Raw genomic sequence first — 113,565 nt, forward strand, 5'->3', positions numbered from 1 at the left:
CAAATACAGTCCTGTCGCAGCTTTGAAGTGTGTGTTGCTTTTGATCCTCTGCTAGTTTGAATCGTGCATGTGTGTTTGGATCAAATTTGTGGAATTCGCAGTTTTCAACTGCGGCAAGGCCGGGACCATCACTTTTGCCATGACGTTGCTAAAACTTTGTAATTTCTTTTTTTTCCATTTCTAAAGATCAGCTGAATGTCTGGGCATTGAATTCCACCTCTCTGTTTGTGACTCCAACTGGTCAGGTAATGAACAAAGTTTAACTGATTTGAACTACTGTTGTACTTATGTATAAACTTTAGTAATAAAAGTGTTTTGTATTAATTTTTGGGGGTTCATACGAGAATACATTAAGGCTTTTAAAAGCATAGAATTAATTTTAGCTGTCTGTTGGTTTTTTTTTTTAATCAAAAATACTGAACATGATCATATTGGGGGGAAAGGAGGTATGTCTAAGTGTTGCATCTTCTTCCATGATTCGTGATGAAACTGGAATGAAACTGTGTCCCAAACGGAGCCAAACTGTGTTCTTAACTTACACAGAGTTATCTCTTTGACCCGTAGGCATCTGTTGCTGCTGTCAGTCTAAGATTTATTTCTTTTAAAGTCTTATCATTTCAGCTTTGACACTTCTAAAAAAAAGACTTTGCTAAACTATTCTGGAGACATTGGGGGCAGACAGTTTAATTTACGACCTTATTTATTTATTTTTTTGTCATAAACACACTTGTCAAGCTGATCTTTCCGAAGAACTTTGTGACATAAATATTACCAAAGTTTGAAGGGTAAGATAAAAGGAGGAAGTAATATTTTTGCTGACTGGTTCCAGGTGCATAATTCTGTTGACTAAGATTTGATTTTCGGATGTTGTTTCACATTTTTATATAAGATGCATTGCAAATATTAGCTTTGGGTAGAGAAACACATTTTATTAAACTTCTGCAGAGTTACACAGATGCTGTGTGTAGTTCCTCCCTGGCAGGAACTCAAAACTGTAAACAAAGGTAGACTTAAAGCACAAGATTACTACAGCTGCTTGAAGAATAGGACAGACTGATGAGTCTGGGAAGGCAGAACCCTCAGTGGCCACAATCCAACGCATTATTTGTTTTCCTCCTCAGAATACAAGTGAGTAGGATGGAAAGTTGCATAGTTGCTTTGGAAGACAAAGCCTTGAAATGCTGGCAGATTATTCTCCATGGTTACAAATGATGAATGTGTTCACTATCAACGTTTTACGAAGTAAAAAATAGTGAATTGTAGGAGCAAAAAATAATGCATTCAAATTGACAGCCAGATTTATTATGCTTCATAAATATAAAAAAAGTAATATCTATGTGTGTTAGAAAGTTTATGCATAGTTGTATAATATGAAATTATTAAATGCCACAAGTTGGATCTGCTGTAATCTTTTAAAGTTTTGAGATTTTTATGACAACAGATACAAACCAGGGAAGATACCACCAAAAAAAAAGTGGTTTACAAAGTATTCATCCTCCTTGAGTTTTTCCAAATGAAGAGCCAATCAATGTGTTTTATTAGCATTTGATTATATAGATCCATTAACAGCTATGATGCTGAACTGGAACCTGCTAAGACGTGGCCATCCACCTGAAACTGACTGAGAGGAGAACTCAAAAGGCCGCCGAGAGACTGCAGAGTTAAGCAACTAAGACGTGAGAATCTGTTGACGGGATCATTCAGTGGTGCTCTTCACAAATCTGGCCTTCAAAGAAGAGCAGGAGGAAAAAGAAATTGGTCTAAAAGCCTTTTTTCAGTTTGCCAAAAGCTGTGCTGAGGACACCAAAAACATGTGGAGGACAATTCTCTGGTTGGATGAGAGCAAAATTGAATTTTAAAATGCTATGTGTGGTGGAAAAATGCCTAACACCCTCTAACTCACATGTGTCAAACTCAAGGCCCGCCATGTCATTTTATGTGCGCCCCCCCCTCCTCCCCACCCCCAGCATTTTATAGGCTGATGATTGACTTAAAATAGGTTCTGAGCACGAATTGACTACAAACTACATCTCCCACAATGCATTCCGATTGTTACCAGCCAACATTGCGGCTTCTCGCCACTAGAGAGCAGCAGAGTCACCTCATGCTGCTTATTGATTTTCCCAGCGAATAAAACTGAGACATGACAAGCTAACATCAAACCGTCCAAGAAAAGAAATATCGATATTTACAAGTAAGACTGTGAATGAAGATGTGTGTGAGTTGGTGTCAGGGCGGCAGGTCGCGCTAGACTTTTTTTTTGTTATCCGTTATCTTGACCGACAACATAAAAAAAATCGGTCATGTACTATTTTTATCCGTGAAATTACAATCATATTAACATCGGCTATTTAGTCGCATTTTATGCAGTTCCCATCACAAATTAAGAAGATAAATGCATCTACAATTTTATCCGTAGTGACAAAAACCACTGACTGAGGCCCCAATAACTTTTAATAAATTAAATTAAGCGACTTCACTTAAATTAGCGTCACTTCACCCGCTGGGGTCTGAACGCACTTCATCCTGGTTCCCATCTGCAGAAAAATCTGCGCTAATTCATCAGTCAGTTGGATCTGTCTGATCCAAACAGATCAACTGAACTCTGTTTGTGAGCGTTTTACCCTGTGCGGTCCGGTGTGCGCTTTTACCAGGATTTATTTATTTATTTATTTGCGTGGTTCTGCTTCTCCGAAACGGACAGATGTTACATCTGCAGCTCCTCCAGAGCGCCGCTCTCCTGGGTAACGTGAACCCAGAAGGCTCCATTTGTTAAATCCGCTGGATGAGTTTCTTCCAGCGGTTTCTAATTCTTCACAGTCCGCAGTGGTTGAGCAGCGGACTGCGCATGTTACACTCTAATTAACTTTTGCATAATTTATTTCCTCAAGATAAACTACCGGCTCGTCAAATGGATTAACACAACCAGGGGCGCAACTACATATTATTCAGGTGGATGCGAAAACATAAATGAACCATTTTTAATTGTAAAGTGTTGATTTTATTTTTGTATTGATTTTATTTTTGAAACCTTATTAATTGTAAAGTGTTGAATTTATTTTTGAAACCTTATTTATTGTAGAGTGTTGATTTTGTTTTTGAACTCTTTATTTTGAAGTGTTGATTGTGTGAAAGACCTTAGACATGAATTGCCCCATACGGGATTTGAACCGACGACCTCAGGATTATCAGCACCGTGCTCTAACCTGCTGAGCTAACTCACCTACCTTACAAACTGATGAGTTTCCATGGATTTAAGAATAACTTACATGATCTTACCACAATGAAGACTTGGTAAAAGTGCTTATATTCTAATGTTTTTCAAAACAACATACATAATATTTTATTTTCCATAGATTTTGTATTTTGAAGTGTTGATATTATTTTTGAACCATTTTTTAATTTTCAAGTGTTGATTGTATTTCAGAGATATTTTCTATTTTAATGTGTTCATTTTATTTTTGAACCATCTTTTATTTGTAACGATTGATTTTATTTTTTAGCCATTTAGCCAAGTCTCTGTAGAACCATTTGTCTCTGCTAATGACATCTTCAATACAAGTTTTTGATCCCAGGCTTAGTTTATGGACTGTAATGTGAAATTAGGCACAATTATAAGTCTGACAGTTTGTTCACCAAGTTACTGTGCTCTCTGAGAGGATCTGTAAGTATTTGATATTGTTCCATACCCATTGTTGACTATGGTCTCTAACAAAATTTGGATCATCTACCAGGAACACCACAAAGAGCATGAGTTTCTGTAGTGTAGTGGTTATCACGTTGGCTTTACATGCAAAAGGTCTCTGGTTCGAAACCAGACAGAAACAGACTTTGCATGTTCTATTTATCACAGGTGTTTACTAAAGGTCAACAAGGGTCTGTGGTGTCATGGTCTGTACTCTGAATCCAGGCATCTGAGTGCAAGCCTTAGTTGAAATTTTCATGTTGCATCTCACATCATCAACTTTGGAACCTCAAACTGAAACAAAGCAGAGAAGTTCAGTTCCTGTAGTGTAGTGGTTATCATGTTTGCTTTACACGCAAAAGGTCTCTGGTTCAAAACCAGACAGAAATGTTTTTTGTAGGTTATGCATCTCTTAGGGTGCAGTGAGACAATAAGAGTCTTCCCCTTTCGTGTTCCATGCCAAGTTGATTGGTTCATTTGCCAATCGACTTCAATGTAGGCTTCTTTGAAATTGAAGTTACTTTTCTTCAATTACCAATTGGCAGTTCTATGCCGTAATGCACATGTGTCAAACGCGTGCCACATGTAGCCCCCCAGCATTTTATAGGCCGATGATTGACTTAAAATAGGTTTTGAGCACAAATTGACTACAAACTACATTTCAACCAAAGGTTTGTAATGCGCTTCCTAACCAGACGCTCCAAAGCGTCCGGTCCATAACTCTTCAACACGCTGTCAGCTCTGGTCAGAAAGACGCATTTAGTTCAGAGACCATGAGATGATATTCAGAAAGGATTTTTTAAATTAATTGATTTCAGTTGCCTCTGAGACTAAATTTTTGTGTAAAGTCTATAATGTCTGCCCATGTGACTTGTTTTTATTATTTGCTTACTCACCTATAAACACTGATTTAAATATTGTAATTTTTAAACTGAGCAGTAATTTTACATCCATGGAAACTCAAATGTAATATTTAAAACTTTAATACATAAAATCAGTTATTTAACAATATGAGGTGTTTCATTTATTTTCAACATTGTATTTTTATACATTTATGCTAGGGCTGCCCAAATAGTTTTCCAGAGCTACCATCTGCAGCTTTAGATGCTTTCCTTCTCTGACACACCTGGACCATTGACTCATTATAAGCCTCTACAGACCTGAATGAGGGAAGTCAGCCTTTTGTCTGGGGTGTGTTTTAGCAAGGATGCCCTACGTCAATGTGGCCCGTTGAGGGGGGCCAATATGCTGAAGTGGCCATTGGTGAAATTGAGTTTGACACCCCTGCTCTAACTGCTTCGTCGCATAAAATTGCAATGCAATACCTGGAAGTTTGGCAGCTTTTCCGAGACAACCTGAACAACTTCGAGGGATATGAAAACTTTTTCAATGCACTATTTAGTTTCTACAGAACCCTTGATATTCCACACCTTAAATTTAAATCAGAGCCTTCTGTTATCTGAGTCAGGTTGACTCACCTTCCTCAGAAACACGCTCTGCACCTTGCATTATTTCTTCAGTGTGTCATTCCTGCACGCCGAGAGTGGTGTTATTTTGGAGATAGAGATCCAGGAAGGCACAGCTGAAGGGATTCATGTTCCGATGCATCGATTAATACATTCTGTGACCTGCAGCATGCGGTCCACCGTTGGCCCTGTTGCCATGAAGAAAAGATTCTGGGTTTCAGTCCCAGCTGAAGCTCCTCTGTGTGGAGAAGATTCAAGGCTTTCTGGGGTTGTGCTCCGACTTCCTCCCACCTCTAATAAACACACCTTAGGATAAATTGGCCATTCTAAATTACTCGTAAGTGTGAGAGTGTGTTTGTGATTGGTTGTTTGCCTTGTGTGACCTTGTGTTGCCCTGACAACATGGCGTACACCACCTCAGGAACCGATGCCTGCACTTCCCCAATAGATTAAGCAGATTAATAAATAGATTAATTGAAAGTAAGTTCTGTGTTTTGTTTTTGTTTTTCTTGTGAAATTATTTTTATTCAAAAACCCAACTGATTTTTGGGAAGGATTCAAAGAAAATTGTTGCTTGTTTGCAAATATAAATCAGCAATTTAAATTGTTTAAATCCTACAGCAGCTCGCTTTATCAGTATTAACCCAAAACAGAAACTGTCAGACAGCTACGTCGTATCCTGCAAGCTTTTGTTGCTGTGATCCCGATTGGAAATAAATTGCGTTTAGTTTTTCTGATAAAAGTATAAATGAATGTTCTTGAAACCGGGAATGGTGACTTTACGTCTAAGGAGAGAGCTCTGCTGTAGCACAGTTTGATTCACTTACACACACATAAATGGATAAAAGACCCAAATGAAATTAAAATCTCATATGCTGGAGACGATCGCTGTTAACAAAAGAAAAGACCTGAAAGAAAAACCACAGAGTTTTCGAGACAAATGTCCCTTGTGTGCTGTATCTTCTGCCAACATTTTAAGAGTTTTGCTGGACATTTTCCAACCTGGCCTCAGTTAAATCCAAGAAATTACTGAGATTCAGACAGTCTAAGCGTATCTGTCTCCCATTTTGTTCTCATTTCTTTGCAGGAGGAGAAAAATGTGAAAGAACAAAGCAGATGAAGATGTGAGAGGAAAGAAAGAAGAGGTGAGGTGAAGGTGTGGGTTTTTCTCAAAGTTTCTTCTATCATTATTATAGATTCAATGTTTTGATCTTTCACAATAGTCTGTTCACCAACATGCCATTAAGAAAGTCACTTTTCACTGTGATGGATTCAGGCTTTTAGTTTCTGCAGCAGATTTTTCCAACAACCTCAAACATTACTGCTATCAAAGCCTTGAAAATGTTTTAACACACATTGAATTTTTTCACTTTTTTATCACAGAAAGGATTCAGTAAGGTATCATTTATGACATTTGTGTTTGTAATCAGTAGGAATGCACCAATCCACTTTTTTCAATTCCTATACTGATATCTAAGATTAAGTATCAACTTATACCGATTCAATACAAAAAAAATAACTGTTGAATTGATTTAAAATGTTTCTTTTTTTAAAAACACAGACATAAATGTATTTAATTAGAAATGATTAAGACCTACAACTCCACTGACTTTGCTAAGACAAGTGCTAATTTTCCAGATATTATCCATTAAAAACCTTTGTTCAGAGGCTAGTTTTGAAGAAAATCATTTTTTTTCAGGATTTGAACAATTTAGTTTATGTCTAACGACAAAAGATGCTTTGATGCTTTATTTATTTGAGCGCCAAAGCGAGTTTACATGAAAATTCATATTTGTCTTTCCCCAATGGGCAACCTGTTCACATAGCCTCAGGCTAAGAAGCTTTACAAGCCAGACAGCCCATCAAAATGAGTGATAAGTAAGACGTTGTAGAACAGGCACCTGCCTATGAGGCACGATTTGTTTGTTTTGGCTTTTTTTCACTGCTTACCACATGTCAGCACTGACAGAACGCGATTTCACTAAAGTCAAAAAGTGAATCCTGCGAGAAGTGTTTAGACAGAAACTAAAACAATCAGTAAAAAATGTTTGTTTTTTTCAGACACTGCATTTCAAACCTCGATTCAAACTTAACATTTGTGGCAAGATGAAATTGTAACACCGTTCGTTCGTTGCATGTCAGCCTTTTGTTCCAATGGCTTTCAAAGACTCCCATTGCCTTCACACGCATTTAACATAGCAGTTTACTCAATTTAATACCCAGATACGCACCATTTCTTGGACATGAAAAATTCCTCCACATGTCACGTAAACCTCACATGTTCTCTACGGCTGCAGAATCAACTTGCACATTCTTGCTGCCAACAGGAATTTCTGAAACACAGAAGTATGAGGAAGAAACAAGACGAGCCACAAAATAAATCTTAGATTGGGCACCAGAGAAACTGAAAGACAAGAGTCAGCACAGAGGAGAAAAAAATATATATATAAAAGATTCTGGGGCTGTTGCTCATTCATCCAACCTCACAAACAGCAGAGTTACAGAGGAAGGTGAGGCAGACGTAAGAAAAGAAGTGAAGACGACGAGGATTTCATTCGCAGAGAGATCACAGCTATCTATTTACAGATTAGCATTGGCTCAGGCTGTGTGTGTGTGTGTGTGTGTGTAGTGTGTATGCATGCATGCAGGCACCAGCACTAACATTGCCACACAGCTATTCACTCACACATACACACACATCAAACAAATGACCAGGCTGCAGTTTGTGGTTGATTATTAACTGTAGGTACGTCTGTGTCATCTACAGGACTGCATTTGTTCAAAAGGCTTTCATGTCATGACAACTGAACCGTCAGATGAAAATGTGGTGGAAGTAATAAAAAAAAAAAATTAAAAAAAACCCAGAGGAGTTTCCTTCAGTTTTTAAACCTCTTTATTTCCCTTTCGTTTTGCTGACGGCTGAACCGCTGAAAAATTCACCTTCCTGCTGAACTCCAATTGGACTTCATAAAAAATGCATAAGGGGAACAACAAGACCAACAAACAAAAGAATTACAGGGAAATGAAATTTGTGCCACAATATCGAATATTTGTTTTTTCAGTTGCAAAAGTCAGGTTGGATATTGTGTATGCAGCTAGAAGAAACAGTCACAAAAAGAAAAAAAAAACACCAGGAAGAGGCCGTGCAGGTCAGACAACACCATGTCCCTCTTGGTGTGCAAATTTTTAATCTCCATCACTCAAATCCCAATCCTGACCCACCCACGCCACAAAAATGTGAAGCGTAAATAAAAGTAGTAAATTCTGCAGAAAGTTTTGGTTTTGTCGTGCCACCGCAAGATTAAGAGCTGGAGAGGCGTTGCTGGAAACGTCTGAATATGTTCTGTTGCTGAACTGAAAACAACACACGCCAAAGGACAACCACAATGCTAAAATTATTCATGACTGAAAAAAAAAAACACAAGTGTGTTCTCCCAGAACTCCCTCTAAACTTTTAGATATTTCAGTAGCTTTAAGGTTTTGTTTTTCAGCCTGCTTGGTCTCAGTGCGTTGTGTTTTCTCATGAACAAGGTCATGAGTCAAATAGATTCCGTCCACAATATGCTAACATTTTCATATAAGGCGATGGTTCAAGGTCTGGTCCTTGGAAACGAGATCTTCACCCATCCACCACATGTTTGCCTTCAGGGGCCGGAGATCTCGAGATATTAAAACACGACAAAGTGAAGTCTGTCTGAGGCTTTGATGAGCTGAACGGTGAAGTAAATGCAAGCTAATAATGATAAACCTTATGTGGTGAATGCCTTTTTAAACTGGAAATGTTATGTGAAACTCATATTTTGAAAAAAGAAAAGGCCACTATTAGCTAAAATCCACAAATACTTGAAACCCCTTCTAAAAATGCTTATAACTTTTAGGTAGCTCAAAAATCAAATATCTACACAGTGGAAACTGTTTCGGCTCTACTTCAAAACCTACTCTACCCCTCTGCTCTTCAGCCAATCTGCACCCAGGAAAATGAAACTGCGCTGCAGGATTGGTTCTTTGCAAACACCAGACAATAACATGTGGAAATGAAGTACGCCACAGTGTTTCAGCTTTCCAAGCAGCATTTTGTTTTGATTTTATGCAAATAATTTTGAATCCGTCAATAGGCAGGAGTTCACTGTGTTAACTTATGAAACATAAATGGTTTTTAAGTATGATAAACATTTTTTTAATACTGTACACACCAGTTAGCAGATTATGTTAAAGTTAACACCCAAATAAGTTTACCATCAGTAAATTGAACAGTAAAGTTTGTTTTACTGTTTTAGGGAATCTGGATTGCCTTTTATCATGTCATGGTGAAAATCTAAAACGTCTTGGTCAAATTTGAAATGACTCAATGATTCTCAAGTAGAAGTTTTTTGTTTTGTATTTTAACACAGATTGAGATTTGCAAAACTTGTTTTAGTAAAAACACACATTAGGACCTCCAGAGATTGAGACAAGGATTAAAACACACACACACACACACACACACACACACCCACACACACACACACACACACAGAATCCAGTCTGGTTCAATCTGTATCGAATCAGTCTCTCCCTACAGATTCTTTAAAATACACTTTGTAAAATCTTATCTCATATTGTATATTCTACCCTTTACATTTCTGTTTTGCATATTTAATATTTTACAGTAAATAGCGTGTACTCTGTGCATCATAGCTAACCTCCTACAATTTCAATACATCTATCTCATTAATATTGTTTTGCTTTTTTTTTTTTCTCTTCAAATAAATGTCCTACTGCGTTGTTTAGAGAGAGAGAGAGAAAAAGAGTCTTTCTCCTGGCATGAATTCCAAACAAGCCATACTTACTAAGTATGTTTCCAACTGAACTGTTATGAACTTTAACATTTAACATGCTAACTGAGTTCTGTAGAGTCTGAAATGTTGCTCTTGGGTATTTTGCAATTTCTCTTAGTATTGCATGCTCTGACCTCGATGTGATCGTGCTGGGACATCCACTCCAGGGAAAGAGTGAAATCTACCTTGAATGTTTTAGGCTTCTCAAAATAAAAAATTCCAAGGGCTCATAATAATCCTTCCCAGGCTGATGGCCAGCAGCATTTTCTCCTCGAGATCGTTGCTGATGTATTTTAATGCTCTTCAGTTTAGTTTTATCCTACACCAATTCACAAGAGAAGATATCCAGAAGAAAGTAACATCAGTTTTAAGTCAAAATCAGCACGAGGTGCAGCCAGGCTGCTAAATGCTGTTTTTATAAAGGATGAATTGTTAGCCGAGAGATCAGTCATCAGGTTCTTACTTAGTTTCTTCCTTCCCACAGAAGCACATACTCCTTCTACATGTGGCCCTATAGTATTTGTCAAATGGATGCTGTTCTGTATCAAATGTTATTCACTGTTCATTGCACTTACCTAATTTTAAAAGATTTGTTATGAGAAATTATAAAAAATGTTTTCTAGATTCGGCTACATCCGAATCTTCTATCCATCACGTTAGGATCCGTTAATCCAAGTGTCCTTGGTTTTCTGTAAGCGGTGATCCCAGAAAAATCACCTCCAATGCTTTTTATTTTTGATCACACAGAGAAAATGTTAGTGCCAGCTGCAAGCAGGGTCTTTGTTCTTTTCTTTATCTTAGAAAATACTCCTGGCTCAGTTTTTGCATAATGTCTGCTGTTCTCTCAAACTGAACAAAATTCTGCTTGATGTCTTGTAAAAAGGGAGTCATTCCTGTCCTGCTTCCTCTTTTTGTTCTTTTTGTTGTTGTTGCTAAAAAAAAAATACAACTTGAGCATCCAAATTCAGCTTATATGAAACTTACATTTGACCTGTAATTTAGTTAATTACTCTGTAGCAGCTATGAGTACCAGTGGGGGAAAAAATGTGTTGCAAAAAAATCTAAGCCTGCCCGTCATCCTTAACACACCGTCACCATGGCGACACGTGCTTTTCTTTTGCTGGGACAGGAAAGCTGGTTATGGTTCACATGTCGATAAAAGAAAGACTCGGGATGTCTGAATGCATATGCCCATCACACTTTTCAGATTTTTCATTTATATAAACATATATATTATTACTATACTGCTCAAAAAAATAAAGGGAACATTTCACTTTAATTTTGTGTGTGGCTCCAAATCCAGGCCTCCATTGGTTAATAAATTTGATTTCCATTGATGATTTTTGTGTGATTTTGTTGTCAGCACATTCAACTTTGTACAGAACAAAGTATTCAATGAGAATATTTCATTCATTCAGATCTAGGATGTGTTATTTGAGTGTTCCCTTTATTTTTTTGAGCAGTGTATATAATATTTTCCTTCTACTTCATAATTATGCACTACCTTTTCTTAGTCCATCAAATAAATGAGACATACTGAAGTTTGTGAAACAATTCAAGAGCTATGCTAAGTATTACATGAACTCAATGCATTTTTTCCGCTCCTAATAAATTTATTTTTTTTTCCTCTTTAAACATGTTCAACTGGGAATGACTGAAATTATGCTGCACTGAAGACTGAGAGCTAAAGGGCAGTTATGTCAGTATGTAATGAAATCTTTCAGAATTTTATGTCTACTATAATCACCAAGACACGGCGTGCAGCTGAGCACACACCACGGCTGTGAGCACGTCACCCTCGCTCGCAGGAGATGAAATGAATGTGTTTATGCAGTACATAAAAGCTGTCATCGTTTAAGTCACAGCCAGGTACAGAATCTGATGTCAAATTATAGCACACGACAGGCGTCACCGTAAGCAGACTCAAATTGTGAATCCATTTGACTTGATTCACCTGCCAAAAGATGAGGGAGGGGGGAAGAAAAAGAGTGATTTGTTTTTTTAAAAATTAACAAAGGAACAAACCCCTCCAGATTCTTCCACCAGCCTGAGAGCGCTCCATCTCTCCTCAGGCAAACACAATTGTTTTTATTTTTAAACCGTGATTTTTAGGGATAAATACAGATTAGATGAGAGCAGCTTTCTGATGTTCACAGAGGAGGTCATTTAGCCCTCACTCTCTGCCTTTATGGTTTGCATTTGCGCCCCCAGTGTCGCCAGCTTGGTCAAATGTCTTGTTAGAACAAAGTTCCCTTTTTAACAACAAATTATAAATAACTGTGACCTGATTACTTGGGACCTAATTTCTAAAACGTAGTGTGCGTTATGTTGAAAGAACCTGAGCCTTATAATGAACGCGCTCGTCTGCCTTTTCTTGCCCTCTGCCTCTTTGTTGTTCAATCAGCAGTTGTTTATCCACTCCGCACCAGCTCCTCTGCCTCGCCCTGAATGATGGCAGGTGTTAGTAGCATCCTTCTCCTCGTGGCATTTAGCTTTGAGTGGCAGGATAATAAGACAGAGGCGTGAAGCATGGACAAAAATAGCTTCAGGCTGCACTTTTAAAAGATGAAAAACATGCAGTCTGTGTCTGCTTCACATGCATATTTTAGTTTAAAGCGCTTGGATCAAAGCCTGGTGGGTTGTTTAAGCACAAATGGTGATACGGATGAGGTGAGCTCGACGCTCGTGACGGCGCGCACCAGACAAATCCAAAGCGGCACGGAACGGCATCCGCGGGGAAAACGCTTAACGTCCCTGGGGGGCGAAGCGCAGAGATTGTTCATCATGTATGATGTAAGAAATATCACAGCACTTGTTTATAGAAGTCCCACGAAGGATCAGCGGGGAGGAAGCGTGTTCTTTTACGGCCCAGCTAACTGATTTATTTAATTTGGTTATTTTTAAACGACCCTCAGTGCCTCATTCATTTGGCAAATGCAGGCTTTTAAATGTGAACAGAGATTTTAAAGTTAAAAAACAGAAGTTTTTAAAATGCTGTATAAAAATACACCCTCTGACATTAAATCAGACTAAAATGTTCCTATTTTAGAAAAGTTAGAATTACCAAATGTACTTCTGTTTGCTAAATGACCGAATTGTGAGAGATTTTCAAAAATTTCTCAATCTAGAGGGAGACAGAGATAAGAAGAAGTTCAAACCATCTCTAACATTCATCATAATGGATCATATCCCCAACCGCAACGTGTCTCTGTCCGGATTTCTAACCGTACAGCCAGAAGAAGAGCAGCAAAAGCAAATGAGGTGGATTAGCAGTGGATGTCATAACAATCATGAACAGTGGCGGGTACCACTAACTATGTGCTAACCATGAAACACAGTCATTATGCCAATGCTAAAGCACTACAAAACACCGCATTTAGCAGACACTAAGGCAAACATGCTAACTTCAATTTAAATGATATTGAGCATCAATTAATTATGACATCATAACTGATATTTTCTATAATGCCTTTATGTATTTATGTTTGTATGATGTTCTCTACTGTCTGTGTTTATTTTGTTCCTGTATGTTTCTTGTTTTAAATAAAGTTACTGGGGAGGAAAGTGGGGGAGAGAGAGAGAGAGAGAGAGAGGAAAAGCAACAGCTGCATAAACTGGCTTTGTCCACTTCAAAATAAGAGCATGAATATAAACATCTAACTACCTGAAGAATTATGAACAGTCAATAACCACAGCTTCAAAACAGATGTTGAGCTTCATGCAAATGAAAGTTTAGAAAACAGCCAAGCAAATTTTTAGTTCTTTTAGAATTATCAGGAAAATTGTATTTAGGGGAAGTTGTGAGTTATAAATATTTTCAAAGTTAGTAAAAGAATTAAACAAAAAAATAGCTTTGATATTTGAACATTAGTGGAAGTGTGCCTTCCACTGGCAACAGTCTTCAGTCAGAGACGCTTCAGATTCACTGCATGACTGACTGCTACTGGACGTCCTCCCTGTGCACAGCAGACCCTTCCACAATGATGTTATAAAAAGTTACTTAAGATATTAGTTACGATCCTTTGGGACAAATAAAGTATGTTTGAATTGAATTTTGAATCGAACACTTATTCCTAATTTGTGGAAAATGTTTGATAAGCATTAGACATTTTAAGAACCTTTGCGCTGCTGTGCTGTTTTGATAATCTGATGCCAAACTGTCAGTGTAACAGGACATAAAACACATTAAAAATGTTGCATTTATTGGTTAGTACTCCTCTGTTATCAGTCAGCAGGGTGTGAGATGGGTTGGGTTGTTGAACCAACAAATCTCCTCCCTCACTGCTTCTATAGATAACAACTGCAAATACTTAAAAAAAAAAACAGCACCAGTTTGTCCCTGCTTCAAGAAGACACTTTCGAACACGATGACTGACGCAGAATCTTTGTAAGTACGAAAATACTCTTGGTGTGTACTACATTTAACTTCACTGGATGGGAGGAATATAGGGGAGTTTTGAATGTGTTTCAGGGATAAGCCGCCGACAGATGGTGAGAGTGGTGGTCTTAAAAAGAGCAAAAAGAAGCAAAAGAGAGAAAATGCTTGGAGACCAGAGGGACCCAGAGACCCATTTGCTATGGTTAGTGTCTCCGCAGATAAAAGCAAATATTGTTACACTCACTTCAACTGTAAAGAAATAACTTTGGTGTGCCGTTTTTTTTTTAAGTCGAGTTTTTAGGGTTACATGACGATGCTTCTGTACTCATGCTGACATGTTTTGCAGCTGGTCAGTCGAGCTCAGGGTTTTTGTGCTAAATTACAGTAAAGTGTCCTTCCTCTTTCGTGCTCTTGGCCAGCTGGATTCTCTGCCAGAGAAGGAACAGCAGGAGATACAGAAAGCCCTTCATCTCTTCTCTCTGGGCACCAGCTTGCCTAAGACCCTGCAACAGGCCAAAAACCACACCTACCGCTTCTGGGACACGCAGCCCGTCACCAAACTGGGTAAGCAGAAAGTCATCCTGTCATGATGGTTATGTAGATCAGAAGTTTAAATAAGAGGATTCACTGTAAGGTTTCTGTTAACTCAGGAAAAAGTGTAAATTACATTCATATTACTGATCAGAGCAGATGAATAAGCTAATTTTTCTTACTTTGGAGAGAGAGAGAGCTTTCCTTATTTTGGGTTTTATGTTAATACGTTGTGAGATAAATTGTCACTTGGATGTAGTGCAGTTTTAACTTTGAAGGTCTTTAAATCTTAGAAAATGAAAATGTAAAGTGTTTCTATCAACATCAACCTCCTCAAATCTGCATATATAAAATCTGCACATTCTTTAAAAAAAATAAAAATCTTCATCTTATTATGATTTTATGACTCTGTAGAATACATTATTATGTAATTAGGCAAATGTGTTGGATTACATTAAGCAGTACGTTTTTAATAGATCTTTAGTATTTATAAGAATCTCCAAAATCTGCATGATAAAATCTAAACTTCAGTGTGATGTGTGCAAAATTTTACCATTTTGGACTAGCTTGCAAAAGTTAGTCAGAGCAAATGAATAGGCTGATTTTTTGTGTATTTTGTCTCAAAATAAGCAGTTTTCTGATGAGATTTATCAGTATCAAGGAGGTCCAGTTGTCCTTTCCAGTACCGCCGTCAGTCATTAAGCCCTGATGTCTCTGTGGATGAGCCTGTGGATGTGCTGCTGCTAGCATCAACAGCACATGGTGAACACTATGTCCCTCTTAAAACTTGAAGTAGATCACCTGAATTTTATTTAGATTTCATTATGGTGACAATGTGAAGAAAGTGGGTGAATTTTTATGGCCCTCTTTTTTTAAAGACAGTTTCAACTTTCAATAGCTAGTAGCTATTCAGGAACACTGTGTGCTTCTGTGTTATAACAAAACAAAAATTGCATGAAAAATCTCAGGAGTTAAACAATCAGCAGCCAAACTTAGAAGTTGGCAATCAGCTTTTTCTGGTGACTTCTGTGACCTGCTGCAGAGACAGTAGAGTAGGATATAGGTGCTGTATGTTTTTGCTTTGTGTTGCTTGTGTCTCCATGAGCAAAATGTATTTACATCTGCAATAGTAGTGTAGTTGAGACAAAACAGATGCAATTTAGGAGACAGCTACCCTACTGCGGATATTATTTTCTATGCACTACGGCCTATCGAAAAGGTTGTAGCTCGAGACATTGTGGATATTAAATATATCAAAATTTGCCTGAAAATGAACGAAAGCATGGCTAAAGCAGTTCTAGGCTAAACAATCTGCCGAAAGGTTTGTAGCTTATGTTTTCTTAGTGGAAACAGTCAGAAGAGAGAGAAGCAGCTTTTTAAACTCCACATGCACCTCATGGTCTTATATTCTAATCATGTGGATTCTGACATTCTGACAGAAATTGTCTTGCTGCTGGTTCACCATTTAACTCTTGGCTAAATAGCAGAAACATGTCCTGTCATGTTTTAGGGTTTTATTAGGGGCCCATTGAAAGACAGCCACTGGTAGTGAGTTGAGAAGTTTAATAGAAAATGATAGGAAGACTAACAAAACTTTGGAGGAAAACAAGACATGGAGTATGAGCAGTCAGAAGAAAACATAGGGTAGAGAAGGAAATAGGCAGACGGAGAGAATGCTAAAAAAAAGAGAAGCTGAGGAGGAAAAACAACATCCAGGGGGATGAAAGATTAACGCTAACTTGAGAAAATTCACAAATAAAATGCAAGAATAAACTAAGAACTGAGTACAAGAGAATGAACTGAAACAGCAAGACCAAAGCCGAACACGAATAAACAATAAAATAATCAAAATGCAAATGCAGATGAAAACCAAAACACCTCCAGAACCTTGGAATGTCATGAACTGAATGACTCATCTTGTAATGAATCATTATATCCCTGATATAGATATTTATGCATGTTTACTTTAAAATCATCAGAGCATTGATATGAATTTTTGAGCTGCACAGCGGAGCAGCTGCTGGCTCTGTTAACCATTAGAAAAGGTCCTGGGGTCGAATCCCACCCTGGGGTATTTCTGCATGAAGTAAACAGGTTCTCCTCTTCTACTGTGCTTCTGGCTTCATTGCACAATCAAAAAATATGACTGTTAGGTTAATTAGTCTCTGAATTATCCTTGTGTGTGTGTGTGTGTGTGTGTGTGTGTGTGTGTGTGTGTGTGTGTGTGTGTGTGTGTGTGTGTGTGTGTGTGTGTGTGTGTGTGTGTGTGTGTGTGCGTGTGTGCGTGCATGTGCGTGTGTGTGTGTGTGCCTGCATGTGTGTTTGTCCTGTGTGTCTTTGTGTTGCTCTGTGTTGGACTGGTGACCTGGTCAGGGTTTACCCCACCTCTCATCCAGTGACCTTTAGAGACCCCATCAAGGATACATGGAAATCGATAATAGATGGATGGATATAAATTCAATTTATTAACATGATTTCATTCCTTAAAAAAAAAAAAAGATTTTAATAAAAAGGAACTGTGAAGATTTTTTTTTTTATGTCCTTTTTGTAAAATCCAAAAAAATGGATACGGCTTCACCTCGAACCTGGAGAAGTGGAACGCTTTAGAGCTACAAAAATAAAAATAAAAAACTGACTGAAGTGGTGTTGTGACTCATGAAGCATGTCACTACTATGTTCACCTTAGAGAGGTGGCTTTGCAAGTCACAATTCTTCTCAAATCTCACGCTGTCAAAGAAATTATCAGAACTACGCGGCAACCAAGGCCATATCACTCATTACCCAACAAAAGGTTTCACGTTCTTGAAATCAAACATGAAAACTGGGAGGATTGCTGTGATAGAGTCATTAGCAGAAGCAGACGGCAGACTCAGGCAGCGAGTCGCCTTCGGGCTCTGTAAGCCACAGCCGACGGGGCCTGGGGAACCGCAACAACCAGCGTGGACAGAGTCCAGAACAGCTGAGACGGGAACGCTCCCAAACAGAGCCAGATTGAGTCGCTTCAGGGCTGTGTTGTCTTTTCTCCTCCGTTCCCTGGAATTGTTTCTTTTTTTTTTGGCACTATTTTGTTGTCATTCTCCGTACGCATGGCTAAGGATGATGGTAGGCGAACTTCATTTGGCTTATTTCGGTTTCGCTCAGGTGACCACGTTACGACTCATGGCCCAGTCGAGGAGGCGGACGCCAGCATCCGGAGCGAGCCATGCTTACTTCCTCAGGGATTCTCCTGGGATACTCTGGACTTGAGCAGCCCTTTTGTGGTAAAACACCCACCATAAGCACTGGTTCACATCAATAACTCCAATCCTGTCTGAAACTCATCAGACAGGATTGGCCAAACAAAAGCTGCCACCTTACATATTTCTATGGCATAAATTATGCAAAAATAGCAAATGTATTCAAACAGTGAACTTTTTCACTTTGTCACATTTCAACACAAACGTTCATGCATTTGGTTGTAATTTGATTTATGTTGATCTCTACAGCCTCTTGACTACATGTGTATTTATTGCTCTTCAGATTTTCTCAGTTTAGATGGATGTAAGCTAAACAGAGCAGCTGGAAAAGCTGATTGTAATGTGACAAAATGTGAAAACGTTTAAAAGGCATGACTCCATTTTTAAGGCACTGTAGTTCTGTTGTTTCCTTGACAACCTGTGTTTTAGATAGACTTGTTTACCAGAAATGGTGCTGCTCACTCTGGTGGACAGTTTTTAAAATCATGACCCAGCCAAATAAAGTAAAAAAATAAAGAAAGAAATAAATAAAGAAAAAAAAAGTTTTATTGTCCGGTTTTCTTCACAGTTGGGAGAGCTGCGCCATTTGCTAAATGAGAATTACATGGAAGAAGACGACAACACAATCAGATTTAACTTTTCTCCTGAGTATCTACTGTGGTAAGCTGCTGTGTTTAATAGCACCTCATCAATCAATTTTTAAATATTTATGCAGTCCATTTAATAATCCAGTGGGCATTTTTGTTTCAATCTACCCCCAATTAATGTTCAGTTGAGATCATTCGACAGATCCTAGTCAGTCTGTCACAGCCCAATAAATTCAGCTTGTGTGCAAACTGCCTGTTCTACTCTCCTTCTTTTTAGAGCTCTGCATTGATTGCTTTCCAACCCTGTGGGCCACTAGCAGCAAACCATTTAACACTTACTTTGAATTTAATATTTGTCATTAGTTTTAGAAGAGCTAGAGCTGACCGTTGGTCCCTGAAGATAGAAAAAAAAATCATGTAGAAATACAGCAAAAGAGAACATGTTTTTCAGAGACATACTTAAGTGTCACTGATCTCCTCCTAAGGGCTTTACAGCCTCCAAACTGGCTGCTCCAGTGGAACTTGGGCGTGAGAGTAGACGCAAACAAGAAGTTAGTCGGTTTCATTGCTGCTGTACCTGCTGATGTTCGCATTTACGAGACGTGAGTAGCTCGTAAATTCATGAAAAGATATGTGTGTGTGTGTGTGTGTGTGTGTGTGCGTGCGTGCGTGCGTGCGTGTGTGTGTGTGTGTAAAACCAAAGTCAAGAGCCTGAAATCTGTCTTGCAGGAAGAAGCGGTTGGTGCAGGTCAGATTCCTGTGTGTTCATAAGAAACTGCGCCTCAAGCGGATGACACCGGTTCTGATTCGGGAACTTACCAGAAGGGTCAACCAGCAGGGGATCTACCAGGCTGTCTATGCAGCTGGCACAGTGTTGCCAACACCAATAAGCTCCTGCAGGTAGCTACTGCACATGACTGAGTCACATTAAAGTAAATTCAAAGCAGAATCGTAGCCATCAGGTATTTAAAATTGCATTTCTCTTATGTATACATGCAGGACTTTGCCTACATTTTTACCACCTTTGACATTTTCAACGTGACTTATACAAATTCAATGTGTTTCATTAAGATTTGGTGTAATACAACACAGACTAGTGGATAATACTAAAGGAGAGGGAAGATCAAACTTTTTTTTCAAACGAAATCTGAAAAGTGTGGCACACATTTGAAATTTGTAGCGTGCCACAAGCCTTGCAGGAGACAGAGGAGAAGAAGGTGCTTCCTTCACCTTCTAGCACAACAAAGCTACATGTTCAACAAAATCTACTATAATTTTGTTTTTTTGTCTTTTTTTATCAAAGCACCTTTTACATGTCAAAATACCAAGTTAAAGATCAGACCAAATCAAATTGCAACTAAGTGGAGAGATTAGATTTTTATTTTCACTGGCTCTGTCATCCAGTCTGATTGATCCTGCATCATTTTATAAGAAAAACTGGCAAACATCCAGTTTCTACATTTGCAAAGCCAAAAGAGTTGCAGCTCAGATAGTTGAAAAATCCATTCTATAAAGTATTAGTACATACAAAGTATACACCTTCTGACAATCATGTGATGTTTTACTTTCACTCGAAGTTTATGCAGGATAATCCAAGGTGGCAGAAACGTATTCAAGGCCGTACATGTCATTTGTGATAGCCTTACTGTTCGGTGATCTCACTGTATGTACGGTATTTTTCCTCTAAAGCAACATCTGCCTTTGTCATCCCTCACATAAACTAATGAATCCTCTCAGCCAGTGGCATCGCCCTTTGAATCCCCGTAAGCTAATGGAGGTCAACTACCCTGGTCTAAAGCAGAACATGAATCTGCAGCGAGCCTTGAAGTTTAACCGCTTACCTGAGGTTAGTGTGTGCTGCCATCTAGAGACAAACATTTGTTACTGCTACTGAAGGGACAGAGGTGTAAAAAATATCCTAAGAGCACTGATTTAAGCAGTAAAGTTTTCTTAAATAATTTTTTTCCAAGGTGGCAAAGATAAAGGGCCTGCGTCCTATGACAGAAGCAGATGCTCCAAGGATCCTCTCATTACTCGAGAAAAACCTCTCCAACTTCCACCTCAGCCCCCTCTTATCGCTGCAGGAAGTAGAGCACTGGTTCTTACCGAAGGAGAATGTGAATGACACCTATGTGGTGGAGGTCTGACCTTCTTCTATCTGTACTTTAAATTCCTTTGAACAGAGAAGAACTTTTTTGTTAAGAATTTAAGCTGCGCTGCGGTGGTAGAAAAATTGATTGACCTTCCGTTCCTTGCACACAGGCGGACAATGGTACTCTGACTGACATGGTGAGTTTCTATACCGTCTCCTCCAGGGTGCTAAACCATCCAGTTCACACCGGTCTGAGAGCCGCTTGTCTTCTGTACGCCGTCTGTAATGCCACTGGGGTGACTGACCTCATGCAGGACACACTGGTTCTGGCTAAAGCTGTGAGTTTATCTGATTATAAGCATCTCTGATTTAACAAGCAGTGCTGTAAAAAATGCCCACTCTTTTCTTTTCTTGTTTTTTTTTTTCCTTTCACAAACAGAAAGGCTTTGATGTCTTCTGTGCTCTCGATATGATGGACAACATGAGTTTCTTGGAAAAGCTCAAGTTCACCATCAGCGATAAGAGTGTCCATTACTACCTGTACAACTGGAAGTGTCCTCTCATGAGCCCAGACAAGGTACTGACCACTGTAGTGTCTCCACTTGCCAAGAGACACTTCTGTCTGTCAGGTCCTGTAATGATCTTTCACCCCTTTCATTTCCGATAATACTGTCAAAGGCTCGAATCATCTTGGAACTACAATTTTTTTAGGCTTGAGATTATTTATTACAAACCAAATTGAAAAGGAAGATATATCGGGTAAAACTGATAAAAAATAAAAGTAAAAATAAAAACTGTGTGAAAGTGGTAAGAAAGCTTGGATGTTTGTTAGTTTTTTTTTATTACACATAAAAATTTAAAAAAGCACAGCAGCTTGGACATTAGTCATACATAGCTTTTGTAATTTGCTTGCACCAGAGAATCTGATTCCTTTCTTGTTTAGCCATTTTATGCAGATTCTAGTTGCTCAGTCTCAGGCCATAATCCTTTTGACAGACCAGGTTGAGCCAAACTTCAACCTTTGGACAAAGCTTGACATTTGACTCTAGTTATTTAGTGTACAGACAGTGGTACACAGGGAAGATGGGCCCGAATCTTCACACCTTTGCCATCATGCTGGACAGTTGGCATGAGGTGATATTTTCTCCAGACATGGTGCTGTGTAACGTGGGAAGACTTCTCTACTTTAGTATCATCTTTCCATAGATGTCTGCCTAGTCGTCTTGCGACTGATTCAAATTTGTTTTACATTTCTACATTCAATAAGCTAAACTTCTTTAGGGACAAGCTCTGATAACAATCATCCCAAGGAAGCAACATTCTCCTGTTCCTTCCTGTGGATAATCAGGGGGGTTGCGTCAGAAATGGCATCTAGCTAAAACGTCTGCCAAGTCTGTGTGTACACAGCTGGGGAGGCGAAGACTGCTGTGCTGTAGGAACTCTGTGGAGGGAGGTGCTGCACAGACAACAACTGCTGTAAACATTGACATACTCTGTGAGAATTCTAAAATTCAGACTTCTTGGGTTTTGCAGTTTCTCTGAGTATTCCATAGTACGAATTGGGGTGAATTTGCTGAAAAGCCAACCTGCAGATAGAAAAGCACCTGCATCGAATGTTTTTCTGAAAATGATAGAATTTGCACATTTTAGAAATGGTCTTATGATCTTTCCCAGGCTAATAGCAATAACTGCTTCTCTCAGGTCATTGATACTTATATTGAAGTCTCTCCTCCTTATGGAGGAGAGACTTGTGTCTTACTCCAGACCCTTGACTGGAATAAAATCAACTGGTGCAGTTAAAATAATGTGTATTCTTTTTTATTAGTCTTACTATGCCAGCCTTTAATGATTCTGTGGCTGCAGCAGATATAGTTTGCAACCATCCACACTAACAGATGTTTATTTTACAGGTCAGTCTGGTGTTACCCAACTAATCTGACGCATTGAAGACAAAATGATCTGCATCACTACCTGTGCTTTCACCATTCACTATGATGTACAAAATTAGAAAAAAGGAAAAGTAACTGAAGGAGCTGTTACAGTCAGATGGATTCATCTATTACATTGCAATGTCTGTGTTTGTGTGTTTACATGTGAATGCACGTGTGTGAGACTGTGCATGGGTATAATGATCAACATCAAAAGCCCCGTGGTTGTATTGTTACCGTGTTCAGTCCTAAAACTGCATTCATCACTGTCTAAAGCCCCAGCTTTAGAATGTCAAGAATAAACAACCATGTAAAACTCATCGTTTAATTCAGAAGACATGTTAGACCAAAGGAAAACATAATAAAATCCTTAATATCCTGAAAACCTGAACGTCTAATGCATATAATTTTGTTATTTTATTTCTGCAAAAGAGGCAAACAATCCTGGTTAGAGCTTTCAGCAGTTAATAATTACATAAAACAGTAAAGCTAATCGCTGTGTAATTGTTAGACTGCGTGAACCAACCACAAACCAAATACCACATGTTGCATATTGTTTTAGTTTGAGCAGTAGGGTGCGCTACAGTATAATATCATAGGCAGGTTTTGCATCTGAATGTACTAGAAACCAAAATAAAGTTTGGATTTGGATCGTGACACACAATGAAGTGAGAGAAAAGGGCGTATAAGTTAAACAGTATACATTAAGCAAATGCCAGCAATAGAAAGTACATTTATTGTGCAACTACAGAGATTTATCATTTCAGAAACAGGTAAAAGACATACAGTATATGTTTTGTTTTACTTGTTTCAAGCAGTATTAAATATAATTCTAGATATTGTTATTGTTCTAGATATTGTTTTTCCAAAATCTTTAAGGATTGAACAATAACATACATCAGGATAAATAATGATGTAATTCTTATGTTAGAATTTTCTTTTCTTAGCTTGCATAGATGATAATTTTCAAAGAAGTAATTATTTACACAGTAAATATAGGTAAGAGGAAGTGCACTAATTATCTTGAAATAATGTGACAGTATTATAGATGAGCTTAAGTATGAATTAAAAGCATAGAGGTAAAAACGTTAAAGTGAATTCGATTTTTACACTGTCTTACGTATGAATTACGTATTGATTGGAAAAAGCATTATTTGCTCTGTTCTTAGTACTCTATTCACACAGGAAGATACTTGATTGTGCACATCCTATGTGCACTCGAAGTTGCTAGTGTTTTCAGAATCTGAATTTTGGTGGTTGTTCTCAGTACAAAGAAAACACACCATTAAATCATCTTTGATCAATTTGTTTTGCAAAACAAAACTCAGATTAAGCAGGTTGAGTTTATTAATATGTGTTCAACAGAACATATTAAAAAGCATTTTTTTAAATTAAATGAATCATACAATAAGGTCCCAACAAGACAAAACTCGAAGAGATAACAGAGAATGGGGCGTTTACCAACACCACGTGAACACAACGCTGTGGTGAAATCTGACCAATCAGGAGCCAGAAGGCATTTTAAGTTTGAACACCGGACTTCGCCGGAGCACTCGCTGCAAGCTTTGCTAAGGAGCGTGGAGCTGCGAGGCATGTGCATTTAAAACCGGACTGCATTCTGAAGAAGAAAGTAAGTGTTGATTTTATTCATTTTTTCTCTCATTGCTCTGGTTAACGGTCGCTCTCTCTAGCGGAACGTCAACCACCGCCTCGAGCGACGTGCTCAGGTTAACGTTAGCAGGAACTTTTCAAAAAACAGCTGATGCGCGTTTACACTCTGTGGTTTCCTCACACTTTGTACTACCTACTTTCTCACAGACGTTTCATTTGCGCACTAGTTGTGTTTTCTGGCTTCTGAAGAGACCTCAGATAGAAAAAAGCCCAGATATGTTGTGCCGGGGTGTAAAATTGGGAGATTACTTCCACGTTTTCGTAATAAATGAGTCGTTGCAGCGCAACTTCTTTGTTGTTGCTGACGGAGGTTAGCAAAAAAAAAAAACTGCGCTTCCTGTGAAGATATTGAGTCATTTCGGTGTTTTTTGAAAGGAAATATTAATTACTCGTTGTTCACTTTATAGTAGGGTAAAGTTACCCTGTCATTCATAAACTCATGGTCTGTCAACTGCATTAGTCAAGGCTCCGTTCACAACACTTTGACCCCTTCAAGCTAATTTTTGTCTTTAACGCTCACTTGTTAGGTTTACTGAGTTGCTCATATTGTTACAGTTTAATAGGGGTTTTCTGTTAGATTTGTCCTGCCCTCCTTTCATCAGCCACCCTTATTCTGCAAACAGTCACAGCAAGAGGTCAGTGCTGTGCAAACCCAGCTGTAAAAACAAAGTGAGTTTTAAAAAACTGTTAGGAAAGTTGAAATACCCACAGTCAGTAAAACCTTTTCCTTCAGTTCTGTGGTGAGAACTATTCTTGTAGTTCACCACAGTTAACATTATTATAGTTTTGAGACAGATGTATTCGTCTGTGTCGTTCTGCCCAGGCAACGCAAATAGTGTCAGACATATTGAGCAATTTGTAGCTCCAGGCAATGCAGTGATGATCGTTTCAACATTGTAGTAACTGTGAATAAAAATACAACAGCTTCAGTGTATCACAGCAATTACAGAAAGATTGGAAATAAATATGCAGCACTGCATTTCCGTTTCAACAACTGTAAATCTATGGTATTTATGTCATGTTCTCACATTCTGCTCAAGGGTTTTCCTGCAGTCAGATTGAATACTAGTAAACCTCTCCAGACAGGAAATGTGAATAAAAACAGAGAAATCGCAAATACTTGTACCTTGAGTGAATTGGGTCTATTTACCAACTTTCTGTTCTGCAAAGAAATGCCTTCTATGACTAATTTCATGGCTGTAGACATATTGTGAATGATGGTTTATTGTAAGGGTATGTTTTATCAGTCTTAATGATGATTAAAATAGCAAAGAAATTGAAAAAAAAAATGCTTTATTTAGGGCATACTGTATGTCACATGAGTTTAACACAACAATTTGTTAATGTGTTAAACTCTCAAATCTATTTATGTTAACATTTATTTTAAGTTTCCTCTGCTCCAGTTTTGAGAAATCTCTAGTCACTCTGACACTTTCTGTTGAATCTTAATAAAATAACTTCAAACTGGAGGAAAGGAATGATGAGAACCCTTTGGTAGTTTTGAAACTCTTAGGATCTTTTCACACCTGATAGTCCAGCAGACTTGGTTTGATTAGGGACCAAAATTGCAGCATTTGTTACATTTTCTGCTGGTCCACTTTGCTTCCACACTGCACTGTCAAATGAACTAAACCCTTCCAAACCCCTGTTCACCCCTTCGCCTGTGGTGGCGCTGCACCAAGAACCACTCAAGAAAACAACACCTAAAAGAATGCAACTTTCTATTTCCTCAAATGTAAACAACAAATGGAGTGCTGTGAAATTTTAGTGGTTGTAGAGTTTGTCTTTTTTTAAAACCCTACAAGCCATTTTTCTTCTGCTAGAGCTAGATAAGAGTTTATTTTGGTTCCATTTACCCAGAATGCTCTGCGCTATTGTCTGCTTCTTGCTTTTGAAGCGTTTGCATTCAAACTGCACCAGAGTTTGCTTAAACTGAACTGAGACCTCGGTTTTTAGGTGGACCAGAGTTCGGTGTTTTGGTCCACATCAGAGTTTGACAGTGCATTCATACCTCCCCAAGCGAACCGGACTTTCGAGTCAAACATACCAGAGTTCCATTAAACAGACTAAATGCAGCCTTACCGTCGACTTTGGATTATATTGGACAGCTGTTGATAGTCCTGCGTCCATTTAATTCGTTTTGCCAGACATTTAATAGTTTCCCTGGAGACTAAACTAATCTTGAAGTATGTATGATCTGTTTTTCGCAGTTGCAGAGAGAAAGTTGTCAGTTATTTTTAGGTGTGGTAGCTATCGTTTTAGAAGTAACTCTTGCTTTTTCCACATAATGAAGTGAATGAACCACACTGAGCCCTCGTACCTGTAGGTTATGGAATTTGAGGCACACCAACCTGTCATTTTCCTGCTCCAAGGCATCCCAGCTTCTTGTGTCACAACAGGCCTCCCCAAACCTCCCAGATTCACACAGAGTTGTGCAAGATGGCAAGAAGATTATACATCTGAATTGAGCTACATGTCTCATGTTAAAATCTCACTTTATGTTGTTGCTATTGTTGATGTGATGGTGTTGAGAATTAGAAGTTTGGTAAAGGTCTGCAGCCGGTGTATTAGAACAGCTGGAGCAAAAGGTGTTCATGCAGATTCCAGTGGCTCTTTTTTCTTTTCTTTTCTTTTTTTTTCTTAAACAATGAGGTTGTTGATAAGCAAAGGTGAAGGTTATCTGGTTTTAATCTCCTGCATAACTTTTTTCAGTCTGGTGTTTCATTGGCCTTGCAAGAATCTTGTTTTTTTTAAACTTAGGCAAGAGTTCCTCTGACCGTGTCCCAGATGAGGGCCTCTGCTGCAGAGACATGTTTTGTTCCGTACTGGAATTTTTTCCCCTTTAGTTCAACTGAACATAACCAGGAAATAATCAGTTTTCAATTCCTGGACCAGTGAAATTATTCAAATGAAAAATTACAATGTGTTTTCGGCTTCGTATTACAGTACTGTGCACTGCTTGGCTGTTGTGCAAAGTCATCCTTCCCAGAACTTTTTCAAAGTTAACTCTGATCAAATATTCTCCCTCTCTGTCAAATCACTGTGCAGTCTATTAATATACACTTTCCACTCTAAAGTAGTCCATACAATTTTTATTCTCACGGCTCCAGTCTAACTTGGGATGCCCACATCAAATCTCAAATATCAGATCAGAGTCTTCATGAAAGCATTTCCATCAATCACCTCCTGACACATGTCTTTCCCATTAAGTGAGGACACTTAATGGGATTTTTGTTGGGTTTATCTCAGTTGGCTGTGCGGGCGCGTTTTGCACAGCTAATTTTTTAACAATCACAGTGTGTGTCCATGGCTAACAGAACTATGACTGGTTGTGGAGATAACATTTTTGTGTTTTAACAAATCTCTGTTTTCTCACCCCTTGCAATGTCATTCACAGGGACTGTATGGGCTACTGCAGCTTTCTGTTGGTCTGTCATCTGACTTCATTTTATACATCTTTGGACATTATATACTCAGATGCAGTTTCTACGTGACACAACATTGACTGGTGTTTGTGAAGCAGCTGATTCAGAAGCGTGATTTATTTTCCTCGCTGCTGATTGGAGCCCAAGAGTTGAGATAAGGAAGACTGTAGATGTTATCATATGCGTTTGCGCCAATACGGTTTCCACTGTGCGTATCAATGCATAACAAAGTGTATTTACTGTTTGAACTATTTAAATGGGGAGGTATTTAGCATTTTTAGTGGGGGGTCTCAAGTATTCATGGATTTTAGCTTTAGCACAGCTCCTCTGGTCTGTGAGTACTGGGGGTCTGCTGTACTGATGAAAAGTAGGGGTTTATTTTGCTGTACTGTACTGGTACTACATGTTCAGTAAATGGCATTGATTATTTTTTTTCTTCTAGTATCTGGTCTTGAATGACTCTTACCTTTTTAAAGTGATGTTGCATCTCAGCTACATTTTAGTTGCTGCTGTAAAGGTTCCAAGTTTTTGAAGTCACTGTAGAGTCAGAAACTCGTCTTGCTGATGATCAAATAGTCAAATGTAACAACAAGACAAAAACATTATCCAATTCTTACTCCAGATACTCCTTCATCCTATCTGGGAGTTCTCCCTGGCCTGAGTTGTGCACTACTTGGCTGTGTTACTTAACGGTTAAATAAAATATGTCAACTGAACTGTAAAAGTAGGCAGCAGTAAATTAGACAGTAACCACCCACACATCCCCATCCCTCTCCTTTTTTTCTGGGTCCGTCTTTTTTCTCATTTACTTTCAGTTATAGTTGAACTGCTGGAAGGAGTCTTGCAGTACAAATATTTACATAATGCAGAAGGGAACTGATAGTGGGACACCAAGGATGTCCAGAGGGAAAAGTATGAGGGGTCACCCTCAAGCTAAGACATATTTATGAAGCCAGCTTACAGTCGTTGGACCCCTTCCAGGGTCTGAATCAAAATCCTAATCCTGTTTAGTTTTTCTTGCATGGCACCTTTGTGTTTTTTTTTTTATACCCAGGATATTTTCTATTCCATATAAAACTATACCATGCTGTATTCACACCTTGTGTTACAGCAACATTTGAGTTAACATCACCAATGAAAACAAAGCATGAGAATAACATGTGCACTCAAAACAAGTGCTATAATGACCAGCTCTTTCCATTCATGTCTACCCGCTGGCCATTGCATTAATGCCCATGTGAGTAACAGATGTTACCATTAAACATCACTGAATAATACATGGATGCTCTAATGTATAATCGGTAAACCATACCAGGCTGCTCCAATAGAGATTGGAAAAGGAATTAATATGCAATGTTCGCCAGCCTCACTGAAACAGGAATTTCTTCTTTATGCCTTATTTTTTCTTGCATTCGGGAACTTTTGCAGTTATATCTACACAAATTCAGTTTCTTCTTCAGAGTTGTGAAAGATAATGCAGATTATCGAAACAGAATTTTGCTGTAGGCTTAAGGCGTGAATCTGTAGTAGATCCTCATGTTTCCATGGTATTAGTGAAATTACACAAAACGTTTTAAAACAAAAAGTAACATGAACAGATTGCTTTTACTTAAAATGTAAAAGCACTTGTTATTCTTACTACTGCTAAAATATAACATACTAATCATTAAAGCAAGAGCATATAGACTGAATATGCAATACATTTTGCATTTGTTTTCAGGTAAATGTGTTTCTGGTGTAGGATATTATCTTTTAGTCATCCTGATGTTTTTAAACATAACACTGGGAGTTTGACAAGCTTTTTTTTTTTTTTTTTTTTTAGGCTAGCCTGCATTCTGCTGCTTTACAAATAAGTCGTTTGCTTTTTTTCTTGCAAACTGTTGTTTTAAGGCCGTAGTATGATAGACATTTGTTTTTAAGTTTGGGGATGAATATTTGCCTTTGCTGACATGACATAAATTTCTCTATTGAGGGAAATGTATGTATTTAACATTTATACCAGCCGTAGCCATTCGGTTAAACAAACTTGTTTTGTAGATGTGTGAGGTTTAAACCCAACTGTGTAGGCCTCAATTAGTTTAAAGTGTCTGTCATGAAATGGTTAATGCATCGACAGCTAATGCTCTATCTCTGTGCTACCTCCCTACACCCCCCTGTAAGACAGCAGATCCTTTAACTCTTCCAGCCCCCTCCTCAGTTACATTCCAGCTGGCCAGATGGTGTCTGCTCTGCACAGTGGACACCAGGGAGCCAGGAGGGAGAAACCCCACCAGCAGGATTCTCTGGACGACACATTCCACCCCAACGATTCTCACCCCTCCTCGTACCGCTTGCTTTTCTACATCCAGCTTTGCCCTTGCTCTTATTATGCAGACAGAATATTCTGGGAATAGAGTCCACATTGAAACGTTTTTGGGGTGAGGAAAAATCTCATTATGGTTTGTTTGGGATGACGGCTCTGTTGTTGCTCAGCAGTGAACGCTGCAAGCAGCCAGAAATATGGTTCATGTATACATACTCACCCAGAGTTATTGTCAGGAGTGTGGTAATGGTTGGCCACATTCACTTTAATTGGAAAATGGGTTGTTGTCATTCACTTTCGGGCCAATGAGAGTTTTTACTTCAGCTTGTCAAAATTCATTCGTCTGACTTTGAATCAAAGTCCTTGCACAGCAGCGTCAAACAAGCACAGAAAATGTCATTGGGGAAACTAGGAGGGAAACAGAAAGTTTGCACGGAAATGAATAGATCAGATAAAAAAAGAACAGGATTATTGCCTTGATAAAGTAACCTGTGAAAAGCCATTGTCCATTTGTGCTTTTTCTGTCAGGAGTAAGCAAAATAAATGCAAATGAAGTCTGAAGAAGTGGAGGTGCGTCTACACAAACATACAGAACTAAATAAGATGTAGGTCGAATGGTAAGAGCTCCAACTGTAGCTCTTCCACGACATATATCCTTAAAAAAAACTGTGGATGTTTCTTTCTGGCTTGCATGAAACATCTGAAAGGCTTCACTGTGTCTGTTGTACAAACATGTGTGTGTTTGTGTGCATGCATATGATCGCCTGGCTAGATACAGCACTATAAACCCCACCCTTCCTTCTCATCTCTCAGGCTTCCCTGATTGCAGTCTTGTTGTGTGTATGCCTAATGGTCTGTTTTCTGCCATGTTCTTGCTAGATGTCTGTCAGTTTGCATGGTATTGTGTATGCGTGTGCTTGCTTTCCTTTACGTCACATTTAATGGTTCCTGTGAAAGCAGCAAATGGAAAGCCGGAAGACTGGGACAAAGAGCCCAGCCTGTAAGTAGAGGGGGAAAACACACACACACACACACACACACATGCTGTTCTGGTGTGTTTAATGCTGAACCATTACAGAAGGTTAGGCAGCGTTCTTTGTCTCTGTGGTGACAGGGACGGCTCAGACCTGACCAGGTCAGTAGGTCTTTACAGTGTCACTTACTAAGGCAAAGCTGAAAACAAGCATGAGTGCCTCCGGGGGGTTATTATGTCAACTGCCTTTCGGGTGACTGGATACAGTCAGCAGGACTTCTGGTAAAAGGGATTTAGGGGAGTTTGTGTCTTCCTAAGGCAGAGAAGAGGGAAGGATTACTCTCAGGCCCTGTTTTTAACTCCATCCTTTGCCCCCCTGCTTCTCCTTAAAACTCGACTCGATGTCTTTGACTTCCTGGTAACATGCTCAACTAAAGCCTGTTCTGTTCTACATTTTTATCTCCTTCCCTCATTCTCACTTCTTTGACCTTTGCAGTTCTCTTCATCCTGCTGATGAACACGCTTTACAACTTCCACTGTTTCCTCTTGTGTTTTCTGTATCCGCTTCTCCAGCTAGGATTCTCTTCCTCCTTCTGCTGCTTTTCTTTCCTCTGCCACTTAATCCACGTCACTCCCTCTTTGCTCCTCGTCGTTACGGCTGAAAGGTCGAGTGGAGTCCAGTCTTGTAGTAGAAAGGCTTGCGCTGTCGAAGACAAACACGCCCTCCTGTCAGGCTCATCCTTCCAACCTTTCTATTAATGGAAGACCTTTTCTTTCTAGTGTTGTAAGCCTTTGAAATTTCAATTAAAACTTTGTTCCTCCAGTTGTTGGAGGCAGTGTGCCTAAACCGCTTTTAGTGCATAAAGATTAGTTTTTAATGAGAAACATGTTGGCCACTCTGTATGTGGCTGATTACTACATAAGGGTGGCTTAAAAGCTGATGACTTGTTCTCCCTCTCTCCCTTTCTTATGTCTTGTTTGTGTCATTTTAATTTATTGAAGCTAGAGCTTAATATGCGCTCATAAGGTTAGAGTTAATGGCGGAACATTCAATTCAAAAATACTTTATTAATCCCAAAGGGAAATTAAATGTTGTTGTAACTCATATTATCCAAGGTTCTTCATAGAGTTTTTATAGATGCTAATAGCTATGGATGCTGGCCTGTATGCTCAACAGACCTGTAGAAAATATGCAGAATCTTTCTTCAAACACTGAAGGACCTAAAGTTCTCAACCACCTCCACTTTTTCTCCCAAGATGGAAATAGTGTTCGACCTAAGCCTGTTTCTCTTGAAATCAACAATCAATTTTTTGTTTTGTTGACATTTAAGTGAAGGTGATTGTTTCCATACCAAACAGTCCACCGACGCTTCTCGTCCATCTCCGATTCACCCGACAAATGCTGAGTCAGTGGAATATTTTTGCAGATGACAGATTTTGCTTGTGCTGGAAGTTGGAGGTGTACACAATGAAAAGAAATGGTGAGAGTAACGTCCCCTGTGGTCCTGCTGACCGTTCAGTCTCTCAAACTGCTGTCTGTCAGGTACTTATTGATCTTATGGTGTTTTCGATTAAACAAATCATGCTAAATTGTGTTACATACACTGCAGAAATCAAATAATATCAAAGATGTTTTTAATTTTTGAGGACATTCTCGAAAGTCAACCAGGTCTCCTTAATTCAACTCCTCAGTGTTTCTTTTTGAACTTTTCATATTTCCAGAAAATATGAATAGCTGAAAAGGTCTAAGACTTAAGTTAGGTGTGTGTATCTTCTTATTAAAGAGATACAAACACGTATGTGTGTGTGTGTTTTTTTTATTGTGCTGTACAGAAACCTGGGTTTTCTCAGTGAAGCGAAGTTTCCACTTTCCACCTTCTTCCTTCTGGACGAAAGTGGGTCAGCTGCTGGCCGTCTTTTACACGGTTTCCTCTTGTTTTGTCCAGGGCTGCAGAGCAGTGTCTTAATAGGTCTCTGATGTCTGTGGTAACTTTAGGTGGATTCCTGAACGTTAACAGTGCCAGCATGTTGTAAACATACAGAGCAATAATAAACCTCCAAAAACTATTTCAGGTGTTTGAGTGTTATCCAATTTTGTGCATTTTGAACCAAGAATATGTCAAAATGTTTACAGTTTCTGGGTTAAATCTTTTAAATGTCATTTCAAGGTTTTAAGTTGCGAAAGGAAAAAAAAAAAGAATAATAGTAAAAAAAAAACACAGGTAAAGCAAGGCCCAGTCAATGGAAGTACATTTTGATTAATTTAAATGGCATTATTATAAGACGACATACTCCACTGTTGTCTTTAAAAAATGACTCTAGAAGACAAAATGTTTACCTCATTGTTTCCAGTCTTCGGGTTACTCACTTTGTAAAATAAGAAGGATTTCCTTTAATTGTGTTGCATATGAGACATGCAGCCTTTTCGATGTAATTTGACTGTTCCTGAGGAGGGCTGTGGCTGCATTCCTGTTTTGTCATTCTTGTATGAGCATGTGATTTCTGCAGGAAAAACTGTTTGTTGGGCAACAGGTCAGCGTTTGCCCTCAGGTGGGTTTCTGCCTGTTCTTTATCTTAATCTCAAATATAAATGTTTTTGGTTGGTTTTCGTCCTTTTTAGGTAAGAAACACCATCAATAGCTACTCATAAAGGGAAGCTCACATTTAAACTACTTAAACACATAGTTTTATATTACAACCTTTTTTTTAATGGTAATAATTGAAGCCAATGAAAACCCAAAATTTTCTCCATTATATTATGTAGGATCAAAATCATGTTTAATGTAGAAATGTAACACTATGATGTGGAAGACCACTGATTTGCTAGAGGATAAGCCACAACAAGCTATTGCTAAAAAGTTCACTATTTAGAATGCTGAATGCAAACTTATTAAAGGAAAGTTAAGTGGAAGGAAAACATTTTGTAAGAAAAAAAACGGTTAATTTGCTACTTGATTAGTGCATATCCCAGGTACCTGCTGGAAATGTCCCACTCTGTTCAGACACTCTGTCACCAGAGACAAAGCAAGAAGCTTCATATCTGGGCTAGGAAGGAAAAGGCAGCAGCTTGGTGGTCCGAAGTCCTCTTTTCTCTATATAGTAAACACTCTGTTTCAATTGGAAATCAATGTCCAGTCTGGAGGAAGGTTGGAAAAGCACAGAATGGTCCGGTGTAAAGGTTTCTTGGTCAGACGGAGACATTGGTTTCAGTTTCAATTAGGACGTTCAAAAATCTTTTGTCTTATTCTGTAAGCCACAATCATCAAAGTCAACAGAGCATTGTTTTTGAAATATAACACTGTTTGTAATGAATGTTTATAACATAGTTTCACTTTCTGAGCTGAATTCTTGAATTAAAGATTTTTAATTATATTTTGATTCACTTAGATGCACCTACTAGTATTTCAAGTATTTATTTTCCTCCTGTAATATTCCTAAAATGGCAAATCACAATGTGTCGTACATGAGGAACTATGAAGTGCTAATCTTCTAGCAGCAGCTTTTTATGCTATCTGCCATTATTTGGTGTAGAAGATTTTTTTTTTTTAGCCGTCAAGGCTCCATTTAGTAATTTGTTAAGCATTCTTTTCCACATGCGAAAAGCAAAACGAGAAGCTTTGGACTCCTTAGTTTTGTTATTTAATATTTTGGTATTTAGTGCTTACGCCTTAATCCACATTCTGCAGTACTTTCTTTTACACTGCAGGATTGCATAAATACTTTTTACACCAACTTCTTCCTCCTTTTGAGTTCTGCTCTGCTGCATCTAATGATCAAGACAGTATTAGCAGCAGCTGCATAATTTATGCTGACTAATGTTGAATGTTATAATTGAATAATAATTTTGTCCACAAACATATGAAAATTCCACCACAACTTAAGAAGAATGCAAACCTTATATTAGATCTTACCTTGGGGTTTATTTAGCAGGTTGTATTAAGTGTCTTGATTAATCATGTTTGAGCCGCGTTGTAACTTCTGCTTTTAAGATCAATTGCTGCTGGCATTTGCTTTCATTATGCAATTGCTTGCCTGTAATTGCTGAAGTTTTTGTGAGTGGGAGGATGTTCAAAATTCAAATTGGTTTATTAAAAGAGGAAATTGTCTGCCTGTTAAAACAGGCTTTCTCACTGCCTCTGCCTGTCTGTTCTCTTGATATTTTCTTTTTGTATTGCAATGTTCACGGGCAACTTCCTTTATTAAACAATCTCTTGTGGTGAAATGTTTTCGTCATGGTCAGGAGGTGACATATTTAGCCTTTGTTGAGACAGCTCCTCCTCTGTGACAACTCCCTCTGTAGCAACAGAATCGCCCTGCTGATCGGGAACTGGAGGTTTAATCGCATGCCCCATTGGAGCAGAAATAAATATGACCGCATAAATTGGCAGGTAGAACCGGTATTGGCAATGATAGGAACTCACTGGCCAAATTTGTTTGCTTATCTGCAAGTAACTTTGCTGTATTTCCGAGTATATAACTTTAAATATGTAATTTCAGCACCAAAACACCATGCACCGTTTCATTGCTGTTGATTTCCAAACAAAGCATATATTCCAGATGCATCCACGTCGGCTGAAAGAAGTGAGATATGACTCACCATGTTTTTAGTCCCCTCTTTGTTTCTTAAAATAACTACGGCAGCTTCCAAACAAAGCACCCTAAATGTGCTTGGTCTAAATGGCCAAACTTAAGCGGACTGTGTAGCACTCCTTTTATAGGTAGACGCCTAGGTGATTATGTAAGTGTCCTGAAACCATCATCCAAACTCAGGAGCTCTTGCCTTCATAAGGTAGTATGTTGGCTTTGTCTTGGAGTGAGCAACAGCTTGCTGCTGTGACTTTATCGTGTTGCTTTATGAAGGAGTTTGTTGGCGCGTTTCCTGCTTTGCTTATTCAGCTTGTTGTGAGGTCTTTCTTTCTAAGACTCTCTGTGAACATTAAAGGTTTCTGTCATACTTGGGATTAATTATAAAACTAAAGAAAAACAACAACTGGAAAACAGAAAATAATGCATTCTTGGATACTTTGTTGGGAGTGCCAAGTCACACAAACCTTTACAGTATTTAGCTTTCAAATAGTTTATTTATTTCTTTTTTAGTTTTTATACTTTTGCTTCCTTGTTTCTTTTTTTTTCAGTCCAGGTTTGTCAATATTACCATTTTTAGAGGAGCATTGATTAATTTCTTTAGTTTATGTGACTTAGTTTTAAGTTGGGATGTGATAATTTCATCCCTTCAGCGTTTCTTACTTTTGCAGTTTTGGTATCTTATTACCTGAAGTTTTCAGGTTCTCAGGCTTTAGTCAGCTGCTTAAATGGCATTAATGATTCACTTCAGTGTTTTATTACAACTTTTTTTAATGGGGCCAAAATCATGGTTATGGGTCAGTATTTATAGACCAGAAAGAGTCGTAAAGGATAAACTCCAGGTTTCTTCAAGCTTGTCAGCAGTGCAGAATAGACTATTTGAGTCAGCTCGTTTATCCTCTCATTCTTTCCTTTTTACCTTCCTTCTTTAGAGTCTGTCATTACTAACACTGCCCAGGCTCAGCGCTCTGAATTATGTTTTCCCATATCCTATAAATGTGAGAAGTTATACATTGAGTTAGGTCAGGCCCTGTAATTTGAGGGAGACCTGGGGGCTTCATTAAATCTGAGTCTCTCTAGTGTGTAACTGTACTTCTCTCTTACCCTCCTGCTTCCCCTTTACAGTTCTAAGACATCATAGGCATGCTTTAGCTGTGAGAAATGTCTGTGGAAAAGCCCCTGTGCTTGATGTGTGGAGTGGTCAGAAACGGCACATAATCATTATTGCTGTTGTCAGCTGGCTTGTATTTATGTGTCTGTCGTCTTCAGGCCCCTACATCCATCCAACTTGTGGTTTTCTGCCCTGAGATTACTCAATGGAACAGAGTGACTTCAGCTCAACCTTGTGATTTTTCTAGCTTTTCACTGTAAGCCATTAGTTTTCAAAAGGCAGTCGATTTATTTGATGTTTTTACTGCTAAAATGTTGAGAACGGGAAATTTAACAAATCTAATAATTGCAACGGGTGGAAGCAAACCCAGCTTGCCTCTCATTCCTTGCATTAAAAGTTCCTTGCAAAATTAGTATTGTATTAGTACTGTTTAAAATCTATTACAACCACAAACTTTATTGTCCTTAACTGGTACTTTATGCGACAGACCAACACAAAGTAGCATGCTGTTGTGAGATGAAGCAAAAACAATGCGTGACTTTCTAATTCTTCTACAAGGTAACTCTTAGAAGCTCATCCTGCATTTCTTTCCAGCCTCTTTTACTCTAATTGCTCCTACATTAAATATGTTCCTGCAAGCTGCCATCACAAGTAGCCTAACAGCACTCACATTAAATTATTTAGTTTATTATGAAGGGCTCAGGGATTTGGTACAGAACATTATTGAAGAAACAGGTGCAGGGTAAGGTTTTGGAGAATTTTAAGAACGTGTTAGGATATAAATCAGTTGCAGAGTTGTCAAGAAATGCACCTCAACAGACAAACCAGATAATTAAAGCATTAAAGAGTGTGTATTATGTATTTTCTAGGCACGTAGTTCCATTTTAGCATGATCAACTTACCTTCAGTTGTTATAAAAATGCTATATATCAACACTAACTTAAATTTGACTTGACATCTGACAGCTTGAAACTGGCGTCTGCAAGTTATCACAATTATTCTTCATGATGCTGTTTACAATCGTTCTTAGAAATGTTGGACATGGGGAAAATTTCTCATTATACTTAAAAAAAAAAAATCCATCCATTTTTTTTACACCATTTTCCCTCAGTGGGGTCTGGAGGGTTGCTGGTCCCTCTCCAGCTAACCTTCCGGGAGAGAGGTGGGGTCACCCTGGACAGGTCGCCAGTCTGTCGCAGGGCAACACAGAGACACACAACCATGCACACACACTCACACCTAGGGGGAATTTGGAGAGGCCAGTTAACCTGACAGTCATGTTTTTGGACTGTGGGAGGAAGCTGGAGTACCCAGAGAAAACCCACGCATGCACAGGGAGAACATGCAAACTCCATGCAGAAAGACCAGGGCAGGGAATCGAACCCAGAACCTTAAAAAGCCCTTAAAAAAAAAAAAAATCCACCAGTCGATTTAAAAATTAATAATACAAGATTATTTACTTGAAATAAGCTCTCATATCCTGGTTTAAAAATTAATTGTAAGTCAGTTTTGTCTTATTTCACGTGCATCCAAATATTTGAACTAGAAACTGTACCAAGGATACTTGGTGAGATTTTGTGTTTTTGCTGTGTACAAATCTGGGCTGACTCATTTTCCTTCTTCACAGTTCGTATATCGCACAAAATCCCAATAAAATACAATAATTACATCTGTTGCTGGAAAGGCATTGTATATATGTTTACCCATAATAATTTGCACATTTGAGGCATAAAAACATGAGTAGAAAACACTTTTATACTCGTGCAGGATTTCTCTGGCTTTGCTTTTGTTTTAAATGTTGAGTCATTGCAAGGTAGGTGATTAGCACTGGTGCAAATCCCAAATCAAGCAAACAATAAAATGAGCTTATAACTTTAGTTTTATGTGTTTCTCAGTCCCCCTCCACCCCTTCTCCCTCTTTTCCACTCCCAGTTAGTGGAATAAATGTTTAAATGAGAATCTTAATGTGATTTTCATAAATTGGGAGCTTGCACACATCCTTTTTATGGCGTAAGAGTCAAGTCGCTACAACTGTTTTGTCAGTCATGAACTAATATGCCTTTCCTTTTCTGTTTGCAGCATTGTCATGGTTTTGGAGTGACCGCTTGCCTTCCAGGGAGCGTCCACTGAAAACTAAAAACCAGATCAGTTGAACCACTCGCCTAGAAACTCGTCGCCCAGACAGATCTGAAGTGCCTAATGGATGCAATAGACACCTTGCAGAGCTCGACCCCAGAGACGAAGGCTGAGCGCATCGCTCGCTACAAGGCAGAAAGGAGGAGGGAGTTGGCAGAGCGCTATGGCAACACGGAGGAATTCACTCCTAAATATGTCCGAAGGGACCGGAAAATTGGTGAGACATCCGAAACAGAGTCCTCTGGAACCAAGGAGAGAGAGAAACACGAGGATAATGGGTCAGAGCCAACATACTCCAGGAGGGGGATGAGAACTAAAGTGGCAGACTCCGGTGATGAGGCCACCCACGAGTCAGACGCAAACTCTGACCTTAAAACAGAGACGGAGTCAGAGGTTGTGTCCTCCGTTGAGGCGTCTTCTAACTTCAGGTGAGTGCAGAACAAACACAAATCTGTTTTGCTGGGTGTTTGAGCAGAGGGCAGTCAGCAAGACATAAAGTTTACGAGAGCCGCCGTACACAGCGCTGCAGATGGCAGAGTCCTTTAGGAGGCAGAGCCGCTACAAAACACACTGCAGCACGTGCTTCATTTAAATGTCAGCATGGAAAACTCAGCTCTTAGCTGGAGCCGACTTGCATGTGCATCTGCTTAAGCTGTTACATAGTTAAGGGTTATGGCTTCCTTCTGAGGCACCTCTGAGCAAAGTGAAGGCAGCCTTTCTATAAAGCAGTTTGCTGTTTTCACAGCACTGAGGAGACAGCTTGACCCATTAAGGGAACACTTAGTGCTGTGTACTGTTTGAAGTAAACACAAAGAGAAGCTCTTCCAAAAATGGTGATGCGTGCAAAGCAGTGCTAGCACATTTAATTAGCCATTTTTCCCCAGTACTGCTTGATTTAATTCACTTGGTTTATATGGTGATGGAAGCTGGGGGGTTAAAAACTAACCCACATTATCAGGATTAGTCTGAAGACTTAAAGTTTGCTCATTGCACACCTGGAATGTTCCTCTGGGGTTTGCACATACGTGGAGGAAGAGCATGTCCAGTCCTAGGACCTGGGATGTTTGAGCTGCAAGCAAGTGCTGGATTGTGCTGCTTGCACATATCTGAACTTGTCTGTAACTATAGAAACTGCCAGAGGGAGCAGCAAAGGAGAGGAATGATTTGAGTTTGTGTCAAAGTTTTGATCTGGAGGGGGTAAAAAGTTATTAGCACAGTCAAGTTTTCTGTGATTTGCTATTGGAAGACTAGAAAATGTTTATTTCAGTCAATAAAGACTGGAGGTACAGGGCTTGTGACTTATCCCACCGACTAGATGTTAACTGGTCACCTGCAAGAAAAATGCTTTAGGCTCCCTCTGTCTACTATTATGGTGCTTTTTGTCATTATGATAAAATTCTGTTTACAAAATTCTAGTGTTTCACAAATATGGGGAATTTTGGGTACCACTTGTCCCCTACGATAAAGTCAAATATTAGACGAAATGCAGCCAGAAGATGCAGAAAACGGATGGTCGTGTTTTGTTTGAAGTAGCAAGAGGTTGCCTTCACTTGTTGATCGTGCATACCCGTCATATTTTTGGCATCATGTCAGGTTTGTGACGTTCGCTGGATGCCAAAGTCGTGTTGTGTTGTCCTTTCATGTAAGCACTCTGCAAAACAAAGAGAAAATCAACAACTTGTTTGTTTTTTGTCAGCTGACAACAAAAAAAATCCATTTGTTTTTGGTTTTAGTTAGGCATTGCGGTTCTCTAGGTTATTTCAAATTTGTCCTAAAATAAAATCTGTAATTTTACTGTAGAAAATAAAACTTTGAAACGTTTGTGATCTTTGTTTAATGTCTTCATTGACAACATGTTTGTTAAAGTGTTTGTATAAAGGAAACTGAGTGGTTTCAGTGATAAGAAAAGCTGTCTCTCATGACGTCTATCTGAGCCAAACAGCCCTTCTTCACTCTGACTGTCAGACCTGATGAGTGCCATTCCAAAATCTATGTTTAGTCTGCAGTTAAATTTTTTTCCCAACTTCTTATAGTGAAACTACTTTATTGCTCTGATTACCTGATTCAATTACACCTTACCAAATCAGAACAAACTATTTTATTATGACACCATTGGAGTAAAATATTAACTAGAAGTAACACGTTCTTTTTGCCACTTTTCTTTTTTAACATTGCATATTGTTTTCAAAACTCACTGTGAACTTTAGTATCTCACTTTCTAGAAATATACACCCAATTTGGCCGGTTTGGAGTCCATCCAACTGACTGAATACATCATTGATATTCAGATTGCGAATGCAAAATATCCGAAAAATATTGCATTCAGCCCTTTTCAATTACGATATTACAAACTGATGTTGCAGCGATGAATGCAATTCATTATGTTCTGCAGCTCTAGCTTCATTATATTAAATAAGACCTGTAAACATCCTGAGTTTAACAGCAAATTAAGTAAGCCAATTAAATTGCATAATGAACATGCATCAGTGAGATTGTAACAAAAAGGATTCCCTTGTTGGAAATTGCAATCTTCTTACAGATTTTTATTTTTTATTTTTTGCAAAGCATAAAAATTTGTCTTCTCATATTTGATGTGCAGCATCTTATCTGGACTGTATAAAACCCTTCCTGCTCTGTGTTTTCCTTTTTAATCTAACAGTGGATGTGTGACATAATTCACTGGAGCAAGAGGAAATTCACTTCAAGGAGCAGCTGTAGTGTAAATCTTTCTCGACTTTCCTCTGTATCACGGCCTTCTCTTCCTGTCTTCTCTTATTTGCTGAGCAACCCATTCTTTCTCTGTCATAGACAACTGATACATGTATCCCTCCTCCAGAGCTGATGGTCGACTCGACCAATGTCGCCTTGCCCTGCGGTTGCACAGGAGTGTTACATTAGAGCAACCAAACCATAACGTCACCTTCCTAAAATGATATCCTAAGTAAAATTTGTATTACAAAAGTGATTTTTTTTTTTTTAAATTGCCTAAATCATATTTTGGCAAAAAAGAGGTTGTGATTTATTCATTTATTTTTGATTACCTTTGGCAAGATCTTAAATAGCTGTGCAAGGGCTGATATGTTGTCAGACTGAATTCAGTTACTTACCAATTACTTGCATTTTTACACTTATTTAAATGTACCTATATACATCTGGTCTGTTTACATAAATTATATCCACAATTGCATAGACTTGTGAAGGCTTGCAAATCCAAAACCCCTTTTCACCACAAAATCTAAATCATTATACGGTTAAATAAATAGAATTATAACTATTTCATTATAACTGTAGTCATTATGTAACATTTGCATCAGCAGAAATATTAAATTAAATGAAAACTAAATTATGGCAGATTTTTGTTTTAATGCTCTCTTTTAACCTTACAATGAGAATCCCCTTCTGGCCCAGATATTAAAGTTTTAAGCACTACTATGCAGATCATAATAGACAAAAGAAAAATCACATTAAAAATTTAATCTAACCAACATCACATTGACTCCATACCAATAATCAAATAGCTCTAGTTTATTGATCCAAAGTGACAGGCATCATGATGTCATGCAGTCATGTTTAGCTGTGACTGGTCCAATCCCGTTTAGATAAAATAAAGATTTTAAATCGACGGGAATCTTTTGGATCCAAGTTAATTTACCTTTACAGCCTATAGCTTAAGGCCTTGATTTTGATCTGCACCTTGCCCTTCATTAACCTTTAACCCCTTCCAGATGTCCACTATCGTTCTCCTTTTGTGTCACCATCATCCCCTCCCCTCCACTCTTCCTGCTGCATCATTGCTCCCCCCCTGCTTCCCTTTCCCAAGGCAGCTGCCGTCCCCATCCATTTTTAACGGTCATTACTTAGAGATGAATTGCTCCCTTCAGATGCGACCCAGGCAGCGCCGTTACATCACTGCTAGCATGCGGCATGTGTTAATGTGTCGAGAGCGTATCAAGTGAGACAAATGAACTGGATGGCTGCCGTTATTCAGTTCCAAGATTGTCTGAACTGTTTTAAAATGAGCCGACTACAAAATTACTGTAAGATCTTAGCAAGCTTTGGTTATAACAGCCATGCAGTCCCATTACTCCGTCACATTGGTGTGTAACCTCATCTATATCTGCCTTTCTCTCACTCTGTTAGGCTGCTGGAAACTGATGACCCAGAGGAGCCTAAGGGTAAGATGAACCCTCGACTTTCACTGCACTCAGATCCTCTATTGTTCCACATGCTGCTTTCTCATTCAACTGTTGCTTATTAGTCAGTCTGAAAGGAACACTGAGCTCACTCACTGCTGATCACCTTATTGATGCTGGCATTGTAATAACCCTCCAGTCAGGAGGGGCTATCATCCCTGATGATGAGTTTGTTTTTGCAATTAGAAAGAAGAGGGTATTGCTTGGCAATTAGTTTCCAGCCTTCTGTCCAAACTTTTTGCTTGTGTGTGTATGTAAATATGCTTATGCTCGTTTGTTCTTCTGTTGATTCTGATATGCAGTTATGTGACTCGCTTGTTTAGTTCTGCATTCTGTACATTCGCATTTCTGCTGCTGTGCAGAGATGATTTAATTGGACCACTCGCAGCTTTCACTTCTAATCATCCACCTCGTTGCTTTCAATTGCTTTAATTTTCTCTTTTTGTGCAATTTGTAACCTTCTGATGTCGAACAATGTCGCTGTCAGACTGAAAACCTGTGACCATGTGTTGTTGGACTTCTTACAATCCACACAAGGTCTGTGTAAAATGTGTATCCTATCAACATGCTTAGGTCCTCATAGGTCCTCTGGTAGCACGAAGAGATGCCTGACAAGAAAACGTCAGGCATCTCATTTTAGCTTCACCAACTGCAGCTAAGAGTTGTGTGCAACTGACTATGAGGGAAGGTGGTGCGGTAGTTTGTGCGTCCTGCAACCAGGAAGCCACTCTGTCTTTTTATTTTTGAAGAGTTTAAAGCTTGAAACCAGAGCCAGCCCCAGACTTATTGCAGTTATTTCACTTTTATATTCTGTTTTAAATTAAATAAACATGCTAGGAACTATGTGTCACATCTGGTGTGTGGAGGCCTTGGGATTCCCCTGGAGGAGCTGGTCCAAGTGCCTGGGGAGAGAGATGTCTGGGCTTCTCTGCTTAGGCTGCTGCCCTTTCGACCCGGCCCAGGATTAAAGACACATTTGGCTTTTTCTGACATTACACAGACATTTTGATTATCTTTTTCTTAATTTGGGCTGAAACACTGACATATTTATGGTGTGCTTGGAATTGCAGAAACATTGCTGATAAATTGTTTGACAGGAGAGAATTAAGGTTTTTACTGTCAGAATATTTATTTAGCTAGAAGAACTTGCTGGCATTGAGGTTGAAGTTTTTGCCTGGCAATGTTTCATGTTTACTTGAAGAGTTTCATTGATCATCCAGCCGACTTATTCTGAACTGCTTACCCAGACTCAGCTTTGTTAAACTGCGACCACAAAACCATTTAACTGCACGCAGTTTGTAAATACTCTTAGTTTTGACTTTTGTTAATGCTGGGAGGACTTCCCCTCTTCTCATGCTCTTATAAAGCTGATTTAAATACTGCCCTATTCTCAGAGCTTACAAGCTTTAGATTTGTTTATATTTTCAGCTCCAGGTCAAAGGTCGATCCAATAATCTCTCCACAGCTCTAAGAGGGCCATCTTGAAGGACAGATGCAAACACTTACTGAATTGTCTGTTAACCTTAGTGGGAGTTTTTCCATTGCTTTGGTTTTCTTTTCTCCCTCTCCCTCCAGCTTTGGCCTTGAATCACTGATGATCTAAAAGGAAAACACTGGATTCAAGTCAAAACTATGAGTGCAGTTTGAGTGGAGTCACCATTCTGCAATGCTTAATGTTTCCTCATTTGAAGTAAATCATGCTACGCTCCGAACAGCAGGGGAGCTGGGAAGCATAAATCAGAACGTGGAGGGTTTTTCCTCTTTCATTCGAAACTCGTAGTTTTTCAGAGGCAAGCCATTATTTTGGTTAAAAAAAGACAATAAAAACAGATTTAAAGAGAGAGAATGGATGGAATTGTGGTGAATTAAGAAATTAATGGTGTGTTTGAAGATAGTTAAATATAATGGATTCCTCATGTTCGTCTTAGGAGATGATAATCTCGGTGCTGGTTTTCATCAAGTAGCTCACATGAGACCTGATTCTACCTTTCCCCTCAACAGATGCCTGAGCACAGAGGGAATCTGTTCCTCTGCATGGAAAAATCTGATATTATTAATATTGTTATTACTATAATGAGCTGTTGAGTCATCATTGACTTGTAAAACTGAACATGAGGCCAAGTTTTCCATTTGCCGTTTTCAGCTTAAGACGCTGAAGTTAACACTGTTGACAACGTTACTGTTTACATTTTTCAGGATGTTGTCCCCATGTTGTCCCTTGTGAGGACAGCTTCCACTTCGACCCATAAAAATCTGCAAGCATTTCTCTGTGCAAGTCATTATGTGGAGAACGAAGCCAATTTATGACAAACCAGTTTGGAAAGGATTGCATTTTATATATATATATATTTCAGAGTGACATTTGCATGCAGGGGTGTTTCAACTAACCACAACTAATCATAATCAAACTTTTTTTCTCTGACTTATAGGTTATTGTTTGAGAATCATAATCCTCATTGTAAACTTAATACTTGCTTGTGTCCTTTTCAGCTGAGAAGGCTTCAGATTCTGCAGCCAAGATGTCAAATTTTAAGGTAAGGATCCATTCGTTCATCCATCCTTATCCTGCACCCGCCCATCCCTAAAGAGTGCACACTCCACACAGGTTGCCATTCCATCACAGGGCAAAACGGAGAGAGGCAGGACCAGCAATCATACCTAGAGGCAATTTAAAATAACTAATTCGCCTAACAGATGGGTTTATGGACTGTGGGATGAAGACGATGTTCCCACGGGGAACCTTCACCATGGCTTCTACTTGCTCAAGTCAAACTAGTTTGTCTGTGGAAGTAGCTCACCTAGCTGGGCCTCATAGATATTAAAAAAAAAAGCTGGAAATGGCTAGCTTAGAAACCGACCCTTATCTTCTCCCTCCGTGTTGATTTGATCAAGTCAGTCACTTTGCCCGAAGTCACGCCACATGATTTGTCATTATGTCATAAACAGCATCTTACTTACGAAGTATGACAGTTAAAATCAGTTGCCATCGTCTGTCTTCATCAAAAGGGTTTGGTTTGGTTTGCGTCCTTCTCTGTTTGTACAGCCAACCATGTTTCATCTTATGACCATTTTTCCAACAACAGTTATTAGAAGCTCAATGTTTTAGTTTGCCTCTGTTTCATTTCGGCTGCAGGGTGCTGCATTTGTTAGCATTGTTGTTTTTCAGTAAGAAGATCCCAAGTTTAAATCTTGATGTCAGGTCAATTAGGACCTTTGACTTTTTTTATGCTTATTTTTTTGTACCATCATTTCATACATCTGCCGTAATTTTTCATCCCTTCTCTGCTTTCTTTTACCTTGATTATGGTTCTGATTTTCCATCTCTGCATCTTTGATGAAACCAAAGTAAATCGAAACATCCTCATAATGGGTGGCACCCAGTGATGTATGATCAGCACAAAATGTCCTTTGGCAAATGAGTTTGTTTTGTTCTTGGAAAACTGGAATATGGTACAATGGAAAACACAAAAGTATTAAATTGGAAAGTAGTTATGGAAGCAATTACATGTTTATTGGCTGCTCTAAACTGCCCCAGTTTGCCTTCTGTGGTCTCCTGCCTCTCATCAGTTAGCTGCTAGAGATAAGCACCGACCCCACAGGGAATCTGCAGGGATGGTCATTAGAAATGGACCTTTTCCTCCTGTTAAGGTTCTCCGATTATAGTAATAAACACATGTTTGGATTTGTCCTGGAAGGGGTTAAAAAATGTCAAATTACTGTTATTACAGCTCAGTCAGGGTATGTTCTTCTACTGTAGAGTAACATTTTAATTTCAAGGTAATCTAAGCACATTTTTGTCAGCGTTTTGCATACAGCAAACTGTTTCAGACTATCATGCACCTGAAAGAAAGTAACTCAGGTCGGTGTGAATCCATAGAAAGATTAGAAACAATTCATCACTTACTTATTCAAAACCTCTAAATATGAACCTTTTTCAGCATCGAATAGTCAGTCGACTCGGTGTCGCCTCCTCACCTTTACATTCATCACTGGACAATAATTGCAGAGTTCTTTTTGAATGACTTCCACCTGTCTTGGTTTTTCTTGTTTATACATTTGAATGGCTCACGTCTTTCTGAGTTGTCCTTCTATGTTGCTAGTATTTAAGTATGGAAAACCCCAAAGCCATCAAACTGACAGGATAAATTCAAGCTCCAAAAACCTGAACACGCAGATTTGTGGGTGATGTCACACACTGTGCCTGTGTTTAGTTCTTTCCATTTCACTTGGTGCTTTACTCCCAGCTTTTTCCAGAGCAGCTGTTGCACACTTCAGCTCTTCTCTGGAAGCTCAGCTCCATTAATAACAAATTGAGCCATTTCTTAGCACACCGAACACTCTTGCACCTGGTTGCAAATCTGGCCAAATTCATGACTTCAGCATGCACAGTCTATGGAGAGATTAAAGCAGTTGTGGGAAGATTTTTTTTTTCTTCATGCTAAAAGATGATCTATGGAACAACATTTTAAAATGTCCCAAATCCTGGGGGAGATCTGCACATATGAGTTTAAAAAAATGAACTATGGACCCATATGTGGTTTTCCCAGGCTGCTTAGGTTTCAGAAGTGGTTTGGTTTCATGATGTTTGATGTAAATAGCTGTTCTAATTTGGCGATTACAGACCAGCAGCAGAGCCAATGTTGGCCAAGTAAACCCAGATGGTAGCAAGTTGCTCCAACAAACAAACTTTGTGGGAAAGCAGGTTCCTATCGTACTCGCAATGCTCCATCCCATCAGTGATTTTCCCTGATATGTTATTTCACAGTGTCTCATTTGATGGTTAACTGTATTGAAAGCTGCCATTTGTCTGTCTTCACTATTCTCTGGTCGTTTATGCCTCCTCCACAGTTTCTATTGAAAAGTCGGTCAGTGTTTAAGTCAGAGAAGATGGCATCAGAGTTGAGTTTCAGTTTATCAACCTTTTAGCATAAATGCAAACAGAAAAAATACATTTCTGGAAAGAAAATTAACTCGCTTATAAATGGATTTTCCTCAGTGAAAATCTGTCTTGGAGATGATGGTAAATCCTGCTGTGTAGGAAACAACTTCCTCTCTCAGCGATCAGTGGGCAGCACTTAGCTTGTAAGAGGCTTCTCTAATTTGGGGTATTTACACAATTTTAGGTATTTTCTTCACAGCTGGAGGCCCACTTATCCTCACCAGGTCACGCCAGGGGTTTGCTAAAGTGTTTACTCTCACAGCTGCGAGCTTCACTCTCAGCATGTGTGAAAAAGACTCACTAGTAGACCTAAAAAGACAGAAACGGACAAATTCCTGTCTGTTCATTGAGTAGGTTGAATTAGTTTTGAAATCATTTTAAAAATAGTTTTTAAGAAGGTTTCTTTTATTCTGTACAGAAACGGCACAAAATTTGACCGTTATGGCAAATTATTTCAAATGATTAGTAAAACTGATACGAAACAACCCAAAGGTGCGTTATGAGTTGATGCATGGTCAGTCGTAGAGGACAGGATTTGTTGTCAATCATTTTAATTTAGCTGCAATAATCAAAAATCCTCAGCCAATTTCATTTTAATATGTAATCGAGGCCAAAAGTGTCGCCTTGACATAGAGCGGCCTTACCCATTTAAAAAGACGGTCAAACACAACCTGAGCTTTTGTGACAACCAACAGCAACATGGGATTAGTTGTTAAATTATTTTAACGAGAAAAAATTAAGAACTCAGAAAAATTTTAGGTGAAATAATCTTGTATAATTGCAACAACCCTAAAAAAGCCATAAAATGACAGAAAACATACTTCAAATAGCTGCATCATTATAGCTATTTGATGTAATACAGCAGAGCAAAAATGTAAATGTTTGACACAAAGATTCAATAGCTGCCCTTTTGCTGCAACCAGCTGTTCTCCCCAATGCTCTATTGCATTGCAAATGACTATATCATCCCTGGAAAAGAGGCATGAAACGACCAAATTTGCAGTATTAAATGAAGAGCGGTACAATGATGTGCAGCAGTTTGCAAGTTTATGTAAGGATTTTCTCATGGTTTGAGAAAATCCAACAAAATTCTAACTTTATGAGAAACCCATCAGCAGAAAACAACTTCATCCTCTTTACAAAAAGTTTACAATCTTAGCACACACGACATCTGGCCACAATTAAGTGTTTTGTGTGGAGTAAAAGAAGGAGTGCAGAGTTAGGCAGGGAACATTTCATTGGTTGAGGGAACAATGGATTCCATGAAAACGCTGAACGTTCCTGAAGGAAACGCATCACTGCTTGTTTTCAAGGGGAACAAGAGCAACTCTAGACATGCCTCAAACACACCTCAAAGCCCACAATAATCCCAGCAAGTGCATAGTTTAGCAATTCTTTGTTTCCTGAATTTAGATCTTTTAAAAGATCTACAGATGGGGTCTTCAAAGAGCCATTTACAAAGAATTAAAGTCATGTAAAAGCATTCTAGCTGAGTTTCCCTCATGATATCTAAAGTTTTTATGCCCTGGAACCCAGTAAGCATTATCTTTATGTAAATCACATCAAAGGATGATGAATGTTGCCTGACTTTCTCCTCCCCAATACCCTGCTAAGATGGTAAAGAACAGTACGGTCCCCTCATGAAAATAGAAGGCCATGCATCTTCGGAGTCTTGTACAGCGGCTTCAATCGTTTTCCAGAGGTGAGATGGACTGCGGCATCCGTCAGGATTACAACCAGCTGTTCTATAACCATAAATTCAGATATTTCAATGATGCTCCACAGCATTCCAACATACAAACTTAGAAATATACGTTTGACTCTCCACAGACAGGGCAAGGGTTTAAAATCTATGACAGTTGAAATCTGCACAAAGTATGAACAATGAGGGAGTTTAACTGAGATGACTGAAATACGATGTTGAGAAAACTCAATCGTTCCAAAATGTTTTTTGCATGCACCATCCCAAAAGGTCCACTCTGTAGATTCAGTATAATATCAAATGTTCTTCCTACTTGACCTTTTTCTGGTGCAAATGTCCACCTGGGTCTGAGATTTACCTTGATACGTGCCCTAGAAACAGAAACAGAGGAGAGTTATTACAGTTGCAGTGGTTCCTGCTAAAGGTCCCTGAAGTGAAAATGTAACCGTTGCTACATAGATGTATCTGGAGATGCACCCATCAGGTTTCTGGCTGATTTCAGTTTTCAGTTTTTCTTCAGGTGCAGCCTGCATATTCTGTTTTGTTTTTTTTTTGTTTTTTTTTTTTTAAGGATAGTGGATATGAAGGATAAACATACTGTGAGGTTTTGTAGTACAGGTAGTAGTTTTGAACCCAGCTGAGAGAAGAAATTTAAAAGATGTTTCAAGTTCATTCATTAAGGAAGGCATTCTCCTTATCTGTATGATTCGGTTGAACCGAGTTTTTAAGTTTGCTGTCCTTTTTGCATTTATTTGTATTTCTTGCTGGTGAAAACCTTTATCAGAGCTTGACGATGCAGCTGCAGCACCGGGTTATTGCGTAGCATAATCAACACTTAACGCTCAAGGAAGTTTGTCGTGTTTTAGTCCTCTGCTGAAACAGTTGGCAAAGCGCTCTGCTTACATCCTGTAGATTAACTCTCTTATCCCGTTTAAAGCCAAAGTAATTCCAAATAGGCAACTTTCTATTTTTGCTCAACAAATTCCTCAACTTTAACACTTCTGTGTTCTAAATCTGGAAACCAGTCCATTCATCTTTAGATTTTTCCTCCACCAGCTACCCGATTACCCTTCATGGAACAGACAAAAGATGGATGGATAAAAATGTGTTACAAATGCATTCGCTCAAAAATATTAGTGCATTTAATTACATTTTTATACATTTATTCCTTATGTTGAGCAGCATTCTGCTACATTCCAGCTTTGCTGGAGCACTGCAAGGGTTAACTACCATTCTTAAAAGAAGGGGTGGAGTCTTATTTATTCACTCACTTCCTTTATCGGGATATTCGTTACAGCTGGAGTAGGACTTTGACAGGATTGCTTCCATATCTTGGCCTAATCTTAATTTCCCCAACCTTTCTGTATTTGTAGGAAGCGGAGGGAGAAGTGGATGGTAGCAGCACCCAGCGCTGTGATGACAGCGCAAAGCATCAACTGATCAGCAGTGACAGAGAGGGAACTTCCACCAGGTGAGCGCTTCAGTGATTTCAGCGTGGGTAGGACTGTTTTATTTGATTTTTATCCGACCTCTTTGCTTCCTAATGGAATTTGTGAGCTGGGGCTCAGACATCACTGATAATAGACTGAAACAACTTGGAAAGCGGTGCCACCCACGCGCAGCAAACAGAGCATGCTGAATGCAGCGCAGAGGTTATTACAGATCCTATTGAATGCCTGTCAAATGTCATATGCAGCTGAAGGGATAAACCAGGCAGGTAAACCTGTAGGACTAGCCCACATGAGACTATAAATATACAAACACACAATGGTTTGCACCAAATGGAGCGAATGTTGTGCTGATAGCCAGACTGTAGTTAACAGTGCAGTTTGCAACCTTTGAGTTTTCTTTCAGTTTTTCTTTATTGTCTGCATAAAGCCTGAGTCGTCATTCATAATGTTCAGCTTCCCGCCCAATCAGGAAGCATTTGAGTTCATGTTATTGTCTCCACTTAAGACTTTGTCGCTGGTCCTGTTAGCAAACTTTAGTTACACAAAATAAGAATTTTCTCTGATTTAAAAAAAAAACAACTTTAAATAAAAATGTGGAGCTTGAGGTAATTAAAAGACAGTTCCCGGACAGGATTTGAACTGTTCTTGTATGTGGGCCAGCTGAGCTACCACTGCCTCCCACACATAACTTACAGCTGAAACACAGTTGTAAAAGAAAAATAAAACATTTTGTTTGACTTGAATTTTTTTATGTCAAAGTTTCCTTCAGGAAGATGCTGACAGTCTATTAGTCATTAACGATCTGAGTGTAATGGAGAGACAGAAATGCTGCATTGAGTGTTTGTACAAATGTGGCTCTTAGTGTAAAGCACATTGAGTGGTCAATAAAACTAGGGCTCTTTATAAATGGACCTCCATTACCTTTGACAGATTTGACTCTTATGATTATGCTGAATCAGTTTCCCATCGGTTTAGAAACGGACGCGTTGGAAACAGGATTGTGCTCTTGAACGCATCGTCTCTGACTGTCTCTTGTTGTTTTCCCAGATTGAAATGACTGATGCAGATGTTGACATAAATTTTGACTGAATTTTTTGTTTCACAGTCTTTAAATGTGGTTAAAAAATTAAAAAACCTACTGAATGCACAAAGTAAATATGCACCAGAATGTTGTCTGGCTTTGTGATGCTCTGATCTGCCAATACAAGTTTCAGCTAGTTGTGATATGAGGAAACTATAATTAACATTCAGAACATTTTGCTATGCCTTCTGCTCTGAAGGGTTGTCAATTATATGTATTAGGAGATGTAACATTAAAATGGGGTTTTATTACTATAAGAACAACTAAATAATTGTGCATTTAAATTGTGATCTATATTAATGATTAGCTTAGTTACAGTGAAACACAGCCTCTCCTATGTACACCAATGTACCATACAACTTGAATTTTATTTATTAAATTTATGTTTGCTTTTTAATGTGCTTTTTCTGTCCTCCTAAGTTTTTTGATTACTGAAATCTACATTGTTACCCCTTTCTGTGTATTCTTCCCATCAGCCTTGTGCATTATTTTCTGATAATTGCAGCCTCTCCAATGCTGATAAAGAAAAAGCAATGGAAGAGTCAACTCAGGAATCTTCCTGGAAGGAGCAGCAGGAAAATACTGCCACTACCGAGGAGAAGCAGGTCAGTTTTAATGTGAAATTTGATGTATTGTGCAGCTCTAAAGCTAAAACATTTGCTTAAGAATTGGATCACATTTTCATAAATCTATGAACTCAGCTGCAGTATTAAAGGGATCTCTGTGGGTTGTGTTTGGATGGATTGTATTTTCCTTCACTGAAAAAGACCTCATGCAAGCCAATTCCTAAATCCTTACGCACCTTGAAGTTTGGCTGGGTGTTTTTAAGGCCTGGTTTAGTTTAGATTCCTTTTTTATTTTTCCCTTTCTTTCTTTCTCACCTTTCAGTTTATAATTCATACTCTTAATGTGGAGTTACAACACAGATCCTGACTCGTTCTTTTCCATAAGCAGACATAATGTCAATACTTTGCCCAAATCTTAAACCAATTCCCACCGGTGATGATTTTAACTCCACACACACACACACACACACACACACACACACACACACACACACACATCCAGCGGCACTCTGCGCTCCAGTATTTATTAAAGACCACCAGGTTAGCATTACGCTGTCACACCCAGCCTGCTCTCACAATCTGCTTCTCCTCCTAAATCAGCACGCCCTCCCAACCTTTGGCCCGTCCGTACAATGCGTGGGGACTGTTCCAGCTGCTGTCGGCTCTCCTAAGCGATAACATACTGAGCTCACTCTGCATACGTTACTTGGTGTTGCAGTCTTAAATTCCTGATCACAGCTTTAAAGCGTTAGATATTTTTAGATGCCTCAGCCTTGCAGCTTTATTTCATGTGACATCTGTTCCCTGTTAGATTGCAAAATGTTTTTGATTTTATTCAAAAGAGAAAAAAGACTGAAATTGTACTTTTTTCAGTTGTATTACAGATTTTGTTCACAAACGTTAAGCCTTTGCAGGCCTTTAAAACAAAAAAAATATAAAAGTAAGTTTTTGAAAACATCTTCTGATATTTGTCTTTTCTTTTTAATAAATTAGCTTGTTTACATGCTGAATGGAAGCAGGAAAAGACAAAATGGCAACAAATGGGTGAGAAATGGAGCAAAGGCAGGAGCTGGCTCAGAGCTGCAAAACAAACTTTGGGGTTTTGTGGAATATACAGAAAGACAAACTGTTGAAACTTGTCGTCTTACGGAGTTATCGTCCCCAGGCGAAACGAAATTTATGTTGTTCTGACAGTTAAACCGTGTCTCTTCTTCTTCCCCTGCTGCAGCCTTTCAGTTTCCTGTCAGACAGAGCTTCTCCTCCCAGCAAGAACAGAGATGCGTCGCCCCCTCCCAGTCCGCTCAGCCAGTCTGCACCTTCGCTCCAGCGCCAAGACTCTGGGCCTCAGGGCATCAGGGGAATCCTAAAGAAGAGCCGCTCCACCAGCGTGGAGTCGGACCACAGCGAGGGCATGTCGACCGGGATGCCTTCCCGGCAAACCAGCGTCACCTTGAGCCACCCTGAGAGCGATGAGGAAGACGAGGACGACGAAGTGGAAGAAGAGGAGGATGTTGAGGAAGAGGTCAGCAGGGAGAGCGATAAAGAGGACGACTCACCAGCTGATGACATCCCGGACGGGGGCAGCTTCAGCGTGCACCGAAAGGAGAAGAACAGCGGCGGCAGCACCAGCAGCAGAGAGAGCTTTGAGGAGATGCGGAGTCCGTCGCCCGATGAGAGCCTGGAGACCACGTCGACCGTGTCCGAGGACGTCGACGAGCTGGAGAGCAGCTTGGATCAGAGTCAAGGCTCCGCGCTGAAACACAGGTCAGGATACGCGCAGACGCGCTCTTAGTGATGGAATCAAACAGGAAAATACCAGCAAATAAAACACCTGATAGTCTAGTGGAATAGTTTAGATTCGGGGCAAACATTTTAACATTTGTTACATTTTCAGCTGGTGTGGTTCATTTTCTCTCTGCATTGTGTCAAACAGTCGAAACCCAACTTGTTCCCCCCCTCGCCTCTAGTGGCGCTGCATCGTGTTGTTGAAGGAAACGACACGAAAACCTCAGAAGTAGACATGAGCACAACTCACTCCTTCACAATGTGTAGACAACAATGGAGTAGTGTCAGATTTTAGCGGTTGTAGGATTTCTCTTTTGTCGTCGGTAAAAGACCACGGACATGCTTTGGTTGTATTTACCCAGAAGGCACTCTGCTGCAGTTCAGTCTCCGGTGCGCTTGCATTCACATACGCACCAAAGTTCACTTCAACCGAACCGAGACTTCGGTTTTTAGATGGACCTGAGTTTGCAGATTGATTCACAAACGAATCAAACTTTCCAGACAAACTGATTGAGTTCTATTAAACTGGGCCTAAACCTAAACAGTTGGGAAAATTTTGATAGTTCTTTTCACTACTTTTACTTTTGACACAAAATAAGGTTTTCCAACAAGACAAGCAAAAACTGTTTGGATCAAGTTTGAAGAGCTGCGCAATAATTACGATGACGCCTTTTTTTTTTTTTTTTTTCCTCAGACTGGCTGTGTCGTCTGGCGAGGACGGTGAAAATAAAGACAGAACGAGGAAGTCCAAACCGCCGCAGGTGATCCAAACGTCACTGGCAGATCGCTTCAACCAGCTTCACGATGCTGAGACTGCCTGGAAGAAAAAGGTCAGTTCCCACACCGGCTCTATCACATCAAAATAAGCTGTTTTTATTTAAAGACAAGAATCAAATTAAATATCAAATATTTGCTGCAGATTTTCTGCTTTTTGAACATAGTTGGTAATAAAGTCGAACCAAATTTAAGTTGAACATTTTTAAACGAGATCGAAGCGCCGTCTAGGAATCTGGAAGCTGAATTGGAGTTATGGTTCAGAATCTGATTTCAGTATTCTTCATGTCTGGATATGTATAAACAAAGGAGAAATTATTAAGAGAAAATATTTCTCTTTACAGAAATTATTCAATATCCTTTCATCCCAATATTCTGTCCATTCATCCTTCATTTTGTTCTTCCTTCCATCATTATTTCCTTCTACTTGTCCTTCTTTCTTTCCTTCATCATCTTCTTTGTGAAATCTTTCCTCTTTCCTCTAGTTTTTCTTTGTCTCCTTTCTTACTCATTTTTGTCTTTCCTTGTATTCCTTCCATTTTTCCTTTCTCTCTGGAAAAGTCTGGTGTTTTTGTCTCTGAAGTAATGAGGCGCAGCCAATATATGGAAAGTGTTTGGGACTCAGAGGGTCGCAGCAGCTTTTTAAACCAAAGGATATTTTACGCGTTTGGTGGTGTGATTTTAATCATTCACATTCATTAGTTTGTTTCTGACGTGACACCGATAAAGCACATATTTATTGTTTTCTTACTCAGGCTTTGATGATAAAAGCCATATTTATTGCATTGCATCGGTTTTATGATGGCACCAAGTTTTATTTAGGGCTTCGGAGAAGTGGCAGTAATGAGCGAACCCAGCCAAACACTTCAGCCTCTGCTTGGCTATGTGCAGACGTAAGGGGCGACTTGGCTGTGGACATGTCTCTCCCTCTGCTGAATCAGCATATTTCCTCCAGCCGGCCGCTGCCAGGAGAGCATGTGGTTCAGAGCTATGGGGTTTAAGAGCGGAGATCCAGAGCTCAGCTTCCCTCCACTTGTAAAAATAAAATTCTACACCATGACCAAACACCTGAAAAGCCTCCAACCTAATGCTTCCTCCTTTGTCTGGCTTTTCTGCTCACTTGTTCCTCTCCTGTTCTCAAGGTTGGAAAAATAGATTTCTCCTCATGCCAGCGTTTTGTGTTCACCACATAATTGAATTTCTCGCCAGTATTTGTATAAACTTTCAGGTCAAACAGTTTTGTACCACGAATCCTGGATTAGTTGTGCATGCCATCATCTTATGCACCTCACACACCCTTCTCAGTGAAAATATGAGCACCTGCACAGAAGAGCTTGTAGTTGGAAAGTAAACGACACGCTATTTGTTTTTCTTTCTTTTTTTTTAACCATTCCATTCACAGAGCTCGTGTTCGCACAACGCGTTGTGCCATGTTGTGCATCTGTGTAGAGCATCTTTTGACTCGATGTCTGTGAACATCAGTGACCCCCTTTTGGGATTTCTGGTTGGAGCTCAAACTTCATCCAAATGATGAGCTAACCTCAGATCCTCTCCAAGTCTGGAAAAAGCTGCTCAACAAAATTCGACCCAGTTCCCCTCCTCTGTCACATGCTGAATTATGATGTCATATTTTATTTGTGTGGTCGCTCTTGATTATGACACATCAGCACAAATCCATAGCGTAAAAATGTGCATTTACAACCCTCGCACGCATGAGCGAGGGCCAAGCAGTTGTCCAGAAGGTCTTTAGGGCTTTTCCTTTTATTTCTGTCTGAAATTATGGCCTTTGCTTAAATATGATGTCTGCAAAGCACGGATTCGAGCACCAAAGCCATCTCTTCCTCAGCTCACACATGGTCGTTCCTGCAACGTTTTTTTTTTTTTTCTTTCTCTTTTGAGAAAACTGCTTTGTTTTTTTGAAGTTCTGGTGTTTATTTTCATTCAAGCTTACACAGTTAGATCAGATGTTTGTGCTCTTTGGTTGAAATGTGAAATGATGGAGAATAAAACATGTACGGCTGTGATTAGGTCCAGATGTTTCCTGTTAGACCTGCTGAGCCTTTTTCTGCACCCTGGTGTTGTAAAGCGATGCCTGGTTGTAAATTTGATTTAAAACGAGGCAAGTTGAGTCATGAGGAATAATTGTTAGTCATATGTTGTGATGACTGATGACATCTTTTTGTTTTGTTTTGGGGTTTTTTCACAAAAGGTCAGCAAACGACATGGAAAAAGATGCTCTGTGGCTGTAAATTAAGATCTGCCCTTGTGAAGACTTTTCAGACATGTTATAGTAAATCTATAAATAATTTGGAAATTCAGGATTTTCCTTTAAGATGTCTTTGTTTTATATACATGTAATGAGTCAACAAATCAACAAAAACAGGATCGTCTGTATAAGGCCTGCAGGATAATATTTTTTCTTTATCTGTAGCTTTTAGATCTGAAAGCTGGTTTTATATCCTTCCACTTTGAATAGAAATTATTCACTTGTGCACATTATGATTTGTTGTCCTTGCATCTCCAAACGCATATGAACATTCCCACCCCACTCACTTTGTGCTCAGCAAATGACCCACGCTTCCTGTAGACTTCCGTGTAAAATCTTGAAACCGTAATCTGCATCTTCCCCATTCTCCGCTTGTAATTTTCCTTTCTCCTTCCCTCCTTTCTTTATGTTTTTTACTCTTTTATTGCTCTCCTAGTTCCTCCTGCCCTCTGTGGCTCCTGTCTACATCTACAGACTCTGCTCCTTTCTTTGACTTTGACACCTGCCTGTCTACCTTTCCTCATTTCTCCAGGTGAGTGTGTGCACATGAAATGGTGCATGTTCCTGTTTAGCATGGGCTTGCTTACTATTAGGGATGCACTGATTGCAGTTTTCTGGCCAATTCCAATTATTTATTTGTTTATTTATTCATTTATTTGTCTGAAAAGTTGATAAATATAGCAACAAAGATGCTAAGTTGGCAACAGTGGGGTGACTGATTACTAATCATGCCCTTCTTGTCTGTCAGTCAGCCCTCTCTCATGTCAAAAGTGAAGAATATTTGTGTTTCCATTGACCATACAACTGCGCAATTTGAGATTTTGAAAATAAATTTGCTCAATAGAAACACGGCAATTCTGAAAAAAAAAACAACAACTCGTTTTTCAATTGAAAAGTTTTGGTGCTGGGATGGTGGTGTTTTTTTTGGCGGGGGGGGGATGAATCAAAATTGGTTTATTTTGAAAAGCAGCAATGAAAACACCTTTTTTGCATCAGACAAGCCACATGATCAACAAGCAGATGTTGCCACTGGTGCAAGCCACAAAGAAGAAGACAAGAAGTAGTTTGAGGATAATGGTGCAGCATTTTCATTGACGATGTTCTGCACACATTTGTAATGGAAAGGCAGCTATGGCTGATTTTCAGACTTTAGCAGAGAGCGAGAGATGATTGGTGGAAAAGATCGATTTGTCACGAATCGGCCTGTTGCCGATCTCCCAAAATGAAAGAAATCGGCACCAATTTATCGGCGCACCCCTTCTTACTATGTTGCTTTTTTTCATGCAGCATGTGTCCCAGTCAAGCCGTCTCCATTTTTATTCCTCACAGAGAAGTCAGAGCTAATTTAAATGTATCTTGCTGCTTCACAGGTGGTTTATACCTGTGTTTACGCTGAAGGCCACAGCTGGGTTAGAGGGGAAAAGCTGCAGGTTTTTGGGGGCCTCATCATCTCTGGAGTCCCGTCAGGCCAAGATATTTCCCCTCTGTGATTGACTCCAGACAGGTTTGTAGCTGTAGTTTATGACGGGACAGAAGAATGTAATAGAGCTCATGTTTAGGTAGTTGTGTATATATATATATGGTAGCATTGCTGAATGGGATTTGAAGTGTCTCTAATGTGGTGCTTTAAGCATTTCAAGTTTTATAAAATATGATGTGTTTACTTGAAGAAGCTGCTGGGTGTTTGCATACCATTAATGTCTTAATCAGTCTGTAAAAGCCTCGGCGTTCAGCTGGTCGCTCGTGATATGCATGGTTTTATTGAGGGGACAAAGAGGACTTCTATCTGCGGATATGTTGACACTTATGCTGAACCCGACTGTATATCAACCAGATGAAAAATTAACTCAATGCTGCATTGTGTTAAATATGGTTGGATCTGAACGTTTAGACGTTTAATCAAGATTTTACCTCATTCTCAAACTCCTAAGCACGGTTTCATTTTTATTACTCCTGTCACCAACGTACATATGTTACAGGGACCGGTTTTTCTCAGAATGGTAGAGGAAAATGTAAGAAAAAACCTCCAGGCTGCTCGTTAAGACACAGATGTTCAGTTTCCATCTTTTCAATAAAAAGCAGCACAAGCCTGAAAGAGGGCTTTACTCACCCGTGTCAACTCTTCTTTTTACATGCAAAGTAAACAATGAGCTCATTTTGATGCTCAGCTCCAGTGTTTTTGTAGGGCTCTGGCTCAGTAGGTCGACTCGTTTCATCCAGCCTTGGGTGAGATGCTAAAGCCCCGGCTGATAGGCAGTCAGACATGGCAGCTCTGTTTTCCATTTGTGTTTGCGAGTGTGTGGGTGTGTGTGAAGCAGAGATGGGATTGGAAACAGTTTGCAGTATATCAGGATGATCAAATGGGATTCTTTGAACTTTTCTTATGTCACCAGGGAAACATGCTTCTTTTTTTTCTGTGGTTAATTCTGTTTCTATGGTCCATGACAGGGAGTATTCAAGTTAAAAAGTTGTTGAAAGACACAAGAAACAACAGCTTCCTGTAAATGTCAGCTTTAATATCTGTCTAGTCTGTTATTAGACAAAACTACTAAATAAAGTTGTCACTTTTTGGGGGGAATCCTTTGTCTGAAAATCATCAACTCTGCATCTGCTACATTGCTGAATAGAATCCAATATACTTTTTATTTTCCTTCCAATCTTTCTGTGGAGCGACAGCAATCAGCCTCAGTGTGATGATTAAAAGATTTAAGGAACGCCAACACGTCTATTTTCCCATGCCAGGGTGCTTTTCATCACTGCTTCATCCCAACATGTTTTCCCCTTTAAAGCTGCAGACATCTGCAAATGCTTAAAATGACTGCAGAGCGTGAAGATGACGACAGTCAGGAGATCCCACAGATCATCATTCAGCCACAAAGAAAAAGGTCCTCTGGGACTGCAACTCGCTGCTTAGCTGCAGGAGTCCTGAACATTTGTTTATCTTTTACTTTAATTTCAAGTAGTTAAAGTTGACTTGGAGTCGCTCTGAAGTGAGAGAACGTGACACGTTTCATGTCAACACACAACAGCGGGAATACTTGTTGATGAATGCTCGGCAAGCCTTTTTTTCAAAAGCATTTTTCTTTTTGGGATTGCTTTCTGATGGCTCTGCTTCTGCTGTAACTTGCTGCTGAAATGAAGTCGCCAGTCACAGTGAATTACACACTCTGAGTTGCTCATTTTTACAGAAAAACGAGTGTGTGATAGAAATAGTTCTTATGTAATCTTAACATGCCGTAAATATATGTGTGTGGAGGGGGTTTATATTTACTTTAATGGCGCTGCTAAGTTACAGTGTCCTAATAAAGTTACTTTTGAACCATCGACTTTGAATGCTAGCATGACAGGAGAGCATATCACAGAGACATAATGAACTCTACATGATAAGTGCTGGAAAACCAGAGGCTCAACTTGTTCTTGCAGATATTATTCATATATTTAAATCTTTTGTCTCTGTAAAATTGCAAAACTGTTCACACCAATTTAGCTTATTCACATTTTGTCATCTTACTTGAATTATTTGAAATACACAATTAGCAAGAAAGTAAAACATTTGAAAACTGTTTTTTCTGTATTCATCCTCTTGTTGTCTGATGAACCTAAATAAAATCCAGCACAACCATTTTTGTTTATTCCATACATATAATAAAAAAAAAGACATTGACGTTTGTGGCTGTATCCTGTCAGAATCTGAATGCTTCTTTTTAAATTAAGTTTGTGTCATGCAAACACTTTTCTTGCATCCTTATCTATTAATGTGTGAGATATATTGCATGGGAATCTACCAGCGCTGGAGAAAATCGGTGTCCTCACAGAGTTCTTACTGGGTCGTATCTGAATCCAACAGAAGTCCAATGTTGATCTGGAGCCCAAGATGTCGCTGGCAGAGAGGATGAAGATCCTCAAAGACAAAGAGGAGCAGTGGAAGAGCAAAGGCAAAGGAGCAGCCAATGACTCGGTTCAGTTCACGGTGGCTGGACGAATGGCCAAGAAAGGTAGGGTGCTTTTACTTTTATTCATTTGCTGTGCGGCTGTATCCTTAAGCCTGACAGGCATATTGATGAGCAGTGTCAGGCACTGCAATTTGCTTTGCAAACATCTCTCTGAAGGAAAAATGCAAATAAAACCTTGCAGAAAACTTTCAGGAAAACGGACAAAAGCTCAGTAGAAACTCTAATCCAAACAAAGATACGAAGAAAGGCAACGCGTTACCTGAGCTACCGCAACCACCAACTGGCACAAGCTGCTAATATTGTAGCTCTTTGAAAAACCAGGAAAGGAATAACTTCCATGTCGTGTGGCTTCAGGTCTCGTGTCCAAGGACGAGCCGCCTATCATCACTCTGAAGAAGTCCAACGCCACGCCTGTGAAACCACATGAAGGTATTGTCTGGGATTCAACTGTAATGCTTTTGTTTCTTAAACCTGGTCTTAGTGGTTTAAGGAGACTGTTTATGCGCCTCAACCTGCCTGCTGACTTCACATGGACTGACTAAATCTCTCTGTCCACCGGGCAGAAATCTCCACTAGGACTGACGTCAAAGTGGAGGGAGATAAACGTCTCGACAAGTTGGAGTCCTTCCTTGACAAACTCCACAATAAAGGTACAATCTGTGCTGCTATTTACTTTAAATGTTTATTTTGACTCTGTCAACAAAGCATGAGTTCACTAACACTCTTAGGTATCAAAGCTGCTAACTAAAAAAATGAGTTTGCTAACGCTAAAGCACTACACCAAAACGGTATGTAGCGGAAGCTAATGCTAAAATCCTGACTTCAATTCAAATTATGTCTGCACTTGAAAGACTACGACCTTTAAGGTCCAGTTTAATTTTGAAACTATAATTGACATGTTCTATAATTCCTTTGGACATTGTTTTTATGTTCAAACATTGTTCTCTGCTGTCTGACTTTTATTTCTTTCCTGTGCGTCTCTTGTTTTAAATAAAGCTACTTAGAAAAAAATGGAGAAAAACGGAGGAAAGAAGAAACTTCTGCGTAAACAGCATTTCAAAATAAGAGCATGGATATTGCTGTTTAATTACTTGAAGAATTTCTCAGCCAAGTAAATTAGCAAATTTTTCCAGAAAATAATTTCACTAAATAATTTTAGTTGGCTAGCACTAAATGAAAAATTAGCCCCACTATTAGCTAACAGAGCAGCAGCTTTCTGCATGCACTGATATGAATGACTAGATATTTTTAATATATTATACAGCCCTAATTTATTTTATTTAAGAAGGCCGCATATTGCTCTTATTTTAAACTATGCTAAGTCATGAGCATTCACCAGCTAAAACAAATAAATTCCTTCTCCTACTTTACTAAGAAAATCAGTTCATTCTTCCTGTTTTCTGGCACTCTTCATGGGCTCTGTGGGATTAGGTGTGGGCAAAGCCAAGTCGTCCACCATCGAGGTGACGGCAGAGATGGAGAAAGAGGTGATGACTCTGGACGACGATGAGACGTTTGGCAACTTCTACAAACCTGTCTCCCCGTCCACTCTCCTGGAGTCCAGCGTGGCTTTGACTGAGGAAGACCTGAGTGACATCCAGGCTGATACACCAAAGTTAGTTTAAAACGATCCCATGTGTCTTTCTCTTTTGCCCTGGTGATATTTATCACCTCTGATGCGTTAGGAAATATTTGCTTCCACTTTTCCAGTTTTGCACTAACACAGTTTTGCTGTCTATAAGTGTTAAGAAAGCAAGATTGTATTTTCTATTTAATATAAATAAAATACTTCTTTGTTGCAATTCGCCTCCAGGCTGACCTCAGCGGTAGCAGAGCACAAGCGAGCGGTGCGACCAGCCAGAAGGAATCAGGGCTCCAGGAATCCCCTGCGGGCTCTCGCTGCCCGTAACGACATCCGGCAGGTTTACACCGAGCAGAGGCTTAACGTGGCGTCAGTGGAGACCAAGAGGATTCAAGTTGAGAGGAGTAAGTCTGCTCACATTTCCCTAAAGTAAATAAGATATTTACCTAGAGCAATCCGGCAAATAAGCTGGATGACAAAGCAGTGAAGACGCTCTTCTGGATTTTTCCACGTTTAGCTTCTCTTAATTTTCACATCTGTCAAACTTTCTGTGACACTACAACCAGAAAGCTCAGCTTATGAATGGGATTTTGTCTGGTAGACCAACACAATATGATGTAATTGTGAAGTGGAATAAAAGAGATTACTTTTTTTTTTTTTTTTTTTGAAATAAAAATCTGAAATGTGTGGCCTGCATTTGTTTTCAGCCTATTTTACTCCAATACACAATCCCACAGTGTAAATGCAGCTGTTCTGTGAGGACTTGGAGGTTGATTGGAGGATATTGGATACGAAGGCGCAGGCTGGTCTGTGAGCTATGGAGGATTTTAAAATAGTCATTTCACATAACATCCCATGCTTTGAGGATCTCTGAGTCCTGCTCATCTCAAAGGGAAAGAGGATGGCCCAACTACAGACATAGCAACACATTGCCGTTCACCTAAACTGGGACACAGGAGCAGCTACGTTGCTAATGTTAGCTCTGGAGGAGCTGCATATATACACAGTGAGGAGCTGCTGGGAGAACAATGACTCGAATGCAGACCACAGTTTTAGTTTATTTGACTAAAAAAAAATGTTTTCCTTCATATTTATGCTCAGGTTTGTGTTGGTCTAAAGTTTGTAATTATAGTGTGACAAAATGTTTAAAAAAAGAAAAAAAAAGCCCAAAGGATCTGACTGTACTTGTTCGCATGGAAACTGAAAACGTGTATTGTGAAAATGTTGAAGCTGGAGACAAGTTGGGTGTATTTAAAGATGATGTGGTCAGCTGCTGGACACTTTCATGCTACGTCATAGGTTGTTTGCATGTCTGCACTCTGTTGCTCTGCAGACTACTCTTGCTTCAGCTTTTCACTTGAGGATGTGGGCAGGATTACAACACGAGCGTTGTCTAATGTTGCTCACATGAACCAAGTAATACGAAAGCGTGACTCATCTCTGGCACTTTCTACTGAAGTATTGTTGATGCTTTTTAGTCATACTATGAAATAATATCTTTGCCTAAAGCGCAGAAATGACTTAATGCCTGAAAAGAGGCACTACAGTTGGTACAATATAATAATCACGTCTTTGTTTTATTTCGTTTTCTTTCCCCACAAAGTGGCGAAACATTCCAACTTGGCGGACGTGGCGTTGGCCGGGCTCGCCAGCAAGGAGAACTTTCGCAAGGTCAACCTGCGCAGCGTGAAGTCCACAGAGGTCGTGACCAACAACAGCGCCGTGCCTTTTCACAAGCTCATGCTTATTCGCATCAAAGGTCAGAAAACACAAGGGAATTCTCTGTCTCTCTGCACGATGCCAAACATTAACGGTGACCACAACTTCATAAGAAAAATGACTGGTTTATTTTGAAGAATCAAAAAGAAGTTACTTTTGTAATATGCTGGTTAAAGTTTGTTTTATTCAGTCTAGAAACATTTGTATTTTGAGAATTTGTTTGTCTTCTGTCCTTCCCTCAATCCTTTATTGTGTCTGCCCTTTTTTCTGAACTTATCTCCTTCTATGAACCCTAACCTCTTCCTTTCCCTGCCTTGTGTCCTTACTTGTACTTCGTTCCTTCCTCCCAGTGTCTAGTATCTCCCAAAAACCACATTTAAACCTCTTCCTACCACCGTAGAAATACCTACCACAAATTTATTTTGAAAATGGCCACAGACGACTGACAAATCTGTCGTTTTAAATGAAAACCGTTTCGGGACCCCTGGTTACGGAAGTGAAAGCTGCTGCCGTCCGCAGGTCGGAGGCACATCCAGGTGCGCCTGGTCGAACCGACGGCGCGCTCGCTGAACAGCGGGGACTGCTTCCTCCTCATAACCCCGAAGCACTGCTTTATGTGGAGCGGAGAATTCGCCAACGTCATTGAAAAAGCCAAGGTACGGAAGCTCACACTGAATCAAACGCTTCAGAGTTCCCCAGAAGGGGGTTTTCACAACTTCTGTTGACATGTTTAGACAGGTAGCAGTTCACCTGGTGAATCATCTCTATTAAAGAAAACAAGGTCCTGCTGTGGGAAAACCTGCTGGAACATTAAGCAAACAATAATGCTTACAAATCTCGTATTTGTTCTGTTTTTCAAGCTCCTGGATGTGACTGCTTTAGGCTTTTCAATACAATAGCAGCTATGTTCTCAGTCGCTTTATCATTTCTACAGATGTTAGAAGAACAATGCGCAAAATGTGAGAACAGTTTGACCAAAGCCTTGTTGTTTGTATTTGCAGTCTGATTCTATTTTATTGCATGCAGACGGTCTGCTGAGGAGAATGCAGCAGAGCCAGTCCAGGTGCAAAAGTCGAATGGAGCCACTAAAGGCTGTCATCAGGTTTAACATTGCACAACATAGCATGACATACGCTGTGCAGACTTTATAATAGTAGTTTGTAACTCATTCTACTGATTATGCTGCTAAACCCAGATTTCTGACTTTGAATGAAAGGCATTCTGGAGACTCTGAAGCTGCTGATAAGTTCCAGCATTTTATTTATTTTTATGGGACGCTGTAAGTCGGCGCGCAACCATTGCACAATCTGACATGCCTCAGACTGGTAGCAGACTGTCTGGCGCTAATCTAGGACAGGATTACGTCCTGCATGGAGCACTTTGAAGATACCTGCAGTAAATCCTCCATTTATGCACATATATGATGTGTTGCATGTGCTTCTTTTCGGCCAGGCATCCGAGATGGCGTCTTTTGTTCAAGCCAAGCGGGACCTTGGCTGCAAGGCTCCCCAGGTGTCCGTGCTGGAGGAAGGCATCAACACTGAAAGCAGATGGGCCAAAGAGTTCTGGAGCCTGATAGGTGGAAAGACTAAATACAGAGGTATGAAAGTTTTAGATGAGCAGAATAAGTAGACGGGTGGTCCCATTACTGACATACTACATCTGTGCGCGTGTGTAACAGGGGCAGGGGACCCAGAGGAGGACGAGCTCTATGAGAGTGGGGTGGTGGACTCTAACGGGGTTTACAGACTCCAGGGAGACAAACTGGTGCCTCATGAAGATGCCTGGGCCTCCATCCCCAGTGTGTCTCTGCTCGATTCTAAAGAGGTAACGTCGCTAACAAACAGATCACTGTTAGAGATGCACCAATCAGTCAACCAGAGATCAGAATCAGATTTTCCCTTGATAGATCTGCAGGTTAGATGCTGAATTATCATTTTTGGAGGTAATTCTTAAATTAATTTTATTATCATTCATGACGTAGATCCAAAATCTTAGGTTTACACAGTTAAAACCAAATGTTTACATAGACTTTCTAAAAATATCCCTTGTCGGTCATTTAGGACCATCTGTTGAATGAATTACTTCTACCACCTTTATGACTAAATTAGTGCAATACTTCGATTCCCAACTTCAGAATCTTTCCTCCTTGCTCCCTCCCTCCACTTCCTGTTTATTTCCAATTTAAAATAGACACAAAATTTCTGTTTACCATTCTGTTTCTGACACGCTGCAAATAGAAATAATTTTGGCAATCCTAACTAAACTAAAATGAGAAACTGCGTTATTTTATTTTATTCACTACAGGGACATCATTTGACATATAGTCCCCTCTTCATTTCCTGCTGGGTGTATCAAAGAGCCTTTTCTTTTTGGCCTTCATCACCTGAATTATTCAGAATGAGACAAAATCCTGAATCAGAATCTGACATGAGAAGCCAGATTGTTGCATCTCCGTCTCCTGATCGTCTTTATCGCCCATTTTAAATATTTTCTGCCGTTTCTGTAGCTAAATTAGCTTTTCCAATCTTCTTTTTCTTCTTTTCTCCTGCTAAACCCACACACCAGGTTTTAGTCTTTGACTTTGGCAGTGAAGTGTACGTATGGCACGGAAAAGATGTGCCCTTGGGTGACAGAAAAGTAGCTGTCAAACTGGGCAAACAGCTCTACAGCGGCAGCTACGACTACAGCAGCTGCAGAGTCAACCCTCTGGATTCCTCCTGCAATAATACGGACGTACCTCAGTGAGTATGACGAGTTAACGACACCAAAGGACAAGATTAGTTGATGACTTCTGCTGCTCGCCTTTGAGTTGTGCGTAAATATGGAGAAACGTCTGCTGCATTGTTTCATGTCTATTTGGTGCCCCCTAGTGGTTAATCTGCTCCAGCACAGCTGCACACACACGGCGGCATGTGTGTTGTAGTAAGTGTGTTTGTGTGTGACCTACAGGAAGGGGGAGGGGCGTCCCAGCTGGACTCTGTTCGGCCGGCTGTCGGAGCACAACGAGACGTCGCTGTTCAGGGAGAAGTTCCTGGACTGGGCCGAGCGGAAGAAAGAGGAAGCGGCTCAGGCAGAGGAAGTCAAGGTGGGTGAGACCGGAACGAGAGTCACCAACCGTACCGGTCATAAAGCTGATTGGAGTCAGTCAGTGTTACCGGCTCATGGTTCGTTCCCCATCGTAGCCTGATCGGCTGTAGACATCAGGACACGTTTTGGTAAATTAATTGTAATAAATTACAGTATTCATTTTCAAATGCTGCTTTAGACGGAAAGCATAAATAATTTTGCTAACAATGCATAATCAAGCTCGAGTTCTTTTTTGCTAATTTGTTAGCATAGAAGTATCAGTATTAAATTTAATGTAAACACAGGGCGATTTTATTGTTATGTCATCATGATTGCAAAAGTTAATAAATGAAAATATCAAAAATGAAGGACATTAAATTTAGCCAATTAAATGTCCTTAATTAAAATTAAAAATCCCCCCACACCTTAAAAGTAGAAAAAGCAGAAAATGTGGAATATGGTATTTAAAAAATATATATCATGAACACATTACCACATATTTCTAATTGCTAATTTAAAAAAATAAAGATATTTTAATGTTGTATTTTTTTGTTTTTTTGTTGTTTTTTTGTTTCCCCCTCCTTAAGATGGGAACTAATTTTTTCCTTTCATCATAGAAACAAATTCTGTGTATTTGGAAACATTTACTTTTTATTTTTCAATGTTGAAATGATCTGCCAGAGAAACTGTAACTTTTTCATCACTTTTAAGAGATTATTCCCTTAAAGAAGCTCCTGTATATTGTTGAGGAGTTATTTTGAAGTTAATTTTGAATTATTTTAAGTGTACTAAGATATTTGCTGCATTATTTTTTTTGAATATGCAGACACAAAACAAAAACCAAGTATTTTGTTGTTGTACTCAGAGCCCGGATCATTCCTCCCTGCGCTCCCCGCTTGACTTGGAGCTGCAGCCGTGCGACGCCAAAGCGCTGCTGGACAACGAGGCCGACCCGGTGCGGACCGTCCTGGAGGGCGTGGACGTGCAGCGAGGCTACGGCCTGGTGAAGACCGAGGACGGCAGGCAGGCGGAGCTGGCCACCGTGGCGGTGGAGGCGTGGCACATCAAGGAGCACGGCGAGGAGGAGCTTCCCGAGGAGAGCGTGGGCCAGCTCCACGAGGGCGACGCCTACATCATCCGCTGGAAATACTCCATCACCACGCTCGGTGAGTCGCGTGAAAACGAGTCGAGCCGTCGGAGGGGAGAGAGAGCGGGGCGTCTGATTCACCGGGTCACGCTGGCTTTTCTGACTCGTCTCAGTCGGGAAGCGGCAGAAACCCGGAGAACTGAGCACAGCGGCTCCCGGCAGAGAGAGGACGGCGTGTTTTTTCTGGCAAGGCCGGCACTCCAGCGCCAGCGAGAAAGGAACGTCGGCCCTGATGACCGTGGAGCTGGGCAGCCACCGGGGGTCACAGGTCAGCTCATCACTAAGTGTCAATAAAAACATCCAAACACATGATGCCTCCTCCTCTGAAATGTTCAGACTTCCATATGCTTGTTTCTGATTGGCCGGCGCAGGTGTTGGTGACTCAGGGTAAGGAGCCGCCATGTTTCCTGCAGCTCTTCCAGGGAGGACTGGTCATCCATAAGGGCAGCAGAGACGACGCTGCCAGCAGCTCAGGTACAAACGGGTCACTTCCTGCAGCTGACAGGGCTCCTGCTCAGGAAAGCATCGTTTGATTTCAGGATTTTTCCTGTGTAAACCCAAGATTTAGATTTTCTTGCTCCTGTCCTTGCTTCCTTTGCGTCCTTCTTTTCTCCCTTTATTCATTTCTCATGTTGCTCTTTCCTCTAATCTATAACTTCTTTCCTACTTTCTTTCCTTTATTAATTTATTTCCTTTCATTCTTTACTTCCATCCTCTGGTTTTCTGCAAGTTTCTTAAATAAAACCCACAATTGCAGCTCATTGTGAACTTTTGTGCTTTATATTTTAAATAACTAACAGCTCTTCCTATTTCGCTGAACTTTTCCATAAAAACACCCAGGAAGCTCTCGGCTGAGCTCCCTTATCCTGACTGCAGTAACACCCTCTGCTTGCTGCATCCAGGTGGCTGGAGGCTGTTCTGCGTGCGCGGCGAGGCCGAGGCCGAGGCCTCCCTGGTGGAGGTGGCGTGTGAGCGTGCCAGCCTGCGTTCCCGTGCCAGCCTGGTGCTGCTTAACGCTCAGAAAGCTCTCCTCTACTTGTGGCACGGATGCAAAGCCCATGCAGACGCCAAGCAGGTGGCCAAAAGAGCAGCAGACAAACTGAAGCAGAGGTAGGATTTGGGATGAAACTGAAAGGTCTTCACAGCCTCACTGTCTCCTGAAGGGAACTCATAGGTCTGCCTCTTCCTCAGGTGTCCCTCAGAGCTGGGACTGAACAGCAGCAGTAAGCTGAGGGTGGAGGAGGTGGAGGAAGGCTCTGAGCCGGCAGAGGTTTTGAATGCTTTAGGCCCGCAGGACAAGAAGGCTTACGACTGTATGCTGGAAGGTAAGAGGGCTGTGGGAGGTCGGTGCGCTGGTGGCGAGTTAGCAATGAGCTAAATGGAAGACGTGTGTTTGTTATCAAGATCCTGGAAAGTACAACTACACCCCCCACCTGTTCCGGCTGAGCGCCAGCTCTGGGATGTTCGGATGGGAGGAGCAGCTGTACTCAGCCAGGGTGACGGAGGGCGTCATGGCGATGCCCTTCCTGCAGGAGAGCCTCTACTCCGCACAGCAGCCAGGTAACGCTCCAACAGCTGCACATAGGTATGGCAGGCAGTTTTAGCATAAAATCAGCTTCACCACACGTAACAGTCCAGATATCGGGAATTGGTTCATGAATAGATGTATTGGTAAATTCAGATATTTTTAATTATATTCTGACTTGAATAAACAATGTCATAATTTATATGGAAGCTTTAATGCAAGATATCTGCAATTAATTATATCCTGAAATGTATATTTCAGATATCAACAAACTATCACTAGACATAAAGTAAATTTAACAAATGTAATTGTTTTGACTAGTCATATTTCTAATTAAAGATTTCTTAAATGTATTTTTATATGGGAGATATAGAGACCTGTAAAGATTAATTGGATTAATCAGTTATGAAAAATCTGCAAATTATTTTTATCTGATTAATCGTATCAAATTAAATAATGACTAGGCCAAATTTAATTAGAAATATCTGTAGCTACAAGTTTGACTAGTCAAAATTAATTTGAAGATATCTCCAAACTATTCAAAGATTTCTTTAGAGAGATTTTCTATTTGAGATACTTTGAATTAACTGGTCAGAGAGATGAAATCGATCTTATGTTGAAAAGGACTTCCAGAGATATTTCAACATTTTTAAACAATATATAAGCAAGTTTTTATTTTCTGTGCTTTAGTGGGTTGTTTGTTCCTCCTGGTCCTTGGTGTTTGCGTTAACTCTCAGGAACTACAAACAGGATTGGTCACATGCCTCCATATTGGAGGAGCAATTATTAGAAAGACAACAGGAACATTCTTTGTAACATTAAACCTGGGAGCTCTGTAACTTTACCTCCTAAAGTTATTCCTAGCCTGACTTTCATGTACTTTGTTTACAGCAGCTGTTTTTAACCGTTATCCGTTTCTGCTGGAGTCCTTCTTACGGTTTTTGTTCTCATTTCTTCGTCAGCCTTGTTTCTCCTGGACAACCGCATGGAGGTGTATCTGTGGCAGGGCTGGCAGCCGGACGACACCCAGAGCACCGGATCTGCAAAGATGCGCTGGGACAGCGAGAGGAAGTGCGCCATGGAAACCGTGCTGCAGTACTGCAAAGGTTAAAGTTGACACACACGTGCATTTTGGCCCTTTGGCTCAAGTGACTTTTTAACTGTAAATGTGCCAAAATGCAGAAGTCATCCATTTTTTTTTCCTGGAATAAATTCCCTTTCCAAACAAAAAGGCTGATTTCATTTGGTTTTGTTTAAGTTTTTATTTTTGTCAGCAGTTTTGGCTCAATATAATAAAACTTAAACTTTTAAACCCAAAATAAACATTTCGGTTGCTATTTTCTTGCTGACTTGCAGAAAAGAACCCTCGGCGCCCCCCTCAGGCCTACCTGGTCCTCGCAGGCTTGGAGCCTCTCACCTTCACAAACATCTTCCCATACTGGGAGAAAAACACCAGCATCTCTTCTAAGGTCACTAACAAATACATCCTCGTCATCCTCCTCCTGTGTTTGTGAATGTTTTATATTAAGTGTGTGTGTGTGTGTGTGCGTGTGCGTGTGTGTGTGTGTTTTAACAAAATGCAGACTGGAAGCTCCAAGAGCAAAGTGATCCTGGTGAAAGAAGCTCTGTCCAAACTGAGCAAGCAGCAGTACTCCATCGAGGAGCTGACCAGGAAGCCTCTGCCGGAGGGAGTGGACCCGCTGCGGCTGGAGGACTACCTGTCAGACCAGGACTTCAAGGTACCACACCCCCCACTGGGCTCAATGTGTGTGTGTGTGTAAGAGAACCACGTTCTGATTTCTGTGTGTCCCGTTTGTTTTCCCGCAAGACGCTTTTCGAGATGAGTCGCGTCGAGTTCAACGCCCTGCCAAACTGGAAGCAGCAGAACCTGAAGAAGAGCAAGGGTTTATTTTAAAACTCTACACACACTCTCTGTTGTTTTTTACTCTTCTTTGCAGCTTTTATTACATTTTTATTCCTTGTTTTTTGTTTTAAAAAAAAATTGTCATATGTAAAAACTAAAAAATGTAAATGTACTATTATGTGGTTTTAATAACTTTTGTCCCATTTTACATTTTAACCAACGATTATGTGCAATTAATCTTTTCCCTTCACACTATTATAAATATGTAAGATACTGTTAATGTTTGTTGAGGTTTACTCAGATGTGTTAATTATTGTTTATGGTTTAAAACCTTTTTTTTTTCCATTTGAACTGAAGGAGCAGGCTCTGTCAACAGGGGACAAGACTGCTCAAAACAAACCAGATTGGCTCAAACCAATCTTTTTGCTTATATAACTAACTTTTTAACAATCTATTTTTTACTGTTGGACCAACTAAAACACTTGTATTGTTTGGTACTGAATATTAACTCTTTATTTGGGCTCTTTTTGACCTCCTTCTGGTTGTTTGGGACCAAAACTAAGCCGTCTGTCTTCATATACCATTTGTTCATATTTTTTTTAAGCACTTGTCTAAGTTTGGGTAAAATCTGAACTTTAGAAGCGTTGCATGTGTTACATTGTGAATATGAGAGAATGTGAGTAAGAAACTGCTGCATAAACTGCCTGTATTAGAAAACTCAGTATCTGTTTTTTTGTGTTGAAACGCCACATAAAAAACTGCCGGTGAGGTTTTAGTTTTGTTTTTTGTAATGCTCTTTTCATTTGTTTCAATCTGTTTGTGATAAATTTGATCTGTATTATTGGTCAGGTTTGGGAATGAGATAATCAGTATTTCTTTTAAAATAAAAAAAATATATATGTATAACTTGGAAGTGACTGTTTTTATTCGAACATCTACTTATCACAAATATTCACTCAATTTATAAACTAAAAAGATAGTTCACTGTTAACATTGATCAAAATAAGAGAATCAGATTAAATTCAGAAAGAAATGTCTTTTAATGTTGCTTTTTTTGTTACACCGATATCCTAAATGCAGAAGAAAGTTGATTTCATGAGTTAATGGAGTATATCCAAACATGAACAAGAACAATTGGAAAGCTGGCTAAATGGAAGTTTTATTTTTGGTAAAAAGCTGCGTATCTCCAGACATTTCCAAAGGCGGAGTGAGGTTTCATCTTGCATGTTTCTGCAGTCTGGAGCTGTTCAGATAAAGTTCCTCTAATACATTTAACCGAAACATTAAGGCTGCAGCCTGGAAAACAAAAAGCTGAAATATTCTGAAAGTTAAACTTCATTAATTAGCATTGTTATGACCTATAAACTCTAAAACACCTAATATATGATTATCGTTCATTGGTAAATTATAATTTCCATCCATTTTGTTTTACTGTCAAATGTAAAGAAAAGAGTTTTAAGAATATAATTTGCAATCATTTATGATGATTGTAGAATTGTAATGTTAATGGAAGATGTGCAGAACCGTTTTTCCCCCGTAGGAAGTTAAAATAGATGTTTTCTTGGTTTTAGCCGCCAGAGGGTGCTATTTGCCCAGCCTTTTAGCTGTGAAACTTTTTACTTGAAATCCGTGAAGCCTTACAGACCCATAAATCATTAACTAAAATTAAAACCTGTAAGACAAATTAGATACCTTTGTTTCATGAATGCAGTGACTGATTATGAATATTGCTTGCTTCATGCATTGCAATAGCTGTTTTAAACAGCACCTGTTTATTTAGGAATGCATGTGTAAATCCAACTGCTGGGGTGTTTTTATGCAGCTCGTATGCACACAATGTGGAGGAGCCTTATTTAAAAATCAAAGAGCCTCCCTTCTCTCCGTGTCCTCATGTCTTATTGATGCCAACAGGCATGCAGAGGCAAAGTTATCCACACAACAGATGGCACGAGCCAGTCGGCGCTTCCTCAGAACAGCGACTGGGCGGCCTGTTTGTTTGTTTATCGTGTATCAACTCTGCCCTGCCAGCATTAATCATCTGCATCACTCTGCCTCCCGCCTCAGGTGCTGCAGCGTCCCTACATGTGGAGACACAACGAAATGGACAACACAAGCCACATCAGCTGGACGGCTCTGTGCTGGTGTGAGATGAATGAGTTGGGACTTGCAGGATACTTAAGTGGTTTCATCAGGACTTCAAATCCTGCCTGAAAATGAGCCAGAAGATTTCCTGGAGGTGCACTTTACCAAATCTTTTTTTGTTGTTTTTTTTCCCCCTTATGGATAGATGCAGCTATTTGTAGTAAGTGAACATATTACTTTAAAAAAAAATGCAACATTTTCTGTTCGAGAGCACATTTCAGTGTTTCATGTAATTGTGGACCAAAATGATTGAGGAGCGGTCCTGAAGCCTACAGGAGCAGTCGTCAGGTGTTCCTAATAAAGTGGCCAGACAGTGCATGTCAGCATAACTATGTCTCCCTAAAAGTACATAAAAAAGAATATAACTTTTAACCCAACATTTAAAAACCATCCTCCAAGTGAATGTGAGAGAATTGAAATCTGGGAGTCATATGGGATTACAAATTTTTAACTCACAGCAGTCGAGAAATATTTTCATATCACAGCCAGCAAAAAGTAGCATCAGCAACTGGGCGGTGATACTTTTAAATTTGCAACTTTTCCAGAAATCCCCTCTAGTAAACGGACCAAATGGACAAATTTTGTTTTCCATGCCTGAGCAGCTCTGTGCATGGTGTGAATTTAGACATCTGCCACATTGCGACTGCCAGGAATCAGGAGGGACCTGGGTCTCATCCCAGAAAGACACAGCAAATGCCCAAAACACGAACCGAAAGACATGAAAACAAAGTTAGAGCCTTAAAACCATCCGGTCCTGAACGGCCAAAGCAGAATTAGAGTAAGAGAAAGCAGGAAACTTCTGCAGAGAAATCACCACCAGGCTGGACTTTTTTTTATTTCGGTTCTGTGGTTTCCTCAGTAACTGCTGCTCCACAGTTATTATATTTTCATTCTTTTTTGTTTAGTTTCTTTCCATTATAAATACATGAAGAAGTCATAATTACTCCTCAGAATCTGAAAACAGCTACACAATAAAGAATCAATCTGTTTCCACATAATGCAATACATACACCTTACTCCATAGACGCCTTTCAAAACAGGATATATAACACACAAAGCCCTTCTGTCTCATTTGACTGGATCAAGATTAAAAATAAAAAAGGAATCCTGGTTTCATGTGAGAAACCCATGGCCTTGAAAAATGTATTGCGTGACCTGAACGAAGCCCCCAAGACGAACTGAAGGAATCCTGCAGTAACCTCTGGCTGCTTGCACACCGTGGTGTGTTTGCACTGAAGACAGTGGGTAAGGGATAATGCTGCTCATTAATGTTTCTCCCTGGCACACCTCCCAGTAGCGGTCTGACCTTTCATCTCTGCTGGCGACATGAATTTTCAGCAAGTTCTCACAGACTTTTGAACAATTACAGCAGAAAAAAAAACCTCACTATGGCATCCAACACATTTTATCTGAACATTCAGTAACATTAGAGGGAAAAGCCACCAAAAACAAGAGGAAATGGGGACTATACCTCCATTGGAATGAAATAACAACTTTAAAGGACAGGAAAGAGTTAAACACAGAGTTAATTCAACAGAGATCCAGTCAGTCAGGGCTACTAGTTTCACAATGACCGGAAGGGAGATCAAATAAGTGCGGCAAGTGTCTCTATTGATTGTATTATAAAGGTCTCTGGAAGGTCCAGTCACTGGCTCATCAGCATTCCTGGCTGAAGACAAATGTATAAGTCAGGGGATGGATACTCAAAAATCTGAAAGGCATTGACCGTCCTCTGCAGTTTGGGTAAAGCCATCAGCTTGAACAGTTTTGCGAGGGAGAATGAAAAAATATTTTGCAGAAATCAGATGTTTTTGTTGTGAAAGCCCAATTTTGTTGGTTATGATTGATTCATAAAAAATGAGCAAAACACCTCAGATGGGTGAATACCTTTTAAAAAAGCTTCTGTGGAAAGAAAGGACCAAGGAGAGCACAGCAGCAATAGCAACAATAAAACAATAAAAACAAACTGTGCACCACTTTCACTGCACCATTATCACAAATTCCTTCAAGCTCCTCTACAAAATGGCAGACTCTCCACACAGCAGGACATAAGCGGGATAAATAGGAAGTTGAGTCATATCTTATGAATCAAACTATTATCTTAAATTGCACATGAGATAAAAAGACATTGGGTACAATCATGAGGAAGTTGATTGTGTGTTGAGAGCATTAGATCTCCCTTTATTGTGCAATGAAAGTAGCCGAGTGTTATCAGAGCCACAGAAAAGCCCAGGCTACAGGTACTGAGTAATAACAGTCAGTGTAATAATAAGGTTGGGCTGCAGGATAATAGATTTTGGAGTCAGTAAATTGTGTTTCCTGTTGCAGAGAAACAAACAAACAAACAAACAAAAACTCTTTATGAAAGCCACTGCAACACTTTGATTCTTCGAAAGTATAATCTGGTCTGAAGTTCTGTGCACTTCAAAGCACAGAGTAGGGTTTTTAACATATCTTTATCAAAATATTATTAAGCATTAATTGATGTTAAATTTAAAAAAAAACAATAAGGTAAACATGAATTACCTTTACAATGAAACACTTCCATGTTTTTTGGGGGTTTTTTTCCTGGTGGATTTGATATTTTCTGGAGGTATTTGATTCATCTCCACATTTGGAGCTGCAGAATAAATCAGCTGGCTGAATACTGGTGTGGTCTACTTCACTGTGGATATTTCACTCAGTGTTGTTAAACCCAGTGGCTGCAGGTCGGCCTTCAAACAGTAATATATACAGTAATATATACCCCACAGTGGAACCCAAACAGCAGAAGCACAGACCAATACAAACACCAACCGATACAAACACCACCCAAACTGAGAGGGAGGTCGTAAGTGCAACGCTTCAGAAGGTTAATAGATTTGTTTTTCTTGAAAAAAACGAAACTCGTTAGAAATTGCGACATATTTCCTCAGTTTTGTAGGCATCTTTTTTATTTGAAAAATGTGACACATTCCTGGTCGTAAAATAATTGAAAACCTGTTTGGTGTAAAAACGAAGCAGAGGGGAAAAATCTGCCCATTCTGGTTAGATCATCATCAAACTGCCTTATTTTCAAGTAGTAAAGAGCTCTTTGCTGCTGTTCCAGGTTTATTTAATTACTTTACTATGAGGACAAACATCTTTCTGAAGGAGTGACTGCTGCAAGTCTGTGACATGATGCAATCTCCTGGGCTTCCTTAGAAAACTTTCTTTGCAAATTTGAATAATAAACTGAACTCGTCTGCACTGCTTCTGATTAAATTGGATCGTATCCGAATTTGTCTGTCTGATTTGATTAAATTATTTTTGCAAAGTGCCAAGCAATGATATTTGTTTTGAATCGGTGCTTTGTAATTAAACTGAATTTAATTAAGATGAACAGAAGAGGTAAACTTAGGAGATAATTAGTTAGAACCTGATAGCTCAAAATGGCTGACTTGTCAGGGGAGTTGGACCAACAAATGAAACTTGATGGATACACAACACATATTTTTTTTAATTGTTTCAACAGGCATCTTCACAAGATCTTTAACTTTTGTTTTGGGGTTGATGAATACAGTTTATATCAAAATTGCAAGACACAGAATCCATCTCCTTCCTGAACAGGAAGAGGGATTGTTTTACCTTTATATCTTGTCTGATTTCTTTAGATTTTTCCAATATGTCAAAAATATCTACAAGTGGCCATCCAAGACATTCAAATGTTACAAATGAACCAGAAAACCTAACAAAGGCATGGCAAGACAATTTATGCTTTCCCAAACGGACTCACCAATCATGGTATTTAGAAAAATATAAATCATTTTTGTAATCTTTACTAAGATAAAACAGGAAAGTTTAATCAGATTTGATGTTACAGGGTGCAAAAATGGTTTTCTGTCTTTTACAGTGTGAAAATATCAGCTTTCAACTGTATTTTCTAACTAATACAGTAAATACATTATCTGACCACTAGGGGGCACTCATGGTGCTACTCCGATGACGAGACAAAGACAACGTACAGAAACAGGCTGTAGGTTTCACACTCTTCATCCCAGTATACATGCAATTCATAAAACATGCAATTCATAAAACACAGGTAAAGTAACAGGAATATTTAATGTGTGATAGAACTTCATGTTTTACAAAATGCCATTCATTTGGGATTTTGGTTGAAAAATGAAAAATACATGTATGTATATATTCAGTAATCATAAGAGTCCTGCTTACTTTGTTTTAACGTAGTTTGAACTAATGAGAGGAACTGAGAGTTTTTGACTCTGATATTAATTTTTATTTCATGAAGTAAAGCAGATTAGCAACTGTGAACCAAAACTGAAATCTAGCCACATGTGCAGAACAACCTGGTTCTTTAGATGCCCCGGACATCAGTGCAAACTGTAAGGTACGCTGTGCGAGGTTTCAGTGTGTAGCAACTGATACGCATCTTTTCTGGTTCTTATCTAAAACCGAACTCTTCACAGGACAGGTCTTTTACCAACCAGTCTGCCACATTTAACTCACAGCTGCAGATTTGTCAACTTTTGTCAACGTGAAAGATTTCAGTCGCGTTGCATCAGTTGCATCAAGCTCGATTTCTTTATTGACAAAGGAGCAGAGAATATTCCCCGAATGTCTTTGATGTTTTGCTTTTCTGCGGACAGAAATGGGTGAGGATATGATTTATTAGCGGCTTTTGTTAGCCGTCAGCAGTGACAGACAGATGACTCACCGCTTTCTGGAGCGAGCAGATTTGAAGCCTGCGTGCTCTTTTCCCAAACTGTTTGGAAGGCTGACCTCCCAGATGGGTTTGATGGTACAAACCATCTGGAACATCATGTTACTCATTATGAGCCCCCTATTACAATGCCTAGTTATTCTAAAGGGAGTGTGCCCACTACTTGTCAAGATTAATTGACAGCTCAGTTAATTCACCAAAAGCTAATGAGGGATAAGTGGGTGGTTTCTCCTTGTTGAGTTGGCTTGTAAGTATTAGGCCTATAAATACTTTAAAACACTAATTACATTTTATGTGGCGCTGCACTACCTTCAGAAATATTCATACCGTTTAAACTTTATCTTATTTTATCACAACCATGTGTTTTATTGTGTAGCATTGAGTGGACAGGACAGAGAAGGTGGATGGAGTCAAACTTGATTTTTTTTTTGTACAGTATTGACAACTTTAAAAAAAAATGCACTACTTTGTGTTGGTCTATCTTTAAAATTCATCAAAGTTTATGACGGTAACTTAAACTGAACTGTTAGTAGTTTCACAAGTCACTGGCAGAGAAGGACCAGTTTATCTTTGATATAGATAAGTGCATTTAGAGCAGTGGTGCCCAAAGTGGGTCCTGGAGGGCCGGCATCCTGCATGTTTTAGTTCTCTCCCTGGTTTAACGCACCTGGATCAAATGATGGCTCATTGGACATGCTGAGAAAGTTGTTACTACCACCAGGGAGAGAACTGAAACAGGCAGGATGCCGGCCCTCCAGGACCCACTTTGGGCACCACTGATTTAGAGATACAGGAGGGATAAGATCCAAGGTCCATATAACCGCAGATGCTGTTTTGAGAATCTTTACAGCTATTTTAAAGCTATTCCTTTATTATATTTTTTAATAAAGGATAAATTGGAAAAGACAGACAGATGTGTAGTAGGAGAGGTGACCCCCGTGAGCCAACCGAAGTGACCATTTGTATCGTCTGATTTGTTCTGTCAGCAGGTTTTTCCAGGCAGCAGATGGTGCCATTTTACATTCTACATAATGAGCTCACGTGTTTAACCTACACACAGTTTCATCTGACTAAATAAGAAACCGTATCTTTCCGATCTTCCCGACACGTTCATGACACCATCTGTACCAACCAGATAAAAACCCGTGAAGAAACGGTGAAACATACACACACATCTCCCCGTGACAGTATTGACCGAAACATCAGTCGTGCTTCCTGCAGACGAAACAGGAACTGCGGATGACAGATTGCTTGAAAGATCCCCCTCCTGCTCTTATCCATCATGTTGGCCTGTTTATCATCGTCCTGCTGCTCACATCGTGAGCTGGAAGGAGGGAGGAAACCCTGACCAGCGCGGCGCCCCAGAGAGGCCTTGAGCTGCACACAACTGGGGCTCTAATGCAGCTACCCTCGCGGCGATTTGTTCGGCGTGGGTTTAAGCACCGTGTTATTTACCTGACCTTGTCTTTCTGAGCATAAAGGTGTCAGATCTGCTCCCGGTAATAAAGATGACTGAATCTTCTAGGCGCTGTTGGGGTTTGAGCCGCTTCTATAATCTAATGGCAAAAGTTCTGCCAAGGATTTTTCTTAGCCTCTGAGGAAGGCCGGAGGCTGGGCAGAATTTAATCTTTTGACATGATGGGATTTCTCTAAGTTTTCCTCAGATACGTCTAAACTGATGATCCAAGAAGTTTGGGCTTAATTTTTTGCGGATGTGTTTTCTTATCACAAGCTAAGTGTTAAATGGAGAAACCTTACCTCAGGCTGTTTTGTATCTGCTGCAAAACTGGTTCACTTATATAATAATCACAATATATTATGAAATTATAGCAGCAAAGGCATAAACATTTCACCTAAGGCCAAACAGATTTGGTCTATAGTCATGATTTCTCTACTTTTTAGCTTCAAACTTACAAAATTACTCAGAATTAGTTATAACCAAACCATCACAGGTTGGTAGTGTTTAGACAGAAGCACAATGACAACACAAACAGCCTGAAACCTTATTTTTTATTCATTTATAACTCTTTCAGTAAAAAACATCCCATAAGCAATCATGGATAATGATTCACAACACATAATCATCTCTATCCAGATCTGTATGTTTAAATATAAGACCATTGCTGATACTGAATCCCAGACCAATACTTAAAATAAATGCCATGAATATGATTATAGAACAATAAAGCACATTTCATTAATGTCACATTGTCTACTTTAGTGTTGCAGTTTTGTGGCACTTATCTCATTCAGGTATCCATTTTTCTTGATGGATCATACAATGCTTCACACTTCTACTAAAGTTTCCATAGTGACAATTTACATAAACATCAAAAACATTTTTGTGTCCCTTTAAAATTGTTTGACATTTAACCATGTACTCAACAACTACTGACTGCACTGACCACAATAATTATCTACCTACATTGTTTTCCACATGGCAAAAAAGAAAAGCGTATTGTAACCAGTGCATTTCCAACTTCCTGTATGGGTTAGCTGTGCTGCACTGCTTACATTAGCAAGTACAAAAATTTAGTTTTCACTGTATTTTTTTTTTTCATTTCTGTCCAATTCTGTTTCAATACTACAGTTAAAAACATGTTTGTTATCATTTAAGACAATCAAGAAAGACAATGATTTCTGTTCTGTTTGGTTGTAAAATCCCTCATTCGTGACATCTGTGTTTCTGTCTGTGAGGCAGAAGAGAAACAAACAATTCAAATAGTTCTGTCTTGAAGAGATGTAACTTAGGTAGATATATATTAAAAAATGTTTGCATTTGATGTGTCATGTATAAAGTTATTAAATAGACGACAATCAGAAGCTCAGTTCCTGCTGTGTAGGTTCCCTTTGCATCATCTGAGACCAGATATAAGCTTTGTTCATCGGTGACAGGAGGCTGACGCCCTGTGAAAATGTGTTCAAAGGCCAAAAAATGTGTTTTGTAACTGACCTATAATTTCCTTATGCTGATGAGACTCGGTTTCGCTGCTCTGCTTGTTCCTATTAAAGGATTTCTCCTGCTTGCTGTCTAATCCTTGCTAAGCCTGCTGGCTTCTTTGACACAACTAAATGGAGTTGCCCACTGTTTCCAAAGGAGTGTCCTTGTGTAGCAAAGGAAACCAAATTACCTCTGCAAGGCTGCAGGTTTCTCCTCAGCCACCATTTTCTTTCTGCTTTCTTATTTTCAATCTGTCCACACACACACTCACACACACAGTGATACATCCCCTCCTACATAATATAAGGAGCTGATTTATGTCAAAATGACATGTCACTAAGACTTTGCTGGCATAACGAAACAATCTGAAGAAAATAAAGAGAAAACAAGATAAATTTTCAAGAAATCATTTTCAAAGCTGATTTTCTTGCGTTTTGATGCTGTTTTATTCCCAGTATCCTTTTTTTGTTCACCTTAGCTTCATACTTCAGTTTACATTTATTGTTCTCTTTTAAACAGCAATTACATCAGCATAAGATATTCTCCCTGTTGAAAAATAATTAAGAAAACCTACAGCAGCTTGTGTTTTTTCTAACATATCTCAGCATATTCATTCTTATTATGAATTTTTACAACACTAAGCTGGCTGAACATCTTGTGTGATGTTCTTTGGACAAATTAACCAAAACGTACTTTATCTGGACATCAGGATAGAGGACATGTTTTGCATAAACCACATACAAGTAAAGTGTTGCAGCAGGGAAAACCGTCATGGCTTTGGGACGCTTTGCTGCAGCAGTCGGCTATTAGACTCATAAAATTCCAAATGGATGTATTTTTATTTATTTATTTTTTACAAATAAATTATATAAACAACTGGTTACACAACCAAATAATATTTTTTCTGCACTGTGCAGACACAACTTCTCCTTTTAACTAGAAGTTTAACAGTGTAACCAGTAATTATCCTGCTCCCTTTTTAGGAAGCTGCAGCGGACGGGCTTACACTGCAAGCACAGGTCATCCTCATTTGAAACATGTTAAAACTGAGTGCAGTGCAGGGTGTGTGTGTTTGTGTGTGCATATGTAGAGCGTGTGTGTTTTGAGGCTTTCCTCATCTGTTTTGTACTTCAAAGCTTTGATGTTTTTTCCCAGATTAGAGATTCCCCGATGAGCCTCTGTTGTGGTTCTATTTTTTTCATCGGCGTACAGCAATCTTAAAAATGTTATAATTCCACAGCATACTGTACGTATGTGTCTCCTGCGGTTATACAAAAACTCACTCTCCCACGCAGATGCTGTGAAATTGCTTTTACAGTTGTTTACCTTTGCCTGCGATGCTCTCTGCACGCGCACACACACAAACACACACACACACACACACCTATATGCCGCTCTGCCATTACTAAAAATCATCTGAAAAATATTCAAAACCATAAATCAATCAGAGCACTCTCAGCTGGTTTTCAGTGTCACTGCAGGTGCTTTGCAGAGCAGCGGCACGTCGCTCACTTTCCACTGCGGTTTCTCTCTTCTCTCCCCTTTTCGCTTTTCTCCAGTTATTTTAACTCTCTTCCAGTTCAACCAACCTTCATCCTTCCTTCATCCTGCCCTCCAACCCGGGTCATCAACGATCAGCTGCAGTGGAAAGGCCATTTAACTCAGTCGCACTTACCTGTAACTGAGAGTCATAGGTGCTGTTTGGGAGCACTGGAGGGGTAAATGAAATGGGTTTATGTGGAACTGCCTGGGTGCTTTAACCCCTTACTAACAGACTCTGATTGCAAAGGAGAAAACTGATCTTGTTTGCTTCTGCAAAGAAGGTCAGCTTGTGATGCACTCGTCAGTATTTTGTTGTGATTTTACGTGATGGGTCAATTCAAAGTAGTGTAAAGCTTTTTATGTCTTAAGTTTTTTTCCACCTTTTCTCCTTTGTAAAATAACTGAAGTTCAGATTGAATGGAGAGTGAACATTCATTACTAAGTATCACTGCAGATTCTCAATTGAAGCTATGTCAGAACTTTGACTGGGCCATCTTGACAGTAGGGGCGTGCAAGAGTGGGAATTTTGGTTTTGATAAGTATCAGCGAAACCATTTCCAATACCGATTCGTTTTTCTTGGATGGTCTTTTTTTTTTTATAATTTGGTAATTTGACTTCAGTTAGTTGATTATGACTCTAATAAAAAAAATGGGCAAAGATTTTAGGTTTAAGTTCATGTCTGCATTTTGGTCCTATCAACAAAATACAAATCCTTGCACATGTTTTCTTTTTTCACCTGGAAAGCCGAAGACATGGTGAAAGGTTTTTAATGAGGAAAGCACAAACTTCACTGTGGTGACATCAAACAGTAATCTGTTTCCCTCAGCCCCAGACTTTCTGTTATTTCCTCCAATAAACTACAATTTTCTTCCAGCAATAGTGGATTTTTTTTCTCTGATGTGTTGCCATCCCTGCTACAATTTAATCTGTAGTGCCAATATGGGCTTAAACAGGAAAAATAAAAAGATAAAAAATCCAGGACCTGATGGAATGCTTTCATTATCTGCTTTCTCCCTAATATTTACACATTTTCTGTTGATTTGTTTCGGCGAAACTCTCTGCGGTTTTAAATATCCCTGTGATGCAATAAGTGGAACACAACAGCAGAGATATTCAATGAAAGTCATTTTCGAGAGCAGCAGAAGGGATCGTCTCCGGCAGTCGTTGTTCCTGATTCTCGTTTTTTTTTTATTATTACGATCTCTCACCTCATCGCAGTCCATCAGCAGGGTTTTATTAGAAGGTAGGGCAAAAATCACTGAGATCCCTCCACTGCTTCCAACCAGGAGGGGATTCCAGTAACGGCGCTCATCCATGTTGACATATTTCGAGAACAATCTGTGTGCCTGTCAGTGGGTTATAAAAAGCATTCCTGCTGTTTTGCAGCCTCCCTGATGGTTTCGCCTCGTGCTTCCTGGTTGCTTCTACTTTGCTCCAATCTCTCTCAGCATGACCCCTGGTGTCTCCCTCTAATTTCCATGCACCATGAAAAAGACTCCTCTGTGGAGTTCACTTGATAAGTTAGACAGAGGCTTTAGAAGAAAATACCAGTGTTAAAAGATTTTAATTCAACTTTTACTGACGACACCAGCACTTCTGTTAAACGACAGAAACATTTTCAATTTCTTCCTGTTCGATGCCGGAAAGTAATCATCTTATGAGGCTGCTGATATCAATATTTTTATATTGTAGATTAGGAATCATAAATTGTTCCTGTGGCGCTCTTTAGACAGGAGTAGCTCAGTCTCATACTTCTATTCTGGAGCAAAAGAAAAATGTTTTGTGACATATAAATTCAAACCATGACCAATCGTGTTAGTTTCATTCACCTTCTGTGTGATGTATACCCGTAATATTAAACAGGGAAATGCAATAAAAACTAATAGCTGTAATAAGCAGCTACAGTTACTTTCATTAGCCACTTTTTGATTCAGTGCCAGCATTCGGTCCAATTGAGTTCACATCCGCTATCAGATTTGATCAAATCTGATTACTCTAAGATGAGGTTTGACTGCCCAAGTATCATGTTTGGTTGATAAGGATGACCCAAAAACAGAAAGAGACTTTAATAAAAAAGGAAACTTACAATGAGCAAAGAGAATAACAGAGATAAACATCTGTCTCACTATGGGACAATTCATGTAATGCAAGGAGAAACTTGGCATCCATTTTAACAAATGTATTTTCATATTTCTTTAATAACATGTTTGTTTTTTCCCACATTTACATCATCTACTGAGAGATATAATGGACTGTCTCCTGATCAGGAGAAATGAGTCTCTGTCTGTTGCTGGGCAACCTTAATATGACGGCAAGATTTCAAGATTTCATTTTCCTCACATAACAACCCTGTGAAATGGCAAATAGACAGTGACATTGTTATTTGTACCCTTGAAATGGAGAATGGAAGAATGAAATAGAGCGTGTTAACTTGTGAACCTTCGAATATGGATTTATTTATTTTTTAACCTTTGAACAGAACGAAGACACGGTGGCTTTCCTGCTTCTCCTGGTTTAGTTGAGGTGTTTTGCTGCAGAGTTTCCAAGTGGTCTTCTTGTTTGGTTTTCAAAGACTTGTCTTCACTTTGAATTTCCATTCTCTGCAATAAGACCTTTTCTCTAAATCTCATTGATTACCACTTTACTTTGGCTGACAAGAAGTTTCTGAGTCAAGAAATTAAATCACATTGAATTAATTGCTTTTCAGGCTCAGATTGTCATTACTTTGGGTTTTAGGCTCTTCAGTGGACTAATATCTTAAAATCTTTTCAAGATTCTCTCTGACAAAAAAAAACATTTCCAAGCTCTACTTCCACTTTAACCCATTTCCTGACAAAAACCTGACATGCCATGCTGACTCAAACCCAAATCTAAGCTAATTGGTTGACATCTAGCAGAGGTTTACGAAATAAAAACAATAATTATAATAATAAATATGTTGGTTACTATGATGGAGTATTAGGGCTAATAAACTGAAATACAACATATAAAATTACAAGAATAAAGTCATAACATCACAGGAATTAAGTTGTACAAGAATAAAGTTGAAATAATAAAAGAATAAAATCATAATATCACGACAAACTCGCGCAAAAATAAAGTTGTAATATTATGACTTTATTCTTGCAATTCTACAACCTTATTCTTATAACATAGGAAGTTTATTGTCATGTGACTATATTCTTATTTTATTTTATTTTTTGCTTAAAATGACCCTGATACTCCATCACAGGTTGCAGACTAGCCAAAAAATAAGATAGCTATAAATAATTGTTTACTTTTAGAAGTAAAATGGGGGTTTGAATCAGCTGAGCTGTAGTCATGGAAACGTGAAAGCAACAATAAGCAGGAGGAAAAACATGTTTTCTTTTGTTTCATATTCCTGATCTCTAACTCTACCTTCCACCTGCAGTGGAGCTGAAGGTCGCTTGTTTCCCAACGTGGAGCGGCAGACCGAACAGTGGAGAAGTAAAAGTCCTTCACAAACAAGAGCAGGTTTGATCTGTCAGAACTAAATCTGAAGATGGGAAGAGTGGGGCTGTTAAAGTACAGAATAATGTCACTTCGGTGTTAGTGCTGCTGTTTCACTGCATTCATGTGCACCTCCTCTCCTCTCTGAGCCGCTGATCCCTCCCAGACTGTCCATAACACGCCCTCATTGAGGCAGATGAAGCAGACTTCCCTGCATATAACATCTTTCTTCTCCTCAGAGCTTCTGTGCCGGGAAGCTGCGAGGGAAACCGACACACACACACACACACACACACACACACACACACACACACACACACACACACACCCCTCCACGCACTCACAACACATTGTCTGCGGATAAACCGATTAAATTGCTCACACCTAAGCAACACCTGGACTGTTTAACTATCCACGCACATTTGTGCTGGGATCCTCGGGCTAAGTAAACATGACGGACTCAGTGGGGATCTGGAGACGATCATACATCATCCTAAAGCCGCTCTGAAACCTGGTCGGAATACAGATCCAGCAAATCATCAGCTCCTGTAAATGGCTTTACCGTCCATAACCCAACCAGAATCACCGGCTATCAAAAACCAAACGACTTCCGTAAAACTCATTTTTAATCTGAAGCTTCATTAAAACCTTTTTTTTTAATTGGGGTTTTAAAACTGGTATCGCTAATAAACAGCAAAGATGACCAAAAGAGATTACCGTTAATACTGTGTTGATGTCAAGTCCGTACTGATGAGGGGAACTGCAGGAATGAAAACGCATAAATCATTTCTACGGCAAGACAAATAGTCCACTCAGTCCACACACTTTCCAAAGGCAAAGTTAAAAAAGAGATACCAAGAGGAAGAATATGATGCTGTTATTATTATTATTTGTTGTCTAATTAATGATCCCATGACTAATTTTGAGGACGGTTTGTAGGCAGGGAAGGAAATAAAAACTTTATAGGTTGAACAGTGAAGGTCTGTTCTGCAGGTTTCTCCATATTCACTTCATTTCTGTTTATTATCGTTACTAAGGTGTCGCCATGTTAGTTGGTTCCTTTATGTTTAGTTTCTTAGTTTATTCTTGAATCCTGAATCTGATGAGTCCAGAGAATATTTTTAGCACTGTCTTTCATGCATTTTATAAAAACCTTGTCAGGAAATGATTACCACCTTACTATCAGTAATCCATCTCAACCTGCAGGTGGCTAATGTAGCACTTAGCAGCCAGGTGACAAAAAAAACCTCTGAGTGTCAAGCATCTGCTAATGAACTGAATTTATAGCAGCGTGTTTTCTTCATGATCGCCATCAGGTTTTGGACTATTTATCCACAGCTTTTAGCGTTGCAGAGTTTCAATAATTCAGGTTAGGGTGATTTTATATGGAAGTCATAGTTTTTGATTTTAGAGGGAGAATCTACAAAAAACCCCTCAATTTTATGGTTGGTATAGAAAAGCTGAGGAGCGGAAAATATTTGCATGCCTGGTATAACTAAGTACAAAACAGAAGTCCACAAATGTCCAGATACATCACAGCAGCAACTAAGAACCATTCGTACAGAAAAACAAATTAAAAGGGCAATTGAATAAATACTAGAAGTTGGTAAAACCAGAGGTGGTCGAATCGATCCATAATATTGATCTCAATACCAAGTCAGATCATTTAATAGATCTTTACAACACATTTTAGATATCTATACATTTTGCTCAATTTCTGTCCAAGGTTTGAAGTAAATAATTCAGACAAAAAACACACAAAAACGTAAAGATCAAAATCTTAGATCAAACTTAGATAAAACGTATCGATATCAGAGATACTGGCCGTGTATCACACATCTTACGTGAAGACCATGCAGCATCGAAGAGAAAACAAATACAACCACTGAAACGTCAATGTAAATTTCCTTTATTTCAATTTCAAACTCATATTAATTGAGTATGAACAAAGTAGCTCAATATAATACAATATTTTATGAATGGGATTCAGGTGAGGCCAGTTTGCTGATCAGTCTCTTTCCACTGGTCGTTAAATTTGGATGGGTGAGCAGGCGCAAAGTCCTGCTGGAGAATTAATGCATCTCCATAAAAGCAAATTAAATCATCACTGGACCTCAAGCAACATGGATTCTGCCCCTTCTCACTCTTCCTCCAGAATCTGGAGTCTTTAATTTTCATTAGAAATATAAAATGTATTTTCTCTTCTTCTATTTTCAATAGAGAGAAGCCACAGCGCGACACTTTTTCTCCCCAGTCCAGACGAAATATTTCTGATTGTTGTTGGATTTTATTGAAATAAATAAATAAATAAATAAATACATTTCAGTGTCCATTTTTTCCAGTGTCTCTAGACTTGTTTGCAGCCTCAGTTGTATTTAGAGGATGAAAGTCTGAAAAAATGCAATCAATAGAAATTAAAATAGTTGCAAATGGCCTTTGCCTTTTTGTGCATTGCAGGGAAATTGAGCTTCCATTTCCAGAGTAGTTTTAATGAAGCAATCATTAAAGTGAATGTCAGTTAGGGAAATGAGATTTTTAATATTAGCTGGGGATGATGTGGGGATGGTCTCATTACTACTGAGTGATAATACACTCTCTCCATAGTTCTTGTAGAACACAGAAATTATTGCAGCTTGAAATTATTGCTCCCTTTTAAGGCCTTTTAGGTATTTTACAATTTCCAAAATGTAAGAAGAGAAAAAATGTCTTCTTTGCACTAAGAACCTCTTGGAGAAAGTCGGTTTTCTTCCAGTTAATGAAAATAGGTTAAAAAACCAATAATTTTAACCGTCCTTTGTGAACTTATTCTGAAGTTTCTCTCTTCAAAAGCTTCCTGCAGGCGTCGTCGTCTGCAACGACACAGGAGCTCAGTCTGTTTGTGGCTCTGTGACGTTGTACAGTAGCTGACAAGCATGTGTTCCTGCTCCAGATGAGCTGTGGTATGAGCAGAACGTCACGGACATACGGTGGGACTGGAGCAGCTGATTTACATCCCACATGTGTGGGGAGGAAGAGCGTTTTTCTCTTATTTTTCCATCTGAACCTCTGACTCAGTGCGGAAGCCCGGGCGTCTGTGTCGGTCCGGGCGTGGACGTGAATGTGAGTGGGTCTTGTGATTACCAGATGGAGCTCTTGACAGCTAACATTTTCGGGCGTAGGGGGCTGAGAGGCGACATTGAAATGATGTCACGGAGTCCTCTTCCTGTCTCTTTTTAATTAAATAAACTCTCTGCCTGTCTCACTCTAATTCCATCAGATCCGGATCCCCTCGCGTGCATTGCAGGGGCAGGTGGCGTGTGTGTAGGTGAGTGCGCACGCGCGTGTGTGTGTGCGTGTGTGTGTGTGTGTGTGGCACAGGGGGTTAAACATTCAGAGAAAGACAGCGGGTGAAGTGAATTCATGGCCTTCCTCGTTTGACAAATGACTCTGTCAGCCTCTGGAAGGGCAGTGGCCCTCCATCGACCCTCAAGGTGCCCTTCCACACATTCAGCTGTGACTGAGACAATCGAAAGCACAAGTGCAAGATGTAGTTAACATATTTGTGCCTTGCAGCAGGTCTTGCTGCTGAAGTAGGTGGGAAGATTTGATTGAGATTTTGGTGGAGAGCTGAGCTGGAGAGGGGTAAACCCACCAGTAAAAACGCTTCCCTTGTGAAAATAGTAAACACTAAATGAGTGTTTTCCTTTTGCTAAAACACGATTTAACATTTGCACCAGATTAATTACAATAAACCCAGCCCTCTTTTGATAAAGCTTGCAGTTGGAGCCTTTAGCTACAGAGTTACAGCTGGAGGAGTGATGGCCACTTTTCTCTGTCCTCCATCTTAAAACACCTTCTAATACTTTTTTATCATTGAGTTTCAGGAAGTTTGCTAAATGTGTTAATTGTCTCTCTTTCTTTGACGAAGCCTTTTATGGAGATATTGCTCTCAATCACTCAGTTTTTCTTTCCTAAAGAAATAAATCCTACGTCACTTTCTCAGATGATACCGTGAACAGCGATATTACTGTCGTCACCTCCATACTCTGTGATTCTGTATTTAATTGTATCTCTTTTCTCTTTGTCAGAACTATTGTTGCCACTTATTGTTGGGGTTTTGTTTTTTTTTGTTTTGTTCCCCCTAAGAGAAAGTACAATCCGCTCAGTCCAGTGTTTGTCTGTGTCGCTTTCTGGTTCTGTATGTTATTCTTAACATAGAAACTGATACTGGTTCAGTGATTTTGTATTTAACACCATCACTTTTCTGGAAAAGGTCATTGATTCCAATTACTACATGTACTCACTTTGTGTTTTGTTCCATAGAAAAGGCTCAGTGATTTATGTGCTCAGCTCTGTCTCTGTCCTAGTCAAAGGACTAGGACAGAGACCTGGGTACCCAGTTAAGTACCCAGTACTTTAACTGGGTACTTAACTACTTATTTTTCTTTCCCACAACAAATATCAGTTCTCTAGTTTTTTTCTGGGTCTGCTTCTTTCCCACCTAATCCATAGTGCACAAAGGGAGAATTATAAGAATTATAAGTTTGAATTGTATTTCATGTGTTTGTCTTGTAATGTTCCTTAACATCATTTTTGTTGAGAACTTGAGTTGAGCTCAATAGAACCAAACTGACTCAAGAAGTCGCTGCTTTGACAGTGAACAGTATGAAACTAGAGCTTATTAATTCAGTAAATAAGTAGGATAAAACTTCAGCTAGACTGGAATTGTGTTTTTAGGCATAATAATAAAATGTAAGGCATTTCTTTCTGTTTAACAATGGCAATTTATGCTGAATTTAAAGTTATTTCTAAAGATTATTACATAATATGGCAAGGCATGAAAAATCTGCATGAACTTTTTAAATGTCTTTTCAAACATTCAGGTGTTTTTATTTGACATACTCCTTGTTGTTCTGGAAAATAAATTTACATCGTAAATTTAATGTGCTAATGCACATTATTTTAGCTGCAAAATGATATAAAAAACATGTTTGAAATCTGCAGAGTCTAACCATGAAGTCATTCTTGTTGGATGAACAATATCCATTAAAGTCATTCTCCTATAGGAGCTACACCTACAGTCCATTTTGGAGTTCAACAAGCCTAAAAAACAGCATAATTTGTATGAAGTGTCATCAAAACATGCCTGAAGCCAAAGCCATTTATAGCTGGTATAAAAGGTCACAGTTAGAGTGAAAAAAAAAAAGAAAAACCTGCCATGATAGAGCAGAGAGAGAAGATGAATCATATCAGCACAAACGTGGAGATTTGCGAAAGTTGCCGGCAGTTTTGTCCTAAAATGCCTCCAAAGTGTTGCATCTTTTTAAACCGATGCTACCTGACGGTTGCGTGCTTGTCAGACCTGTTTGGGAAAGTAAAAAATGAAAAGCTGTCCGGCCAGCTAAGAAATTTAGCCCCACAGCATCAGAGGTTAATGTTGCAGGCACCGGTTATGTTTTTTTCTACCTTTGCTGCAGAAATCACAGTCTGTGGAAAGATCCTGAAGGCTAAACGGAGAGGAAAGAGCAATGAATAAGGTGCAAAACTGAACGTTGATGTTAACAGAATCAAGCAGAAGCTCACAGAAAATCTGGATACGTTTTATTTATTTTTTCAGAAAAGGTGGTGTGTTTGGTGTTCCAAGGTCATTCTGATTGTAACCTGTTAAGTGAAATATGCTCACAGGAAACGGCAGGAAAATTAAATGTCTTGTTTAAAAAAAAAGAAAAGAAATAATGTTTCTATGCCAACAACATGTAAATGATCACAACTGCATCAGTTTGTGGAAAAAGTTTAGATTCATATGTTTTTCAAAGACACTCATTGTATGCGGTTGCCACTAAATACATCTTGCATTAAACTGCACTGTGTACGTTTCAGTGATGTTATAATTATCATACATCCATATGCTGTTGGGTTTCTCTCTTTCTGCAGGTCTAGAAGCAGATATGAAGGATTCTTGACATGTTCACCTCTCTGTGCTTCTTTCTCTCCTCCATCCTTATGTCCTTCTTTCCCTTTAAATATTTTCCACACCTTTCTCCCTTTCTTTATTAGGCTGCAGTGGCCTTTGTTATACAGTAAATGGACAGGAAAAGCTCGTCTTCCTCCCTTTCTTTTCTCCTGTGTCCATCTAAAGCTCTTTTTTAGCACTAGTGGTCGGTATTCAACAGTAAATTGACTAAAAACAGGATAGAGTTTGTTGTCAATAGACAGAAAACTCTAGAGAGAGACGAGGAATCGAACCCAGGACAGCAGCCGCTGCACACGGTGAACTTGCTCTGCCAGCTGAACCACCCGACGTCCCCAAAGCAATTTCTAATAAAGTTTCATGTGAAGTGGAGCATCATGGGAAAGCCGTAATGCTTCGCTTGTGACGGTAAATCTGCTGGGCCTCACTTTGACACTCAGACAACAACAACTGGACAGGACATGCAAAAAAGAAGGAAAAAGGTAAAACACACTGTACACTAATGTTTTACTCTGAGCTATGTGCAAACATCTGGAAGTCTGTCTTATAGTTCAAAATAGATCAGCACACAAGCTTAGAAGAACTGCAAAACACGGTGGAGGAAGGGTGATGGTTTGGGTTTTTTAATAGCCACTATATAGTCAAAAGTTTCATCTTAAGCTCTTATTTAAAACAAAATAACTTAAGGTTTAACATAGCATCAAATGTTATAGTTCATCCATGTTTTTTCAGATATTTACCAAACTTCCTGATTTCAGAAGAATGAAATAATTAGTTTTGCACTCGTGTGTTAACTAAAACAGTCACACTTACATTTCATTATGACTTTGCAGCAGGGAGATGTTTGTACCAACAGTTTCACAATGATTAGTCAGTTTCTCTCCTGGATAGCGGAGTTAAAATAATCACTTTCATTCTGACAAATTAAAGCACATGACCTTGAATAACAGAGGGGGGGAGCTGGGCTGTTTGGAGTGGGACAGCAGGACGCGACTCTCTGTGTTGCACAAGGTTGGGGGTGTGGTGAAGAGGGGGGGATGCATTTCACTGATTTTGGTCAAAGTGGCATCGTAGAGTTCAGCTTCAGAGTTAGAAAAGCGGCTCTGAAATGGAAGCGTGTGGGCGTCGAGTGGCTCGTTGAGCACTCGCTTATCTAATTGCATGTCGAGGAGTACGGGGTGTGGAGGAGAGGGAGAATTAGTGGGCGTGTATGACCGCGTGTGATTGTGTGTTAATTCTTCCCCTGGTTGTGTTAATACCACAAAATGAAATCCATATTATTGCTTGTGTGTTTTGTGGTTTCCGGTCTCTGTCTCGCTGCACTTCTGTGTGATTTCATTTCCTTGCTGTCCAGTCATAGCTGTAGTTGCAGTGAGAGACACTCTGCTGTGTAGAGATAACACACAAAAGGTCCCAGGTCAAAACAGTGGATTCAAATTCATTTTAACTACAAAATAAAATCAACATTCTGTATTTTTCCCTAAAATACAATGACAATAAATGAAAATAGAAGTATTGTATACATTTTTAAGTTACTTTTTTTGCTTTTTCAAGCAGTCGTGAGGTGAAAGGTAGACCATTAAAGCAGTATAGACATGTTTACAGAGTTCTATCAGAGGATTTCCATGCACCATGGCTGACTTTCCATCTTCTTGTTTTGCAGAAAAATGAAACAACTTCCAGGAGTGAGTCTGTGCTTTTTTACCAGAGGTTGTTTCCAGTGAGCTGTGATAAAGACACATGGTGTATCTGGACCAGACAGTGACTTTAAGACTCATTCACAGCTTGACTATTAAACTGGCAGCGTTAATGGCAAATCGGTAAAAGATTACAAGTAATTAAGTCTTCAGGTTTAAATAGATGGTGAAAGTTACTGACATGGAGGATCAGGTGGTTATTTAAGGCTGTAAATTTAACTGAACTGTTACTGTGAAAATGACCTACTTCTCCTTTTATTTCCTGTGAATTTGGCAGGCTATCATCAGGGCTACATCCCAGATAACAATGCTGCGCGGAGCAACTTGGAGCCTCAGTTGCTCTCAGTACACAACCAGAGGGTCAGACCTTTAACTAGGACATCAGTTACTTTGAATATGATGTTGCTTTTATCAGGTTTCTAAATACATTTTGCTCTGGTTCTGACAAAACACTTCTGTCGGTAATAATTCAGACTATTTTGCTTTTAATTATTTTTTATTTTTATTTATTTTCTTTGAGCTATTAACGTTTTTATTGGCCCTGTTGTCCCTGTGAACATGTTCTCGGTGTGCCACTGCTTCTAAAGCTTTTTATGCTGCTGTTCACTAAACGGCCTGGGTGTTCCTCAGGGTTCATTTCTTGTCCCAGTCGTACTTTCTGTGCATAAATGGAATATGACTGTATTTCTTGTTGTTTGTTGAAGCCGCTGGCTCTCTTATCAGTTAATTATCTCAGTTCTGATCCAGTGTTTCACTCTGAAGATGCTCACTGCATAATGTAAAACGTACTTTCTCCTTCACTGAATAAATTTGATGTCCTGGAGGAAAACTCAAGACTAACTGTGTACAAGTGTTTCTGGATGTCTAATTGACTTGTCTGATGTGTGACTGTTGTGTTTGAAATGAATTCACTCACGTAAAATTAACGACTGAAGCCAGTTATGCCATTTATACCTAGCGGTGCTTTAACATGACATTCCTTCTGCTTGCTCTCTATCCCCGTCGGGGTTTTGGCAGCAATATCATCACTAATTTTTAAGAAAAAACAAATATTTCTCTTTCCGTCACATTATATGTGTGCAGAAACACACGAAGGATTTCAAGTCTTCTTGCATGCAACTTTCAGACTCAGTGTTTGCCAATAACATGAGATGAAATCAAATAAAATCAAGCATCCTTGTGAGGAGGAGCTTTGAATGTCGCTGTCAAAAAAAAAAGAATTAATAAGCCATTGTGCTCGTGGTTCATTCATTACAGCTTCTGGCAGGAAACAGGAAAAAGATGACGGGATCAGGTGTGAACCTAATGGCAGCGGATGAGCTTAGAATCATAAATTGATAAGTGTGCGCTGTACCTCGGGGGAAACCTGTTTGTGTTCAGAGCGCATGAATGAGCAGCGTTCGACAGGAGCTAACCTCAGAGTGGAGTCTGTCTGTGTTCATCTGCTGCGAGCGTTTTGCATGAATGAGCGTTGATGGGTATATACCTGTCTACAGATATCCAGAGGTGGTTTGTGAGTAACTTTGCCCTCACGTTGTTTTGTACAGGTGCAGATCTTCATAGCATCTAATGGCTTTCTCAGCCTAATAATTAATTGGGCCACGCTTGGCGGCAACAGCCATCATCAAGTGACAGCGAGGAAACTTCTAGATTGCTGTGGAGGATTATTGGTTCACATTTTTTTGTAGAATTGTTCTAATTCAGCCACATTAAATGATTGTGTAGAAGGAAACATCTCTTCAAGGTCATGCTAAAGAATCACAATCAAATTAAAACCTGGATTTTGATTTGCTGTGAGACCAGAGTTTATAGTTTGATCCATTTTGGAAAGTCCATCGGACCTGGAAGTAGTTGAATTGTGAATTTTCCCCTTAGTTTTAGCTTTCAAGACAACTGTCGTTTCTTTACTTGCATGATTCTTTAACCTCTTGACTCAGTGTATAATATTTGGATTTTCAAATGCCAAATATTATCAGTTAGGATGTCTCGATCACGTTACTGATCTCAGACTGTCATCAAAATGTAACTGATAGGCAGCAGAAGGACAGGATGCAACACAAGCTACTGATGAAGACATTCAGAGAAATTCAGCCTGAAAGAATCTCTAAGTTTAAGAGCCACCAAAAAGTAAAACAATCTGTGTGTTTAGTCACTTGTTTCATTTGAGGCAGACACAAACCGAACTGTCAATTCGTCTAAGTTGTTATAACAGAGATGCTGGTGGGAAATAAATCAATATTGCTACTTACAACAAAGAGAAATCCCCCTGACCTGGCTTAATTTTTTAATTTTACTATATAGATTTAATAAAACACAAGACATTTTGGAATATTTACAATATGTATAGGCTAAGTTTGTTTTGCTTGTTTCTGTGGATTGATCTGTCTCATCGTTTCCATAAAATTGGAGTGCAAAGTTTGTGGTGTTTTTAAGAAACTTTTGTATCGGCATAACAGTTTGGAAAACATAAACTGAAAACCATGCAACATGTTTTTTTTCCCAAAGTCTATTAAACTCTGAAGAATATGACTGTGTTGAAAGAAAACAGTTTATTGATGTAATCTAAATCACAATTTTATTTTCATCTGCCACCTGCAATCCTTAAAAAGACTAGCAGGAAAAGTTTGCTGGGTAAACTGCTGCCCACCTCAACAAAACATTTATTTTTGATTAAATTTATCTGAAACAATAAAAGCAATAATAAATCAGTCTTATAGTAATTTATATGGACAGACAGATCAATTAAACAGTTTAAAATCCTACATTATTTATCTAAAACAGTTCAGTCTTGGTTTTATCTTAATGCATTTTATGATTGTTTCAGTCTTAAGTTGTATTTATGCCATCTTCATAAGTATAACAAAGATTTTTACAAATCCCAGGTTTTGTTTAATGAATTTCTCAGTAGATGCTGCTGTTTAATAATTCCTTTTGAATCTATGCCACTCTGTTTTAAATTAACACCAGACTCCACCAAATAACAAGCTGTGAATCTTCGGCATCACTGGTTGTGGTTCTGGTCTTTGTCTGGGTTGTTTGGCTCTTATGAATCGTGGATATTTCTGGCTCCTTATCAAACCAACGAAAGACAAAGTGACCAATACCTAATAGATAATAGTCACAGAAGGACCTAGCAAATTCCCTGCAATAAAAGGATGATTACATTTTGGAGAAGATGATAGAAACTGGAACGAAATGTCACCATTTACACATCAGGTTCAAAATGTCCCATGGCAGACAGCTGACTTTATTCGAACAAAGAAAAGATTAAAAACTGCAAAAGTCATACTCTTCTTAAAATATTCTGAAAGGAAGAAGGTTTCCAGTGTTGCCGTTATGGTGCAATATCTGCTTCACTCAATATCTAAATACCACTGAAGTTTAAGGCCAGTTTTGCGTTTCAGTCACCGTGGCAGTAATTAAAGCTGCATGTCAGCTCCAGGATTCAACCAATCAGTCAACCAGAAATTCCTCACGTTATCAGTTCGAGTCTCTGTCCTCCTTTTGTTCTGCAGCAGCCGTGACAGCGACTCATCCATCCCTGTGTATCAATAGACGTCATTGCAGGAATCCATTAAAGGGCTCAGAAATAGATTTTCACTACAGAATGACACTAAACCAGAGTCAGCTGAAATTCTGCTGTAGTTGTTGATGTGCTTGAGCAATTTTTTGCTGGTTTGTCCAAGGCCAGCTCAGCAACGCTGACTGCGGGTTGTCAGCAAAACAAAGTGAAGTACTTTCCAAGTGAACAGGGTGCAGACCAACATGCTTTTCTTGAACGGGTTATGAATTTTTAAACAAAATCCCGGCAGAAGAGTACGTGAATGTATATGTTTTCATATCTCAAGTTTTATCTTTTTTTTCCTACTGAAAGTCAGTTGAGGGGTTTCAGGTCTGTAGGGGTGAGAATGAGCAAAGAAAACTTTCCCTCTCTGGAGTTACACAAAGCTTTGAGCAGTGATTTAATTCATCTTTCTGGGCTGGAATGTCTCTAAAGAACAAAACAAAAAAACAGAGAAGCATATCCTGTTCTACACATAAATATTTATTCAATTAACATGGTGTGTGCGTTCCATTCGTTGCTTCTTTAATAAGCTCTTCTTATTAACGTAAGCATTAACTTTTAGAAGACAACATTCATCTATTTCCTTTAAATTGTAGAAAAACAGCTTTTCTGCGCACCATTGCTGGTAAACTCAAGGTAAAAGAATAAAACAAGTCTTAGCATTCTAGGGTTTTGCACATGAAATCCTGGAATGGTAAAATAACTTCCAGGCCGAGTGGCCTAAAATAATTTGAATTTGACCTGGAATATCATAAAGCAGATTTCATGTCATCCTTACTACCAAGAATGAGGGTTAAAAATGTTCACTCTTTCTTGCAGCATTGTGTAGACATATCCAGCTCCAGTAGTGAAACCCTGGTGTCCTGCATGTTTTACATGCCCACAGGCTCCACTAGATCTTATTTAAGTGGCTGATTAACCTGCTAAGTTTCTAATCAAGTCATTCTAGAATCACCTTCAGCATCAATAATGAGAAGTTATTTTCTGTCTAGGTTTTGTGGCGATTCTCCTGTGGAACTGTGGATTACGTGGAACTCCTGGTCACAGACGGTTTGACAGAAGATTACGTCCAAACACCCAAACTTCAGTGCTGAGGTTCCAGAAACTTTGAGAAGCTTTCTTTCTCTTCTTTCTCTTGCTGTTTGCTTGTGGTCATAAGAGTTAATCCCAGTATGTATGTATTTTGGTGCATCTGGGGAAATTCTTTGAAGCTGGAAAAGTATTAGAACTGTGTTGCTAATGCATTTTGTGAGGTTGTCGGTAGGGTGTTGGGTCTGTGCACAGCCAAAAGCAACAGCTGTACCCAAATATTCTGCACACAGAAAAGGAAGGGAGGCTGAACGAGGGGTGCTGAAACCTTTTCAGACTGCTGGGCTGCAATAACTGATTCTGCAAGGGCATTTTATCGAGTCTGCAATGACCTTAGAGTAAAAAAATCCATATAAAACAAACCTTCTCGACTCCTGCTTTTATAGCGCTGCTCACGCTGATCCTGATCAATTTATAGAAAACGTTTTTAGTACCTAGATGCCACTTTCACTCCTTCTTTGCACTTATGTACTTATATTTTCACTCACAGCTTTATCATTTTAGGGTTTTTTTTCCAGTCAAATGTTTTGTGTCTCTCGTAGTTAAATCTAGATCCTAGTAAATACCACACAATGTTTACATCTATATTCATAAAAACTCTTTGAAAGAAGGTGAACAGAAATAAATGCCATCAAATGCTGATGTTGAATTCTATGGCTGTGTAGGCTACTTAAAAATGATTTAAAATATATATACATATTGCTGAAATTCAACACAATGTGGATTAAATCTGGAGCTAAGTGATGATCTAAACAAACCGAACATTTTAGTCTCCACAGTTTGAGAACTTTGACATTAACACTCCATATTCACCCATCAGCTGCGGTGACCTTTGTCTTTCAAATTACTTTTTTCTTTCAGCAGCTTCATATCTCCTTCTACTTGTCTGTCAAAGCCACTTTTTTCAAAGACATCACACAGTCTGTGTGCTCACTAGCAAAGCGGTTAAGACATTAGCATGCTGCAGCATGTTGGTTCAACTCTGGGGTAATGAATAATAGAGAAAAACCATCAACATTCTTTAAGCTCGACAGTAAGAAGCCCAACCTTTCACTCCTTTGGCTGAACCAGGGGAGTTTTACTTTAAGACAAAAGCAGAAATATGCTGTGTGGGCACTTTGTGAAGGTCAGCTCAGGCACAACCTGACCGCAGGCTAAATTCAGAAAATGACCCCAGACAATAAGCACTTTGGAGGCAACAAAGATTAAATCAGGAAGCGCAAAACAGAGATAAAACCGAAGTGAAACAATGTGGGCGCAAACTGTAATAGTTAGGAAAAATGGCACAGCAGCAGAAAACTGATGTCATGGTAGCAAATCTACAGCACCGTCCAGATGCGCAGGAAGATCACTCTTCAGGGAGAGGCTGCAAGCAAGCACTGAGTTAATGCTCCACTGTAAACTCTGCTAGATGGAAGCTAGTGAACGTGTCTGCAGCAGGGAGTTTGAGGCGCTTCGCTGCCTTGGCATGCTATAAACACTGGCAGCACATCAATTCTGTTGGCTATTAATCTCCAACATGCCATCAAATACTGAGGCGAAACTGACATCACTGAAAAGTAACTTTGTTCTTTTATGCATAAATATACATTTTGTGAATGTTTTTTATTCTTTCTACTCAGATTGCACATTTCTTTAGATGCACAAGTAAAAAAAACATGCTGTTTTTAATAGCTGCTCTGTATTTTTTATGATGCTGTAAACCTTCTCTCTGATGCAAAGTCTCACTTTCTGTTACCGTTGAGTGACTCTACATAGCTTGGCTTCTCTTTCATTTTGCTGCTGGTTCACTTGAATTTCTCCATGGGAGGACAGTAAAGGTTCCTTCTACTGTATTCTGAGAACATCTACTGCATTGCTAACATAACCTGGTACAAGATAAGAACAATCTTACAAATATTTTCCTTGCTTTCGATGCAAGGTCTCATGGAAAAGTTAAACTACTGCTTTTCTACCCCCCGATGCTAACCCTATCCCTTGCCCCAGCCCCGAAAATCCTAGGTCAAGTACCCGTTCCACCAAATGGCTGGACCGTTCCAGCAAATGGCTGGACCCTCCCCGGACCCGGGCATAGGCTCAGACATTTGGTGGGAACCCTGGGTGTCTCCTTATGACTGGGGGTTTTAAAATGGCACAAGACCCATTCCACCAAATGGCTGGACCGTTCCAGCAAATTGCTGGACCCTCCCCGGACCCGGGCATAGGCTCAGACATTCGGTGGGACCCCTAGACGTCTCCTTATGGCCCGTGCCCCTGGGAAGGCAGCCATTTGGGAGCACCACCCCATGATTCCGTATGTCAGGGTCTGGTTGTACGGAACTGGAACTGCTCAAGGAGGTTCCGTACCTGGGGTTCCGTTACCAGGCCCCCTCCTTACCCTGGTCAAAAAACCCCGTGGCTCTGGGACCTCCAGGGAGCTCAATCCTAACCCTAGTCCCAAAAACCCTAGGTAACCCATTCCAACAAATGGCTGGACCGTTCCACCAAATGACTGGACCCTCCCCGGTCCCGGGCATAGGCTCAGACATTCGGTGGGACCCCTAAACGTCTCCTTATGGCCCGTGCCCCTGGGAAGGCAGCCATTTGGGAGCACCACCCCATGATTCCGTATGTCAGGGTCCGGTTGTGCGGAACCGGGACTGCTCAAGGAGGTTCCGTACATGGGGATCCATTACCAGGCCCCCTCCTTACCCTGGTCAAAAAACCCCGTGGCTCTGGGACCTCCAGGGAGCTCAATCCTAACCCTGGTCAAAAAACCCCGTGGCTCTGGGACCTCCAGGGAGCTCAATCCTAACCCTAACCCCAAAAACCCTAGGTAAAGTGCCCATTCCACCAAATGGCTGGACCGTTCCAGCAAATGGCTGGACCCTCCCTGGACCCGGGCATAGGCTCAGACATTCGGTGGGACCCCTAGACGTCTCCTTATGGCCCGTGCCCCTGGGAAGGCAGCCATTTGGGAGCACCACCCCATGATTTCGTATGTCAGGGTCTGGTTGTGCGGAACCGGGACTGCTCAAGGAGGTTCTGTACCCGGGGTTCCGTTACCAGGCCCCCTCCTTACCCTGGTCAAAAAACCCCGTGGCTCTGGGACCTCCAGGGAGCTCAATCCTAACCCTAGCCCCAAAAACCCTAGGTAAAGTGCCCATTCCACCAAATGGCTGGACCGTTCCAGCAAATGGCTGGACCCTCCCCGGACCCGGGCATAGGCTCAGACATTCGGTGGGACCCCTAGACGTCTCCTTATGGCCCGTGCCCCTGGGAAGGCAGCCATTTGGGAGCACCACCCCATGATTCCGTATGTCAGGGTCCGGTTGTGCGGAACCGGGACTGCTCAAGGAGGTTCCGTACATGGTGATCCGTTACCAGGCCCCCTCCTTACCCTGGTCAAAAAACCCCGTGGCTCTGGGACCTCCAGGGAGCTCAATCCTAACCCTGGTCAAAAAACCCCGTGGCTCTGGGACCTCCAGGGAGCTCAATCCTAACCCTAGCCCCAAAAACCCTAGGTAAAGTCCCCATTCCAACAAATGGCTGAACCGTTCCAGCAAATGGCTGAACCTCTATCCGGCTCGGTGCACCCGGACCCGGGCAGAGGCTCAGACATTTGGTGGGACCCCTGGACGTCTCCTTATGTCCCAAAAGCGCTCCGCCTTTCTTCCCAGGACCCTCCCTCCGAAAACCCGACCCCACCCTCATTCGGGGTTCTCGATACTTCTCGCCACGCTTTGTCTTCAGAGTAACGCTTCCCGCTGGGTCCCTACCTGCGGGGTACCATCCCCCACCAGCCCAAATGCTACCCACCCCGGACCTGAGCTCCAAAAGATTTTTTAGGGCCTCATCACACTCGCAGACATAGGGCAGCACCACCCCATGCCGACTTATGGCTGGAACCACCCACCCACAAGGTCACGGATCGACCCCCGAACCCATCCTTCTTCAAATAACCAAATGTCCCCATGTGGCTAAAGTGCTCCCTCTTTGCTCCGCTGAACCCCCCCTCAACCCCCCGATCGCCTCCGACCCCCCCCACACCTCCATCCCGCCTTTGGAAACGCTTTCCCCGTTGCCCTGACTCCACATGTCCGGAATGAGCCCGAACGGCCGCACCCCCGAACTCAGAGAAAGCCTCTTCACCATGGAAAACCTGGACCCTTCCAAAACCAATACAAGAGCTCCCCCAAGTGTGTCTGGGGCGCGTCCGCCACAATGGCGAAAACTGATCCCCCGTTCCCCATTCAAATGCCGCAGGATGGCCATGCAAGTCTTACGTGCCCCTAAGCAGCAATTTAGGACTTAGCTGTGCTGCCATGCAAACACCAAGCATGTGTAAACAAGAGCAGGTGGAAATTCAGCTTCAGTGGAGCTATTTGTAGTCCCGTCTTTTTCGTTATTAGTCAAACTCCATAACCCATTGTTGTTCTGTCTTAGAGTATTTATGTTGCTGCAAAATGAAAAATCTAGTTAATCGGTTCACACTCCCACTTCCTGTACTCATAACCACTAGTTAAATTTTGCTATGAGAAGACAAAATACATAATTTTTAGAGACTGAATTGACTAATTCTGTTCTACAAGCGGCATCACGCCTTGCTCTGTTGGCTGGGGTTCTCATTTGATCTGTTTGAGCAAATATAACAGATTATGACCCCTGTTTAAAATTAAATAATTGTAAGTGATCTACACAGCACATTTGGAAGTGTTAATCCAACTCCTGGGGAGTTCAACAGCGCATCAAACCTTGATGAATCAAAATACTTGAGCCATGTTGCCCATACGGTGAATAATTCTGCCCGTTCTTCAGATGGATTAGTTTGAACAGAGTCACTTGGATGCTGAAAATTGGTCTTAGCAAGCTGAGAAACTGTGACAGTTTCTTTGTAGTTATGCCATAGATTAAATCAAAAATAATTAAATCTATTAACTAATTCAATCTAAAGATTTCTCTGAGTGATGGAGGGCAAGGTTGTATAACAAACCACAGACCTCAACAGAACATGCAATTAGATTAAATCCCTCTCAAACACGATTTGTCTGCCGTTAATGAAAATGAATGCACACTGTTCCAAAGATGAGAATAAAGACACAGACAAGTCGAATGTCCTGTATGTGGCATGTTGTTCATGTCCAGTAAGCTGCAAAGTTCATTCCTGCCTGATCACAACTACTTTATATTTGCATGAAGCTAACCTAATTATGTCAATCTGTGAGTTTTGCTTAAATATTCTTCAGGTTTCATGCTCCCAAAGGGAAACTTTAAAATTAAATCCAACAGAACCAAAAGAAAAACAAGGGATCTGTCTGTATGTTTCGGATTCTATCTCCATCACACCTTAACTGTACAGACGTTTCCATTCTAAATCAGGGTTTGTGACAAATAAGGAAGCTTTTACTTGAACTTTTCACTGACTTTATCTTAGGACTTTTTGTTTTCAGGTCATATAATAAAAACAGTGTTTGACTCACATCATAAACTACTCCTGAATTAAGTTCAGCCATCACAGTCCAACAGTCTGTCCACTGCCGGTCGCCCCACAGCGCAGCATCCTCTGGTCCTCTTCAGAAAAATATAAATGTTCAACTCAACTACAGTAATATATCTTATCTGCTTCCTTTAGCTCTTCCTTTAGCCCTTCTTCTGGTGCCTACATCCAGCAGGATAACGCACAACTTCACAAAACTAAAATCAAATCTTCTTAAACTGTTACTTTACCTTACCTGACTTTAAAAAGTAATTGAAACATCATTCTATTTGCTTTTTCCTTGATGCTTGCAGAAAGTCAAGACACAAATAAAATACGTTGTCATGATTTGGTCAAACAGTAAGATGTCAGCGCTCAAGATGAATCCTGGATGACGGGAAGAGCATCCTGATGTGGACGTACGTCTCGACTCTGCCAGCAAAAGCTACGATAATATTCATCCTATCAGCTGAAATGCAGCCGGGTGTGTGTCTGAGTCACAGACTGACACACTTATCATAATGCTAATAACATAGCTGCCAATCACAGGTAATGATGAGACAGGAAGAAGTCAGTCTGCAAACATCCTTCATCACGACTGTCAGAGATTTAGTTGATATTTTGATGGCTGTGAGTGATAACATCAGGGCACAGAGCAATAATATCCTTCATTCTCAATATAAAGCTCTTTGTGAAATCTTTGCTTAGTCTCTTGAACCTCAGTGTGTTCATTAAAGAAAGCTGCAGAGATTTTTTTTGTTTGTTTTTGTTTTGGTCCTGCAACAATTTTTTAAGCATATCATCAATTCAGCATTCATTATGGATCCTGTCAGCTCAATGAATGAGTTTAATTCAAGACCTTTTTTTTTTTCATTTTGCTTCCCCAAAGCTGCAAAAACACTAGTCAGTTATATGTTGCAACATCTGAGTGGATGGTCACCGTTAAATAAAGAAACTTTGAGGGATGTTTACTTATCATGGCAACAATATTCAGTGCAATGATTTTATCTGTTTTTCCCCTCTATGGTTAATTAGAGCATAGCAAATTGTATCAAGTGCATTTCATGACACAAGCGTCGCTGTGAATACTGATGAGAGAAAACAGGAGATGCTCCGTCTCCACGTTCACAAACAGCAGCTAGGTATCTGCATTTCCAGGAAAATCAGCAAGTCAGTCAATAGGGCTGGGCTTTCACTCTTTATGTTCATTTTAGGGATTTTCTTCAGTTCCAATATTTATGAATTTATCCATTATGTTTTTTCTTGGACATAGTTTTATTGATTAATCAAATGTATTTGCATAAGAAAAACACAGATAGTAGGACTATTTTTCCTACGTTAATATTTAAGAAAATGTGATACTTAGACTCAAGTTGATGCTTAATTAATACAGCTGGTAAAATAAGAAATAAACATGTTAACATTTTTTACAGTACATATGTCTACATTGACATGAAAGCCACCAGATGTTGGTAATAACCAAAGAAATCTAAACAAATTAGCCATTAATTACTTTAATGAAGTGCAGCTATCAAAGGTTTATCATTACTAAACTACTATAGAGTTTTATTAAGCTGGACTCTTTGGCACACATCATTTTTTTGTACATCACATCAGAAACATCATGCCAAAGGCTGAGAGTGCAGGTGGGAACATCAGCGTGGGCTGATTTACAGCATATGGTGATGCAGGACTGAAGGAGTGAAATGTATCAGACATCGTTGGTAATAATCTGGAGATAAAATGTTCTCCCAAGAAAGACAAAAGTCCTACACACACAGGCTGGGAAACTCTTCATTGGTTTCAGTAACAGAAGGTAAAACTGATAGGATCACCTGACTTGTATCCAATTTACAATCTATGGAGAAAACTGAAGATCAAAGCATATAAAAGAAAACTTAAGATTTGAAGGCAGTTTCCATGGAAAGGGTCAAAATTACACCTGAGCAAAATGTGAGAAGAGAAATCAGCTCCAAACAAATGCTTTCTTTTCACAAAGGTATTTCATAATTTCTGTTCAATGCTTTTCTTCCTGTGTAATTACTTTTCCTTTCATTTGTGAGTTCAGTTTTTTTTTTCTTGGGTTGTTGCCAACATCTAGTGAGTTTTATGTCAACGGCTCCATCAGTAATATTTAAGCTGACAAAATCACTGATGTGTTCAAAACCCACAACATGGAGACTCATTTAAAATAATTTGTGTATTAAGTAGAAAAAAACACCACTTATAGAAGCACCAGATGTTCAAACTGTCTTAATTTTAATTAACCAAATGCTGAATTTGTCTTTACTATACTATCAAACCGGCATCATTTTTCAGCACCATAACCAGGGCCTGTTGAAACAAGGACAAAATAATTCAGAAAGGTGGCAGACAATTATAAATTGTCACAGGTGCAGCTGCTTAAGTATAATTATATATATGTGTGTGTGCGTGTGTGTTTTTTACATAGCTAAGTGAATTCCATCAGTCTGTATGTTTAAATTATCCTTTTGAATGAGTATCGCCTGTGTTCCTCCCAATAAGACACTTGCTGTATTTAAACCTTTCATCAAGTCTTAAGTTGTTCAGTTTTGACATAAAGATGTTGAGTTAATGACTGAATTTACTGATTTTTAGTTGACAGAATATCTAATAAACGCCTCAGGAATGTAACATAACTCCAGGTAGTGATTTTCTTTGAATGGATTTCCGCTGAGCTGATGGTTTTCAGCATCTTGGCATAAATAGTCTGTTTCTCTATTAGGACACTGAAAGGAAGCTGTTAATCATAACGGAAATGAAGGCTGCTTAATGGCTGAGCATTAAGAACTGAAGCATAGATGTAATCTGTACATGCTCGAGGCAATAAGTGTTTTGGGTACAATACAAAGAAAAGATTAATAATAGAAACTGCTGCAAAAAAAAAAAAAAAATCCCCAAAACTTTATCATTTCCAAAGCAGGCGTGAGCAGTTTAAATGTCGCCTTTAAACTTTTCAATCTTTGGGTATTTTTGAAAATCACTTGTGGCCTGAAGACAGTCCTAACGCCATTCAACTTATTAATTCCATTAGCCTCGTTGTTTAATCCCACTGAATCTTAATGAAGCTCATGGAAACAATAAACATATTTTTGTGATCGGATTTTAGTGAAATCCTTCCTCCTTATTTGCGTCGCGTATTGCCTGTATTCATACGAAGCTCATTCAAACTGTTCCAACTCTGGTCTCCAATTAAACCATCTGTTCTGTTTATGTGAAAGCTTTAAACCTAAAACGGTGGGATATTACCAGTCTATGTACACTCAAAATACTGTTAACTTTATTTTATTGCTGGGTAAATGTTGGGTAAATGTCAGCGATTGGGAGAAACATGGGTTGGTTGTAACCAGTCAGTGTGTGTGGATGTTCAACTGGGTGTTTCTGTATATATCTGTTTGTTCCCTCTCATTGTTTCTAAATGCTTTTTATGCCTCTTTTAATGAAATATAGTGAAAATGCATTTTTTATATTTGTCCTCACAAGTGAAATAAATCTCAAACTGAATTTAAAATCTGCTTAGCGCTGAATTGCTAAAAGTGTTAGATTTTAACTAGAGATGGTTAAACGTCTTATTGAAGACAAATAATTGGCTCTTAGTGCTTATCCACAAGCTGTGAATAACCAGATGCCATGCTTAGTATTTTCTTCCAATCTTCACTTTGTGCACAACAGAGAAAAAAAAAATCCAATTGGCTGAACAGGGCAGCAGCAAACAGGTAAAAGACACGACAGGTGTACTTTTTGCCTTGTGCCTCCCTCCAGGTCATGCTGCCCCAGGTGGACAGCCATACTGCTCATCCTAAAAACTGCCTCTGACCTGCGGGGCACAGGCAGCATTTTTTTTCTTATCAAAAAAAATGCCTTTGAGGAAAGCAGCTGACTATGAAAATGAATTGTGCAATACAAGCTACACCTTGAATCCAAGAAAAGCTTCTCCTGAGTGCTAATCGCACAAACCTTCCCCTTGAAATAATGTCCCAACAGTCCAACAGAGCCAGATGGCGAAGTACCTCTCTCCAGAAAGTCTCTGTTTTAACTCAACAGCATCACAGATGTCACACTGTCTTCTTTCTTGCTGCACATATGGCTGTTTTTCCTGAAAACCGACTGGCACGACAGACACATAACAGGAAAACGGAACATATTTCCTCAAATCCTGGAGTTAGTAGATAACGATACCTACTTTACTGCGTTCAGAGGCTGCCTTGGCTCCCTCGAGGACAAACTTTTAATGCCCTTTACAGGTTTATTAAGTCCCCTGTAATGGACTTGGTGTGACTTCTGCAGCAGATACAGTATGAGGTGAACACAAGGGCAAACATAGAGCCTGTTTCACCATTACTCTGCGCTTTATAGCTTTCAGCTGTAATTAGTCTTCAGGGATTTTTCTTTTCTACAGCCCCTATTAAAACAGAGACACATTTGCTCTATAATGTCCAATATGAAGATATGATAAAGCTATATCAAGTACAAATTAGTCGATTTTTTTTTTTATTTTTATTGAAGAAAAGAATAGACGTATTTATTCTGGTGGGATTTGGTTGAATTGGCTCATTTTTCCTGCTGGTTAGTTCTCCAGAGTGTGGATGAGAGGTACAGTAATTGTTGTCTCAGTGACTCCCACAGCGGCTTGGGCTGGAACATAATGCAGAGCTAATTGATTGGAACTTGTCCCAACTGATTCGGGATACTGGAGCCAGAGTGAATAACCAGATAAGTCACAGCTGCACCAAAGGGTTCCACCTGATGTGCTGACCGAACGACATTTTCTTTGTAATTTCACTGCGGTACAGCGAGCTTTTACCCTGAAAAGCCCCAAAAATCTGCTTGTGGAGTAAAACGAGGGAACAAAGGTCAGCAATGGGGGAGCAAATGACTCACTTCCTCACTTACAATTTTGTCTCCCAAACCATCCATGTGATTAACCTCACCCAGATGCTGTAAATCAACCTGGCAAGCATTCCATAAAAAAAGAAGAGAGCATTTAGCCTCTGCACAACTCATGTCCTGGCGAGCGCTGCATCATTTTCCCAGAGGACAGACCGGCTTTGTGGCCAGTCGGGGACATTTGCACTCAACATTAATGTGTTTGCCAGATTGGAGAGCTTGTTTGCTCAGCTGCTTTTTTCTTTTTTTATTCTTTATTTTTCCCATGAAATTGGCAAATGTGTGAGACAAATTTATCACTATACTGCTACACAGATGACAAATCTGTTATCTGCTGGCAGTTGGCTGCTAAACACATTTAGCCATAGTGTGTATAAAACCACTGAAAGACACACAGACTGTCTAAAATCACTTCTCCTGCTTGGTTTGCTTTCATGCCTTCAGCTTAGTGATTTAGCTGAAGAAAAACAGGAAATCTGACACTGATCTGAAAACTTCTGAACCAATAAAAGTGTTCTGTGAAGACTTCTGAGGTTCTACATATAGTTGTCAATAAAACAAGCACCAATGGCAGTTTCACATAGTAATTACTCAGATACATTGGAAGCAAATGCACACAATACAATTGATTTTTGTGTTTAAATAATAAGCATAAAATTTGGATGTTAGTTTATGGCATGGTATGGGAAATTTAATAACTTATGTTTTATCACCAAATGTTTACATAAAGCGTTCTGTGCTGCCTTCTGATTTACTGTTTTCATTTTTCTCCTTTCTTGATGTGATTTTTTTCCCTTTACTGTTTTGCTCTAAAGTATTTTCCAGAGCTATTATCAATGGATTTATAACCAGAAGTTTCGAGGAATGAAGTGGTAAAGGGAGTAATGTAAGAAATGATCTTTTATTTGAAAGCAAAGCATCTTTGAATTAAAGAAATAAAACCTGGAAGGAAGTGGGGATGTGGAGGGACAAAATTAAATCAGGGATGAAAGAAAACCAAACTCCACAGTCACACCTCCCACCCCACCACAAGCCAGATCAAAAACACTCAATATTCCTTACAATTAAAAACACTTCATTCTAGAAATCACTTTAGTTCACTTCACACAGCACCAGGTGAATCAAGCACCATGCACCACACATGCTGCTGAAAGACCGAGTGGCAGTAAATCCAGCTCCTCTCCCAGCTTTATTCTTTGCTCTTCAAGGCCAGAATGGGATCTGGTTTCCCCTCCTGGCTGCAGAAACTAACAAAAGAAACTAAGAGGGAAAGAAATCACTGACATGCAGTCACTGCTGCATGTAGCAACATTCACAACTGCAAATTTCAGTAGTTTAAACATCAAATATACCTTCATAGGCATTAATAACCACAATGGGAGCCATTTTTACACCCCATAGCACAGAAGCTAACATCAATTGTTTTCCTTAGTCCCACTATTGGTTTCAGCCAATCCACACCAACCAAAATAAATGCTACTTGGCTGCTTGGCAAACACCAGTCAAAGCCTGTCAAATAAATTCATTTCCTCCGGGATCCAAAATGTTGAATGTAGCTGCAAGAAATTAATTAACAATTAAAATAGATAATTTTGGGATCACTTTGATAATTAATACCTCAGAATTTGAAGCAGTTTGGCCTGCATGGCTCTCTCTCTCATAAATTATGTTTAGGTAAATACCTTATTGTCCTGTTGAGACTGTTAGCTCTCATTAAGATCGTTCTAAATAAAAGTCAGCTATAGTAGGTCATGTTGGACACAGACAGAAGATTTTTATTTGCCATGCAACAATGTACTTTTCAGTTATTTGTAATGCTAAAGCTCTTAAACTGAACCAAAGTTACCCCTTTTCTGCTCCAACACATCTGATCCAAATCAGTGAATTACCCTCATCAACTTACTGTCAAGTTAAATAAAAGCCTCGTTGTGATGCATTCATTATTTAAATAAGATGTTTTAAAGATCCACATTATTTTCACATATTAAAAGCCATTTTTCAGCTGGAGTGTGTGGTCTCTTGTGACCATTCTGCTTTTTGTCTGTTTTGTGTATTTTGTCTTATATTTTGGGGGAAACGTGATCTCAGCAGCGCTGAGGTTTCCCTAAGAATGAGTTATTATTCTCATCAATCACCCCCACTAAGGACTTTGCTTACATTTGTTTGTTTTCCTGCCAAAACCAGATGCAACTTCATGGCTACGGCTTGTCATGCTAACAGTAGGAGTTGATAATATGAATCAAACTTGTTCCGTCCTGCTACTTCAACATTTTGACAAATAAGCTCCCAGTTTTCTCTTCTACAACAGGAAAAATAATCCAAATTATTGCTGTTAATTGTTTACTGTAATTTTACAAACAGCGCTTTGTCAAACAAATTCATTGTATGTATTTTTTTTTACTATTTTTTTAGGTTTTCAAAATAAATGACCAAGGAATCATTACTGACATCTGAATGTTCAGCTTTACGATATGAATATTGAATGAAAAGATGCAATTTCCTTCTTCAAATAGACATGGGCCACCGAGGTACAAAACATACAAACTGTTTTTTTCTTCTGTAGATCCTTGAGAAAGCTCTAGCTGCTGCGTCTTCTTCACAAACTCACATCAGCAGCCTCTAATGTCATGTCGGCTCTCCTGGGAATCACTTCCCGGCATCTGGATATTATAAAAGTTTGAATTATTTATCAAATTTAGTCGGCAAGACACATCCACGACTCAATAACCTGTCATAGCACAGATTGAGATAATTCTATTCGCTTGGCAAATTCAGTTTGTGTTGGACACGTTGTGTTTTGAAGGGACACACCTGGACAAAGCAAAGAGAGAATTAACTCCAACATTCAGCTGAGACCTGCCAGAAAACAGAGATATCAGAAGTGTAATTGTCTATTTGGAAGACCCACATCCACAGGATGTAACTTCCTGGCTAACGTTTTGAGAAGCGGTTCCAGAATTCACACATACTGTTTTTTCCTCAGGTTCTCCACCTGTTTTGATGTGCACCAGCCACTCTTGAACAAAATCACAGTTAGGATGGTCTTCTCAGGCTTGCAGGCTTCCCTGCTTCCTCCCTACATAACAATGGTCATTATATCTAAGCACTTCCACTTCAGGTTCATCACATCACAAGAAATGTCTCCAAAAATCTGCTTCCAAGTACATTTTCAAACTTTTATATGACTTTCCTGTTGCTTTCAAGGTAATGAGCGGCTTATCGGCTGTTTCACTGTAGACAATAATTGCTCATCAGCTTCAGCCGGCGTCTTCACAAAGTTTTTTTTATTTTTGTTCTGAGGTCGATATCCACATTTTGCACCTAAGCCTACATTGTTCCTGAACTCTACAATGGCTGAACATTTCTATGCTGTTCATACATGCATGCATTTATTTGGAAAGATGAACTCAGCACCTCCAGGCATCTGGAAATTGCATCCAAGGATCAACAAGACTTCCTGAAATATCAAATTTTCATTTTTTACACTGTTACAAAACGAAGCAATGTGCACAAGGTATTACTTCCAATACTTTCACCCACCATGGCTTTCAAAGTAAAGATACCTTT

General features: G+C 39.6%; 2 protein-coding genes and 1 long non-coding RNA gene across 3 annotated transcripts; all 3 read left to right on the forward strand.

Annotated features, from left to right (window-relative positions):
- Positions 1–14,266: 14,266 nt before the first annotated feature.
- LOC106905640 (glycylpeptide N-tetradecanoyltransferase 1-like) lies at positions 14,267–23,105 on the forward strand. The gene is made up of 12 exons (XM_088016630.1): positions 14,267–14,355; positions 14,440–14,548; positions 14,766–14,910; positions 18,019–18,137; positions 18,682–18,773; positions 19,186–19,302; positions 19,430–19,600; positions 20,438–20,546; positions 20,671–20,841; positions 20,963–21,130; positions 21,232–21,369; positions 22,703–23,105. Exons 1-12 carry the CDS (start codon positions 14,336–14,338, stop codon positions 22,724–22,726), a joined length of 1,383 nt encoding a protein of 460 aa, XP_087872756.1. The 5' UTR covers positions 14,267–14,335; the 3' UTR covers positions 22,727–23,105.
- A 1,120-nt stretch (positions 23,106–24,225) lies between these two features.
- svild (supervillin d) lies at positions 24,226–73,444 on the forward strand. The gene is made up of 29 exons (XM_014970566.2): positions 24,226–24,350; positions 38,866–39,350; positions 43,063–43,097; positions 45,606–45,649; positions 51,130–51,227; positions 52,794–52,893; positions 54,083–54,618; positions 55,334–55,469; positions 61,527–61,674; positions 61,987–62,061; positions 62,196–62,282; positions 63,064–63,247; positions 63,446–63,618; positions 64,818–64,973; positions 65,453–65,589; positions 66,386–66,533; positions 66,615–66,760; positions 67,502–67,677; positions 67,886–68,021; positions 68,868–69,168; positions 69,263–69,417; positions 69,521–69,623; positions 70,052–70,259; positions 70,341–70,474; positions 70,554–70,709; positions 71,637–71,780; positions 72,031–72,143; positions 72,258–72,413; positions 72,503–73,444. The coding sequence occupies exons 2-29, from the start codon at positions 38,986–38,988 to the stop codon at positions 72,587–72,589; spliced, it is 4,437 nt and encodes a 1,478-aa protein (XP_014826052.2). The 5' UTR covers positions 24,226–24,350; positions 38,866–38,985; the 3' UTR covers positions 72,590–73,444.
- A 16,771-nt stretch (positions 73,445–90,215) lies between these two features.
- On the forward strand, positions 90,216–99,997 carry LOC148153736 (uncharacterized). The gene is made up of 2 exons (XR_015761507.1): positions 90,216–90,638; positions 99,539–99,997. It is a non-coding gene; the product is annotated as an uncharacterized LOC148153736 (long non-coding RNA).
- The last annotated feature ends 13,568 nt before the right edge of the window (positions 99,998–113,565 follow it).

This window comes from Poecilia mexicana, unplaced genomic scaffold, assembly GCF_051168715.1.
Source record: "Poecilia mexicana isolate PSO_F unplaced genomic scaffold, ASM5116871v1 scaffold_19, whole genome shotgun sequence".
Lineage (NCBI taxonomy): Eukaryota > Metazoa > Chordata > Actinopteri > Cyprinodontiformes > Poeciliidae > Poecilia > Poecilia mexicana.

Bases quoted from the DNA above. Each gene is read 5' to 3' on its own strand.
- LOC106905640 (XM_088016630.1), top strand. From the start codon at position 14,336: ATGACTGACGCAGAATCTTT. The intron at 18,138-18,681 runs GTAAAACACCCA...TTTTCTTCACAG, and splicing joins ACTTGAGCAGCCCTTTTGTG to TTGGGAGAGCTGCGCCATTT. The intron at 21,131-21,231 runs GTGAGTTTATCT...TTTCACAAACAG, and splicing joins CACTGGTTCTGGCTAAAGCT to AAAGGCTTTGATGTCTTCTG.
- svild (XM_014970566.2), top strand. From the start codon at position 38,986: ATGGATGCAATAGACACCTTGCAGAGCTCGACCCCAGAGACGAAGGCT. The intron at 43,098-45,605 runs GTAAGATGAACC...TGTCCTTTTCAG, and splicing joins TGACCCAGAGGAGCCTAAGG to CTGAGAAGGCTTCAGATTCT. The intron at 70,475-70,553 runs GTAAGAGGGCTG...TTTGTTATCAAG, and splicing joins TTACGACTGTATGCTGGAAG to ATCCTGGAAAGTACAACTAC.